Source organism: Tenrec ecaudatus, chromosome 4, assembly GCF_050624435.1.
Source record: "Tenrec ecaudatus isolate mTenEca1 chromosome 4, mTenEca1.hap1, whole genome shotgun sequence".
Lineage (NCBI taxonomy): Eukaryota > Metazoa > Chordata > Mammalia > Afrosoricida > Tenrecidae > Tenrec > Tenrec ecaudatus.
Window position 1 is genome coordinate 15,728,669 of NC_134533.1, and position 144,179 is coordinate 15,872,847.

The 144,179-nt window shown below is 42.6% G+C and overlaps 3 protein-coding genes across 7 annotated transcripts; 1 reads left to right on the forward strand and 2 right to left on the reverse strand.

The window, feature by feature from the left end:
- Nucleotides 1-25,570: 25,570 nt before the first annotated feature.
- On the reverse strand, nt 25,571-28,005 carry CNTF (ciliary neurotrophic factor). Its single transcript, XM_075548079.1, has 2 exons — nt 27,892-28,005; nt 25,571-26,674 (listed from the first exon to the last, which is right to left on the reverse strand). Exons 1-2 carry the CDS (start codon nt 28,003-28,005, stop codon nt 26,213-26,215), a joined length of 576 nt encoding a protein of 191 aa, XP_075404194.1. The 3' UTR covers nt 25,571-26,212.
- Nucleotides 28,006-29,681: 1,676 nt separating this feature from the next.
- Nucleotides 29,682-58,499, reverse strand: ZFP91 (ZFP91 zinc finger protein, atypical E3 ubiquitin ligase). 4 transcript variants are annotated; one of them, XM_075545668.1, is made up of 12 exons: nt 58,085-58,499; nt 53,448-53,476; nt 43,661-43,870; nt 43,361-43,397; nt 42,629-42,730; nt 42,042-42,176; nt 41,430-41,480; nt 40,780-40,858; nt 39,349-39,423; nt 37,791-37,905; nt 33,627-33,726; nt 29,682-33,287 (listed from the first exon to the last, which is right to left on the reverse strand). In XM_075545668.1, exons 1-12 carry the CDS (start codon nt 58,441-58,443, stop codon nt 32,777-32,779), a joined length of 1,803 nt encoding a protein of 600 aa, XP_075401783.1. In that variant the 5' UTR covers nt 58,444-58,499; the 3' UTR covers nt 29,682-32,776. The 4 variants fall into 4 exon arrangements, with proteins under 4 accessions (XP_075401783.1, XP_075401782.1, XP_075401785.1 ...); XM_075545667.1 differs by having other exon boundaries at nt 42,629-42,733; nt 58,085-58,494; XM_075545670.1 differs by lacking the exon at nt 39,349-39,423 and having other exon boundaries at nt 58,085-58,493.
- A 2,984-nt stretch (nt 58,500-61,483) lies between these two features.
- LPXN (leupaxin) lies at nt 61,484-116,016 on the forward strand. 2 transcript variants are annotated; one of them, XM_075545673.1, is made up of 9 exons: nt 61,484-62,694; nt 73,247-73,401; nt 82,547-82,593; nt 89,739-89,838; nt 96,388-96,555; nt 98,045-98,218; nt 98,539-98,620; nt 114,121-114,269; nt 114,582-116,016. In XM_075545673.1, the coding sequence occupies exons 1-9, from the start codon at nt 62,682-62,684 to the stop codon at nt 114,849-114,851; spliced, it is 1,158 nt and encodes a 385-aa protein (XP_075401788.1). In that variant the 5' UTR covers nt 61,484-62,681; the 3' UTR covers nt 114,852-116,016. The 2 variants fall into 2 exon arrangements, with proteins under 2 accessions (XP_075401788.1, XP_075401787.1); XM_075545672.1 differs by lacking the exon at nt 61,484-62,694 and adding an exon at nt 67,230-67,392.
- Nucleotides 116,017-144,179: the final 28,163 nt, after the last annotated feature.

The following is a 144,179-nucleotide window of genomic DNA, read 5'->3' on the forward strand; positions in this document are numbered from 1 at the left end:
TTGTCAAATTTGAATTTGCTATTGTCATCTTTGGATCACACAAGCTGTTGGGCTTCATCCGTGTGGACTTAGTTAGCTCTTTGTTTAGACGGCTGCTTGTTCAAATACAAGACCCCAGACACTATTCTGATGGATAGGCGGGAACCATCTGCTCTCTTCACCACTCTCTGCTGTAGCACCCTTATCTTCAGTGATCACTACAAGAGGGTGAGGATCAAGCAGGACCACGTTGTCAGAACTGACTGTTCTTGGGGTGGAGCTAGATTTTAGTGGGGCCCCAGAATCCATCTGCTTGTTCCTGGGACTTGTTTTTTTCTCATGAAGTGAAAAAACATACTTAATTCATTCATATTATCAACCTATCAACATTGCAATGAACATAACACAAGACTTCATGTTATAGCATTTTTTAAAGAATAAAAACACGGAATATGAAATTTGAGATAAAAATTTCTAAATTAAAAAATGTATTATATGAGGAAAAAAAAGCTCACTGCCAATGAATCAATTCTGACTCATTGTCCCTCTCAAAGATAGAGTAGAACTGCCCCTGTGGGTTTCAGAGACTGTAACTGTGTTTTGTTTTTGTTTTCCCTGGGATATGCAGGATTCTGGTTTACTTTGGTGGTCATATTATGGAAAATTCAAACGTCCATTAGACCAGCGACTCTCCCAGCAGCAACAAACCAACTATTAGACAAGAAAAGACAAACACACAAACAAAAATAGCAACCTAAAAGCAGGAAAACAAAAACCCATAGAAACAGAAAAGTAAACCCTTGTCAATCATTCCCCTTGGTTATAAGGTGATTGCACTTGTAACATCATCAATTTTTGCAATAATGCATCGCTCTGTACCCTGTAGGAATGCGGAGTCTATACTGCTACCATTCCACCGTGAGCCACAACCCAGGTGGTGTTGCTAATCACCTTTGAATTTCACGTTCAGTTAAGCTCATCTACCCAAGGCATAGATATTGCTGCCAGATGGAACCTTCCTGAATCAATTCTTCCAAGTTCAAATCCCTGCCCAGCAGATCAAAACCTGCCATGTCACTGTTCGGGAAGCATCAAGGTATTAAATATATGGTCCCTTTCCATTGGGGTGCCACCAACCCGGGGGTTCTCCCCAAGGTCCAATGACTGCCATTTTCACAGGTGTCGGCAGCCACTATCTGCTTCTCCTCCAGTCTCAATACCCCAGTCCTCATTCCTAGGGTTTAGACACCTTTGAGGCAGGGCTCCATTCATTGTGCCGGGCCTCTATGGTAAGTCCTTCTGGTGTAGCCCTTGGGTTATGCCATGATGCTGGCAAGGTCTGTGTCCAAGGTCATCATGATTTTTCATTCATGACATGTTTCACTGAGGGTTGGGTAGAAATATATTTGTAATATCTTGCTTGACACAATGTACGTATGTGTGGATTGTGATAAGGGTTGTATGAGCACACAATAAAATGATTTTTTTAAATCTACCCAGCAACATAAAATCTGTTCCATTGTCCCCATAGGATCCCGACAATCATTGTTTAGCATCTCTTCCGGATGTGCTGTTACTGCTCCCCAAATCACCCACCATGCTTATGGACAGATCCATCAGCGTCTCCTCCAAAATGTAGGTGCTCCTCCCCCCTGGCCCTGGTCTTAGCTTGACTTTCCAGCAAGCTTCCCCTTCCATTCCTGTAAGGGCCCCATTGATTTGTCCCAGCCCTATCTCAATGTTGGATTGCCTCAAGTGCACAGTCTTCTCCCATATTCCTTCTCTGGAAGGAGTGGGCCAGACAATGTAAGGTCTCCTCCTTCCAGATGGCTCTTGTGAGGTGGATAAGAGCAAGGTGATGTATAGGTCATGGCCAATTGGTAGCTTTCTCTCCATTTGTTCAGGAATTGGTCCCTAAGATTTGTTTCATTGGTGTTTCTCCTTATAAGAGGGGACTCATACAATACTTGCCTTTTGTGATTGACGTACTTCACGCAGCATCATGGTTTCCAGGTTCTTCCATGTCATGTGGTGTTTCATGCTTTCATCACTGTTTTTCAGGGATGCAGAGTATTCCGTGGTGTGTATGTACCATAGGTTCTTTGTCCATTTTTCCACCGTTGGGCATATGAGCTGCTCTCAGTATCTTGTATTGTGAACTCGTTTGCAACATCTCTTCCCTCTACCCACTAGATTCCAGTAGCTCCTCCCTTCCAGAATTGACAATGGGAAATATCTCCACACATTCCCAACTACCCACTGGAGGCAAAATAGCTCTTACTTGGGAACCACTGGTTTAGAGTTGTGGGTCTCAAGGTTGGGTGTGCAACAGAATCACTTGGCAAGCTTGGCACAACACGGACTATGGACCTCCGTTCAAAATCTGATTTGGTTACTGAGATAGTTTATTGTGCCAGCCTGGCCGATAAACACATGTGGGATTAATTGACGGGTGGAGAGATAAATGGCTCCATTAGCCTTGCCTTTCTTGTCTCCTGCTCTTTGATCATTGGACTAGTGTGTGGCTGCCTTGCTTGTTCTGTGCCTCAATTTGCAAGATACAGTACCTGTGAACTTTGTCGCTGCAATTTGAGGTCCTTTACTACTTGCCTCGCCAGAGAATTGGAATGTACATCTCTGGAGCTGGGGACTGACGGTTGGTGATTGGCTGACATTTGGTGACCTGCCTTGCTGTTTGCTGCCTGTGCTTGCATCGCCTAGCCCTCTCTACAAAGGACTACCTGGAGGCCCTGAGGTCATGAAGAACAGCCAGTATCTCACAACTGTCTCACGGGACTGAGTTGCACTGAGCCATTTGTACTGCTGTATGATTTTACTGTTCATTTCTTGTATTATATATCTATCTATATAATTTAGCAGTTCATTTCTTGTGTTATCTATCTTCATAAATATATATATATAATTAGCAGCAATCTGGTGTTATCTCTCTAGAGAACCTGTCTAACACAGCTATTATTAAGTTGGGCTCAAGAATTTATATTTTTAACAAGTTCCCACGTGGTCCTGATACTGCTAGTCCAGAAACAACCTTTGAGAACCACTGGGTAGAGAAATAATAGAGCATTTGTTATTCTCTAGGACTGTAGATAGAATCCATATTGATTTTACTTTTGTAATTATCAGGGAACCTTGGGCAGCACTATATTTTTATTTCTATTTCACAAAATTCCCGTGAAGTCTCTAGAACTTGTTATTTTGAGGGTGACAAAATATTTCATCAAACTAATATGTTATCATATGTTGGTGAACAGCAAGGGTTAGTTCCCTTCCTGTTTTTCCTCATCTTCATTTCTCTCCTACCTTCTTTATTTCCTTCCTTTTTTCTTCCTCCTTGCTCTTCTTTTTTCTCCTTTCATTTTTTTCTTCCTTTAATTCTTTTTATTAAACTAATTTTTTGGAGAAAACTTCCCAGGTGTAGAAAAGACAAGAGCGATGATATGTTGATTGAGATATCCATATTTGTGTCTCTTCATGATGGCAACACACACAAAAATATTCCTGTTACATTCTCCATAATTTTTATCATGTCAACAATAAATATTGATTATTTACTATGGGTCAGGTCCTACTCTATGTATCTGGGACATATCAATGAACAAAAGAAAGATCCTTTGTGGAGTTTACAAGCTATGGTTACCTATCAACACATTTTATTATAATCCAGTCACGTTTGTATGAGGAAACGCTGGGATGAGACCATGATTCCTGCAGAGGCGATCTGTCTTCACAAGTCCCAGCTGGCTCCATCTGAGAGGGGGTTTTGTGCTCTCTTCTCAGAGCACTCTCTGATAAGGAGGCAAGGAGCTGGGTCTCACTCTCTCCCAGTTTATCTTCCATGACAGAGCAGTCTTCCTGCTTGCTCTGAACCCTTGACAGGTTTCTCTGACTCCTGGATCATGCACAACTACTTCATTGTACATGAATAGTGTGCAGTTAGGCACGGGAAGTTGGTCACAGGATGGACACACGCCTCATTCCTCAATAAAATCTGCTTCCTGCTCCCAGCATCACTGCGCTACTGACACCTATACAAAGGCACATTTATTTCCTCCATTCCCCTTCCTCTTGCTTCCTAGCTATCCAGCATGACAGCCCTCCTGCCTGCCTTTATCCAGATAAGAGCAGAGCTGAGGTCCTCTTTGCTCTCTTATTCAGGATGCATTGAGGGGCCTGCCAAGAAGAGACTCACCATTTCACCCTTCTCTGTGGGACTTTTGAGAGAACCCTGTTCTTAATAAACCCTCTTCCATTCATCTCGTCCTGGTTACCATAGTCCTAAAAACCTGAAGACTTGCCACAGAGATGTGTGCTCCTTCATTCCACTCCAAAGAGCCTTATACTCTTTGCCTAACTCCACTTGGAACATCAAAATTCAGTTTCTTTGTGTGAGAGCAGCCTGAAATGGTTACTAGCCTGGTCCTAAGTTACAGTGTTCAGTTGATCATTCACAAGTTAGACCCAAAAGGATTGTACCAGATTAATATCAACCTTCCATACATAGTCAGGTGACCCATACATCATAAATGGTCAAGTCATTCCTTAAGAAATTCACATCTCTCATCAATAAAAGTCCAGATTGAATGCCTGGAAAAACCTCCCCATTAAGCAGTCCATCAGGTCAACACCCAGTTATCCCTTCCCCACTTCCCCATGAAACCCGCTGACTACAGAACACCACAGGTGATTTTAAATAGAAGAACAATTCACCTTCAGCTAGTGAGCATTGTACAATATATGCATTTGGAAAGTAGGCCAGAACTCTAATTGAAAAATTAACTTGAAGGCACAGTTCAGTTAAATGAGTAATGAAACAAAATCAAGAAAGCAGGAATTAGTAACCAGTTGAAAAGAGTTAAAGGAGAGCTCGTGGCATATTGGGTTATGCATTGGGCTGCTAACCAAAGGTCAACAGTTTAAAGCCACCAGCTGCTCCTTGGGAGAAAGATGAGGCTTTGTGCTCCCATAAAGATTTTCGATCTTGGAAACCCATGGGGGCAGTTTGACTCTGCCCTACAGGGTCAGTGTGAGTCTGAATCAGCAATGAGTGTTGAGCATCCTACTATCAACGTGTCATATCGTAGAAGCTTGTGTGTTATCAGGATGCTAGAAGTGATGCCACCAGTATTTCAAATGCCAGAAGAATGAAGAGCTTTCAGACTCAACTTCAGGAGATTCCAGACTCGGAAGGCAGACTTGGAATAAAGGCATGGAGATCTACATAAAACATGCTACAGCTTCTTCCTTCAGACATGTCATCAGAGGAGATCAGTGGCTAGAGGAAGACATCAGGGTTCATGAAATAGAAGACAATGTCCTAGTATAGTCCGTAAAACACATCTTTCTGGTATGGTCTGCGCTTTCAGCCCAAACCCATCATCAATGATAGCACGCATCCCATGTCCTCTTCTGAGTCCAGCTTGAATTTCTGCCAGCTCCCTGTCCATGAACTGCTAAAACCATCTTTGAATTCTCTTCAGCAGAAATGTATTGGATGTTAATGATACTGTTTGATCGTTTCCATATTCTGTTGGATCACCTGTGTTGGGCATGTGCACAGAGATCAACAGAGTCCTGTTGATCGGCCAGGTAGCTGTCTTCCAAATGTCTTAACAAAGACGTGGGAGTGTGTTGTGTCCCCTTGTTGAGACATCTCAATTTGGTACTCAGTCAGTTCCTGGAGTCCTGTGTTCCCCACATGCTCGAAGTGTAACTTGAACTTCTTCCTTCCAGACCGTGTGGCCTCTTAGAATGTTCGAAGGTCGATCAAGTCTTCGGGGCACAGTGAGTCCGGGTATTCCTTCCATCATTTTGGAAGCTTCCTCTGCTCTTCACGGTTCTGCCCATAGAAACCTTCAACATTATAACTCAAGCCTTCTATGATCGCTTCTGTTTTTGCAACTTGAAAAATGCCAATTGTCTTCTTCCCTATGGGTTTTCTAGCTGCAGGTCTTTGCACATTTCATTATAATGAAGGAGGGCTATTTAGGAAGAACTTCAGCCTTTAGTGTTGCCGAGAGAAGTCCCAGCCGGGCTGATGGGAGTCCAGAGCAGAGCTTGCCTGCAAGAGGCATCTGTTCGGGCAGAGATGGCTCCATTTTAACAGGACTTCCTTTACTAAGAACAGCATGGGAAAAGCGTGAACTGGGTCCGTCCCAAATACAGAACCTAGAAGCTGCCAGGTAGCTACGCTGCTCACATCAGGGTCTTCCTCCAGCAGTGAACACAACAATAACACTCTCCATGGTCTACCCTCGCCTATCAGTGCGAGTGTTATGGTAGGAACCACAGAAGAAAGGGCCTGGCGATCTTCTCTATCGAGAATGCAGCCGACAATTCTGTGAGGCAGTTCTATTCTGTGACACTTGGTGTCGCCGTGAGTTTGGAACAGATGTTACAGCAATGAACAGCAATGACAACAAAAAGGTTTGAACATGCGTATTGTTTTCTTCCTCTGATTCATTTCTCCTTCACTTTTAAATTCATTCCCAGACTTGCAAGTGTTGATCCAAAAGGGCCCTGTGAACATTGCTATGGTGCTTAGACACATGCCTTTCCCAGGGGCTTGACCGATGACTGAATGAAGAAATGTTATCCCTTTTCCTCCCCACTCATTGCCATTCATTCATTCCAAGTCTTGAGCAAAATGATGAAGAGGAAATATGCAAATGTCAGTGGCAGAGTCAGGAGGTTAAGGGATACAGACGTCCCCCCCACCCCCAACCCCACCACCTTACAAATGCATTAGCCATGGCATTCCAGGAGGCGTTCCAATCAAAGAAGAGAAGAAAGGAACTGTGTGTTACGTGAAAAAGGCTGTCCTCCAATCTCCCCTCACAACCTGCAAAGTGGGGTCCCTGCGCCACAGATCCCCGCCCCCCGCTCCCGCAGGCAGGAGCATCTCAGGCAAGGAACTCTTGTGCCTGCTCTGCCCTCTGCTGGACGGCGATGCAAACAGCTCGAGGAGCAAGCCCGCCGGGAGGAAGAAACTGAGCTCACATCGCTTGGGGGGCCTTTGGATGACCTCCACTCTTGACTTTTAAAACAGGCAGAAATAGACCTGATCATGGGTTAACAAGTTGCTTTTAAAAAGCAGGACCAAAAAAAACACACCCTTAAACAAGGCAAAAGTCAATCTTCTTATACATGTGTCTGGTGTTCTACCTCTACTTGCCCTTAAAGAATACCCCAGTCTCTGCTCTGCAGATTAATGTACAGCAGGCAGAGATTGCTATCCAGATGAAAAAGGAATCGACGTCCTCAATGATTTCACTCTGTTGGATCCACAATCAATGTTCCTGGAAGCAGAAACGACGACATCAAATGCATTTGGGTAAAGAGGCTGCAAAAATCCACTGTAAGTTTCGTTTTGCTTTTAAGAGCAAAAATGTCACTTCAACGGCTCTGGTGTCGTGTCTGACCCAAGCCGCGGTCCTGGCAGCTGCCTCGTGTGCCATCGGAAACTGAGCGGTGCAATGGGAAGACAGAGAGGAGGCCCCTGAAGCCTTGGCGCCGTGGTGTCGGTGGAGAACAGTGATGATAGTGTGGTGTAGACTGTCGGACCTGGTGCCACCAGAATGCCGCTATGAAGTGAGGGGGGGGGGGGGATTTGCCTTGCTTCATTCGGCGCGTCATTAGGAAAAACCATTTGCTCAAAAAGGAAAGCTTGTTTGGTAATAGAGGGGTCATCCCCATCCATAAGAGAAACCCCTCGGGCTATGGAGCAACACAACTAAATCAATGCCCTCTGATAGACTACAGACCCAGAAGGTGGGGCCAGACCAGGCAATGTTTCCTGCCTTCCCTCGTTCGGACGTAAGGTCACAGTGAGTTGAAGTCAACTTGACAGCAACCAACAACCTTAACTACCTGTAACCTGGGTACCATTAAAGATGCAAAGCTAGGATGTCCTCCCCTGATCTGACTGTGCCTCGGTAAGAAGCACATTCGGTCTCCTCGGAGAACTGGTTCATCACAAATTCTAAATGGAAGCTTGTTTGCCCTAAATCATTGGTCTCTTCCCGCCCCCGCCCCCCCCCACCACCACCCCGAAAGGCCCATTGGCCATTAAAGCCAATGGAATGCCGAACCTCTTCTTCAGAAAGAGGCTGGGGAAAGGTGGAAGGTGCCGTCCGGGAAACTGAACACCGCCCCAGAGAGGGAGGCGAATTTCTACTTCCAACGGTGAAATGAGGAGGCAGTTGAGTAGAAAGAACACTGGGAAAGGTTGATAAAAGGATAGCTGGGCGGCTTACTGCTGTCGAACAAAGCCCCTCACAAGGCCTTGGTTGCAGACAGCGTTCAGTGTTGTCTAACTCATCGTTTTGTGGTTTGGGCCCTGGGCATTTCTGCTTCCAGGCTGTTGGCCAGGAGCTATGTTGGGCTGCTCACTCACGGAACAGCGAGCTGAGTGACGGCGGTGGAACAGAAAGACACTCCGCACAATACATGAGCAAGCAGAATCAGCTTATCTGAAATAGCTCACGTGCTGGAGACTTTGGCATTTTATACCCTTGGTTACAATTTTCCAAGTCTCCCCTCTTTGGATATCAGATTGGGCTATCAGGTCACATTGAGTTTATATCGTGACTTTCTCCCTGCGTCAGAGACTGTACATCTTCACGGGATCAGAAAGCCTCGTCTTTCTTCCTCGGAGAAGCTGCTGGACTTGTACTGTCAACTTTGTGGGGAACAGCCCAACACCTAGCACACAGTACCACCAGGTGTCCGTGGGGACATTGCACAGAAGCTACAAAAACCACCCAGGCAAGACTGAAGGCAGGTATGAACTGTGAGGGAGGAGAGCAACTGGTCAATTCAGAGATGCTGGTCTGGGCCTGTTTGAGTCAGTCTTCTTGCCCCATCTTTGACGGTTCTTGGGGTTCTCAAAGCTAAGATGCAAAGAAGAGGTGTGTCCATTCTGTGTGGGTCCCCACGTTCAGATGTGGGAATGACTCCATGGGGAAATGTGTGTGCTAGGTTTGTGGAAGACCATGGTTTACAGGGTAGGCCCTCTGGAGGTATAATGCGGTGGGGGGGGGCTGTTGAGCTGCTAACCACAGGGTCAGCAATTGGAACACCCCCAGCTCCGCAGCTAACGAGATGAGGCTTTCTGCTCTCACCAAGATGTACAGCTTCAGAAACCCCTGGGGACAGTGCCACGCTGTCCTCAAAGTACCATGAGTAACCAGGTGTGTTAGTCTGGGTAGACAAGAGAAACGAATTCGCAGACACTTGTGTGTATATAGGAAAGAAGTTTATGATGATCCCTTCGGGACCAGTGGTGAGAGTGGCGATACCGGTAGGGTGGAGGGAAGGTAGTGTAGAAAGGGAGAATCGATTACAAGGATCTACATATAACCTCCTCCCTAGGGGACAGACAACAGAAAAGTGGTTGAAGGGTGATGTCAGTGTAAGATATGATAAAATAATAATAATTTATGAATTATCAAGGGTTCATGAGAAAGGGGAGAGTGGGGATGGAGGGGGGAAATGAGGAGCTGATACCAAGGACTCAAGTAGAAAGCAAATGTTTTCAGAATTATGAGGGCAACAAATGTACAAATGTGCTTGACACAACGGATGGATGGATGGATTGTGATAAGAGTTGTACAAGCCCTCCCCAAAAATGTTTTTTATTTAAAAAAAAAGAGGTTTATATGCAAGAGCAATTGAAGATTGAGAAAACATCCCATCCCAGTCCAGATCAAGTCCATAAGTCCAATATGAACCCATATGTCCAATAACAATCTATAAAGTCCTCTTCAGCCTCACACAATACATGCAATGATGCTGAATGCAGGAGGCTCGCAGGCCAGTGGGTTGGAAGTCTTGTGGATCCAGTGGCGTTGTTAGCTTCTCAGCTCTGGAGGTCTGGTTGTATCAGGGTAGGTCCACGTGTCTTGTCAGTAGAGTGCCTCTCAGGGAGTGAGTCTTGTCAGGAGAGACTCTCCAAGGGAGTGAGAAGGGAGAGAGAGTCTCTCCCACCTCCAAGGAGGAAATACAGGAGTTCCCAGAATTCTCAGGAGAAGGCCATGCCCACACAGAGGCTTCATTGGTTTTATCTTGATTGACAGGCTAGACTCCACCCCTTCACTCTTAAACCTCTCAAGTCCCAAATTGACACCAGATTATGCAATTACCACAAATTGGTAGTGGAATGTAACCTCCACTGTGTGTGACCTCAGGCTCCCTGCATCCCAGGAATCCTGGAGGTGGGGCAGAGGGAGTGGGTGGCAAGGGCCCAACTAAGCACCTTCCAGAAAGAAGCCAGCCCTGGTTGTGAGTGACCTCTGACCTGGTTGTGCTTCGGGGCTCAGTCTTTGTCCAGTTTGAGTGAGTCTTACACTTGAACACTGCAGCCGCAGCCTGGAGCAGGGCTCTGTGAGGAGTGGAAAAATGGTCTGATTTTGACTTTTTTTTTTCTTCATATAGATGTGCCTGGGCAGGCCACAGTAGCAGTTCTGGCTCAGTCCCGGGCCTGGAAAGGGTCCCAGGTCCACGCCCGCGACATGGCTTCTGCAAGAAGGTGTCTTTTGTCTTGGAAAACTCCTAGGAGAAACTGCCTGGGTGGAGACTTTGAAGAGGGGCTTGCTCAGGTGGAGGAGCAGTCTCTGCCTTGTTCCCAGGGATTCTTTCTGCTTCCCTAGTTCTCTGCTCAGACTCGGACCATCTGTCCCCCCACCACCACCCCTTCGCCCCACCGCCAGTCCCCCAGCCAGGGCTCTGTGCCTTGCTCCCCTGCTGGTTGGGATCGGGTGAGGGATCTAGGGACATTGGTTTCTAAGGCTACCATCAAGTGCTTGACATGTCGACCCTGGGTGTCCTCTGCTCGGCAGCAAAAGCAACCTGCAGGGCTCCCGGCCGGGACTGGGGCCGGGGCTGTCGTGAGAGGAGGCGCAGTGTCAAGTCACGCTGATCTCAGCAGACTGCCAATGGGAGCAGCGCAGTGGGGCCGTGGGCGCAAGCGCAGTGCAGATCCGCTCAGAGCTCAGCGACAGGCACAGCCTCAGCCAACAACCTGGAGTAGCCGACGGACACGGCCGGGTGCCTCCCAGCGTCCACTCGGTGTTGGTCCTGGAGACTGCCTTCCAGCCCCTCTTCCCAGAGCATCTGCTGGCCCTTTGTCAACCACCTGTGAAGCCCCTGGATGGAGGACGCTGAGCACACAGCGGAGAGGCTGTTGCTCAGGTATAGGTAGTCTTACGTGGAGACCAGGGCCACTTTGGTGCGGGAGGACCAGGTGAGGAGGGAGCTGGTGGGCAAGCAAACTGGAGGGAGGGACATCAAAGCCTTTGGGGGTCATGATCACCTGAGTCTACTTTCCAAGGACTGTGTGCACAGCAGGGCCACCTCATAGACATGCAGCCAGAGTGGCTGTCTTCAACCTGCCTTATCAGATGCAGACATGGCAGTAGGGCATGGGTGGTCATAGGTAGGTCAGGGCTACTCCTGGCTGAGCTGCTTGTGGCAGAGGCTCTGCCTAGGCTCCAGGTTGTCATATGCAGTGCATGGTGACCATGAGCCTGCACTGTCCACTAAGGCTTCTATATGGTCAGTGGTAGGGACATTCAGCCCCCAGACCAACGTGGATGCTGACTGATGGGACATAAGCCATGCCAGTTTCAGCTTCCCAGGTGGAGCAGTTACACAAGTTCGTGTCAACTTGATAAATAAGAATGAAGGGGTGGAGTCTAGCCTGTCCATCAGATCACAGCCTGGTTATCCCTCCTTGTGTGTGTGGCCTCCTCATGAGGATTTTGGAACGTCTTCTCTTCCTCCCTAGAGGTGGGGCATACTCACTCTCTGCTTCACATTCCTGTTGACAAGCCACAAGGAGCCATATTCATGGCAGACAGAGCCCTGGAGATGCTTCCCCCACCACTGGACCCACAGGATTTTCCACCCACCGGCCTGTGATCTTCCTGCATTCGGCATCACTGAATGTGCTGCGTGATCTAAAAAGGAATTCATAGGCTAATATGGGATGTATGGACTTGATCTGGACTGGGCTGGGATGTTTGTTGATGCATAATTTCTTGGTACAAAGTTCTCTCTTACCTATGTATGAGTGTCTCTGGATTTGTTGCCCTAGTCAACCTTGACCGGCACCCCAGGCTTCTTCTAGGACTGTGAAGCCATGTGGTGCCAGGATACCCAATGCCTCGACTGGACTCACTGTGCCCCAAGCACACTCATTGGCAGCAGCTCTTGCCAGAGGAGACGTGGGCTCTTCTTCCAGGGTTGTTGGCAGAAGCACCTCTTAATGCGCAACCTCGAGGCCTCTCCGCTGACCCCTCTGAGCATCCTCTTGAGCCTCTGTCTCCCTGAGAACCCAATCATGCTCACCAGAGCCCGGATCTGCCTTCCTACTTCTAAGCCCTGGCGTTGTTTGTTATTATTACCTGTGTGCCAGGAATTACAAGCTGGGCGACACCTGGCTCTTCCCCCTTGGAGTTTTCTTTATCCACCAGGACAAGGCCAACCGCTCCATGAAGAAGTGCCCAGCAGGCTCCAGCAAGCACCAGGCTTCTCTAGCGGTGGTTGTCTAGCCTTCTCTCTCCAGCTTCAGGCTGGGCCCTGTTTGACCAGCAGCAGGCTGCCATCTACTGCTCCCATCTCTCCCTCAGCCACCCTTGTTCATCTGCAGCAAGTCCCAAAGCTTCTCGACCCACGATGATGCCAGGGGTGAGTGCGACTGGATGAGATGGCCACTGTCTTAGTCTGGGTACTTTAGAGAAACAAATCCATGGAAACTCATGTATGACCGAGTTTTATATAAAGGTTAAGTACACATCAAGAAAACATCCCAAACCAGTGCCGCCCAAGCCCACAAATCCAACATTAACCCGTATGTCCGACACCAATCCACAAAGTCTTCCTCCATCTCACAAAACAGACACAATGATGCCGACTGCAGGAGGAAAGCTGAATCAGTGAGTGTGTAAGCATCTCAGTGCTGGCAGGGGTCTCCACACAGCTGCTCCAACACCCAGGGCTGCATCAAGGTAGGTCCATGTGGCTTCTCCTTGGGGATGTCTTGCAAGAGGTGAGCCTTGCCAGCTGAAGCAGGGAACTGGCTAAGGCAGCTACACCTGGGTCTGACCATCACAAAGCAAGAGACTTGAGAACTAGAAAGGTAAGGTTCACCAAGCCATTTATCTCTCTGCCCTTCAATTTCTCCCACGTGTTTATCAGCCAGTTTGGCACAATAAACTAACTTACTCAGCCACTAACAGTAAGTCCAAATCAATGACCCCTCCCTACTGGCCCAGCTCTTGAGCTACACTGACCCTGGACTCAACAGCAGGGTTACTGCTGGCCTCTGGGTGGGCACCATAGTGATGGTCACTCTCAGGGAAAACTATGGGAGGCTACAAGGGCACTTGATCGAAGGATCAGGAGGGAAACAAGGCCACTGAGATGATTGCAAGGCCTTCTGGGTTCCTCTGCTCTAGTCACCTGTCCTAGCAGTGCCTGGGGAAGAGGGGACCCCTTTCTGTGTCTACGTCCTGCTTGTGCCTGCCTGTTTGCTGAGACTCTGCCTGCAGGGGTGACCCCATGTGGGCTACCTGACCTTGAGGGCTGTAAGCACCCAACCATGCTCCCACCAACCTTGGATCCATGTGACCTTGCACCCACTGGTCTGTCATCTTCCTGCTTCCCAGTTTACCTTTCTGCATCACCAGCCCATGATTACATGATTGTGAAGAGTGGGTTTCTGGTAGAAGAGGGCCTCATGCACTTGAGTTGGACTGGACTGGGGTGCCTGTTGATAAGTAATTTCTTCTTGATATAGATCCATTGTCAATGGATTTGTATCTCTACACAGCCCAGCCTGACACATTGTATCTGGAAAGGTTCCTTTAATTTCTTTTTATATGCACAGAAAGGTACACAATATGCTATACTCTAAGACAATTGACGAACTGATATTAGGTACAAACCCATACCTAACTTATGTGAAGTCCCAATTAACAATAATTTAATGCAAATTTACATTAAAGACAGATTTAAGAATGTGTTCATAATGCAGGAACTGAATATAATTCAAGAACATCCCTTGTCCAGTCTCTGATGTGTCACTGTTGGCAGTGAAAATGCAGGGATGACCATGAGGACCACTCTGGTGGTGATGGAGAGGAACAGCAGGTCACTGGGTACCAAGAAAAAGGCAAAGATGTATAAGCAGGGCTCCCACATGAGTGGGGAAAATGCCCACAAGAGAGACATTACCCATTGTGATCAGGCGATAGAGCCTCACACAAAACACGACCATTGGCAAAGGAAGACAAGAGTAGAAGTCAACAAAGATAAGTACTCTTGCATGCTCAATCCTTTAATAATAGTAATAATAACAATAGACAACTGTGAGTAGACACATGGCAAGAAGCAGTGGAGAAATGATGGCAGCATTGTCAGCAAAGCCAGGAGAGGCAGAGGCAGTGGGCATCCTGGGCCCCTGAGCAAGAAAGCAGAGTCTTTGGGTGGGTGACTTGCTGGTGGCATGAGACACGTAGTAGGGCTCAGAAAGCTTTGAAATACTTGTCTTAAGCAGGCAAGGACCCCAGCTGAAGGACCAAGGGCTAGAGAGACATGCTTGCAGTCACAGCTAAGAAGTGGCTCTGTCCTGATAGAAGAACTACATCCTGAGTCTGCCTGAGTGTAATTGTAACCTGTCACTTCCCTGGAACCATGAACATTAGCTGTGAGTTCTGTGGGGTCACTGTAGCACCTTATGGAACCCAAAGATGGGAGAGTGAGAACTGAGAGGTCAGGTACTGCCTCTGCCACACCACTTTTACACAACTATTTATTGGTCTGTCCTCATCCAGAGCAAAGAGTGGGGAGAAAAACCAAAGACTCAAAAGAAACGATTAGTCCAAAGGACTAGTGGAGCACATATCAGCCTCTACTATGCTGACACCAGAAGAACTAGATGGTGCCCAGCTACAACTTTCAACCACTCTGATCAGGATCACCAAAGAAGGTCTTAGAGAATGAGGAGGGTGGGGGGGGAGACAGAACAAAATCCCAAATCATAAAAGAGACTTACTGGTCTGACAGAGATGGGGAGAAATCCTGAAAAGGGAACCCTTAGACACCCTTCCAGCCTAGAACTGACCTCAGCCCTGGAACTCAACCTTCTGACCTTGAAAGTGGACCCTCACACCAAGGAGGATTCCTCAGTACCATCAACCAGGCGAGACCCAAAGGGCAGTCGCTGTCTGAAAGCAAAGCTCAGAAAGCAGAGAAGGGTAGAAAAGAAAGGCGGAGGGCAAGGGGACACCCAGGGAGGAAGTAAGAAGAGTGATATTTCTTTGAGGGGACTGACACTGAAGTCATGAGATAAACTGTGAATAAAGTGGGGGACGGAAAGATGATTTGTTCCATCAACCTAAAATACAATACAAAGGAAACCAACGGCATACCTTAACTAATAAAAATGCTCAGCCTTAAATATTATGTTCTTGTAAGAATTGTCTCGATAGGATCGATCTGAGAACAGCAACTGGCAAGGTTCGATAAGAACCTTAGGAGGCAGTGAGTTTCTGTGACTGGGGAGGGATAGCTCAGAAAAGGAGGGCGAGGATGGCTGCAGGACTCAAAGGATGGCGTCAGTGTCACTGATGGCAACATGCACACGTGGTGGACGTGATGTCGGCTCTACTGTGCACATTCCCAATAATCACATCAAAGAGGAGCTACAAGAACATGATCAGGGAGACAACTTCTCATTGGGAGTGGGTGGAAAATCACCCGGGGCTTGGAGCAAGATTAGCTGTGGGGGAGGATAAGGATGGTTTCCAGAAAGAGACTGGGAACTTGATCTGCGACTGGGAGGGGGGAGCCAGAAGTCCTCCCCTCAACTGCTTTTACCAAGGGCGCTGATGTTCAACCAGTATAAAATAATGGCCCCTCTCCCACAGGCCTTGGGGGGCATACAAGCTGTTCTGCTGGCCTGTTGTGGTGATTCGGTGCTATGCAGTCAGCTGGAAGCCACAGCAACCCCACGCACAACCAAACAAAATACACGGGCCAGCCTCACAATGGGTCTGATGTTCAGGTCCACTGTGGCAGCCACTGTCTCAGTACACTTCATGGAGACTCCTCCTCTCTTCTATTGGCCTTTTCCCAGGCAGGACACCTTTTCCAGGGGTCTGTCCCTCCTCATAACAGGTGCAAGGTGGGCCAAAGGAAGTCTCACCATCCTCCATTCTAAGGGGCATGCTGGCTGTACTTCTTCCCAGGCTAATTTGCATGGCCAACATCATCATTCGAATGGGTGGGTTCTTCCTTATTCGCTGTCCAGCTTTCATGTGCATGTGAGGGGACTAACAAGACCATGGCTGGGGCCAGGTGCACCTGAGTCCTCAAAGTGGCATCTTCGTGCCTCAGCACTTTCCAGATGCCTCTGGCGTCAGATTTGCTGAATTCATTTGTCATCTCATTTCTAGGCTGACGCTTCCATGAGAGTTGATTAGGGATTGCAGGCAACAAAATCCTCGACTGCTTCATTCTCCTCTCTATCATGATGTCTTATTGGTCCAGTTGTGAGCGTTTTCATTTATATCAAGTTGTAATCCATAATGAAGGATTACATTCTTTAGGTAGAGCCCAGAAAAAAAGGAATCTTCTATCTTCATAAACAATTGTCTCTAAACCTCTTTGCTTTCTGTAAGTTTGTTTGTCTATTGAAGGTGGCTTCATCCGATCCCCATTTTCCTACATATAGTCCAGTCTCATAATTTGTTCAGCATACAGACTAAGTATTGAGGGGACCAGTCCTGCCGCGTGACGTCAAAGACAGAGTCGAACGACACCTGGCCCGGCTTCAGAGAAACTGGACTGTGGGAGTTGGCTGCCCAAACCCGCTCTTGATATGTATTTGGACTTGTTTGATTGGCCTTGCCATAATTATTTGGAGTGCTTTTGTGCAAGACTCTAAAAAAGTTTATCATCCAGTTTTTCCCTTTCCTTATCTTGGTTACTGCATAGGGGGCAGAATACGGCATCCCCCTCCAGAAAATAACCCAAAGAGAAATAGAGTTCTTGGCCCTGATTTACCTTATACAGGGACTTACAATGAAAATGGCATAAGAATAGCTAACAAAGAAGGTGTACAAGTTCCTTTTAGTAGTTTAAGTTTAATGGAACGGTTAGCAAGAAGAGGGCCTCCGTGATGTTTGAAGTCCACTGACGCAAAGCTACCTATTGTGAGGCAACTTGAAGTCCACTGAAGCAAAGCTACCTATTGTGAGGCAACTCCTACCTTGGTACAGAAAGACTTTTGGGAGTTTAATTTATGGGAACTTAGTGGAAAAGAAAGAACAAGAAATGAAAGCCTTAGAGGAACAGCCTAAGAAAGAACAGAAAGAACAGCCAAAGCCTGTCAAGTAATTTTTGATAATGAAATGTATTAATACTTTATTGATTTCGTAGTTAGAACAATGCGCCTTAGTTGGATGAAGTGTGCTCAGTTATTGTTAGAAGGCTTATGTCTATCACCCTTGTATGAGAAAGTTTTAGTTTCAAGATGTATTGATTTTTAACCAAGAATCATGATGTGATTGATGTAACTTGTTACAGTCTTGTGGCCTGAGAATTTCCTAATGTATGATCTCAGGCCATAAGCTTTAAGCCAAGAAAAAGAATATATAAGTTGAAGCTTTGCATGAATAAAATTGGAACAGTCACCGCAACCTTTGAGTTATGTGATTTCTGTCTCCCACGCGTCGAAGCCTTACCCACCTAGCGGGGGACCCAAACCCGCTGCGGCTGGACCGCGGCAAAGTATGGTGAAAGGTTACAACCTTGATACACACCCACCTGATTTTAAAAGATGCAGTATCTAAACTTTGAGATGGGATTTGCTACATTTTTACTTGCTTGGCTACATGTACTGTCTCTGCACATGTATTTTACCTATACTTGTAGCTTTAGAGGGGCCAAAGCTATGAAGACATCTCAGCCGTAACTAAACATCTTGAGAGAATGGGTCATTGGAGAGAAATTTAGGCCTGGGAATCTTTGTGTCTCAGAAGGCATAGCCAACCAGGGGGAAGAAGACTGTCTCACCTTTTTCCTGAGGCTCCTCTGGGCCAAATTCAACCTCTGATCTTTTGGTTAGCAGCCAAACGTGTTAAACATTTGTACCACCCAGGGATTCCGAACACATAGAAGGTGCGTTGAAAGTATGCTGAATGGCCTGGGGTCTTAAAGATTTGAAGATAAATAAGTAGCCATCTAGCTGAGAAGCAAAAAAGTCCACATGAAAGAAGCACACCAGCCAGTCTGATCGTGAGGTGTCGAGTGGATCAGGTAACAGGCATCAAGCACCCAGAACAAAATCTCACCCAATATGAATGGAGGAGGGGCAAGGCGTCTCAGAAGAGGTCTCCCGCTGCTTTTATTTCCATAGCGAAGTCTCCCTGTTTTGGCTTCTAGAAAGATGAAGTCCTCTCTGCTTTGATTTCTAGAAAGGTCTTCATTTTTTTGTTTCAACGACTATAAAGAGGTTGCCCTCTCTGACCTCTACAAAGATACTCCTGTTTTGACTTCGGTAAAGATTCAAATGAATTTTGGGCCCTTTGGCTGCAGTAGTGACCCTGAAGCATTTGTATTCCTAAACGCAGCCTGGGTTGCAATTTTCCCTTCTCAACCTTCCAAAGCATGGAATCTCACTATACTCACTTTTAAAGACCATTCTGGCTCTACTTCTTCCAAGATAGCTTTATGCCTTCTTCTGGAAGTCCATGGTATGTTCAATATTTACCAACGGCATCATTCAAAGGCATCTTTTCTTCTGCATCTTCCTCATTCACCATCCAGCTTTCACATGTAGATGGGGTGACTGGAAGTAAGGTGCACCTGAGTCCTCAAAGTGACAGTCTTGCTTTTCACCACTTTAAGGAGGCCCAATGCACATCGGCCCAACGCACTATCATTTTCTCTCTTAACTGCTGCTTCCACGAGCATTTGATTGTGGATCCAAGAAAGCTGAAATCTTGTGACAACTTCCGTCTTTTCTCCGTTTATCATGGGGCCACCTTCTGGTCCAGTTGTGAGAATTTGGGTTTCCTTTACATTGAGTTGTCCTCCACACTGAAAGCTGTGATCATGATCTTCATCAAAGCAAATACCTCAAGTCCTCTGTTTTTAAATAGATTTTAAGCAGCATGAAAGTGGAAAATCAGTAAATGCTATTGCTTGTAAGTTAGTCTGTCTCTAATTATGATTTTCACATAACGTTCAAATCACATAATGTCCTATTTTGCAGAATGTATCTGGGACATTGAGGCACACTTGTGTTAAAGGCTGGTTTGCTGCTCCCATAACAAAAACAATCTCAGAAAAAAAATGTTCATCTGAGGTAATGATAAAAGCAAACAAAATGACACTTTGTAACATAGCTAATGCCTGCATCCTTGGACCTGCCCCAAACCCCCCACCAAATCTCAAGTATCTTTATAGTATCCTTTTATTGCATCCATGCGACAGCTCTGGGCTTGATTCCTGACCAACACACTACAAATGCAGCCACCACATGCCCATCAGTGGTGGTCTGCACGCTGCTAGGATGCAAACAGGTTTTGGGGGTCCTTCCAGACTGGCAGATGCGGAAGAAAGGGCCTAGTGGTCTATTTCAGAAAATCAGCCAAAGAAAATGCTGCAGAGTCCAACAGTCTGATGCACTGATCCTGGGGAGGGGGCAGAGCCCGGGTGGGTTCCCTTCTGCATTGCATGGAGTGGCTGAGTCGGACAGCTAAGAGCAGCAGCCCCAGCGTGTAGACTAGCCCCACGTGTCCCAAGGTGTGTGCTCTCTCCATCCTACCAAGGAATAAGCACATGGCCTTCGATTCTCTACATGATCCCTATCACTCTCTAAAAGGGCATTCCTGGTTGTTGCCCATCTGCCCCCACTAGAATGCAAATTGCATAATGCAGACACCATCTTGTGTTGGCACCTGTATTCTGGTGCATGTAATAGTGGCTGGCCCATCGTAGTTTCTGAGTGGACTGTTGTTGGCGAATAAAAGTTATCTTACCATGAGCAGCCCAGCATCCTCGCTGCCTCCAGCTGCGTTCACATTCAAAACAGCATTCACAAAGATGCTTGAATTACTACTTTTCCACAAGGCAGGTTACATACTACCTGTGATATGCAAGACACTTTTCTCTCTTTTTTACTATAAGCAAAGAGGAGTGGGAGCATTTGATGAAGATCAAAGGCTACAGCCTTCATTTTGGGTTACATCTCAACATAAAGCAAAAATCCTCACAATTGGGCCAATAAACAACCACATGATAAATGGCGTCAGAGTGACATTGCCAGGGACTTCATTTTACTTGGATCCACAATCCATGCTCATGGAAGCATTAGTGATAGTATCAAAGGACATACATACTGCACTGGGAAAATCTGCCGCAAAGGACCCCTTGAAAGAACAAAGACCTAAGATTCACCCGATCCATGCCATGGCATTTTTGTTTCAGATGCTTGCAAAAGTTGGGCAGTGAATAAGGAAGACCATGGAAGAATTGAATTAGTTGTTCGAAAAAGTTTCTGCAAAGCATATTGACTCCATGGAGTGGTAGAACAAGTAAGATGTCTTGGAAGTACAGCGTCATGCTCTTTAGAAATGAGACTTGTCCTATGTACCATCTTGTCAGGAGGAACAAGTTCCTGGAGAAGGAACTCCATGCTGGGAAAAAGTGAGTCAGCGACAAAGAGGAAGATTCTCAGTGAGATGCATTGACACGGTGGCTACAATGGGTTCAAATCTAGCAGTTGTGAGACAGGACAGGGCAGTGTTTGGTTGTGTTCATAGGGTCCTCGAATCAGAACCAGATTGAAGGCACCTAACACAACACGTTCTTGATAATGAAAGATGGGGAGTTCTGGCACCGGTAAAGATGAGTCTGTAGGTTTGGTCTTAGAGACCTATAGACTACAGGGTCACTAATGTAGGAATCAAATTGATGGCAGTAATGGGGATACTGAGAGGTGCTGACTAGACTCATGCAAAGTTCCAATTCTTCCACTTTCTAGTGGGGGGATCAGGATGTACTGCTGAACCTCTCTGGCTTCCATGCTGATGTACTTAAGGGAATTTCTGTGATCAAGGAGGGCGTGGGTATAGGAGGGATAATTCTAAGGGCATGCTTCAACAAACCTTGGGGCGGTGCCTTGGTTTGCACCTTTCCTTACCTCTCTAGATCCTGCCAAGCTTCTCCACAACTTGTCTGGCTCTTGTCACTGTGAAAGTTGTCTTCTGAACTGCCTGGGCCTCAACCTTCCACAGCGATGCCTCCTGGAGTCTGTGTGCCCATTGTTATTTTTGAGATCCATACAGAACTCTTTTCAACCAGCATGGCTCAGCTGAATCCATGTTGAAACACTAAGATTGAACACACTTGGCGATATTTGTATGTCATATGCGTGCACTTTCAGATACTGTGACTGAACCACGTAAGCACCTGTGAAGACAGGCACCATCAGTTCCATTTCACAAATGATGGTGAAACTCCGAACAAGTTATCCCAAGGTTTGGGAACTTGCATTGGCTTTTTCACGGAGCAAGATCTGGCAGTCTGTAATGGCTTTTCCTAAGGAAAGTGGATTAGAGATGGAGAACAAATGTCAGGCTACGTTCAATTATCAAGCGTTTTCTGACAGCAGGGTATAATGGAATGCACTTTGGAGTCAGATTTAAAACTCCAGCCCTATGACCCCCCAAACCGAGGGAACTTGAGCAAGTCAGTGCTCATTCTCATTGCCCTCAGCTGTGGAGGAGAGGGCACCGTTGAATGACGTGGCACTGTACGAGAGTGCTGTCTCACATGGCAAAAGAGAAAATTAGCACTATGTCACTTGGAACGTGGGTGGAAATGAGCAACATCCCAGCAACTTCGCAAATTTCCTCTGTTGTGATTTTCCCTAACTTAACTTCTAGTTTGTGGGTGGTACGAGAGAAAGATGAGGCGTTCTACTTCCACAGACGTCTCACAAACCTCCAGGGGCCTTCCTACCCTGTCCCACAGGGTCCCATGAGTTGACATCGACTGGATGGCAGCGAGTCTGGGTTTTGGGTGGCACAATCGGTGAAGTGCTCCGCATATTAGCTCCAAAGTGGGCGGTGTGAAAACCACCCAGAGCGCCTCGGAAGCCGGGCTTGGTGGATCTGCTTCCAGGTCACACCCGTCGGTCAGAATCGTCTGGATGGTCACTGACCAGAATTCCTGCCTCCCAACTGATTAGAAGTGGCCTAATCCCGGTGTTTCTCTTTTGCAGGCTCGATGGTCAAGTGCTTGCAATCACGTCATGCGAAAGGAATCCTGGTTTCATTTGCAGGCTAGCAGACCCAGGGCAGCATAACCACGGGGGCAGAGCAGTAGCCTGGCAGTGGAGAGGAATCCACCTTTTCTGAGCTGACTTGGCCCTGGGAGCTTTGCCCAGTGGAGATTTACCCAGCACGCTTGACTGAGCCAGAGCCTGGTGGGGGAGGATTGAATTTCAAACAATGTTGACATCACTTGAAATACCCTTTGCTCTTCCCCAAATACAGAAATCAAAAGGAGTAACTCGTGCTTTTTGTCACCGGGTCGTCTTTGCACCTTTTATTTCCCGTGTGCCCAAAATAGATCTGAGTATGTTTGATGTTGTCACACGCACACAGACGTTCTTATCTCACACCCTATACACACTGCCAAGAGATCAAATTATTCTTTTCCACTCTTTTATCTACAAGTGGGGGCTTTGGAGCAGGGAAATGAAGCTGTTTACCGTTTCCATTTATTAGAGGGGTTCAGTGTGGAGTCTTGAAATGGAGGTGGTTAATCATTCTTTTAGAACACCCTGGCCCATTACATTAATGTCTTTTATTCTGTGTATCTCTAATCAAGAAGGCTCTGTGTGGCGCAAATGTGCAGCTCCTAGCTGAAGGTCACAGCCATGAAAACCCTACGGAGTAGTTCTACTCTTGGCACACGGGGTCGCGCGAGGTGGACTCAACTGAGGGGCAATGAACAGCAGCAACAAGACCTAAGATAAACCAAAAAGAACTACTATCCAAATTCTCACTCCCCGCTTTTCTTTTACCAATCCCTTCCTTCATAGGGCTCTCTGCTTCCTGCATCTTTATCTGCCCCCCTTAAGAGGGAGACTCATTCAACTCCCTCATGTGAGGTGAAGAAAGTCACTCTAAAGTACTGGGATATTTACTTATCCTCTCTTGGGTAGACCAGTGGTCACAACAATGAGTCAGCCCTTGGGTTTTATCCCACAGCAGCCTGAAATAGCAGCAATACCAGGGCTGTGACCACACTTTCCATTCTTATTAAAACTCTCGCTACCACCAACCTCGATGATCTTCAAGTGAATGTCAGGCCATGTTTGGCCTTTTGCAAGCTTTTCCCAAAATACCCCATGAAAGCCATTCAAGTAGAATTGATCAACATTTCTCAACGCCAACACTCTGATGGATTCTGAAAAACGAAATCTGAGCGAGGACTTTTCTGGGTTGTGGTGGGGTGGAGAACACCCTTTACAAAATGAGGACGAGGGTAGCAATTTAATTTGCATACCTTTAAAGAACTCTCGCTATATAGCCACATGTACCTGAAGGGGTTTCAAAATGTTCATGAAAAAAATGAAAAGACAATGGAATTTTTCCATAAATGTGTTGAAGCCCCGTCAACTTTAAGAACTAAGTCCTTTAGAGCCAAGTCGAGTCCTTAAAACAAATAGATGACTATGCCTGCAGTGTCTCCATCAGCCTACTATAAGACGCAGGGAGTACAATGCTTTGTCAGTCTGAAGACATTTCGGGTGTCTACCATGTCACAGCTATTACCGTCAGATCTCATACAGGCCTATGTCTCCACTTCTCCTTTACTTTTTTCCCCTATGGGGTTTCTACCCCAAGCTTCTTGAGAGGCCTACTTCAAGTTTCTTGAGGGAGAAACTGAGCTCTGGTTTGCAGCTTGCTGGGACGGCACTCAGGCGACACTTGATGTTTTAGTGATCTGAGACTCCCCCTTTTCTCTCCTGCTTCTCTTTCAAGGGTTAGTACCTGCTACCTTTTCTGGACCCTCTGCCACATCAAAGCTGCCTCACAAGACAACTCAGCCACCTTTCAGCCCGTCCTGAGATTTCGGAAACCTCCACGGAGATCTGCCCTGCCACATCTGCCGGTTATAAACACTTGCTCAGACATGGGAAACTTCTTTCAGTTAGCGAATTCATAATTGCCTATTTCTCAGTAAAGAATCTTAGTCAGTCTTCTCTATGAATCAACAGGGCCCAATATACCATTCAGGTAAATCTGAGATCACATTCATAAGAGACAGTGACCATCGAGAATGCTGCAAAACAGACACGTGTGAATGAAATGAGCCCTTATGGATTCAATGGGGGACCACATTACCTGTATCATCAGTTATGAACTAAAACTAAACTCCACGACTAGCAGGACCCACAACGTGTATCTCAACCTCACTCACTCTTCACTTTGAACGATCCCTGCCTTCACGCTTGATTTCCTTCTTGTACACTGTTAACCTCTGAGCCCCAGCTGGTCCTCAGTGATATCCTTCCTTTGAACTCAGTAACACCGAAAACCTGTGCCTTTCGATCCACTGCAGCACGACCTGCTTATTTTATATGCAGCCTTACTTCCACAGATCCTCACTTTCCTGGTATACCAGTGGCACAGTGCTTAGCTGGGAGTCCTTGCAGAAATATTGACTTGGTGCAGCTTGGGATGTGAATCCATGTTGAGAAAGGACTCAAGTCAACTTGGGGTGCAACCCTGGAATCCCCTCAATCACTTGTGGTCGTGGCTCACTGAAGCCAGTTGTGACTCTCAACAACTCAAAAGGAGTCTCGGATAATGAAAACCAGATTCCGACCCCCCGACTTGGGAATCACACTCCATGATAATGAATTGGCCAAGTGTAATAGTACACCCGTGGGAACTTTTAGATTCACAGCATGTCCTTGGTGCACAAGACTGTGTAAGGCATTCTGATTGACAGCCTTACAGGCCAGGCTCCCCTCTTCCCCCCTCCCTCCTGCCAGGCCCTGACCCTTTGTGGTACAACAGGGTGGCTTCACTGTACACTTTCAGAATCGCTGGCATTCCCAATGGGAAGAGTAGACCTTACCCTCTCCTCATGACTAAGCCCAGAGAATGTGCAGCAAAGGAGTTCTGAGACTTTTTAACCTGAGTAGTATTCCACCCACTGGACATGGATACCTGGGTCACAGGGCCTTCCTTTAATCACTGCATCACCCATTACAGTCAATGTGAGGTACGCTGAGAGAAGCTGTGCCCAGCCCAGGGCTCAAGAACATCAGTGGGCAAGACAGGTCTCTAGCTGCTCAAGGCCACAGGTGTGGTGGTGCCTGGCTGCTGTTTGCCAGGAGGGGCAGCCAGTTTTTTCAACAATAAAACCGTGTGACTGACCTGTTGACACAAGTAACTTGGATGATTTTTTCAGTGCTGGGGATGAGTTGCCCAGGTGTATCTTCCTATTCTCCATGGCAAAAAGGTACAGCCACATAGGCTCATGATCAGGCCCGAGTAGACAGAGGCTTCGGAATGACTAAGCTCTGGATTCAAACACAGGTGTGCCGTCTGCTGTGAGACCTTGACCAAGTGACAAATCTCAGAGGGCCTGTTTTTTCACCTGCCAAACATCTCAGTAGAGTTGTGAAAATTATACACACTATACGTAAAGCCCCTGGGGCACAGTGCCTGGATATATTAAGGCAGTCATGTTACTTATTATTTTTATTATCCAAGTTTTAATTGGCAAGAGAAGTCCAGGATTTTTCATTCATTGACTTAGTTTTCTCAGAAGAGTCATGTGGAACTAGAGTTAAAAAATATATTCCTTCTCTGAATAAGTATAGGCTACATGCTACCTAAAGTTAAGGGCACTGTGGTGAGAAGCAACCATTCCTGATGACTGTCCCTGGGCCAGCCAGCCACTCACTCACTCACTCACTCACTCACTCACTCACTCACTCAACTCGCTCACACAGCACCTCAGACTAAACCGATGCACTACTTGCTCATTATCTCCAGCCCCACCTGATGAAAATGTTCGTGGTTTTCGAAAAATTAAGAAGTTTGGAAAGAGCTTTGCATGCTCCATTAGGAAAGAAAGCAAGGAAGAGAGAGGCCTAACTGCTGCATTTTCCTGGTTGTCAGCTGCCGTGTGCTGGGACCCCCGTCTGCGGAGAAGCAATGACACGAAGGTCATGGATGGACCTCACTGTCCAGTGGGAAAGCTCCTGCAGCACCTTTAGGCCCCACAGCTTCTTCTCAAAGAGACCACCGTCTCCAGCAGCAGCAGGCCCCCTGGCAGCCTCGGCTGGGGGTATCCTGTGCTCCAGGAGCACCATCAGCTCCTCCAGCTGGTACGCAAAAGCAGCAACTTGGAGTAGAAGGGTATGGATGGCCTGATGGAAGTCACCTTCAGCTGGGGTAAAGTGGACCTGCTGGTCTTCTAAAAGCTTGGTCAACATGACATGGAAGGTTCGATAAGCCTGGAGGTTCTGTTGGAGCCGCTCTGCCTCGGTCAGCTCGCTCCACTCCTCAGTGCTTGCCTCTGGCACTCCATCCACAGAGTCCAGGTTGATGTTCTTGTTCAGGCCCTGATGATTGACCTGGCCAAGGACACAGGAAAGCATCATGCCTTCTGCAATCATCCCATTGCCCTGATTCAAAGCATTACCGCCCCCCCACCCCCCCACCCCCCGCCTCAAATCTCATTCACCTCTCTGCACATGGGACCAAGTTATCAAGACCTGTTCACTCAGGGTCCACGACGAGGCTAAGGAAAGCCTCCTGTTCTCTCAAAGTTTGCATACTGTTTTGGGTACATATGCATTTTTTTTTTTAGAGAATCTATAGCTCTCATGAGGCTCTAATGGTTAAGAACCACTTGTCTAGAAAAATTTTCCCTCCCTACTTCAAACTCTCTCCTAGAGACTCAAGTATTTCAATCATATTCAAGTATTTTAAACACACTTGGGGACACTACCACGCCTAGAAGCTCTAGTGTAGCTATTAAGGGGTTTTCCTAAAATCGCTCTCCTCACTGTCCAGTCTTCGGTGAGAACACCCTGCTAAGGAATGCAGTGTGAAATAGTTAAAAAAAAGTGGAACTTCACAACCTGTTTTGACCGAAATAAATCCGGCTGTCTGAAAGAGAACTCTCCAGAGGCTTCTCCGCTACAGCAAATCCCCAGTAGAGACTGACCGGAATGCCCCCATTAGAAAACCCACCTGGAATTGTATGGGTTACTCCTTCCGAACTTGTCACTTTGGTAAGATCTCGAGGAGGACCTTTAATTATATTGGCTTACGAGACCTTTCTATTTAAGTACAGGGACACCACTGATTAGAAAATTAAGATGGGAAAAGTAAATGGCTCATAATGCATGGAAGAAATTGGTTGGGTTTAGAAATTTCTCCCAACTTTATACTGTTGGCTCTGTCCAATCCCTTAAACCTTAATCAGCATTTCAAATACATTGTTTAAAAATTCAGCACAACGTAAAAAGCTCCAACCACAAAGGGCCCATGGGTATGCTACGCTGACAGAATTCAGAATGTTCAAGTAAGAACTCCCTAAAAGACAGAGCCACTCCTACCTAGAACGCGACCTTACTGAAGGAATGATGTTATCCCCACAGATCAGCCCTAGAGCAAGAAAAGGTGGTCACATGGGTTTCCTCAAGGGAAGGAGCCATGTCAAATAAAAGACCCCCACATCTACCTGACTGTATGACTAGGATTTTCACATTGGTAATGGTGCTGGAGGATGAAGACAAGGAGCGGCTTCCGAGGAGATAAAGTGAAGACAGACAAAGCAACTTACGTAAGATTCCATAAGAGTCGTCAGGTCTGAACGAATCTTCCTTGCTAGCCAGATAGAGCGGCTGCAGAGGTCCCGGCGGTGAGGGGTCAGTGATGAGTGCTCTGCGAAAGCCATCCCCTAACTCAACCGTCCCAGCAAACAAGTGAGCTGGGCTGGCTTCTGTCTACACTGGTCCAAATAAGAAATGTGACTCTCAGACTAAATCTACTGGGCATTCTCTACTAATGGGATTGTGCACCCCACCCCCACCCCCTGCCTGACTCAGAGGTGGCAGCAAATTCCTGGCTGTGGATTTCTGTGCCTGTGGAATCAAAGGCCCCTTTTTAATCAGCTCTTTTTTCCTACAGCGCCTGCCTCCATCTCGCTCCTCCACTCAGTGCTTGGCATACTTGTTTTTAAGTCATTGTTTTGCTTTTGCACTTAGCAACAAGGTCACTATCATACTAATCCTCAAGACACCCCAACCTAATGTAATCTATTTTATATACACAGTCTGTTTGTTTTATTATCACCCTCCCTTGTGCTCACCATGTCTCCCCCGCCCTCAGCCTAGTTAAGGGCTCAGCAATATAAAGCAATTATTGCTAATAGCTGCCATTTATTAAGTACCTACCATGGCCAGGCACTGTCTAAGGCTTTAAAAGAAAATCTCTTGAGCCTTAATTCTAAAAAGTAAATTATTTCCCCCAGTTTGCATGCAAAGAAACTAAGAAGAAATAAATGAGATTGTGTACAAATTCTAAGACTCAAGGTTACAGATGCTACAGTGGTTTCTCCCAGACTCTCCAATGTCATTCTTTTCTTACGCAGTTCAAGAAACACTTGGATAGAAGTTCCTTTAAACATACAGCACTTTTTCACTCCCATTGTGAGAAGTTATTTCTTAAAAGTTGGTTTAATAACACTTGATAAAGAACAACTAAGGAAGCATCTATAATCTCTATAGTGGTACCTTCCTACTGTTTAGGCCTGTTCTCCAAAGGGCAGGAAACTCCCAACCCTGACCTGGTAACATTTCGAAGGCACTCTCAATCAAGTGACAACCTGCTTTTAGCCTCCTTATCCCAGTCACACATTTCTTAACAAAATGACAGAGTGAGTAGGGCTTTGAAATGAGGACAAGAGTTAAAGGGTGCCTGGCCAATTGTCATTAGGTGGTATGTAACTCAGTGGTAAGAGCATGATGCTAATTAGCTAAGGGTTACAGGTTTCATCAACAAAGGAGGCAATTAATTAACTTTCACTACTGGATACCAAAGACACTGCCTGAGGTGAAACACGTATCTTCTCAGGAGCAATTTCCAGAGGTAAATAATAAATGCATGGGCAAGGTGTAAGAAGGATTCTAGTTATTTTTTTGAAGTTAGCACTTCATATACACATTGAATACTGTGTAGCCTTCATATAAACACTAACAAGGTTTTGTCTTCATCTCAGCCAAATTAACCTGGCAGCATCCTCTGTTCCCTCTACAAGGCTGCTGTAATTTCCAAGTCTGTTGTTGCACAAACACATAAATATTTTGCATTTTATTATTAGAAATCGAGAATTAGACAAGAGTCCAAGGCTAACTACATGGTTCTCCAAGACAGCAAACATGAGTACTCCTGTATGAGGGCACTTGGGTCTTCTCATGGGGTAGCTTCAAGTGTGTCACCTCTAAGTAAACTGTAACCCAGAACAACCAAGAGGTGCAAGGTGCTTCCGTGAAGGCTTTATTTTTCTTCTTTACATTACTTACTTTGGATATACCTTACCTAGATTAAAAAAAAAAATCAACAACAAGGAACTGAAAAGCAGAGTATCCCTTTATTATATATATATTTTTACATAACCTTTTCAACCTAGATTCAGGTAACCACCTGTCTCTCCCATCAAAGGAGAAGGGTCCTGCACATTACAACAGGCAAAAAAGGCTTTCAGGAAATAAAATATTTTAAACTGATCCATTACAACTTTTCAATTTTCTTGAGTACTATATTGGAAAGTGGGAAAAAGACAGGAGGAAAATATGGTACTTCAAACAACCATACTATAATAATCCTAGTTAGGTTGGTAGTACACTCTATGTTCCATGTGGATGCTTCCTCATACCTTAGTCATTTTCTTTACTCCAAGTATATATCCAGCCAGTGTTTGTTCGAACTCTCTGAAGCATCTTAAGAAGTATCAATAATGCAAAACAACCCCAGGCAATCACAAAGATGGGGGAAGCACACTGTAGCCCAACCATAATATCAGGGTTTAGAATCACAAATCCAAGCTAGGAAACATACAGTGGGATGATTTTTCTAAAAGGTAACAGAAAGTGTCCAGAGTAGGAAATGAAGACTTGAAAGATTAATCAGCAGGGGGAACAGAATGGAAAAGGTTAGAGGGAGTATTAGCAATATGATAGTTAACTTATACCAACCCTTTACTATGCTAGCTAGCATCCCTTTCCCCAAAGGGAAAACAAAGCCCACAAAATAAAATTTATTTTTAATTGACAGCAGAAACTGCTACAATAACTTATTGAAGCAAACTGCAGGCAAATGGAAGAGTATTTAAAAAAAAAAAAGGAGAAGAAAAAGAATAGGATGCTTCTAATTAGAAATACCTCGTTGCTTTCTGGAGGTTGGTTGGGGTGGTAAAGGGAACAAATTTCCCCCTGTCCGAAAAACAAGATTTTCTTAGGTAGTTTGCTTTTATGGAGGTGGCTACAATATCTGACAACTAACCACTGCAAAGGAAATTTAGGGAGACAAAAGATGAGTGTGGAGACAGATACTAAACAGAAATAGTGCAAAACGGACTCATGTACAACACAACTAGGCAATAGACTTGTTTTCAAATCTATTCAACAAACCAGCCTACCGTGGGCAGGAAAGCATATTCTAGATCCTTTCTATCTTTATTCCATATTCTACCCTCACAGTGGAAGGATAGCAAATCTGCAGCACTCTACAAAGAAACAATGGTGCATTTAAGCCCCATTTACTGTAGGTGTTTCTCTCCCCATTCCCTGGCATTCCAACCACTGACACCAGTGGGTGTAAAGTAAGCCTCTTTCAGAAATGACATTTGTTACCCTTCTTGAAGGGAAAAAGAAATCAAAGAAAAATGAATGAACTTTGTATTTTTAGTGTTTGTGAAAAATAAGCTGTTTCTTATTTTGTTCTCAGCAAAACTTCATCTTTTCCAATAGCCATCACACATTTCAGACAATGAACAAACAGGGCAAGTCTTCAAGCCCAGCTTCTAAGTGGACATGAATGCTAAGAATTGCCCTGCTGATTCTCTAGAAATGAGCCAAACTAACGTTTTAATCTTTGGGGGTGGGCGTTGGGTGATAATGTTGCTCACGTCTCTCCCATGGACAGTAATTCACTCCATGAAAAGCCCTATCCTGAGGAAGTGGCAATTCTCAGAATCTCAGGTGAAAATCAGAGCTATCTTAAATATTAACTTTTACCTATTGAACTAGCCTTTCCCCTTCTAAAGAAACAGACCAGAAAAATTCTTTGACCTTTAATTTCAGAATCTGTAGACTTGGTGGCAGAATCCCTTACTCACACCAAAGAGCTGGAATGACCAAATGGTATGCACCCCCAAAAAACCCAAAACACAGCATGGGACCAGAGATAGGCCAACTAGAAGGTTATGCATAAGAAAACAGTGTGAACAAAATGATTTTTTAAAAAAACAAGACGCTACCCCCCACCACCAAAAAGCCAGATTCACCAGAGAAATTCTCTTTTCTATAATCAAGACCTGAACAATCCTCCACATCCCCTCAAAACTCCTAGATCCCAATGCTCTAAGAATTTCAAAGAGCACTAATTACCAAGAGCCTAACATCTGTCCCTAAAAAGGCTTCCTTCCAAACAAGCAGTAGGCTACTGTAGTGACACTGTTAATTCTGAGGACCAGCTTTCTTTAAAGGCCACTGGTGAGCTATGCTTTTAGAGGCTGGCTGTGCTTCTTCAACCCTATGTCTTGACTTCAAAAGTACCTCTTATGGAAAGAACCCCATGTCACAATCATCTAATCTTTCCCAGCCCCACAAAACATAGCAAGAAAGATTTAAGAAGAAAAAAAAAGAAAATCAGATTTGCGTTAATAAATAAGGAATCTCAGTTCCACAACACAAAAACACACGTTCAAAGTGCAAATTTCTGCCATTAACCTGGGACTTTTCTCACTGCCTCATCTGACAGAGCTCTGTCTCTCAGGCAGCCTGTGTGGAGGGGAGCCCCTCCCTCTTGGGAGCCTGCTTTCAAGCAAGAGAGCACCACTGAGAGCCATATGGAGGTGTTGGGAAGGGATTGAGAAGTGCTGGGGTCAAAGCAGAGGGAGATGGTCCCCATGTGTCCTTCCTTTGCGAAACCCAGAGGGAAACAGACAAAAAGAGGGTAAGAGACGTGTGCTGTTTTAACAGCTCACCTTGCTAAGGGGCCCTAAAGTGCGAAGTTAAGCTGCCAGCCTCTGGAGGTTAGAACTGTAAGATACTTTGAGGATACATGTGCTGCATTGGGTAGAAGCCAGAACCTTAGGGCAGCAGTAAAAGAGAAGGGCTTTCAAGAACAGTAACATACTATAAGATTTAGAAGCTGATCCAAAGCGCATTAGTTATAGATTGGAAAGAAGATCTGTGGGAAATATGCCTGGCTGGAAGTGAGGATGAGGATAACCTGCCCTTAAAGAATCTCTTCTTTTTTTGTCCACCTAAATGCAGCATCAATTTTATAAAGAGGACAATAGAGGGATAACAGGAGGTGGGTGTGTTTATGTGCTGTGATCCACAATGGAACGAGTAGGCCCTTCAGTTATTTTACTAGATTTTAAATGCTTTAAATTTTTTTGTCCTTTTTTTAATCCTTTAAATACAAAGTATTCCCTCCCACTAAGGTCCAGTAGAGTCTGAATCTTCAATGAGAACCTCTGTGGTAGCACCGAGGATATCTGAGTTCATGACCAGCCCGTCAGCGCCCCCACTGCTGCCACTTCCCACAAAGATCTTCCCATCGGCCATGAGGCTCACCCGTTCTGTCCCACTGCAGTATGACTTTGACATCCCCTCAGCTTCTAGCAGTAGGCACTCTCCAGAGGTTGAGTTTCCCAAGGGCTCAGGAAGAAGAGGAAGACCCTGACCATCGGCCGATTGTGTGAGGGTCTCTGGGTTAGTGCCCAAGATATCTGTGCTGGTGATGAGGGCGCCTGCATTGGCAGCCAGGGCTTCTGCGATCAGCACCTCCGGGTGGCTTTTCGCTTTGTGTGCCACTACGCTGTCCTTCTTCTCAAATTTTTTGCCACAGATATTGCAAGAGAATTGGTAGTAGGAGTCTGCATCATGCTTCTTCATGTGCCAGTTAAGGGATGCCTTTTGCCGACAAGTAAATCCACAGATCTCACATCTAAGTATAGGGAAAGAAGAAATAGCTCATGAAATAGAGAAACCGCGTACATGGGGTGAGAATTTGGAGTTACATACTGATATGTAAGCAATTACTAGTAATATCTATGTCTTGGGAAGGAGTGAGCGAAGTTATCTGGAAGAAAAACTAAAAGGATTTCTCCTCCATCTAATTGCTTGATAACATAGAAAAGAGAATACCAAGTATCTCCCCAAATCAGTATCAAATTCTATTGAGGTAAAAAACAAAAGTGGTAGCCCCTGACATGTCTGTAAAGTGCTATACACCCACCCCCCCTTATGTGGAGCACAGGTTGATCACCAGTGAATAAACACTCACTGTAACGGCTTCTCGCCAGTGTGGATCATGCGGTGCACTGCCAGATTGTGTGAACTCTTGAAGGCCCGAGCACAATATTCACAGATATAATCCCTTTGATCTAAGAAGAGAGAAAAAAAAATGTTAGGAGTCCATTTAGAATGCCTTCAAGTTGTTTTCCAAGCTTGAAACCAATATATAAATGGCTAGGCAAATAAATTTAGAGGAAAAGTAATGTAGTTTTCAATTTTCTGAAATACCATGGACAAAGTTCATAACAGAACTTCACTGCTGCAAAAAAAAACTAGATAGACAGATGAGAGCTACAATCCCAATTTATATTTTACCACTAATTCAAATTTAGGGTAAATAGTTTAGGATGTAAACAACTATATTCCTCCCATACTCCCCGCAGTGAGAAAAGCATAAAGCTTACATAAAAGAATCTGCTGTTTCCTCTGGGAAAAAGAAAAGAATCCACATCTAAACGAGGAATCATACCTTCTGTTACAGGCTTAAAAAATGCTGCCTGATAGAGAATATACAACAATGACAAAACTTGGAAGTGAATCCAGAAATCACCCTTGAGCGTCTATAGTTAAGCAATTTTCAATAAGGTGCCAAGTCCCAGATACTAAAGCAAATATAGTTTGTTCAGTAAATGGCTCAGGGATAATAAAGTTGGGTCCTTATATCATCTACAAAGATTAACTCTAAAAAGAAAAGACCTATTAAATGTAAGAGCAAACATGAACAAGTCTTCATGGCCTTGGATGTGGCTCCTTAAATCAGAGCAACAAAAAGATGTGAGTCTTATCAAAAGTATAAACTTCAAGAAAAATGAAAAGACAGCAAAAATAAGACTATTCAAAAATAGCTTTTCTGAAAAGGGAATTATATTTAGAAAATAGAAGCCTTAAAATTCAATCAATCAATACAACAAAAAATGGACAAAGAACCCAAACAGAAATGGTGGAGAAATATACAAATGGTCGAGAGCAAGAAACGCTACGCAAGATCCGTCATCAGAGGAAAGGCACAGGGGCAGTTTCTGCCCTTCCCTACGACTCGCTGAGCCAGAATGGACACAAAGGCCATGAGAACTTGGTTTTGGTTAAGGATGCACATGCTACCTGATTGTGATTTTGATTTGCACATGTATATACATAGACATGCACAAAGAGACCAAATATCCATCAAAGGACACATGAATAAATAAAATGTAGATCGTGTAAACGCACAATGGAAAATAATTCAATCAAAAGAGAAACTTAAAAATACTCTTCAGTTAAAGTAGTCAGGCACAAAAGATCACACTATAATTCTAATTCATATGAAAGGTCGGAATAGGGAAATTTATAGACAGAAAGTAGATTGGTAGTTACTTAGGCTAACAGGGTTGTAACTTAAAACGTGGGATTTCTTGGCGCAATTAAAATTTTATAAAATGATCTGTGAATATAATAAAGCAATAAAATTGTATACTTTTACATGGATGAAATGTATGGTATGCAAATTCAGCTCAAGGTTAGTGAACTAATCAAGATTAGTTCTCACTGGTCTGCTCACCAGTACCCCACAGTCTAACAAACCCTTAGAAAGTAAGCAAAAGAATATTACTCATATATGTAAAAACTATTTGTGTTTCTAAATAGTATTTGCCTATGCCACAGATTCTCCATCATTGAACTACCTCCCTGTCATTTCACCAAACACAACTACTCACCCATACCATGTGTCATTGAGCTAAATCTAGCTGGAAACCACCCTATGGGGCAGAGTAGATCTAAAAGCCCCATAGTTTCCAAGGCTCTAAAACTTTATGAAAGCAGATTGCCCCATTTCTACAGTTATACCTCTGGTAGGTTTGAACTGTCAGCCTTTCAGTTAGCAACTGAAGGTTTAACCACTATGTGCTCAAGAGGCATCTTCTGTGGCTCACAACATCCCCCAAATTTTGAACCTGCAAGAGTGGCAAAGGAGCATGGCACTTATTTTTTTTTTTTGTAGTTCTTGGTTGAGAAGCCACTGATCAAAAGATTCTCAATATACAAGCCCCTCCCCACCATACACACAAAATGGATTATTTCTCCAAAGTTATTACTTAAATTTTTTACAAAACAATCTTATAACCTTCAAAATACTGTTCATTACACGTAATACACTTGTCAAATCTGAAATTCCATTCCTGGAAACATTTTCAAACTCATCTGTTTGGATGGCTGGCACCGCCCTCCCTTATTTTTTTCTTCACCTCGTGTATAGCGTGAAATCACTGTCCTTTCATGTCCCTTGGCATTCATAGAACCAAAAAGAAGTCACATGGAGCAAGGTCAAGTGAGTAAGGTGCGTGGAGCAAGAGGCACGCTATCTGCCAAATACTGGCGCACTGAGATGGCTGTGTTAGAGGTGCATTGCCATTGTGGTGGCAAATCCAGTCCCCTGTGACACAAATTGGGCCTTTTGTTGTTGTTGCAGTTACACAATTTTTTAAAAACCTCTAAATAGAAAGCTTGATTAACATAACAGTCTGAGTTGGTGGGATGAACTCCAAATGCACTATCCTCCTCACATCAAAAAAAAAATCAATGAGCATCATCTTGATCTTTGATTTCACTTGAGCTTTTTTGGGGGTGAAGTAACAATGGCATCTTGCACTGGTTTGAGTGATGTTTGCTTTCGAGGTTGTAAGAATAACACCATGTCTCATCCTCAGTAATGACTTGGGAAAAAGGTCTGGGTGGCTTCAGAGCTGTTCTTTCAAAGTGTGGCCCGTTTCCAGTCAGCACTCATTTTCCTGGTCAGTCAGAACCCAGGGCACTAATTTCGCAGTGACCCTTCTCATTCCCAAATCTTCTAAATTAAAATTCGCTGAACTGAGCTCCAAGACAGTCCAGATAACTTCCCCATCTCTTCAATGGTCTGTCGTTGATCTCTGAGCACAACTGCACAAATTTTTTTCGACATTTTCTTCTGTTCGGGAAGTTGACAGACATCCAGAACAAGGTTTGTCATCAATCGACATTTCACCTTTTTAGAAATGAGAAAACCACACGTACACTTGAGTTTTTTCCCACAGCACTGACCTTGTAAGCTGTGTTCAACATCACAGGCACTTTTCCAAAGTAGGAAAAGATTTGGCGGCCACACGCTGTTCTCTTAAATTGGTCATCACAAAAAACGAGGTTCAAGCAAAAAAATGCACTGTGACAAGTGAGGCCCTTCCCAAGGGACACCACTGGGCGCACTAGCTCAGAGGGGTTGCTCAATGCTAGCCCAGTGGGGAAAATGTGTACTACTGAAGTTTTGCCCAGCGGAACTTTTCTCCCCTTTTTGGGGGGGAGGGTCTGTGGGGGGCAGTGGGGGTGGAGTACCCCCCTTTCCCCTTCGTAATACAGTTCCCAAAGACAATGTTCTATACATCGTTAACTTTGATGGAGTAGACTTCATAAGTGGTCACCTAAGGTAAAACTATTGGTTTCTTCCTGTCTGGGGGAGAGAATAGTGATGAAAAGTGAAGGGCAGATGCAAACAATTAACCCAACGGACCACATCACTTTCAGTCACTACCACCTTGAACCCAAAAGAACTGGACGGTGCCAGGCTACTGCGACCAACTGCTCTGAACTAGAAGGTCCTAGAGACAGTGGGGGAATACGTGGAACAAAACTCAAAATCATGAAAAAGACCAGGCTTAAAAAAAAAGAAAGAAAAAGACCAGGCTTCTGGATAGGATAAAGATCGGGGAAACCCTCAAGACGACCCCTGTGGCTCAGTTTTCAGCGAAACCATACATGGGTCTATAATAATTGTGTGGTTGGTACATCAGCCATTTAATATAATAAGAACTGCATGTACCCAACAATAAAATTCAGAGTTAGAGAAGAGGAGCAGAGATGGAGACAGGAAACCAAGCGAAGAAGCATAGGTCGTGGTACATTGAGAAGACTCTAACAGAAGAGATGAAACTAATATGAACTGTTGAATATAAAAGTGATAATCTGCTATGTAAACCTTTAACCAAGTCACAATTTTTTTAAAAAGTTCTTAAAGTCATCAATGTAAAGGTTCAAAAGTCTGACTTTCTCTCATACTTAACTGTACTCTTTGAAGATAGAAATGTGCACACACACCTACTACATAGTGTATTCACCTATTGATAAATGTTATGTTTTAAAGCATCACCTGTATGATGTTTTGCATGTCTCAGAAGTTGTTTCTGGAGCCGGAAGAGTCGTCCACAGGAGGGATGGGGACATACGTACTTTTTCTTTAGCAAATGCTGATATTTAATGTGGTGCTAAAACAATACAAGTAAAAAGGGTGAAAAATAACTTGGTTTGTAGAAAACTCTTTTTAAATTTGCTACGTCAAAAGCACATAAGGAAAAGCAATTATTTTTTCTAAGTTTAGGAAGGCAGTACATTTTGACTGAGAACACAGGCTCTACTGAAATATATGCACCTAGGTTCCAATCTTTAAGTTGGAATTGACTTGATGGCACTGAAAGGTTCCAATCTGGTGTGCCATCCACCAGCAGTACAATTGTTGAGGTTATTACTACGAGGCGTGGAGCCATCCCACATCTCTCCGATGTACAACAAAGCAACACTGTCTGGCTTGGTACCATCCTCACAATAATTGAGTTCATTGTGGCAGCTACTGTGTCAATCCATCTCAGTGATTTTTTTTTCTTGCTGACCCTCCTCATACTTTATCATGTATGTATGATGTACTTTTCTAGTGACTGGTCTCTCCTAACATGTCCAAAATAACCCTCGCCATCCTCACTTCTAAGGAGCAATCTGGCTATACTTCTTCCAAGACAGATTTGTTTTTCTGGAAGTCTACTGTACTTTGAGGTTTTCAAATGCTTCCATTTTTTCCTCTAGTCCACCCGATCATCCAGCTTTCACAAGCACATGATGCCACTCAAAATGCCTTAGCTTTTGAGTGGCACACCACAGTCTTCAAAGTGACATCTTTGCTCCTAACACTTTAAAGAGGTCTTGTGATTTGTCCAATACAGTGAGTTATTTCATATGCCTGGCTGCTTTAATGAGTAGTGACTGTGGATCCTAGCAAAATGAAATCCTTGATAGCTTTTGATATTTTCTTCATTTATCGTGAAGTTGTCTATTGTTCAAGTTGAGGATTGTTTCCGTTATACTGAGTTGCAGAAAGGCTTTCAATTTCCATAAAGATTTAGCCTTACAAACCCACAGGGACCATGCTACCATGTCCTACCAGTGTTGCTATGAGTTGGAATCCACTCCATTGCAATGAGTTTGGTTTGGAGCTACAGAGTTGTAATTCATACTGAAGACCTGTCTTAGATCCACAGTAAGTGCTTTAAGCCCTCTGTGTTCAGCAAGCCAGGTTGTGTCATCTGCATATCATAGGATACTATAGAGCCTTCCTTCCTCAGCAGGAGCCCTGGTAGCATAGTGGATACACATTGGGCTGGGACCTGTAAGGTCAACAGATGCACAGGCTGCTCTGAGAAAGAAAGACCAGGCTTTCAATTCCCATGTCTCAGAAACTCACAGGGCAGTTCTACTCTGTACTACAGATTCGCTATGAATCTGCATCAACTTGAGGGCAGTGAGCTTCAGTTTGGTTTTGCTTTCGCTCCTTACTCCAATCACAAAGCCCTATTCTTCGTGTAGCTCAGCCTCTGTAATTCTTTGCACAGTATAAAGATTGAATAATTATGGTGAAAGCACATAACATGAACTCATACCTTTCCTGTTTTTAGACAATTCAGTATCTCTCCTTGTTCTGTTGAAGTGACTGCCTCTTGGTCTATGTACAGGTTCTGCATAAACATAACTTGGTGTTTTGGAATTCCAATTCTTTGCAATGTTATCTTAAAAGACATGTACTTAAATATTTGTAATGTCTAGCTCTAATTTGTAAAACAAGTATAAAAACTGTCTCATTATAGTAATAAAGAGACCATATGTTGTACATTTAGCTGACACCAAGAAAAAAGATAGATAGGACATTATCATCAAAGAATTACAATAGCTACCAAGATAGTAAATTATAAGATAATCAGAATTTAAAAGTAATACCTAGTCTGTCTCATATTGTTTTCGCAGCTAACCTAAACATAAAATAACTATTTCCTAAGCGTTGTTGTTGTTGTTAGGTGCCATGGCGTTGGGTCTGACTCACAGCAACCCGATGTACAACAGAAGGAAACACTGGCCAGTCTGGGGTCATCCCCCAATTGTTAAGTTGAGCCCATTTTTTGAAGCCACTATGTCAATCTATCATGTTGAAGGTCCTTCTTGTTTCGTTGCCCCTCTACTTTACCAAGCATAATATTCTTTTCCAGAAACGTGTCTCTCCTGACATGTCCACAGTATGGGACAAAGTCTTTCCATCCTTGCCCCAAGAGCTTTCTTCTGTCTGCTACTTTTCCCAAGATTTGTTTGGTGTTTTGGTAGCCCATGGTATTTTCTAGGCTTTAGTCGTTGCTGGTTCACTGTTTCTGTTGGGCCTAGATATAAACTACCTGTACTCACTTTTTCTTTAAAAGTCTACACAAGAAGAAAATAAGACAGTATTGTTTTGTCTGAATGGGAAGTTCTATTGTACACACACTGGTTCACTATGAGTCAGAACTGACTTGATGTCACCTAAAAACAATGAACAATATATTTAAAAAAATCATTGATTTGAGCTTATTTTTTCCCCATAGTGCATACTAACAAAATCTATCAGAGGCCTGGTGCTCTCCATTTGCAATGGTTTTCAACCTATGAGTCGCAACCTCTTTGGGGGAAATCAAACGACCCTTTCACCCAATTCCTAACAGTTGCAAAATTACATTTATGAAGTAGCAACTTAAATAATTTTATGGTTGGGGTCACCACATCTAGAATCACTGGTTTAGAGTAACCTATCACACTGAAAAGATATAAGTCTCACTGACTGATTCATTTCCAAGAAAAGTGATCTATGTGGGCCTCAATTTCTTAGTCACTTTTCTAATGTGGTTGAAAATAATTCTATCCTGAAATTTTCTTCACATTGTGATGTGTCTTTCAAATAGTTAAAATGGCAAGGTCTATGACAAGACTACAGTAAGTTTATAGTACAACGAAGGATGAAACTAGTAATGAAAGATGCCTGAAATGCTTCTTCACAAACAAATGCCACTCACCTGCAGATAGCGAGGGTGAGCAAGAACAGTTCCACAGCCTTCCATCTCACAACGGACATACTGGATTGGAGGCTTTTTTCTGTACCAAAATGCAAGAGAAAAGTTACCAATTAGAAGAGGTCACTAACCAAGAGTGGCCTAAATTCTAACTGAACCTAAGGGAATAGCTATTCACACTGAAAAAATTTAACTGCTAGGACATAGCCTACAGATTGTTGGAATTAACTGAAAATTACCAGGTGTATGAGGGAGTGGAAACTGAAAAGAACTAAAAACCAGACCCACTACTGTCAAATCAAGTCTGACTCACAGCAATCTAGGACAAACTAGAACCATTTCACGGGGTTTTCAAACCTATAAGCCGTTACAGAAGGAGTTACACCTTTCTCCCATGGGGGAGGTGGTGAGTTCAGACAACTGACCTATGGGTTAGTAGTGGAGTACTTAACCATTGTGCAACCAGGGCTACCACCTCAAAAATAGTAAAGAAGTACTAATATTTCTGGAAGCCTCAAGATCCTAAAATGGGTAAGAAACATAGCAACCTTTAAGCAGGACATTAATGAAGTTGTTTTTGTAAAAATTATAAATAGCCAACCCCTACAGAATCAGCACATAAATAAATCACAAAAAAGCATATGCTTATTCACCTCCGTTTGGGTAACCGGGGACTTTTGTCATCTTTTCGCCTTCTTCCTCTCCTACAATTAAAGAACAGATTAAGTGTCCACACATCTAGACTGAAGCTTATATAGTGAAGGATGGCTAAAGAGATATAGTCAATATCTAGGAATAAGTGGCATATACAAAAACCCAAAACACATAAAGCCCAAGAAATATTTGGCAAAACAAGCAAATATTTCAATCTAAAGCAGCTTCAATTCCAGATTACCCTGCATCATAAATGAACGAACACAATCTACGCAATACCACAGCAGATTTGGAGACGGTTCATTTGTCTGACCCTCTAAGAAAAAGGTGGCCGTCAGCTTGGCAATCTCCTGGGGCAGTTCTATGCTGTCTTACAGTTGCTATGAGTTGCTACCCACACTTAACAGCACACAAATATTGCTTAGAATTAGAATTATACTTCTCGTGCTGTTAAGTATTAGCTTCTTGAAGCCATGTATTTTTTAAGTACAAAAATCATTTAAAGTATGTTACATCATTCTACATTTTCAGTCTTTTCCCTGAAATGACTTCAAAATATGCTTGATTATCTTTAAAAATCAAAAACAAAAAACAGTTAACTGCCTACTTACTTCCTAGGAGGCTCCTCATCCTCTCTGACTTCATTCTCTTCCTCTTTCACCTCGACTTCTACTTCCACTTTAATTTCCTTCTTCTCTTTCTCTTCTTTCACCTTCCCCGATCTTCTCCGTGGCTTTGGGGTTTCCCTGAAAATACAAACACATTTCAACTTTGATATCACGCAAAAGTCTTCTCATGGAAAGCTATGGTAACAGGGCAAGGCGTAGGGATAGGATTATCTGTGACTCACTATAAATTATTCTCAGCACACAAAATGTTATCAGCTGCTAATTATTCCTTACATAATAATGTCTATGTGATAATCCTTAGGCTAAATATGCCTGAGAATTGAAGCAAAACAAAAACTATATATTCAAGCAATTAATGATATCTTATTAAAACAAGCAGACATAATGTTCTGTATGTGGAAGAGAGAACTGTTGAGTAGGTAATAACGAATCACATCAGTAAAACAAGTGCGTAAGTGCGTCATTTAAAATACATCTATATCCATCCGTGTCAAGATGAAACAAAGGCATGCAGCAAGTTTTCCAGCTTATCGTTCATGGATCTGAGACAGCACAAGTCTGAAACCTGCCTTTCTAAGTGGGGTTTGTAGGTCTCATCTCTGGGGTCATCTTTGAATGGTATCTCCTCTTCACTGATTAACATCTCCTCTTCTTCCTCCTCGTCCTCCTCACTACTAAAAGTGAAGAGATGAAGTTTTAGCCATGATGATCATATATGACAGGATTTCATTTGGTAATTACTTGTAGCGTGGTAGCCAAAGATCCATAATACCGAGGCATTTACAATTTCTCCCCCTCTGATCTAGATGGAATGCAATCTAGCTTTAGTCTAATTATTGGAACTAAAAACGTGGATTCTTTATATACTGTCACTTCATCAAAGGTAGGACAATGGTTACATAATGGCATTAGGAGTTTAAAAAGAATAGTACTATTATTCTGCTGTAACAAAGAAAAACTATCAGCAGATAAAAATTACATTATTTATAATGGAAGATACGGGTAACATTTCAAAAGCATTGGCCCAAAGTCTTCCCTTTCATACTAATGTCTGGCAAGGAAAAAGCCAGGACTTAAAAGGTACCTAAGACACGTTTCCGAACAAAGTACTTAAAGCTACAAGATGAAAGCTCTACTCAAGGACCCGGTTGAGACTTAACTGAATACTGTAACAAAATTACCCAAAATCGAGTCAATCTTTTACAGCTCAAGAAAATACATAGAAAATACATTTTTCAATCATTCAATGTACTGTATACTATGGTCTCAGGTTTAAGTATGAACTGTGAAAAGTTTCTTACCTAATGCCACCTGGAGAGTGAGTCTCTTCTGCAACATCTGTTACAAAATAAACCAAAAAAAATTTTTTTTGAGGTCCCTATTTATAGAAATAGGTTGTTTTGCAGCCAGAAGACTGAAAACAAATTACTACCCAGGGTAATTTATACAAATGAAATTATCTCAAACTGTCAAAGCAAATCAACCCCCACTCCCGAAACACCCCATACTTATACCACAACACCAGGTACCAGAAAGATGAAGTTGTTTTGACAAACATTCAAATTTATATTGAAAATCAATCAAGTCTATTGGTACTGTACCATAATCAAGGTGGTCTGTGTTTGGTTCGGACTTGCAGATGAGCTGCAATGAACCCGTCTTGGACCTGGAGCTTCGGGTATTCTCCGTGTCACGATGGCGAGAGACAGCCGTCCTGCTACTTCGCCAACCCCGGCCAGGCCGAGTTGCAGCAAGGGAGACTTCTTGAGGGAGGGCGGAACCGTCTTCTTCCTCCTTCTCTTCCTTGGGATCTAGATGAAAACATGCCACACTCGTGCTGGGTTTATAGTTAAGCAGTAACTCCTGTAAAGCTCGGGGGGAGCTATCGGGTAACCACTGGGCTACTAAGCACAAGGTTCAAATCCACTAGCGGTTCAGCCAGAGTTGAGACTAACTACTCCCGTAAAGATTTACAGCCCTGGAGGTCCTACGTAGGGTCATCATGAGTCAGAATCAACTTGATGGCAGGGCTATCTTTTTGTTTTTTAATATACCTAGGACTATCAACAGTCAGTAAGAAAATGATAACTGAAACGTGCTCCAACTTGTTTAGGACAAACAAAAACTGGTTTTCTCCCAAAAGTCAGATGAAAGAAAAATTGTATAAAATGTTCTCCTTAAAACTATCACTTAAAAAAATACTGCATGATATTTTTGGTTCAGTTAAATAAAAATGCATTCCTAAAAGAATGTGAAGTTTATCTTGCAACTCAATTCAGAAATTCTGGCATTTCCAATATTAAAAACAAGCAAAACCTTTACTAAGTATGCAAGGAAGTCCACCGAATCCAGACGCATCACAAAGTCCAAACTCTACTGCTGTTCTACTGCAGATGTCCCAGGAGACCACGTGCAGTGCCGCACATGAGGTTTCCGCTCCCAGGCAGCAATCACTAACCAATTTAACTTTCTATACTGGTTTGCTTAGCCCTATTCAAGTTGGAATTAGAAATAAGAACGTTTGAAAAAGATGGAGGGAATTCTATTCCCCTGAACAGTTAAGTTACAGTCTCAGAAACCCACAAGAGCAGTGCTAACCCACATAACTTTTAAAGTTTTGCTTCTATGAATCTATCCTATAAAACTACTTTCACACTTATAAGTGGGCTCCAAAAAGTTCATAGAATAACCCCATTATCTTAATTCCATTTTCCACAAAATTTTTCCACCAACCTACCCACCACCTTTTAAGTAGTTACTACTTTTTGAGTAGTAAAAGATTATAAACCAAAAGATCAAGGGGGGCTGGTTATGTGAACTACTATACACAAGATCCTTGATGACTAAACAATTTCTAGATTCACATCTGCTCATCTACCTTTAAGATCTTGAATGAGTCCTCTTCTTTGGCCTTCCTGTTATTTTAAGGGTGCAAATCATGGGGTGGTACTTAAGACTAGATGGTATGTAAAGTGTATGCGTGTGTGGTGTATAAAAGCTGAGCATTTACTAAGTATATGGTGCTGCTATGTACCATTAAGTATCTTCCAACTTGTGTTGGCCCTATGTCACTACAGTAGAAATGCCCCCACGTGATTTTCAGGGCTATAAAGCCTAATGGCATAGCAGATTTTCAGTTAGGCTGCTAACAAGGTCAGCCATTCAAAACCACTAGCCACTCTACGGGAGAAAAGATGAGACGTTTTCTATTCTGAAAAAGAGTTATATTCTCAGAAAACAAAGGGCAGAAGAGAAAATAGTCACAGCAGCATGGCTGAAGAAAGACACCAGGTAAGCCACTGCACGAGCAACACCTTGACAACACTATATAACTATTTTTCCCATTGATAATAACTAGTGAAGAATAGAAAATATTTCACCATCCATTTCTCTCTCAGCTGGTCTGAGAATTTCCTACTAAAATACAACTGAGCTCAAATTCCATTTCTTCTGTTAAGTGTCCATAATCTTTCAGGTTGAATTAGTAGCTATTTCTATGATCCCTTCCATCTACTTCTATTATATCACTTACTGTGTTGCACTGGAATTGTCTAGTGGCATGCTAGTCTCTTCAATTAAATTGGGAGACCCCTGAAACCAATAGTCATGGACTTGGTTATCCCTGACATACGAGGGTACTCCCCCTAACGGAAGTTTCCCCCCAAACTATACATTGAAAAAAAAGAGGAGCTGATGCCAGGGGCTTGAGTGGAGGGTATATGTTTTGAGAATGATGAAGGCACTGAATGTACAAATGTGCTTTACACAATTGATGTACATATGGATTGTGATAAGAGTTGTATGAGCCCCTAATAAAACGACATAAAAAATTCTTTACAAAACTTCATCACCTTCAAAGTACTTCCCATTACAATTAATACGTTTATCAAATCCAAACTTGTAATCTTTCATCAACTCATCTGTCTAGATGGCTGACTGCAGGTTTTTGCTTTACCTCTACTATGGCGTCAAATCACTGTCCTTTCACGTCTCTTCATTCACAGAAACAAAAATGTGAGTAAGGTGCGTGGGGGAAGAAAGGCATGCTGTTTTTTGCCAAACTGGTACAGAGATGGCTGCATGAGCAGGTGCAAAACCAGTCCTGTCTGCCACAAATCAGGCTTTTTTGTGGCACTGTTAAGCAATCTCTTCAGAACCTCTAAATAAAAACCTTGAGTAAGTCTGACCTGGTGGAATGAACTCCAAAATGCACAAAAGCCGACATTTTCATCCATTTAGGAAGTTGACCAACTGCAAGATCGAGGTTTGTCAATTGACATTTCATCTTTTTTGACTCATACACTTGAGTTTTCCCCATAGCGCTGCCCTTGTAAGCTGTGTTCAACATCGCAACAGTTTCTTAGGCATTTTTCCCAAACAGGAAACAAACTTTCACAGCTGCACTGTTCTCTTAAATGGGCATTCGCAAATAACGAGGTTCAAGCAAAACTTTTAAGAAAAAACTCAGTGACCAGAGAAAACTTTCCCAGGTGACACCACTGGGTACATTAACTCAGCGGAGACGGTCGATGCTTGTCTAGCAGGGAAGATGTGTACTACAAAAGCCTCGCCCAGAGATTTTTCTGCTTTGGTCGGGGCACCTCCTCATATAACACAACTTGTAATCAATATATTCTTGTTAAATAAATGTATGGATAAGAAGGTGCAATCATTTTTAAAAAATTAAATCAATCTTATATTGTAATCTTATTCATTTTAAAATCAACAAAATTGTTAGTACATGTGTGAATACTTAAATTTTCTTTTTTGCAGCCTTCTCCCTCAGTTTATTATCTGTGTTCTTATTTTCTTTCTTAACTATTTCAGAGACAGTATGAGTCACTGGAGTATTTGCAGAAAGGAAGGAAAGAAAAAAGGTGACTTTATCTTTGGACATAATTCAGAATCGACGTGATTAAAGTGAGTTTTGGGGGGTATTTGGACATATATTCAAGATGTCTTTGAGTCAAAAATCAATAGGACTGACATTAGAGTGAGGGGTTCTTGGCTTACATATATAAGGGGGCTTCAAAAATGTTGTGGCAAAATCTACTTTTTGCCACAATTCCATTTTCCTGCAAGCCTTTTTGAGATCCTTTGAATAAACTGATAATTATCACCATATAAATCGTGATTCGGGACTAGGTATACTTTGGTCCACAGAAAAATTATTTTCAGAATTTATGAAATGTTTTCTTCAGTTAGCCCCAGCATCTATTTCACTGATTTATCGAATACAGATGTACAGTGGCCCTTGCTGCAAGGGTGTGTGTCATCCCCTCCCCGCCCCGTTATAATCTTCAAAGCAGCACACATTCTGTGATGCCATGAGATGGCTTCAAACTGCCAACTGTTATGTTAGCTGTTGACTTCGGAGGGTTTCTGCCACTCAGGGATGAAATGCCTCTCTGAACTTCCATGGGCATCTTTACAGATGATTCCTGATGCCTCTAAGCCTAAAGTTGAAGCTCCACATTTCCTTCTTTGATCACTAACCCCCCTCCAAGTCAACAGCTAAAGACTGAACAAATTTTATATTATAGTGCTCAATTCAATAATCACGATTCCTGACAAGCAAGGAAATACGTTTAGCCAGGAGGATGTCAATACTAAACACGAGACCTTTACACTTGAGAAAAAAGCAGCTTTCTGCTTCTGTAAAGATTGCAGCTTTGGAATGTGCAGATGTGCTTTATACAATTGATGTATGTATATGTATGGATTGTGATAAGAGTTGTATGAGCCCCTAATAAATTGTTTAAAAAAAAAAAGATTACCGCTTTGGAACCCTACCAGGAAGTTCTACTCTATTCTACAAGGTCGCTATGTGTAGGAATTGACTAGATGGCAGTGGGTAAGACCTTTTACCCCTTATTGACATGTAACCAGAACAAGTTTGCACTTGGTTGTAAAAACGGGTAGTTTTGCTGGCTTGGAGTTGTATAGATTGGAAACAGGACTTCCGTAGCTTTATGTAGCTCCTCCCAGTAAGCGGCAGAATCTATGTCACTGACTCCTAAGCTTTAGGCTGCTACTGGCAAAGCAAGCAGTTCAAACCCACCAGAGGCTTTACAGAAAAAAAGATAAGGCTGTCAGCCACTATAGAGATTCAGTCTCAGAAACTCCAGACTTGATGGCAATGCTGTTTGTTTCTAACCCATAAATATTCACAGCATGATTTGAACAAATAGAAAGTTGCTAAACTGACACTGTCAATGGTCTGTTATGTGTTTCTGCCTTTTGTCTTTTGGAATGTTGCTCTGAGGCAAAACGTGAAGTGGCCTGGCTGAAAGACCAAAGGAGAATAAATTGGCAAACCAATAAAAATTTTTAAAATCCCTTAAGTTTTTGGATGGTTATAAAGCAACAAATAATACAAGAGTATAGGGAGGGTCCTTGGAAAGAAAGCAATAATTTGAAAAAAACCTGTCAGAGTGGCAAAATTACAGAAAAAAATCTGCAAATAAGCAGCTAGGATACAGCTAGTTGTTCAATTATATTGTTTAATTAGTATCAAAGCAGCAGCCAAAATTTAACGAGGCAAGTAGGCAGGCAGGCAGGCAGAAAGCAATACCATAGCCACCTCCTTAGCCAACAGATTGTACTGAATCTAACAGGGCCTTGCCTAGATGCAATCCGATCAATTTGACTAATTTTAATTCATAGGAGTTTGGTCATTCTTAGACCTACAGGCCAAGAAAATCATTAAATAAGGACCAATTCCACTTTTCAAAAGTTCTTTTTGACTCAAGATCACGCCAATGAAAATTTGAGTCTCACAGGAATTTCAGATACTTGGCTGAATACGGGTTTTCCACACTCAGGAACTTTGGCTTCCTCTACACTCTGCTTGTCTACTATGACAATACTCTGCGCAGTTAACTCTCAAGTGATTCTGACAAGGAAAGATGCCTCAACATAAAATAATTACTACACACAGTCCTGAGGTATGCACATCCAAACATGTACAACCCAGTAAAGCCGGTCATTTAAAAACTCAAGCCGCTTACAACAGTTCATCATAGCAGCCTGAACTATTTGTGACACACATCAAACACGTGACTATTATCACACTATCATATTAAATGTTCAAATATATCTGCGAGTGTTTTTGTAAGGTACATGATACACTAATATTACATTAATATTAGCTGAAAGCAATGCCTAATGATTCCAATTTAATACAAATTCGAAATTTAGAAAAATGGCATTTATTTGTAGTCTCGGGACTCCTTGTATGTGTGAGAATGAAATAGCTATGACAAATAACTTTTAGGCACACATTAACTAGTTACAGGCAAACCTATAAAGTTATTTAGCCTACAATCCAATTCATAGAGATCACATATGACTTATGCCTTCTTCCAGGAAACTGGAACAGAGAGGAAGAACTCCTAAAGGTATGAATATCTGAACAGAAATAGTTTCTAGGACCTGGGATATTCTCAACAAGAACGTAATGTCTAGTAGATCTTTCTTATTGTACTGCAGAAAATAATCTTTACGGTTTCTACTACCTTAAGATAAAGAACTTAGGAGGGAAAAAAAGGCCAGAAGAAATGCCTACAAAATAGACTGGCAGATCTTTAAGGCAATGGAAAACATTACTGTATAAGTCAGAAACTGCTGTTTCTGAATCTATGCAATCGTATTTCTATAATTAGTTTCACTTTGTTTTCTAAAATTAGTAAAGTTTCTTTAAAATATTAAGACAATCTCAGGAATGTTTAAAAAAAAGGCAAGTTAAGAGCTATTCATTTTTGGCCTTTTCAGCTGTGTTTAGGCCACCACTAGAAGAGTACCAATTAATTTGTGGAGAAGAGCATTGAAGCTAAAAAATGAGCACAAATCTGAGGGTTAAGATATGATGCATGTCTTTTTTATTTCCCCTCCAGAGCTCTTTCCAATTCAAAACATACAAGAATTTACTTTAACTATGGAAACCAGGTCATTAGCAAGGAGTCTCTCACACTGTTCTTTATACAGAATGATAATGGCTGTAACAGAGTTTCTGAGCAAAGGGAGGAGGTAGGATACTTGTTCTATAACAAGCATAAAAACATTTTCAACAATACAGGCTGTGAGACACATCTATAAAAGAAACAGCAAACAGTCGACGTCAACCAGACAGATATGAATAGGATACAACAGTCTGACTTAAAAGGATAATAATCAAAAGTATTCCAACAGAGGAAAAAGTAATAGCTTCGATGAAATGAAGACTATAAAAATATTTTAAAACGAAAGTTTTAAGACGTAATAAATTAGGCTAAATTAATTTTAAAAAATCAAGGCTGTGATGCGCAGTGGTTATAAGTTACAAACTTATAAGTTACAAACTTATAACTTACAAGTTACAAACTTATAAGTTACAAACTAATAACCAAAGCAAACTTATAATTTTAGATTTGATGATTATAACCGAGGTAAGACAAAGAGACTTAAGGGAAGGACCCCTGGGGGTGCAGAGTTTAAGTGTTGGGCTGTCAGCAGTTCAAAAACCCCAGCAGCTCCCCAGGAGAAAGACAGGGCAAGACTGGAGTTTCTATTGTCATAAGCAGCCCGAGAAATCCACAGAGGTTGCTGAGTCAGGATTAACTCAAGGGTAATGAGTTGAGTTGAAAAGAGAAAGAGTCAAAGCTCTAAATAGTTTAAGTAAAATCCCAGAAATATTGTGAACTTATTTTATTATGATCGAAATCATCTTTTCCAAATATCACTACTCCACACTGAGAATTAATGAACATAATCAAATGATCTTGAATAAAAGGTGAGAATACAATAAAAATCTCAGGCACACAGATTATCAGTGTTTCCCATAACTAATTTATTGAAATAGTCTAAATGAAAAAAGGGAAGGTAATTAAAAAGGTAGGTATCTGCTGACTATTTTGGCATTTATATTGCACAGTACTCAAAATCAGTTTCTGAGAAGCTGAAAATAATATAGCTTTGATGACTCAGGTATAGCCCATATTTATCTCTTTAAGTTTCCTTTAGTGTGTTTTTAATCATGACAGGCAAGTTTAATTATTTATGGCAAAGGTACAACAGATAGAGAAAATAATCTAGTTGCATTCATGTTAATGTCTAGTTGGAGATTTAAAAGTGAAGAAATGAATATTAAAGGATTGTTAATGAATTTAGGTAAACTATCCTGTTACTTCATTACCATGAATCTAATTTGCCTAAAACGGAAAGACCAGAACGAAAACCTAAAGCCAAATCAAAAAGGATAAACTAATCTCCAATCCTCCAGATTTCTTGGATATTCCACAATCATAAAAACCAAACAAAACATTCCTTTGGCAACAGTAGTCCAAGTTTTAAATTTTTCCTTTCTTTTTTTCCTGTGTGGAGTTATCGTCATCCAGATATCTATTAGCATAGCTGTTTCATTATCATTATTCAGGTTTCAGCTCGTATGTCACCTTCTCCAGGAGGCCAGCCTTCCCTTGCCATCTTATCTAAACTTAAGTCCCTCCTCACCTCCGTGATGAAACATCATCATTTCAACCCGTTTTAATATCTTCATTACACTATTTGGTTACCAGTATAATCCAGCACTTAGAACAGTACTGGGCACATAGTGGACACTCAATGATTAATTGCTGTTAATGAATAAAATGAATAAACACAAGTTTAGTTAGCTGAGCAGCTGTGCCTGCTTTGTATACACTGTTATCAGTTAAGTCTAACAGAACAGGGGCCAACTTCAATATCTTTCCCACTATTTCAGTTTGAAAAATGAGCACCACACTTTGCAATTTAATAATTTAGTAGTCGTGGAAAGTTGCTTTGTGTACAACATTTTTTATTTAAACATGTCGAAGCTGAATCTCCAACCCATCCAACCCCCAAGCCTGCTGTCCTCAAGTGAATTCTGATTCCATCTTATTGCGACCCAAGGTATTACAAGTAGATCTGTGTCATCTTCACAAACTCACAGCTACCCCACAGGGCAGACAGACCTGCCCCTAGGGATTTCCACGATGCTAACTCAGAAACAACTAACGGTAGTAAGTTTAGTTTCTTGTTTTAATCTTCACAGAAACAGATTACTGTTGGGGTGGTTTCGAACCACTGTTCTTTAGGCTAGTGGTCGTGTGCAAGCTTTCTGCACCACACAAGAATCTTTATCTTAAACTCAGGAAGACTTAAGCTTTTACTGATAATCTCAAATTATCAATTAAACAGTTAATTGTACGTCTTTGGTTTATAAAAAGCCTCAAACATTTGAAATGAGGATGACTTAATTCAGCAGACTAAACCTTGATATATTATTCTATATTAATGAAATAATTGTGTGCAAGAAATTAAATATAAAAGAATCTTGGGAAATTTCAGAAATTAAACTGCACAGGAAAAGGTGACCACTAGATAGCCTTTTTTGTGTGTTTTAAACAGTTTTATTTGGCACATCCTGATGCATCATAAAACTCAGATGTTTAAACAGTGAAGTGTTGTACAATCGTCACGGTCATTTGTATAAATGTGTATTAGATCAGTTCTCGTGTGCCTATATACTATTCACAACTCTCCAATGATTACTAATTACGCCTAATAAACGGCTTGATTTGATAAGCTAATAAAACAATTTGGTAAGAGTTTGAAAATACTTGTTTCTTTAAAATGTTACAAGCATAATGTTAAGAGCCACTGAGTTGGTTCCAACCCTATCCTTACAAATTGCTCCTAGGCTTGAGCCTATGTTTGCACCCACTGCATCAACTCATTTCAATGAGAGTTTAATACAAGCATAAAAGTTCCCTTTTAGTGAGTGCTTTCTAGATTTTATGTATTCAGTTACTTGTAATAAAAGACAGAAGTTGAATTCAAACCCTGAACTCTAAAACTCCATATTCAGATCACTTACCTGTTGGTTTAAAGTGGGATTTTGAGGATTAATTACCTAGAATGCATTGCTAATTTCATCAGCAATGTATAGCTTTTGGTTTACATGAATATCATTTAACTTGTCAGTACAACCATTAGACGTCACGATATTCTGCAAGTTCTCTCAAGGCAACCTAACCTAATTTCTCTCTATGTCCTCTACACACGTGACATAATTCGAGCTCTGCTGAAGATACATTGGAGTTTGGTATGTGTTTACATTAGAGCTGCTCTAGAACTTGCCTCTGCATTTTCCCATCTTAAAATCTCCACACATGCACGTCCAAAGTGATCCCTGAATAAGAAACATTCTTAGCTGTCAGATCCTATTTTCCAAGTAACCATCCAAATCCGTCACCTAAATAACTTCTGCCTATAATTCAGTATTTTGCTGAATAAAAGTCGCTACTAAATGTGAACTAAACTGAATTTACCAAGCTGACACTTTTGCGACTTTCCATCAAATTATAAGCAGAGTTGACTAAGTCTTACCTTTATCAGTTGTGACTTTTTCTATGCATCTGAAAGAAATGAGAAATGAATATTCAATGAGAAACTGTGCACATTTTCTTACAATGTGGCGATTTTATCTCTTTCTGGCTATAATGCACTCTCTAAAATGGGGAAAGCATCTATAACATTAGCATCCAACAGAACTTCTAAGTTGGTGGGAACATTCTATCTGTGTACTTCTCCATGCAGCAGCCACACATGAAATAGCTGGTGTCATTGAAGGACTGAATTTATTATTCTGATAAACATCAAAGGACACGAATACAAAGAAAATACTGTTAATTTTATTAAGCATAACATAAAAGGATACGTAAGACAATACCCAGAGATTTACACAAATTTACTAAATAGGAGTGAATCCCATGCTTGGGATTTGCTCTAACTTCTGCCCCAAACAGAAGAGGTGAAGCAAGCATGACAAACTCTTGATACTGCTGAACCCAGGGGATAAGACCCTAAGGTTTCAACATCTTGCTTTCTTACTATTGCGTATTTAACAATTTGCAGTTGACTTATTGAACCTAAAAAATAAATTAAACCCAAGCTTAAGATCTATTTCTAAAACAACAGTTGAATCTCAAAAATAAATATAACTTGTACTTCCCAAATAAAAAGGGCTTCCCTATGTGCATCCATTTCAACAACCAGCGTCTTGTATTTTATCATAAACCTGCTACTGCCTGGTCAGCACAAAGTTGTATGTGGGGGGAGGAAGGGCAGCAGGGGAAGTAAACCTACAAAACCAAGGATTGTTTTATAAGAATTCCCAGATAAATACAATCCACAGCACAAATAAAATTCTGTTCTATTTAAGAATAGGTATTTTTTGGTTGTTGTTTTTATTAAAGCTTGATATTATAATTTATTTGAAATCATATCACTGATCTTCATTTAAAATTGAGATAAGTGTAACTCTAACTAAAAACTACAAAAATAACTAAAAATTTGAAACACTGTCAACCTCTTGGATGGGTTTAGTTTTTTTATCTTATTAATAATTCTACAAGAAAAACTAAGTTTTGTATCTTCCACAACTGAAGACTTCCTGAAAGAGGCATGTAATTTTTTCAATTCAGATTATAGCCTCTTTATCATCATTCATGCCCTCATTATTTACTTAAAAATGGAAATAGCAAGAAAAATATCATCCAAAAGCTTTTCATTTTACGCTTTTATTAGAAAATAGAAACCCCCACCGTACCCCCACAAAAAAAAAAAAGACTTCCATGCATCAGAAAAGAGCGATACTGCTGTTTTCTTATTCTGTAACTCTCATCTAAATCTAGCATACTTCTAATATGCTCAGTATGAGCTAAATGATTACTCAACAGCTAAATTAGAAGTTTTCACAGTATTTATTAAGGTTTTACATACTGAGAACACAAGGTAAACAAAGAACTTACTATTTTACAAAGTATAATGAAGGTTTTTTTTTTTAAAACAAATCCTTTTATTGGGGGCTCTAACAGCTCTTGTAACAAGTTTTGCAATTTAACCTAGACCTTAAGTTTGACATTTCTGCTGAAAGCATGTTTTATTTTATGAATGAGAAAGAGAAAAAATGTCTGAAAACTACTGTATCAATGATTAGCATGTGTTTCTTGTGAGACAGTTCTTTCAAAATTTAAACAAATTTAATACCAGCCATTGGAAGATGGGAATCTCAACTCAATTTTATTGGCTTAACAATTATCAATGTAATTCTTAAATCATACTTAGTACATAACAATTCTTCCATTTTTGTTTAGGCAAGATCACCAGGTCGAAGCCAACAGTCACTGCTCCTATGGACAAAAAGGAAGCTCTCCCCTCTTCTACCCACAGGGCAGTTCTAAACTACCAGCTCACCATGAGTTGGAATCAACTTACCAAGTTCACTGAAAACAAATGCTTCATTTCATTCATAAATCTTTATTCTTTTGAAATGTTATGAACATTACAAATGAAGAAGTTAAATACACTTGAGAAACTTCATAAAAACTGTGACCTAATTAGCATCCAATTTATACTGAAGCCCATTGAACAAGTTCATAAAATATCATAGATAGAAGGAGATTTTAAAAGCATAAGGGTCTTGCCTAAGGTCCCTTGGAATGTGTCCTAGGTAAAAAGCTGAGACTGGAAATGTGGGTTCATTGGCCAAAGCCCATGGCTTTTTTCACTACAGTATTTTGTTATCTAACAGCAAGAGGTTTTAAGCAGCCCCAATTTCTATAATTAGTCATCTTTCATGCTATTTACAAATGCCAGAGGATGCCTAGCATCTTGTAAGGGGCAAAGTTAGGGATATGGAAAACAAACCTGAATGAAACAAGGTGTTTGGAAAACAGAGATGAAGCCAGGCTAGAGGACACTTGAAATACAGTAAATGATAATCAAAACTTTTTAGAATGTCTTAATGAATTACAGGATTAAACTGAGTAGGAGAAATCAGTGTTAACGTATGTTTTAGCAAAATGGAAATTTGTAAAGCATGTACACATGTTTGACTTCACTAATTAATGCCCCCTACCCTCACACTATTAAGATCCTAAGGGACTAGGAGCCATGCCTACTAACCCCGAGCATAGTCCTGGACCAGACTGGGTCCAGGCTGGCTCAGTCCAGATGATTTGGGCTGAACTGCTTCAGGACTTCTGAGTGATTTTCCAGGCCACATAATAAAATGAAAAAAATCTTAACAGAAACATGATAATGAAAATTCATTTTAACAATCTGAAATTCATAAATAAGAAATAAGTCTGTGGCTGACGGAATACTTAATGCTGTTAAATTTTTAGATATTGATGAGAGGGGCACTAAGAATTATGATGATCCATTCCTCTCTATAAGGAATAGTATGGAGAAAAAACTGAAGTCAAGCCAGACTTCATGATCCTTTTGAAAAGTTCAACTTAACTTTCATTATTTTGGAAGTGCAAAGGCTGATTAGTATTTTTTCTGAAGTTAAGAGGAAAAAGCATGGTAACTACAATTATCTTTGATTATTGCTTTAATACTTTTAAGTAAAACAAGTGAAAACTGAGGGAGAATTCGAATAGCAGATGTGCTGGTAAAGGAGCTTTTAGAATATTTAAAATATTGACTTCACTGTGTGTACCAATAGTGCCAGGGTGGTGCAACTAGTTAAGGTGCTCAACCATAGCCAAAGGGCTGGTGGCAGAGGGCCACACAACATCTGGTAAAAAAGGCCTGGCAGCAGACTTCTGAAAACCAACCAGTGCAAACCCTGAGGAGCTCAGTTCTATTTTGACACACCTTGCAGTCACCTTGAGTTGGAGTTGGCTCAAGGGCAACAACTAGTGGTACAAAGTATGGTGATGCAAAAAATGAAAAATCCAATTTGTATTAATTCACAAAATTCACACAAAACGCACTCCTGTGCACTGCTCAGCATTATACTACCACCAATCAGGACATCCGTTCTTTACTCCTGTACTGCATCCAGTCACATGTAATTGCAAATAACACCTACTGATTGTCAAGGATTCTAATTGAAGCAGAATTAAAGGACAGCTTTTTGTTGCCCACAGAAGTGTAGTTTGCAATTTTCCAAATTACGTAAACTCAAATGACTTTTCAAAGTCCAAAGCACATCTAGCTCCACACTATACTCTCTCTCATTCCTCTTTCTGAGAGGCTCTTCAAGCAGGCTTGCCAGAGTCTGATTTAATTCTTAATTTTGGAACAGGTCAAATCTTGCCACTCTCCTTGGGAGAGTGGTGTCGGGCACCTAAAACAGGGATCTTCTCCCCCTCAATTCTCAATGCTTTTCCTAAGTTGTATTTCCTCACACATGATGGTGCCTCCTGGAATGAAGTAAAAGCGAATGTGATTAATTGCTAAAACTTACAAACCTGTGTTCTTTCCATTGAAATAAATCTTAAGCCAGTTTAAACCTTTCCTGGCTCTCTGTTCATGATTCCTCTGGTGTGTCTGTATCAGTAATTCCCTTCAGATTAGTTTAATTGTAAGGGCGAAGATCCTATACTAAAACACCAAATTCTATCTGGTTTTAAAAAGAAAGGAACAAACAAAAACACGAAACAAGATACTAAAGCCTATTTGGAGGGGGGGAGCTACATTTAAAGCCGGCAGTCACGTATTCACCACCATCAATACATGGTCGGTTTCTAAATAGGGGGAGAGTGGAGCGGGAACTGCTAAGCGTGAAATAGCTGCTTTAAGGTGACTCGCCGGTGGGGGGACGGGGACGCAGTTCGGCGAGTTGGGACTGCGCTGCGGCTTTCCTGGGGAGGACGTGATGCAATGCCGGCGAGCGGCGGCCAAGGCGAAGGGGACAGGCTGACAAAGAGGGTGCCGCTGCCAGGGTGCGCGGTGAGCCTGCGGCGAAGCGGGCCACTGGGGATCGGAGGGTGTCGCCGACCCGGGAGGGTTTCCGAAAGGGTTTCGGGGAGCAGGCTCGGGACCAGGGGGTGCGTAGGGCGGGAAGCAGGAGGGAAAGGGGGGGGGGGCATGGGTGACACCAAGCGTGCGGAGCCGGCAGGGGGCAGCGCAAGCAGCATGTCACGTGGAGTGGGCGCTACGGGAGCCGAGAGGGTGGCGTGCGGGCAGAGGGGGGTCTTTCCCACCGCCTGAAAGACTGCGTTACTCACAGGAGTCGCGGACTCTTCTTGCCCTGAGCTGGAGACGGGGGCTTCGCGGCCTGGGATGGCTGCCCTGGGGCGTCGGGAGGCCTGGCGCTGGGGCTGCTCCTCCGCCGGCGCGGATATTCGGCCTTCCTCCGACGGGACACAGCAGCAGCGGCAGCAGCGGCGGCGGCGGCCGCAGCGGCCCGGCCCCGGTCGCGGCCTCCCCTCAGCACGCGACTGCTAGTGGTTCCCGCAGCCGCCGCCGCCGCCTCCTCAGGGGGCCGCTGCTGGGGCTCCTCGGGAGCCGCCTGAGCCACCGCCTCCTCTCCCCCTTGCTGGTCCTGCTGCTCCGGGGGTCTCGGCTCTTCCGTCTCCCCCGGCATCGGGCTCGTCCGTCCCCACCCCCTCGTCCCAGGCGGCGGAGGCGGAGGCGGCCGCGGCGCTGCTCCCCCCGCCCCCCTCGCCTCCCGGAGCGACCGGCTCACTCTCACCCAGCGCTCCTCTCCCCCCCCCCCCTCGCTCCGAGGGCACCCCCCCTCCCCCTGCCACTCAAGGCCTGCAGCCGCTGGTGCTGCGCGCGCGCGCGCCGGACACGTTCACTCCGCGGACCAATCAGAGAGGAGGAACGGCCTTATGGCCCCGCCCCCAGTCCTTTCACGTAGCGGCGTAGCGGGTTCCTTCCCCCACCCTTTCCTTCGACCAATCAGGAAATGGCTCCAAGGGAGCGCGCGAGGTTTCCTTCCCCGCGCACCCGCTCTCACCGTTAAACGGCTGCGTCTGGCGATAATCCGAAAGTGACCTTTTTTCCCCCTCTCAGCTCGCGCTAGGGGCAGTGGGAGGGACAGGTCTCGCGAGGGAGGTTGGTAGGAAGAAACCGCACCTCTTTCCCCGCCTCGCGCGCACCCTGGAGTGGCTGCGCGCGCACCTGCCTCCCTAAGGAGCCGCTAAGGGCTCTTTCTAGCGTTCCTCAGTCCGCGGAAGCAGATTGGCCGTTCTTCTGCCTCCTCCCTGAGTCCCACTTTCCTGCCTTTGGCTTTTTTCTCGTCAGCGTTGCCAGTTCCTTCAAGGAGACGGGGGGTAATTTTTTAAGCTGTCGCTTCTCCTTTAAGAAAAAAAGCAGCGTCGACTGCCGGATGAGTCTGTAACAAAATGGCGGCGGAAGAACGGAGACGGGGTCGTGGGGGCAGGAGAACCCGCCCTCTGGCGCACGCGCAAATGAAGTGCCCAGAGGCATCTTGGGATGTGAAGTTCTAGTTATGGAAGGCTGTAGTGGTTTAAAAAAAAAAAAAACCTCGGACGGAGAGGATGCTGGGAGGTCTTGACAGATGTTGGATGGGGAAAGTAGTTTATATTCTTTCCGCCTTCAGAGTTTACTCTTCTAGGGAGTGAAGTGTTTCCGCGCTGGGCGGTAACACTTGTATAGTGCTGCCCTAAATGGGCACTAGTTGGTCTGTGTGGCGTCGCGAGTTTATTGTATTGTTTGTTTTACTTAGCTTTGCCATAGCATATCTACAGTGGATACATATGATTCCTTACCTTGGTTTAGTAAGGTGGCAGAGTCCATGGGACCAGCTAATGTACCCAGCTACATTATTCGGGATAAGCTGTTTCTGACCTACAACTTGTGGATGCCTGAAAGACATGAACTGTATCTGGTTCAGGCCTTGCATAATGCAAGGCACTCGGCTGACTTTTAGTAAAAGTTTGTGGACCAGTTGTAGAGATCCCAACCGTTGTGAGCGCATATAGAACCTGGTGTCTGGTGCTTAATTTTGGGGTTGTGGTTCCTGACCTGGTGGGACCTACCCAGAGAAGCTGAAGGTCTCCCTTCTGCTCCCTGCCCCAAAGCCACCTGCAGTTTATAATGTCTCTGCTGCACACCGAACTCAGAAAAAATAGAAGCTTTGTCAGACTTTTCGTGGCTGCCCAATAGTGTGTCCAGCCGAATGAGCTTCATGCTTCACAGAGAGTTTCCATTTACTCCCAAGTTGGATCTGTCATGCAGTTGGCCTCTTGTATATCTCTGGTCCATTTACTCAAGGAAGAACTTGAGAACAGCCCTTTTAATGCTGGAAAATAAAGCGTCTGGATAAAAGCTCAAGAAGAAGAATGAGGATGGAAACAAGATACTGGGATCCAATTCAGGATTTCACATCAATCATTCAGTTAAACTATAGATGCAGTCCAATTGTCGTAAGCCAAGTGCCGAAGCACGGGGTTTTCCTTCTAGTATGTTGGCCCAGTTTACCACTGCAGATCATTGTCCAGGCACTTCCAATGCTATGGAACCCAGGTACAACAGAAGGAAAGTGTCCACCATTGTTAAGTTGAGCCCATTGGTGCCACCATGGGGTGAGTTACACTGACCCTTTACCAAGCCTGATGTCCTTCTTCAGAGATTGGTGCCTCAAGATAACATGTCCAAAGATAAAAGTTTTGCCAGCCTCACTTCCAAAGAGCATTCAGACTGTATTTCTAAGACGATTTGACTTGTAAGACAACACAGAAATACCCTTTCAGCCTCATGAACTCACTACGCATGTGAACCTTGCTACTTGGTCTGTGCACAGGAATCAAATTGAGTACATCAGTGGGAAGAGATGAGTGAGAAACAATATTGTCAGAACAAGGCCAGGGGCTGACTGTAGAGCAGACTATCAGTTACTCATACAAGTTCAAACTAAAGCCGGAGAAAATTAAAACGGGGCCTAGCACAATGGCAAGCAGTCTGTTGACTTTTGGTATAAGTTTTGCTCAATTGTCGAGATAATGGAACATTGTTAGGGCATAAAGAAGTTGGTGTCTGGTGGCAAAGTAGCCCTTCAGTATATCCCATCTGAGTGTAGACGCCATCTCAAGAATACATTTGATGAACAGAACAATGACCAAAGATCAAACAAGTTGTGGGAGGACATCAAACACCTTGTACATGAAGACAACAAAAGGACGTTAGGAAAGAAAAAACAGTGGATGTCAGAAGAGACTCTGAAACTTGCTCTAGAACTCAAAGTAACTAGAACAAATGGAAGAAATGATGAAATAAGAGCTGAATAGACTATTTCAAAAGCTGCTTTGGTGAAATCAAAGTATTATAGAGAAGTGTGCAAGAAACGAGTTAGGCAGCCAAAAGATATGTGCATCTTCAGTTTCTCAAGCTGAAAGAACTGGGGAAAATATTCAAGCCTTGATTTCATTATTGAAATTTATCATTGGGCAAAATATTAAATGTTGCAGGAGGAGGCATCAAAAGAAAATGGAAGCAATACCCTGAGTCACTGTACCACTTCAGATTAGGCAAGCATTTTATATTCCTTGTGGATTCTTTTGCACTTTCACAAAGCTAATGTCATTTTTACTTGTAAAAAATGTTTGGTACAGTGTGGGTAGGAAATTTTTCAAACCTCAAGCTTGTAGTAAACAGTCTCTCAGAACAGCACTGATATCCAACAGCTAGTCCAAGTAATGCAGAGTGGGAATCCGCTTTCAATTTAACAGACAGTGATATGGAAAATGAACACTCCCTTTAGAGTAACCTCAAAAGAGTCCACTGTGTTTTAGAGAAAAGACCACAGGCTCTCAAGTCAAAGTGAATCACACTGGGTAACTAACAAAGCTACCTATGAATTCTGGCAGATAATATTTGTTTCTAATATTACAGTTCTTCACACACTGCCTTCCCTAACTCATTTGGTAAACATTTAAATTTATTCAAGAGAAATAAAATTCCAGTGGTAAAAGATGTGAACAGTTAGCTCCAGTATCTCTTTCCAGAGAAACTGGTACAAGCCAGTGTAATTAGGCAAGACTTCTGCTTAACTGAGGGGTCAACAACTTAGCACCCATTTTCTTAAACCTTCCAGTTTCTTTCATGGCCTTTCTGTTGTTGCAGGTTCTGTGACCATGTGTATAACAACAAGTCATTGTCCGGGCCTGCATCATCATCATGGTATTTTGCCTGTTTGTGGGCATGGCTGCCACAATGTCAATCCACCTCCGGGAGGTTTTCCCTCTTTCCCAGTGGAGTCGCTTGACTCAGAGTCCACTCCACAGCAACCAACACAGAACAACCAATTTACTCCACACGATGTCCTTTCCTAGTGACTGATTTCCCTCCCTCTCTAGATATTAGACTTTTAGACCCCTGAGATAAGTCAGGCCCTGGCAATCCAAATGTGAATACGTATCAGCTCTGCCTTTTAAGGATGTAGAGTCCACGCAGTAAAGTGGGTAAGCATGACTTCTGAAAAAGTTTAAACACAGCCAAATGATTGGGCACTTCTTAACCCCAATGGAAATTATACTCGAATGTCACTAAATGAATTTTAAAGCTTTATCTTTCTTGTTAATCCACCACCAGAATCAAAATCCTACAATCTGCCTGCCTATGTCAATCCTGTTTCACTTTTTAAAACTGTGACCTCAAAAAAGAAAAAAAAAAAAAAGAAGATAGAAATTCACCAAATCAAAAGAGAGGAAGTGCTGAGCAAATACAGGAACCAAAAAGGGTTATAGAGGCTGCTTCACTCTGTCTCATTCAGTTCCTTTGCGGTCCTCCCTCTGCAGCACATGCCAAAGCAGTTCCTCACAACCTGTGGGACCAGAGCATCTTGGTTGTGTGACCATGGAAGACTTGGGTGAGTGGAGCTTCTCTGAGGAGAAAGGCTAAGGCTATCACCTCTTGGCGGCTCTCTCTGTACTGGGGGGTGGGGGCCTGCTAGACAGATTGAAGGCAGTACAGGGAAGATTGGTGTTTTCACTTCTCGGCTGCCTTCAGCCAACCAAGAGTGAAGCATGAGGAAGTGTGATTGTTCTGGGGAACCCCTGGCTCATGGTTTGCACTGATATCTGAGGCAGAGAGTGTAGTGCTCACTACACAATAATCTTTCCCCAAGTACTTCTGGACTGAATTATGATTCCGTTTGGCTTTCTAATGGCATGTGGCCCATGGGGAGCTACAAGAGGTCATAGGGTGGTCACACAGCTACAAGGACGTGATTTGAAGGAAAGAAACGGGATAGGCGCAAGGGTGCTGTGAGGGAGAGATGGCATTGACATTCAGCAGTGAGAGAGCAGCAGAGGCTGGAGCAAAGCCACGGTGGTTTCCTTTGTTTCATGGTTTCGTGTTAAATCAGTCATTTTGTTGCTAAACCTTTTATTGAGAGGAATTCTGAAGGAACGGATTCCTCTGGCCTACAAATATGATACCCCTACCCCCCCTACAAGGCAATTAAACCCAGCAGTGCCACTCTGGACCACATTACTCAGATCCGGATTGCAGATCTTTGGAGTAAAGGCTTGTCATGCTTGGGACTCTTTCCACACTTTTTGCCAACTGTTGCTGCTGGCATCCTTACCAATACTGAGTCACTCACTAACCTTTACCCAGCATCCAAGCTGTAGTAATTCCACTGTGTCTTAGGTTTTAGTGTGTTGAAACTGCATGCAACCCAAAGAACCAACCACACCTCGTACGTGTTCTTTTTTAATTGGGGTGGTGCCTTGAAGGAAACAGCGATTGAAAGAAAGGTAATGGGCAGAAAGATGTGGTGGATGAGAAATCGATTTGGACACTTCCATTTTGGATCAATCTATTTTGAACTTGGTGCTGCATTCACGTTCTTAGCCTGTCCGTGGTGGTTCGGGGTTGTAGAGTTGGTTACCATTCCTAGTGGCCGAGACACAACAGAATGAAGGACTGCCGGGGCCTGGACTATCCTCTCAATTGTTATGTGTTAGCCCATTATTGCAGCTATTGTGTCAATCCAACTCCTTCTGAGTTTTCCTTCATTTTGTTTTGTTGTTTTTCTGTGGGGTGGGGAGGCTAATCTTCTACTTTATCAAAGGAGTCTTGGTTGTGACATAATGGTTATGTACTGGGCTGTTATCCACAAGAGCTACGAGTCAAAACCACCAGCCACTCTGATGGAGAAAGACAAGGCTTGTGATGAGTAACAGTGTTGGAAATGCACAGGGGCAGTTCTGCCCTGACTTTATAAGGTCACTGAGTCAGAATTGACTTCATGGCACTAAGTTTGGTTTAGTTCTCTACCAAGCATGATAACTTTTCTCTCTTTTTTACAGATTTTTTTTTATTATTTTAAATACTTTATATATAATTTAATTCCAAAACCAAGTGTGATTATATCTTTACATATATACAATATACATGTATGAGTTTACAAAATTTAATAACTCACTTCATCTCAGAGACCGAAACGTCATCAGAAAAGGAAACTGTGAGGAACAAGATATAACACAGAGTTCACCACAACAGTTAGGAATATTACAGTTAAAATAGCTACATTCTTCTCTGATTTCTTTTGGTTGAAATCATCTTATAAATTGACAATGCTGTTTTTTGTTTCTAAGACAGATATAAATTTTTCTTTCTTTTTAAAGTCTGTTTCAGTTTTACTTTTCTTCCTTTGATAGCCACTCAGACTACGGTACAGATCTGAGGGGGAAGGACTCTGGAGGATTTTTAAGGCTGTGACTCTTCTCTTACTCTCTCTTTTTTATTATTCAGTACTTTCACTGGGGGCTCATACATCTCTTATCACAATCCATACATTCATCCATTGTATCAAGCACATTTGTACATATGCTGCCACCATCATTTTCAAAGCATTTTCGTTTTACTTGAGCCCCTGATATTGGCTCTTCATTATTTCCCCTTTCCTCCCCTGCCCTCCCTCCATCCTTCATGAACCTTTGATAAGTTATAGATTATTATTTTCATATCTTACATCGTCCTCTGTTGCCCTTCACCTACTTTTCTGTTGTTCATCCCCCTGAGAGGGGTTATATATTGATCCTTGTGATCGATTCCACCTTTCTCCTTCCACCATCCCCTGTCCTCCTGGTATCGCTACTCTCATTGTTGGCCCTGAGGGGTTTCTCTGTCCTGGATTCCCTGGATTGCAGTGTGCATGCTCTGGTCTAATCCAATTTGTAAGGTAGAATTGGGATCATGATAGTGGGGGGGAGGAAATTTGTGTGTGTGTGTATGGGTTTTTTGTGTAAATACATATACATATAATTTTTTTCTCCTTTTGTTTGTGGAATACTTAGAAAAAACCATTCTGTGTAGTTTTACAGCCCATGGTATCAAATCAGAAACAGTTTTTCATTTATCACTCCTCCTTCCTCCCCCACCATAGATGTGATTTTTTTCTTCTTCTGTATGACCCTGGCATCATTGTACTCTTTAAAGTCTAATCCTTTGGTGTGAAAACTATTTTTTTATTTTCCTTTATAATAATGGTGTCATAAAATATTTACCGGTATAAGACTGACTAACTTTACTAAGCCTAATGTTTTTAAATTTAGTCCATGTCTCAAGATGCTTGGCAGATTCATCATTGACTTTAAAGAATGCATAATAGTCCAGAGTTTTGTTTCGCCATTCTTCTTTAGGCAGAGGGTTGTGTTTCTAACTTTTTGCTATTATGGAAATTGTGGCACTAAACATAGGCGTGCATAGGTCTGTTCCTGTTTTGTTCTTTATTTCTTCAGGGTACATCCCAAGTAGGGAGGTTGCAGGGTCATAAAGTGTTTGTATTTGCAGTTGTTTAAGAAACACTACGCTGTTTTCCACAGTGGTTGTAGAATTCTGCAATCTCACCAGCAATGTATGAGTGTTCCAATCTCCATGTCTTCTCCAGCATTTTTTGTTTCATTATTTTTTTATTTTGCTGAGAGTTTCGGGGTGAGATGGTATCTCCTTGTTGTTTTAATTGGTAGTCACCATATGGCTAATGAACGCAATCACATCTTCATATGCTTGTTGGCTGCCTGGATGTCATCTTTAGTAAATTATCTTTATGTACTGTGTCCATTTTAAAACTTGCGTTATTTGTATTTTTCTCATTAAGGTACAGTAGTTTTCTATAGATTTTTGAAATTAGCCCTGTATTTAATATGTCATTGCTAATTTTTTACCCAAACTGTGGATTCTTTGATGATGTATTTTAATGTTCATAAATATCATATTTTAGGAGCCCCTGGCCCTCTGTTTGCTCTTATATTGTGTATTTTTTCATTAAATTTGATAGTGTACTTATGTATTGTATCAGGGCCATTAAGTTTGTCCCTAAATTTTCATTAATAGTCTTTATGGTTCTAGGGTTTATATTTAGGTTTTTGATCCATCTTGACTTTTTGCACATGGTGTGAGATATAGGTCTTGCTTTATTCTTTTGCAGGTGGAGATCTGATTTTTCCAGCACCATTTATTGAAAAGGCTATCTCTTCCCCACTTAATGTGTTTTAGTACTTTATCAAATGTCAGGTATCGGTAGATGCTTAGTTATATTTCTGGGTTCTCACTTTTAATTCATTGGTCTTCATGTCTGTCACCGTACCACATGATGTTTCTTTCCACCTGGTATCTCCTGACAATGTGTCCAGCGTAGATGAGACTAAGTCTTGTCATCTGCCCTTCTAAGGAACATTCTGCCTGGACTGTTTTCGGGAGAGATTTGTTTTTTCTTCTGGCAGTCCCTGGTACTTGCAGTATTCTTCGCCAACACCATAATTCAAATGCATCCATTCTTCCTTATTGATAGTCCAACCTTCTTATGAGCTTATCAGAAATATCATGTCTTAAATCAGTGGCACCTTCCCACGTGACTTCCTTGCTCCCTCTTCCACACTTTAAAAAGGTCTTGTGTAGCAGATTGGCCCAATTCAATAAGTTGTTTGACTTCCCACATGTCGCTTTCATGAGCATTGACAGAGATCAGCCTTAGGGAAATCCAGACTTTTGCCCAGTTTCCAAGAGAGTCTTCATTTTTGTTTTGTTGTTTTTGTTTTTTTAAGGCATACCTAGTAATTTTTATCCTTGCCATTCAAAAGGGAACTAGTATATACTCAGCTACTCAGGCAACAATCAGGTACTTTCATATATGTTAACAACTTCAATTCCTGCAGCAACCCTCTGAAACAGGTAGTATCTACTTTTTTTCTCCAGATGGAAAACTAAGAAAAATGAAACAGCTTCTTTCAGGTCACGTCCAAGCATACGGGATACCAGAGCAATTAAGTTACCAGGTGTTTTTTTGGAGAAAAACGTTGGCTGCAGTGTAAAATGAAATAACAGATCATCCAGAGCTAGTAGGTTCACACAGTTGTGCCTCTCCCAAGCAGGACGGATGGTAGAGAAAGCTGTCTAGAAGGAATTAAGCAGGCTGGGAGCCAGCGTGTGCGGAGATGGTTGATGTCTACGTCCCTGAACACTGTCTTCCTACTGCCATCAGCCCAGAGGTCTCTGCACGACCTGGATGGAACCTTCTTTTCTGTGGAGAAGTCACATCGAGGGCAGTTTAGCACAAGTGAGCAGACATTCCCCGCGTAGAGCTTCTTAAGAAGCTAGTAGTTTGTAATCCCCAAAGGTTTTACTTAAACCCTCTTTACAGGGAAAAACTGGATAAAGGGGAAGAGCCAATAGCAGACTGGGACTCTGAATGAAGTTACAACCTGTGGGGACCCCAGAGAGACCCTGCTTTCCTCCTTTCTGTTAATGCTGATATGACTTCATAACTGGAGGGAGGTTTGAGCTGTAGGTGAAATGAGGGACTACAGAGTTTTCAGTCTCGTTCTCGCTCACTCGCTTCCTGTATCCCTCCACAACCACTGCCAGTCAGCCTGTATTTGTCATACTGAAACTAGTCATCTTCAAATTACGAAATCGGACAACGTAACCTCAGGGTGTTAGTGGTAGGTGCACTCATGGGGTGCCATAATCGAAAGGCCTGCTAACTGCCAAAGAGTAGTGTTTTGTAACTCTACTTACCTTGTTTTTAGGAGGGTGACCAAGCCTACTCTTGTTGTTACTCGGTACCAACTCATGGTGACCCTATGTACCACAGACATGACTTACTTCTCTTATCGAGAAAGAATCCCCCCTTCCTCCAAGCCGTTATGGCAAATAGCTTTTTATTTTGAATCTGAAATGATCTTTGAATTCTAGTTGGAGCTAAGAAAAACCTTAGACAAAGAAAAGAGATAAAAGGTCCTTCTTAAAGGAGACTCAATAAAAATCGGAAGTTTCTAAATGTTCTCAACATGCCTACCAATGTCCTGAGACTAATAGTAAGTGTAACTTTCTCTACTTTAGTTTTCCTCTCTTTCCTGTTCTCTTAACTTCTTTTTAAAAATCTTTTACTGTAGACCTGGGGCTCTGATTTTCAAGGTCAGCAGTCTCAAACCACCAGTTGTTCCCCAGGAGAAACCTGGGCCTTTCTGCTTCTGTTAACAGTTACAGTCTCAGACATCCACAGGGGTCAGTTCTGTCCTGTCCTAGACGGTGCTGTGCGTCAACCACAATGAGAGTGCAGAGTTTTTGAGTATGAGTTAGAGAAATACTTTAAAGGTGCCTGATGTACCTGTAAACGAGTCTAATCATCAACTCTTGACCAATCTTACCTTTTTATAAACCCACCCATTCCTCCCATCCCTGGAGTGTTTTAAAGTAGTTCCAGTTATTATTTCTTATATACATATTTCAGCACTACTCTACTATATGTACATATATATATATACACACACACATATATGATCGTTCAATTAGCACACATAGAAAATCCTTACAGCTAACTAACAGTACTTAATCTTAGGAGCCATGGTGGCAAAGTGGGTTACATGGTGGGCGGCTAACTCAAAGGTCAGCAGTCGTGCCACTGGAGAAAGTTGAGGCTCTCTCCTCTCCTAAAGGGTGATAATCTGGGAAATCCACAGGGGGAGTTCTGCCTTGTAGCATCACTCTAAGTTAGCATCAACTTGATGGCAATGAGTTTGATTTTTTTGAGACTTAATCTTATAAGTGATCCAGGCAATGTTCAGCATTTCCCGATGGCTCCTCCTTACCACCCCCAGCCTGTGTAAGGCTCTAAATAATGTCTCTACATTTCAATTCGTTGGAAGTCTATTGAATCTTTTAACTCTATAAGCTCCCCCGCTCCCCTACATCTCATTTTTCCCATTCCACAGTGAAACCTGTGAGAGCCAGAACCATGAAGTCAACCGTGTATTTTTGGTGTCTCATAAGTTTGCTGCCTCTGACAGGGTGCAGCTTACTGGGCTTTTTTATCACTCAATTCCGTGGAAAATACTTCTCCTTTTCTGACAGATTTCTTCTTTACGTAGGTTCCAGCTTTCATAGATTTCACTCTCCTGTATTTTTGGAAGGATCATTTCACTTTTTTCCCCCCCTCACCTACAAATGCCTAAAACTCATGACTGAGAAGGAGCAATAGAAGATCCCGTTTCTAAGAAATGGTTGTTGTTGGGTGTCCTGGGTGCCAACTCATAGTGGCCCTATATACACCAGAACCAAACACAGTGCAGTCTGTAGCCACACCCAAACTGGTATTTTTGTTTGAGCCCATGTTTGCAGCAACTGTGTCCATCCATCTCATCCAGGGCCTGCCTGCCTTCTTTTTCGCTGCCCCTCCATTTTACCAAGCATTATGGCCTTCTCGGGTACTGGTCAGTCCTGATAACATGTCCAAAGTACAGGAGACCAAGTCTTGCCATCTTTGCATCTAAGGAGCATTCTCGAACATTTCTCTTTTTCCAAGAGAGATTTGTTTGTACATTTGGCAGGCCATGGTACCTTTAATATTCTTTGCCAATACCATGGTTCAAACACATTGCTTTTTATATCTTCAGTCTTCTTTATTCAATGTCCAAATTTCACATGCATCTGAGGAGATTGAAAATATGGCTTGGGTCAGGGGTACTTTAGTCCACAAAGTAACCTCCTTGCTGCTCAACATTTTAAAGAGATCTTGTACAACAGATTTATCTAATGCAATACACCGTTTGATCTCTTGACTGCTGTCTCCATGAGTATTGGTTGTGAATTAAAGCAAGATGAATCCTTGGCAAATCCAATCTTTGCTCCATTTATCAGTTCTGAAGATTTTGGTTTTCTGTAATTTGAGCTGTCCATACTGAAGACTGTAATCTTTGATCTTTATCAGCACATGCTTCAAGTCCTACTCACTTTCAGCAAGTAGGGTCATGTCATGTTCATAGCTCAGGTTGTTAATAAGCCCTCCGTCAATCCTGATGCCACGTTCCTCTTCATGTAGTCCAGCTTCTCTGATGATTTTCTCAGCAGACATCATTTTTATGCCTTTACAAATTCTCAACACTCTTCCCTACACACCTCCCACCAAATGTGAAATAAATGAAAATCTGGATTTTTAAACTGCTCATATGACTTATTTCCCTCATCTTTAACCTTCAGAGCTAGGCAAATTCTTGGAACCAACTTAATAGCATGTGTTGATAATTTTAAAACCACAACCTGTAGTAAGAAAGCAACTTAAAAAAAGAAAAAAAAGAACATGAACACCATTGCCATTGTGTTGGTTTCAACTCATGGTGACGCCATACATTACAGAGCTGAACTGCCCCATAAAGTTTCCTTGACCATAATCTCTATGTAAACAGCCAGGCCTTTCTCCCACAAGAAGCGTACTTGAGATCCATTCAAAACTCACAACCTACAATTTTCAAATACCCTTCTATCCAGTTCCCTATGCATTATGCAGTTCATTATTAGAGGAGGATATACTGGGTTAGTCTAGGTTGACTAAAGAAACAAATACATCGACATATGTGTAAGTAAGAACTTTATATAAAAGAACAATTGTATATTGAGAAAACATCCCAGCCCAGTCCAGATCAAGTCCGTAAGCCCGGTATTAGCCCATATGTCTGATCCTAGTCCATAAATTCCTCTTATACAGCACATGAGATGTTTCCAATTGCAGGAAGATCACAGGCCAGTGGGTAGAACGTCTTATGGATTCAGTGTCAGTGGAAGCATCTCAATGCTGGCGCAGGTCTCCACATGTCTCTTCCAGTTCTCTGAGTGTCTCAACAGCAAGAAAAGGAAGGCAGAGAGAGTGGGTCTGACCTCCTGTGAGCTATTTATCTCCTCCAAATGAGGTCATCAAGCTGAGACTGATTAACAGGCTAGACTCCACCCCTTCACTCAAGTTGATGAGATTACGTAACTGCCACACATACCATGCCCAGGATGACCCAGGCAACCATGTAAGAAACTAAGAAAAATTCACTATCCTAGAGCAAGTTCCTACTCACAGCAACTCTAAAGGACAGGGTGGAACTGCCCATTTGAATTTGAGGCTGTACATCTTTTTGTTGTTGTTAGGTACTGTCAAGTTGGTCCAACTCATAGCCGCCCTATGTACAACAGTGAAACACTATCCAGTCTTGTGCTCTCTCACACTTGTCCTTATGTTTGAACTCATTGATGCACCCATGGTATCAATCCATCTGTTGAAGTCTTTTTTGCCTCCCTGCTACTTTACCAAACATGATGTCCTCCTCCGAGGACTGATCTCTCCTGGTAACGTGTCCAAAGTACATGAGACGGCGTCTCACCATCCTTGCCTCTAAGGAGCAGTCTCACTGTACTTCTTCCAAGACAGATCTGTTTGTTATCTTGGCAGTCCATGGCATCTTCAAAATTCTTCATCAGCACCATGGTTCACATGCATCGATTTTTCTTCTGTCTTTACATCTGTGCATCTTTACAGATGCAGAAAGCCTCATCTTTCTCTTGTGCAGGGTTTGAAATGTTGACCTTGTGTTTAGCAACCCAAATATAACTCACTACACTGCCAGGGATCTGTCTATGTGAGAAAGGGGACATGACAAGGATTCAAAGTTAGGATATAGAATAGGGGGTCAGAAAGCCCAAGTTTCCATCCTTGTTCTGTGCTTTTTGGCAGCATGACCTTAGACAAGTTACTTATGTCTCCTGTTTGTTTTTTTTTCAATAAGACAAATGAAATAAGTAATATGATATCACTTGTCTCCAATTGGTGACCATGACCATGAGTCCTTCTGACTTATAGCAGCCCTATAGGATAGAAGAGAGCTGCCCTATAGGGTTTCCAAGGGTCTATTGTATTTTTTTGTTTTACCCCCAAAATTATTAGAAAAATGAATTATAGCCATCTGGATTGGAACACCTGGATTTTGAAGTATTATTTCCCCCTGAAACGCCTCTATACACCCTAAAAGAGAATTCTTACACTTTGTTGTCAGAAGTTTGTTGTACTGCTTTGGATCACTCTTAAGATTTAAGGGTTAAATCCTAAGACAAATCAGGGTGAAGAGTAAAAGTTGCTGTTTAGTCTTTGGGGCCAGCTTTTATTTTGATTTTGCTATATTTTGAAAAGCTGGTATGTAATTGCTTATAGTGTGCTGACAGAAATTTTTCCTCCCATTTTTCAGTTGAATATCTTAGTGGGTGATAATCTCTAAATGAATGGTAAAAATTAATGCCCTGCCATATCAGAGGCTGGATTAGAGATGATAAAAATAAATATATCAGTAGGAAATTAGAAGCAGGCCTCAGTAGGCAGAAGCATTCCACATCTCCTAGTACAATGCACCATATTCTTGAAGTGAAATGAGGGAAGGTATTTGATAATAACGATAACCCAAGAGAAGGAGGGGATGGAGGGGCACAATGAGGATGTTCCAGGGCAAAGTATGCCTGAGAATTAGAGATTCCATTTATGATTGAAATAACAGTTTCCTTTATGAAAATCAGCACAAGATTGGCCCCGAGAAAATGGAGGCTGAACTTTGCCCAAATGCCCCACCTTTCCAAACTGCTGTACCCTTCCCTCACTTCTGACATCAACTATCACCATCTCCCCTCAGTATACTCTCCCCCTTCCCCGGGTTCTGCAACTCACACAATGGCCACCGTGAATTCACAGTGTAAAGAATATCAGTGATGGCTCATGTCTTGTCTTGTAGGGGCTAAGTCCTAAGTCAAAAGTTACACATCCATCTGGAGGCTCCTTATCCCCAAGCTTGTGGAAGCTGGTGAAATCAGGTCCAAGAACCCAATTCAGGAGCAGAAGGAGTGGAGCCACTCCATCTCTAGCTGGTAGAGATCCTCTCCTGCTTCTCAGAGGGTCCATTACATACACAGCAGGAGGGCAATCCCAACTTACCCTGCTAGCAGTTGCTCACAGGTGAATCCTACCAGTGTCTTCCTCCCACCATCTCACCCAGACAGGTGCAGGAAAAAAGTGAGTTGATGGGAGTTTCTAGCCAAAGACTGACTAGAAGAACCACATTGAACAATTCCTTGCCCCTACAATGAGTCACTCATTCCTTATGTTACAGATGCCTTATTAGAAGAACTGGAAAACTCCACTCTCCAGGACAGTGATGACTACTACAACCCAGCCTCTCCTGTGGACCAACATCGCAGAAAGGAGACTAACCTTGCAGAGACGTCGAAGGCTCTTTCTGCCCAGGAGGACACAGCTCCCTTTCAGGTAACTTCTCAGTTACTGGATTACCTTCAACATAGTTGCTGGAAGGCACGTTTGAAAACTAACTGTATCCCACACACAATGAGGTAAAGGGAGGAGGAGAAGACAAGCATTGATTCTCAGTGGTGACGATGGTTATTTTCAGAAGAAGGGGAAGTGCGAAAATTCTTACAGAAGAATAAGCCTTTGAGAGTTGCACATTTCTAGTGAGGGATGGTGAGAGGTAGAAGACGCCCCTCCTTCTCTTGGGACATTCTTATATCACTGCTTAGGTACTGTCTATCAGAGATGCTGTTGCAGCTTGACTGGATGGCGTGAGTTTGGTTTGGTTTGGTTTCGATAAATCTACATGTGCCCACATTATAATTAAACTATTGCTTGATGAGAATTGTAGTATAAATTCACTGCCATCGAGTCGATGCCATTGAGAGCCTAGCTACCCTCTAGGACAAAGTCGAACTGACACTGAATTTCCGAGACTGTAACTGCTTATGGGAATAGAGAGCCCTGTCTTTTTCCTGAGGGTCAGCTGGTGGTTTCGAACAGCTGATCATTCAGATCACAGCCACGAGAGCTCCCCTTGAAGTAGTATAAAAGGATTAAATAGCCGCCTCTGCATCTGGTGTTAAGCTCTGATACGCTCATGTATCCATGTACACTATGTGGCGTAACCAGCAACACAGGCCTGGAAGTTGAGCTCTGGGTAGGCTACCACTCTAGTTACTCTTTCCTCCAGCCAAATGCACACAATTATAAGGACACACATTTCTCTCTCTGCTAAGGAGCTACTGTCCTTGTTCTTGCTGCTGGATTATAGCAATAGGCTCCCAACTATCTCCCCGCCTTTCCCCTTCCCAGCCTCTTCTCACCTGAGCAGCCAGAATGATCCTTTAAAGCTCAAGTCAGATGAAGTCTTTCAGCAACTCAAAGCCCTACAGTGACTTCCCACCACAGTAAAAGCCTTAGTTCTTGGGCAAAGAGAGACAATGGACAGTGTAAGATATGAAATAATAATAACAATATATAATTGATCAAGGACTCACAAGGGTGGGAGGATGGGGGATGGAGGGGAAAAAGGAGCTTATACCAAGGGCTCAAGTAGACAATGTTTTGGAAATGATGATGGCAACATATGTACAACATGATACAATTGATGTATGGAATGTTACAAGAACTGTAAGAGCTTCCAATAAAATGATTTTTTTTAAAAGCCACAGTGCTGACACTGACATCCTGGGCTGACAATTTTTTCTAGTTCAGCCAGGGATCATGCCTATTTTCCAAACATCCTATTAAATTAACTTTTGCCTCAGATTTTAATTGTTTCATAAACTTTTATTGCTTCCGTTTGTACTAAAACAAGCTACCATGGGTTCACTGGCCCCCATCACCTGGTTCTTTTGGCTTCTTCTGTGGTGTTAGTCCGGGTTGACTAGAGAAACCAATCCAGTGACACTCATACATGTACAGGAGAACTTTGTATTGACAACTAATTATATATCAAGAAAGCATCCCAGCCCAGTCCAACTCAAGTCCATAAGCCCAATAATAGTCCTTAAGGCCCTCTTCAGACTCCTGCAGCCACATGCAATGATGCAAAATGCAGGAAGATCACAAGCTGGTGGGAACAAAGTCCTGAGGATCCAATGGCAATGGCTGCATCACAGAGCTCATGGCACCGAGAGAGGGAGAGGGAGAGGGGAGTGGAGGAGTGAGGGAGAGGGCGGGAAAGGAGGTGGGGAGAAGAGGAGAGGAGAGGAGATCCCCAGGGCTCCCCTTACAAGGCCATGCTCACAAGGAGATACTATCAGACTATGACCTGATTGACAAGCTGGACTCCACCCCTACACTTTTATAAACCTTCAATTGACATGAATGTATGTAATTACCACAGATGGTCTCACATAGTAGTATAAAAGATATGCACAGAGAATATTCTCACTTTATAACTACATCCAAAGGATGACTAATGGTAACTTGTCTCTTTTTCCACGCCTTGCTTAGACAACACCTAACTAGCAGTATCTGTACAAAGCTAATCATCAAGGTGCTGCTACCTGTTAAGGAAGGAACCCTGGTGATATAATGGTTAAGTGCTTACCTACTAACCGGAAAGCCAGTACAAACCTATCAGCTTTTGCACAGGAGAAAAGACCTGGCGATCTTCTTTGGTAAAGATTACAACTTTGGACACCCTATGGGGTAGCTCTGCTCTGTCCTGTAAGGGTCGCTGTGAGTTGCAGTCAAATTGAAGGCAACGGGTCATTTGCTAAAGCTAAGTGAGTCACAGCAGCTAGAAATCACTAACTACTGTTGTGAGGCTGTTTCAGAAAAACGGTGCTGCTCTTTCCCCTGATGGATAATTGGTATAATGCCACTTTTGCCGTGGCCCAAGTGGTGGCCTGTGAGACTCACTGAATCTCCTCCGGGTCAGAGGACTGATCATACTAATTATGTTTAGGAATGAGACTGAGCATTTTTCCATACAAAGCATAGCATAGTTTACATTTTCTTGTTATGGTATTTTCCTCATTAATTGTAATTATGAGACTATGTGTTTAAATTTTTTCATTTATTTATAGATTTTCTGAGTTCAAAGTGTCTAGATGGTAGTGGATAATGAATAAAGCAATTCCAACTATAGCTATTATTATTTGCTAACAAACATTTTTGCCATTAAGTCCTTTGTTGTTTTTGAGCAGCAGTTGGCTCAAAAACAAAACCAAAAGTACATGTTCAATTTTCTCAAGGAAGTTGATGATGACTTGAATCCAGGTTTAATTCAGATTTCATTTGATTCCTGGAATTGGCACAAAACATTTCTTAGCATTTACCATTCCCCCTGAAAGTAGTTTCACTGTCCCTTTGAAAGCCAGAAGACACAGATATGATGAAAAAGTATCAGCATCTACTTCAAAAGTTAATACCGAATCTAAGACAAATGTGCCGGGAGATGGCGATTTAGCGTGTGCAGCTGAGAGGTGTGTTTACATGTTACGGTGGAACACGCATTTCATTTGGATGAAACAACTCAATGAATCTGGCTCATTTCCAATTCGACATTTTCTTGGGCTTGGTAAGTAAAGGAAACAGGTGATGATTAACGAGTTCATTCCCTTTGGAAATGGTTAAACGCTGTCCATTTGATCTCAGTGCTGCCCTGGTTGTATAATGGTTAAATGTTGCACTGCTAATGAAAAGTCAACGGTTTGTAATCACCAGCAGAAGCAATAGAGATTTCCTACTTCCATGAAGAGTTAGTCTCAGAAACCCACAGGGCCAGTTCTACCCTGTCCTATACCGTCTCGCTATATGGGTCAGAATCAACTCAATGGCAGTAAGATCCAGAGGCATCAATGAGGATATCTATTAATTCCAAAGTGGTTCTCTTTTTTTCCCCCATCCAGTCCACAGGATACAAATAAGGCATTTAGAAGAGTGTTGGTCAAAAAAACAAAACATCTGGCACGACTAATATAAATTAAATGCAAAGTTCAACACTGATCATTTTTTGTGGAGTACTAATATGAATACAAATGGGGGGGGGGGCAATACAACATTGTGTGAAAAACAAAGTTCTTATTGACTTATGAAAATAGGGTGGCCACTGTGGAAAACTGCCCTGATGATACCCCAAAGGTTTTCTCAAAAAAAGTGGAACACGGAACTAGTAAAGCCCAGTAATCCCAATCCCACCCAGAAGAAGTGAAAGCAGGAACACAAGCAGACATTTGCAAAACAGCATACAGTGTATCCGTTTTTACACTAGCTGAAAGGTGGAAATGTGCAAAATGTCCATCAGCAGATGAATGAAATCTGATACGTACAAGAGACTACTTCCCGGGGCCATTTAGTCAATTCCAACTCACAGCAGATCTGCAGAACAGTGGGTTTTCTATGGCTGTAACCCCCCCCCCCACCCCTCAAAATGGTTGCAATCTTTATGGAAGCAGACGACCACATCTTTCTCCCACAGAGTGGTTAGGGGCTTCAAACTGCTGACCTTTTAGTTAGCGGTCAAACGTTTAAATGTTGTTCACCAAGGCACTCACCTAGAAAGAGAAATGAAGGCCTGACACTTGACCCAATGTGAATGAATCTTGAAAACATCATACTAAATCAATCGATCCCCAACAGAATACTGTATGATTTCGCCCATATGAAAGAATTTTATGTATGGAAAACAAAGATTCGTAGGACCGTATATACCCGTGTGTAAGCCGAGTTTTTCAGCACAAAAAATGTGCAGTTTTTCAGCACAAAAAATGTGCTGAAAAACTGGGGTTTGGTTTATACAGGGGTCAGTGGCATGAATGGATGTCATCTGGCCAAGCCCAACTAACAATAGGAGGAAATCTCATGAAGTTTGACATAGCAACGCGCGTTCGAGATGCATGGGAAGACATTCCAGAAGACATGGTGGGACGTGCCTTCCAGAAATGTCGTACTAGTAATGCTTTGGATGGCAGTGAAGACTGCTTTGTATGAAAATGACAGCAGTGATGGAGATGACGGCAATCTCAGTGAGGACAGCGTCTATGGTGACCTCACACCAGCTGAAGCTCTGCATTGGGATACGGATGATGATGAGGAATCCAGTTTGGAAGGATTTTAACTCTTTACATTTTAGCTTGGTTGTTGATTGAGCTCAGGGAATAATACTATTAAGGTATCATTGTTGATACCTTATTGTTTTTGTTGACCCTATTTTCCACTTACTGTGCTGGTTTACTAATGTTAAATGACTTCTTGTCCTTTTATTTATGTTTTTAATTTAAAATAAATATTTAAATACATTACCCCACTGATGTCTCAGTTTTTAGTAATTTTATTTCGATTTGTTTTGATTATTGAAACTCACCAATAGCTTCTGCATTTTCCACCCTAGGCTTATACTCGAGTCCATCAGTTTTCCTGGTTTCCTAGGTAATAATTAGGTACCTCGGCTTATACTCGGGTCGGCTTATATTCGAGTGTATATGGTAGTTACCTGGAGTGGGGAAGAGGAGGAGGAAAGGGGGATGATATGTCTGGGGCATTACATGTAGGTTAAAGGTGGTTGAAGAGGGCAGAGAAAATGAGGACTGGGCACAGAATTTGAAGAGTACCGTCAAGGTCACTAAATTGAACATGTGGGAATTGAGACAACTTCATTTTGTTATGCATGTTTCACCACCATTCAAAATAACACAGCAGACCTAGGCCGTTGACATGTTGTAGCACACACAAAACTCCTGGTTCTACCCAGATAAGCTTCTATGTTCTTATCAAAACTGGAGCCTTAATCTTCAAACTTTACAGACGTTTTATATACATGCAGAGTGGGTGACTTACCTAAAACATTTTTAGGGTAACTGGTGTTGAATAACGATGTCAGCACGTACAAAGGTAGGTAGAAAGGCATTGCTGCTGAAGTTCCAGCTCCCCGAAGCGCAGTTTATTCCAAACCAAATGTGCTGAAAGGTGTCTCTGCAGCCAGTGGACAGCTGCAGTCACGTTCTTGCAGTGGGCAGCATGTCTTTGTTTTACAAGGAGAACAGTGACTGTTGAAGGAACATGCTGGGCCAGTTAAATTCAAGGCTGAAAGGTCAGCTGAGAATGTTATAGCAACCGTGGTTTGGAGCGTCCAAATAGGTAATCTTGATTTGGGGGGGAAGCACTGGGGACAATCACAGGGGCTTCTTATGAAAAGGTTTAAAGAAATGTGGAAGTTGATATGACAACAAAATCATAATTTATGAAGTATCAAGTGTTCATGAGCGAGGGGGGAGTGGAGAGGGAAGGGGGAAAATGAGGAGCTGATGCCAGGAGCTTAGGTGGAGAGCAAATGTTTTGAGAATGATGAGGGCAATGAATGTATAAAGTGCTTTATACAATTGATGTATGTATGGATTGTGATAAGAGTTGTATGAGCCCCTAATAAAGTGATTTAAAAAAAAAGAAGAGAGAAGCAAAAAAAAAAAAAAAAGAAAATTGGAAGCTGCATTGTTGGAACACAGACCAGGCTAAGTTGCCTCAAGGATTCCCGCCCCCTCCCCAAAGCACCCCCCCCCCCCGCCCCTCACTATGCAACGCTCATTCTTCAATGTTTTCTTAGAAAGTAGCATGTCCCAGATTGTGTTGGGACTCCTGCCCCCACTCACCCTCCAGCCCTGATCGTGCTCCATCAGACTTTTTGTTCCCTCAGCCCCAACAATATTTTTAAAAGGAACCCAATCAGAGCCCCTGGAGAAAAACACAACTACCCTTTTGATCTGGTGTCGATTTTAGAAACGATAGTACTGCCTCTGAAAGCATAAAGAGCTAAGTGGAGGATAAATCAAGAAGTCACCGGGCCTCACATTTTAATTATTTGTATTTTATAAAGGTTTCTTTGATGTAGAAGCAACCCTTTTTGACTTACTCTGGTATTTCTTTGTTCTGCCTGTCAGCAATCAGGTTTTAGAAATGCCTGAACTTTTGATCTATCTCTTTGTAAATCTATGCAAATGCAGGTTGCATTATGTTCAAAATCAGCTGGAAATCATTCATCAAATTATACAAATGAAAGAACATGAAAGTTCACCTTTAAGCAGATTACAAGTATGTAAAACAAAGCTTGCAAAATGCAAGAAGCTTCCCCCTCCAAGAAAAAAAAAATTCAGGGAGGAACTGAATAAATGAGCAGATTCCGAGATCCAGAATGGTTGGGAAGTTGTGTCTTGGAAAAACTTGACTTTGATTCAGCTCCTGGTTTTTATTAGATAACTTTATAGTTTCTGCCAGAATGGAACGAGACTGCAAAGGCCTCTGAGTTTTGCACCACCTGCGTTTCATGAACCACGACAAAGAGTCACAGCTAGAGGCAGTGTCGGACTTCTTCTCTTGTAAAATTACTTATTGAAGAAAAGGTGCTCTGAATGGAGGCAGGAAGACAGCACCTGTGAAAATGTTGGGGCTAAAATACATACACGTTTTGAAATAAAACACAGAGTAAATATTCTTGAGCAAAATTTGCTCTGATCTTTTATCAGCAGGTAGAGCCGGGAACGTTTCCTCAATTAAAAAATTACAGTCTGCACATATCAACAATTTCAAATGCATTAACCACAAAGTGTGATTTGAAGATTGAAGTTTTGTTAAAAACTTGAAAACAAGATTACATTGGAAAAAGAAAAAAAAATCACTTTTTAGAAAAATTTCCCCAACACATTGTTTTTGACAGTAATGACTCGGTTACCAATGAAGGCATCCAGATCCAGCTCAAAAGTTTTTGCTTATGCTGTTTTGTGCCGGCCTACTAACTGCAAGGGCAGCAGTTCGAAACCACCAGCCACTCTGAGTCCTTGGGAGAAAGATGAGGCTTTCTACTCCGGTAAAGCGTTCCAGTCTCAGAAACCCACAGGGACAGTCCTACCCTGTCCTATAGGGTCTCCATGACTCAGAATCAGCTCAATGGCAGTGAGACCTGCGGCGATTTATAAATGTGCGGGCACTCCTGATAAAAGCTTTTTAAAAATCTTGCTTTAATGTTCATCGTTTTATTCATTTAGAACTTCTATAAAAAGTCGTATCTTCAGAACAATTAAGAAAATTATTTTTTAGGTCTGCCAATAGGACAACACCACATCTCTGGTCCATAAACCAGGTAAACAGACGCCAACCTGTTGCCATGGAGTTGATTCCAACTCGTGGTGACTTTATGCGACACAGGTGAACCGTCCCAGAGCTTTTCCTCGGCCGTCATCTGTGGGAAAGCACATCTCCAGGCCTCTGTTCCACAGCACCTCTGGGTGGTTCAAATGACCACCTTTTAGGTTAGCCATGGACAGCAGACAGCTTTCACTTTCCTTGGTCAATGAATGCATACAAGGGAGGGCGGTGGCCTTCAAAAGTATGTGAGAAAAAAAAATTCTCACTACCTTTTCTTTTCTTCCCCTCCCCCCCACTATCTTTTCATCCCATTTTCCATGAATTGTTTAAAGCCATCTCATACTTCAAAAATGTGTTATTGTCATTGAGTCGATTGTGCCTCCTGGTATGCACGGTCAAATGGCTCCCTAGGGTTTTAAACTCTGCCTTTTCAGAAGTAGAGTGTCTGACCTGACTTCTGAAGGAGCTCTGGGTGGATCAGAAGCACCAATCTCCTGGTTAGGGATCCAGTGTGTAACCATTTGTGCTACCTGAGAACTCTTTCCAAAACTTATATCTTTTTATTAAATGTTAAAAAAATGTACAAATTTGAAAAAAAATTTCCTAAAAAAATTTAAATAAAATTAAAAAATATTTTTAAAAATAGTTTTTAAAAAAACCTATCATTTTTAGCACCACTTTTTGACCTCAAAAAGTGTCCTGGGTTGGGAACAAATTATAAGGTCACCCTGTCTATATGATCTGGCTAGTTGGCTGCTCTGTACCCTGTGAACCTCTACTGGTTCACCCATCTCTGGCCTCCTCTCTGCCCTGCAGCCACTCCAGGCTGCTCTCCCTTCTGGATCCAATCACCTCCAGATGTTGCCTGCTTTCCCCACCTCCCAGAAGTCCCTGCTCCAGGCTCACGTTCTTACTGAGGACTTCCCTGGTCAACATGCTAATATTTGCTGGGTTTTCCCCTTTTCCTATCTCCCACCCTCTGCTTAATTTTTCAACAGCTTACTCTCTGGCTGTCATTTCCAGAATATAAACATCAGTATAAACATGTTTTGCTTCTCTGGGTTTTTTTTCCCCGTTTTGTCTTGTTTTTTGCTGCATTCCCAGACCTGTCTCGAGACAGACATTCACTCATGATTTGTTCCAACAAGTGAATAAATGAATTGCTGCCCCACCACTGATCACCACACAAGGTTGACTGTGGTAGTCTACATTGACTCATCACATCGTCTTAGCCTAGGTACCACTCTGTCTAGCTAAAGGGACTTTGCTCTCACCATTTTGTTTGATGGTTTCCATCTGAGGCTGGTCTCTTCTGGTGCTTTTAGGACTTGGGAGGTGGGCACATTGTTTGTTCACTTGTCCACTACTGTACTCTGTTTAGAACTTGACCCATTCATCAAGATGACTGATATCCTTCTGCCTTCTGAAAGGAGATCTCAAGGAGACCACCAGCTCTAGATAAGCCCCAACCTTCTTGTAACATTCATTCTTTGTTCTTCCCTGTCATTTGTCTTAGGTGCAGCTGGTGTATACGACCAATATCCAGGAGCCCAATGTGTACAGGTACTGAACATTTTTTTTCATTAAATCCTTTTCAGAATGAAATGATTAGATACTTGTTATTAATCCACGTTTGGGCTCTAATTTGCTGTGCTATTGTTTATCATTAGAACCCCATCACTCTCCTCCTCTTTCGAAGCATAGTTCTTTGGGTTGCCCTGGAACTCTGCCCTGCTACCTAGGCAGCTTCTCAACGTGCCTGGCTTCTGACAGGTTGTTAAGGCTGCTGGGTCCTGCTATTTCCTTCACCATCTGGAGAAGTGTAAACAGTCCCAGAATCACCAAAGGTGGCTTTGGCGGTGCTGTGGCCGAGGCCAGGCCCCGTTCCCCAAAAGTGAAAGCGCACCTGAAGAAACTTCAGATTCCAACACTGTCCGCAGGGCTCAGATTAAACTGTGGCCGTGGCTCGCCGTGGCAGAATCCTCTTCTGTATTTGTTCAAACTTTTTTATATTGGGTCAAGTGATTTCCTATTCATAAAGTTGCGTATTGAAACAGATTCACTTATTTGATCATTCATACTGGCCCAAGAGGAGTCAATTGTCTTTAAAAAAGGGGGGGAAATCAGCTTTCAAGATCAGCCTGCAGTTTTTAAAATCAGGAAGTCCACTGTGACACAAAAGGTTTAAACTTTAGATAACAAAGACTGAAGCTTTGTAAAGCTTATCATCTAACCCAGTTGATTTCAAGTCATAATGAGCCCATGAAGCTGTCCAAGTAGAACTGCCCCATAGAGTTCCCAAGGCTGTAAATCTTTACATCTGCCACATCTTTCTCCCAAGGAGCTGCTGGCTGGAGGGTTTGAACTACCCACCTTGGCATTAGCTGTCTAAGTTTACCCAACAGCACCACGAGTGTAACAGGACCCTTATTTGGTTTCCAAATGGAAGCCAGGAGCACACATGCACAATGTGAAAGTACGTAAAAGGGGAGGACTCGTGTTATCAAGGAGTCTGTTAAAATCTCTCCAATGAGGCCACTTTGTACTCTGGTGGGAGTGAGGCCATATTCCTAAATTGTTTACTCCTGCTCCTTTTAGTTCCAGAAGCTACGGAGTGGGTGCCCCTCTATTTTCCCAATCTCCCTGACCCCTCCATGGTATCCTGGACATCATGTGTGATTAAAGTGGAGGGGTGACCAAAAAGAGCAAGGCCTTCCACGAGATGGAGTGACACAGTGACCGCATCGATGGGCTGAGGCTTAGGAACACTTGTGAGGATGACGTGTTTCCTTCTGTTGTGCCTAGAGTGGTTATGGGTCAGACACCCTTGATGGCATCTAGCAGCAGCAGCAGCAGCAACAACCCTGGCCCTGAAAACAACAACAAATGTAAAACAGCAGAGGAGGCTAACACACAAAAAAACTGAAACTCCAAACTCACTGCCATCGAGTCAATGCTGACTCATAAAGACCCCTGTGTTCGGAGACGGTAACTGTTTATGAGAGTAGAAAAGCCCGGGAACTCTTGGTTTCCAACTGCTTACCAAAGCCCCACTCGTAACCACCGTAACACCAGGGCTCCGCACATAGGTACACGGTATATTTTATTTCTTAAAAACTAGTGAACTAAATTCATAGGGTTTTTGTTTTTTTACAATATAGGGACTAAGAAAACAAATGAATGTGTGAAAATAAAATCTGTAAACCCATCCACCCGTCATGTTCCTGTGTATCAGCCAATGCCACTGGATTACTGCTGATAATCTTGTCCTCCCTCTCCCCCTGAAGTAGGGGTCTTTGGCTATTTTCTACTAGATCCAGTCTCCCATCTTCTCTGGCTCTGCTCTGTATTGTAGGAGAGCTGTCACATGGATGATGGGTCTTCTAGAGACTAGAAGATAAGAGGGGATTCTAGGGTAGTTCTCCCCATTCATTCTTGCCTTCCAGCAGTGTTTCTGGTAATTGCTCTATCTTCTTTCTACCTTCAACCCCAGCAAGACAGTCCTAAAAACAAAACACAAAGCAAAACCCCACTCCCTTAGAGCTGATTCCAATCGGTAGACCCTGGGGAGCAGCATAGCACTTCCACATAGGGTTCCCACGGCTGTAATCTTTACCCTACAGAAGCAGATTGCCACATCTTTCTCTCAGACAGGAGCTGGTGTGTTAGATATAACCACCGATCTGTTGATTAGCAGCTGATCTGTAACTACCAAACCACCAGGGTTCCCTCCTGAGACCATTGGCTCTAGTATTTCTCTTTTCTTTGTCCTTTGACCTAAGAGGAGTAATGACTTCCTGCTGTAACTGCCTTTGGGTTGTCTCCTTGTCTTTTGCTTCATAGCAGTCTCTCTGGAGTTACGTTTCTGGATTAAATGATCTACATTTACTCACATCATTTATGTTTTCCTGGTTGAACCTCCACTGATAGAGGTTCCATTACGACTGTGTAGGCCTATGTGGGAAAGAGATAGGAAATCCAGGTGGCCTAGTAAATATGTAATAAAACCCAAACCAAACCATCGAGTTGATTCTGACTCACCTTATAGCTTGATTCTGGCCTTATAGGACAGAGTAGAATGTTTTCAGGTCTATAATCTTTATGGAAGCAGACTGCCACATATTTCTCCCTTGGAATGGCTGGTTGGTTCGAATCACTGACCTCTTGATTAAAACTCCTTTTTCTTTAACACTGAGTCACCAGGAACCTTGGAACCCTCTGAGAGGGACTAAATTGGTCACTTGCATGGACATTTTTGTTCCCAGGTTAAAAATAAATAAATCTTGGCTCTGACAGATGTCATTTGGCACTTAGAAGATGCCTTTTACTTTATCTGTTGTTCCCCTGATTCTTTCCTGGTGGTTAACTACTCAAAGATATGTATGTCAGCAGTAGGACATGTGGCCAAAGGACCAAACCAAACCAAACAAAAAACCACTGTCCTCAATTTGATCCCAATTTATAGCAACCTTATGTAGGGTTTTGGAGACTGCAAATCTTTACAGAAGCAGCCAGCCTTTCTTCCACCTTCAGAGCTGCTGGTGGGTTTAGAACTGCTCATCTTGAGGTTAGCAGCCCAGTGCCTGACCCATAGCACTACCACAAAGACACCCCCCCACCCCCCCAAGCCTCTTCTTAAGAGAGGACCATAACCATTTCCCTTCTACTTTTTTTCTGGTTGGTAGATAAATGCAAATTCAGTGGTAACTCTGTTTTTATTTTGAACATGTTGGCTGCAAAATTTAGACTACTCGGTCATATTTATGCTTTGTATATAGACGTGTGTATGTATGTGTGTGTGAGGCAAAATGCGATTGATAGACCTTTTGGAGATTAGCAATGGTAGACTTTCCTCCTTAGAAATGTGCTTCATGTTTGACTACTAAGTAGGAGGCTTTCTGTAAATTTCTTGTGCTGCTCTTCTTGCTTCCTAGATCTTTGATCTTGCATTTACAACGCTCTACTTTTTTGCCTTTAGGTTCTAATACTTGTTGTAATGGTTACACAGACCTCACAGACTATGTTCATGACAAAGGGGCCTATTAAGGAAGTTAACAAATGAGAAATTCACAGGATACAGTTGTTTATCAGAATAAGTTACAAAGTTCTTTCAGGGCTGTTAATATATTCCCCAAAGGTATGCCACTCCATTGTAAGCTTCAACTGGAAGGCATTCATCTCGAGCTCCATGGGTTGGCAAATCCACTTTACGAAGTGCCCAGGGGCACCCCACTCCAGTGAACCCCAATCAAAAGGCACTCAGTTCCACTTCTGTGGGTCAGCAAGCCCATATTCCCTGTGTGAGTCCCTGAGGCATCCCACGCCACAAACCAGCCTGGCGCCCCAAATCACTTGGCTTTGCTTACTGATATACTCGAGTGTAAGCCCACCGAGGATCAGCCGAGGCACCTAATTTTGCCATAAAAAAATGTACTGAAAAACTCGGCGTATACACGAGTATATACAATAACTCCATGAGCTCTGGGATGTCCACTACTCTGTTTCCTGCTCTGGCTCCTGGTTCTGCTACTGCTCTTCTGCCATCACAGCTGTCTTCTGGATCCAGGAAGTTCACTGCACAGTATCTTGTTTTTGTGCTTATTACTATCTCTGCATGTCTATCTAGATAAGAGAGGTGGGAAAACTATCCAGAGGAGAAAACAATGGAACTCAATGATTCCGGGGTTGGGGTGGGAGTAGAGAACGACACAGGAGAGGGGATGGCTAGGAAAGGAAGTGGGTGTTAAAAAACCCAGGGACAAGGGAACAAGGGACAAGGGACAAGGGAACAACAAGGGATCGAAAATCAATGAGGAGGAGGGTGTAGGATGCTTCGTAGAGCTTGATCAAAGGCAATGTATCCAAGAGGAATTACTGAAACCTAATGAAGGCTGAACATGATAGTGGGACAAGAGGAGAGTAAAAGGAAATAGAGGAAAGAACTAGGAGGCAAAGGACATTTATAGAGGTATAAACACAGACATGTACATATGTAAATATATTTATATATAAGAATAGGAAAATAAATCTATGTACATATACTTATACATTAAGTATTAAGGTAGCAGATTGACATTGGGCCTCTATTCAAGTACTCCCTCAATGCAAGAACACTTTGTTCTAATAACCTGGCATTTTGTGATGCTCACATTCCCGACATGATTGCTGAAGACAAAATGGGTACATAAGCAAATGTGGTGAAGAAAGCGGATGGTGCCCAGCTGTCAAAAGATTTAGCATCTGAGGTCTTAGAGAATTGATGACAAACAAGCAGCCATCTAGCTGAGAAGCAACAAAGTCCACATGGAAAAAGCATACCAGCTTGTGTGATCATGAGGTGTCAATGGGATCAGGTATCAGGCATCAAAGACCCAGAACAAAAAAAATCATATCGATGTGAAAGAGGGGGAGTGTGAAGTGGAGACCCAAAGCTCATCTGTAGACAATTGAACATCCCCTTCCAGAAGGGTCACAAGGAAATGACGAGCCAGCCAGGGTGCAGTATAGCACTGATGAAACATACAACTTTCCTCTAACTCTTTCATGCTTCCCCCACCTCAACTATCCTGACCCCAATTCTACCTTACAAATCCGGCTTGACCAGAGCATGTACACAGGTAGAGATAAAAGCAGGAAACACAGGGAATCCAGGACAGATAAACCACTCAGGACCAATAAGGGGAGTAGTGATACCAGGAGGGGAAGGGAAAGGTGGTGGGGAAGAGGGGGAAATCAATCACAATGTTCTACATGTAACCCCCTCCCAGGGCAGATGGCAAGTGGGTGAAGGGAGACATCGGTCGGTATAAAACATGAAAAAAAATATTTTTTCAAGTGATCATGAGGGAGGGAGGGAGGGAGGGAGGGAGGGAGGGAGGGAGGGAGGGAGGGAGAAGGAAAATTGAGGAGCTGATACCAAGGGCTCAAGTAAAAAGTAAATGTTTTGAGAATGATGATGGCAACAAATGTACTAATGTGCTCGCTACAGTCGATGTATGGATTGTGATAAGAGCCTCCAATAAAATGATTTTTAAAAAGCTGCCCATTCTTTGTTTTGTTTCATTAATTTCTTCTTGTATTTTTTATGTTCAATTAGGTTTGTTTTATTTTTAGCTTGTATGGATGCTTGATTTGTGTGGGGCCTTTTATTGTGCAGTAATTGCACTTACGACTATTTGAATAGTTTTCTCTCAATGACATTTACCTTCAACTCTGAGGGGTGTGTCTGTTCTTGGTGCTGTTTCTAAATGGTCTGAGAATTCAGTTTAATTTATTTTCCCACCCCCAGGAATTATTCAGGAGTGCTTTGTCTTTCTTCAGTGCCTAGATGTTCCTGAACACTTTTACTTGCTGCTAGCTAAGCATATGACCCATATAATCTACTTCTTAGAATGTATGAAGGTTTATTTTATGTCTGCAGACATTTCAAATCTTTCTAGAGAGTGTATAGGTTTTTCTTTTTTTTTTTTAATGAAAAGATCCTTTTATTGGGGGCTCTTACAGATCTTGTAACAATCCATACATCGATTGTAGCAAGCACATTTGTACATATGTTGCCATCATTATTTTCTTTCTTTCTTTCTCTACTTATTTATTTATTACATCATTATTTTCTAGACAGTTTCTTTCTACTTGAACCCTTGGTATCAGCTCCTCCTTTTCCCTGCCCCCCCCCCCAATCCCTACCCACCCAGTGTATAGGTTTTGTTAAATATAACTCTTATTTTGTGTGTTTGGACTCAAAGTTTTGTCAATAATGAATCCACAATTATATGGTTATAAAATCAACATCATGTGTATTGTCTAGGTCATCTATATTAGGAATCTATGAAACTTTTTGCAAAGGTCTAGAAAATGTCTTTTAGGCTTTGAGAGCCAGTGGGTCTCTGTTGCAACTACTCACCTATCCAGAAAGCCTTGTAGATAACATGGGAAATGACTGGGCAGGTAGGGTTTGGCCCTGGGTTCTCTGGTTGATGATACCTAATCTGTCTTCTAATCATTTGCCTTTCATCTGATGGTAACTGACAGAAGTCATTATCCTTTACAATAATAATAAATAAATAATGTTAGGATAAGGAAAATACAAGGCCAAAGTTCTATTCGCAGGGCTCTTGGCATCTAATTGTTGCATATATATATATGTCGATGTGAATGAGGGGGAGTGTGAAGTGGAGAAGAAAAACGTGAAGAGAAAAAAGACTACCGGTTACATGGTCATCTCTTTTCTTTATGCACATGAGAACAGTATCATTTATTTTTTTTCATTTTTTTACATGACAAAAGAGAGAAATGGAGAAAAAAAGGCAAAGAACTTGTTTAGATTTTCAGTTTAATACTCATACTTAAAATACCTTCTGTCTCTGCTTATTGACTTTGTATCTAAGGTGAAGGGTGGTAAAAGCCTTTTGGGGGGCTATTTTATATGTGATTAGACATTTGAATTTTTTTGTTTTATATATATGTGTGTATATATGTATTTTTCAGTCATTTTATTGGGGCTCATACAACTCTCATCACAATTCATACATACATCAGTTGTGTAAAGCACATTTGTTCATTCGTTACCCTCATCATTCGCAAAATATTTGCTCTCCACGTAAGCCCCTGGCATCAGCTCCTCATTTTCCCCCCTTCCTCCACATTCTCCCCTCCCTAGGCATTTGAATTTTGATGTGCTAGTAAGGTTCTCTTGCTTTCTCCTATAGTGAGTTCAAAGAGAAGAATAAATCACCACCACTTCCCAAAACCTCAGCAGCTGCTCAGCTGGATGAACTCATGGCCCACCTGTGTGAGATGCAGGCCCAGGTGAGTACAGCTCCTATGATAAAGCCTCCAGGGCTCAGCGAAACATTAGTTTGTCTTCACAGAGCTCTGCTCTGCAATGCCCCTTTAGGAACTTCTATGTTGAAATTCGTTTTCCCAGACTAAATGCAAGAGCTCAACTTCTGCGGTGTGTTATCTAGGCATGAAAGGTGATATGATATTGGCCTTGACCTCCAGATGTTTGGGGTTGGCTTGGTCAAATGAAGTGTATAAATGGTTAAGACATGTGGAGTAAATACTAGGGATATAGAGAGGCCATGGAAGTTTTATCAGGGAGGTGCGATGGTCCTTTAGGATGGACTCTAAAGGATGGGTTTGGCTGTATAAAGATGGGAAAGGGTGGGGAAGATGGCAGTGGGATACTCTGGGTGAGTCCTGAGGTCATAGCCAACATAAAATAGGTGAAATGTGAAAGGGCTGTTAACACAAGCTGCTTAAGTGGACTAGAGGAGACCAGGGGTCAATCTGGGACAGAGCAGAGCAGGGGGAGATCAAAGTGTGGCTCTGAAAAGAAGAGAAGTCCCAAGTCCTATACTGTGATAACACCCACTTCCTTGACTAAGCATGAAGGGTAAGCTCAGATAGCTTGGCAGGGGCTGTAGATCAGATAAGCAGGCTTAAAAGCTTATTAAGGGAAATATGGCCTAGAATTCTTAAACTACAAGAGTTCTAAGTCTGATTGGAAGATTACACCCCCCCCCCCCGCCCACACACACACACGAAATGACTGTGGTGTACTACCAAGGCATTGTATGTCTTTGGACTCCCTGTGCCTAGCACATAGCCTAGAATATAATACCACATCTCTATTAAAGGGGCAAATGAATCAACACCACAAACAAGGTTTCACTAATAACTGATGTTCTTTGATGGACTGATGTCTACAAGCTAGGTGCTTTGGCTCATTATACTGTATACCTGAAAATAATATGGCCAGAAAAACCCCACTTAGGCATTTAATTATATTTTCTAATTGATTTGGCATATGTCATGATTTACTAAAATTTTTAATTAAGTCTGGGTTTTTAAAAAATCATTTTATTGGGGGCTTGTACAGTGCTTATCACAATCTATCCATCCATCCATTGTGTCGAACACATTTGTATTTGTTGCCATCATCATTCTCAAAACATTTGCTTTCTGCTTGAGCCCTTAAGTCTGTTTTTTAAGTAGGCATGCATTGACATTGGTCAGGAATCAAAAGTTCCAAAAAATGTGTTGTGGGTTGTTGAATTTGTTCTGATTCATAGTGACCCAACAGAACTGAGTAGCACTTCACAATAGGGCTCCACCGACTATTATCATTGCAGTTGAAAAATCAGGAAAAGTGTGCATCCGCATTGTATCCTTTCATCTTACTCAGTGTGTGCGCTGAGCAAATTAGTTGAAACGCTCAATTATATGAAGAAGAACACAATATCAGGATCAGAAGAAGGCTTATTAACAACGTGTGATATGCAGATGACACCATCTTCCTTGCTGAAAGTCAAGAGGATTGAAGCACTAGCTGACATAAAAATCAAAGACCAAAGCATTCAGTATGGATTGCAACTCAATGTAAAGAAAACCCCAAATCTACAACCGGAGAAAAGAATGAAGTTGTTAAAGATTTCTTCCTGCTTGTATCCACGATAAGTGCTCACGGAAGCAGCTAAATTATAATTCAATAAATTCAACTTAAAACATTTTTTAAAAATTCAAGGATATTATGTTGGGGATAACTGCTGCACAAGAGTTCTGTAAGGTGGAGAAGAGCAATTGTTTCACCTTGAGGACTAAGGGACACCTAACCTACCCTCGGTATTTTCAATTGCCTCACAGGCATGTAAAAGTTGGATACTGAACAAGGAAGACCAAAGAATAATTGATGCATTTGAATTGTGCTGACAAGGATTTGTGAAAGTACCATGGATTTCCAGAAGTGTAAACAAATCTGTTTGGAAGAAGTACAGCCAGAGTGCCCCTTAAAACCGAGGATGGCAAGACTTTGTCTCATGTACTTTGAACATATTATCAAGAGACCAGTCCCTGAAAAAGGACATCATACCAACAGAAAAGTGGGTGAAGGGACACGTTGGACAGTGTAAAATATGACAAAATAACGATAATTTATAAATTATCAAGGGTTCATGAGGGAAGGGGGAGTGGGGAGGGAGGGGAAAATGAGGAGCTGATACTAAGAACTCAAGCAGAAAGAAAATGGTTTGAGAATGATGATGGCAACAAATGTATAAATGTGCTTGACACAATGAATGGATGTATGGATTGTGATAAGAGTTGTACGAGCCCCCAATAAAATGATTTTTTTAAAAAGGACATCATACTTGGTAAAGCAGAGGTTCCGTGAAACACAGGAAAACCCTTCAATGAGATGGATTGGCACAGTGGCTGCAACAGTGGGTTCAAACATAAAAATTTTGAAGAGGGCGGGCATTGTTTCATTCTGTTCTCTGTAGGGTTACTGAGTCAGAACTGACTTCATGCCACCTAACATGGGTACAGAGTGCCAAAATTTAGCTCCCCTCAGAGCCTTTGAGTAGGTTTGAACCACCAACTTTGTGGTTAACAGCCAAGTACTTAGATATTATACTACTTTGGTTTCTTGTTGGATTATACATGGAACTAAATATACATACAGATATCAATATATATGTAGATATTTTCTTTTAAAAATCATTTTATTGGGAGCTCGTACAACTCTCATCACAATCCATCCATCCATCCATTGTGTCAGCACTTTTGTACATTTGTATATCCCTCACCATTCTCAAAACATTTGCTTTCTACTTGAGTCCTTGGCATCAGCTGCTCATTCTTCCCCTCCCTTCCTGCTCCTCCCTCCTTCCATGAAACCTTGATAATCTATAAATCATTATTATTTTTTCATATCTTACATTGTCAGATGTCTCCCTTCACCCACTTCCCCACTGTCTGTCCCCCAGGGAGGAGATTATAAGTAGATCCTTATATCTGTTCCCTCTTTCTCCTTCACCTTCCCTCTATCGCTACTCTCACCACTGGTTCCGAGGGGTTCATCTGTCCTGGATTCCCAGTGTTTCCAGTTCCTATCTGTGCTAATGTACATCCTCTGGTCCAGCCGGATTTGTGAGGTAGAATTGGGATCATGAGTGGGGGTGGGGAGGGGGGAAGCATTCAAGAACTAGAGGAAAATTGTATGTTGTTTTTTTTAAACTTTTTATTAGGGACTCATACAACTCTTATCACAATCCATAGATATCCATACATCAGTTGTATAAAGCACATCTGTACATTCTTTGCCCTAATCGTTTTCAAAGCATTTGCTCTCCACTTAAGCCTTTTGCATCGTCCTCTTTTTTCCCCTCCCTCCCCGCTCCCCTCTCCCTCATGAGCCCTTGATAATTTATAAATTATTACTTTGTCATATCTTGCCCTATCCGGCGTCTCCTTTCACCCCCTTTTCTGTTGTCCATCCCCCAGGGAGGAGTTCACATCTAGATCCTTGTAATTGGTTCCCCATTTCCAACCCACTCACGCTTTACCCTCCCAGTATCGCCCCTCATACCCCTGGTCCTGAAGGTATCATCCACCCTGGATTCCCTGTGCCTCCAGCTCCTATCTGCACCAGTGCACAACCTCTGCTCTATCCAGACTTGCAAGGTAGAATTCGGATCATGGTAGTGGTGGGGGGGTGGGGGCAGGAAGCATTTAGGTACTGGAGGAAAGCTGTATTCTTCATCGGTGCTACATCGCACCCTGACTGACTCATCTCCTCCTCTAGACCCCTCTGTGAGGGGCTCTCCAGTGGCCGACAGATGGGCTTTGGGTCTCCACTCTACACTTCCCCCTTTATTCACTTTCGTAAGATTTTTTTTTTTTTGATGATGATGCCTTATACCCGATCATCCCTTTGACACCTCGTGGTCACACAGGCTGGCGTGCTTCTTCCATGTGGGCTTTGTTGCTTCTGAGCTAGATGGACGCTTGTTTACCTTCACCCTTTAAGACCCCAGACACTATCTCTTTTGTTAGGCAGGCACCATCAGCTTTCTTCGCCACATTTGCTTATGCACCCATTTGTCCTCAGCGATTGTATCATGGGGGGAAATTGTATGTTTCATCATTGCTACATTGCATCCTGACTGGCTCATCTCCTCCCTGTGAGCCTTCTGCAAGGGGATGTCCAATTGTCCACAGATGGGCCCTCGGTCCCCACTCTGCATTCCCCCTCATTCACAATGCTATGATTTTGCGGGGCGTCTTTGATGCCTGCTGCCTAATCTCTTCAACGCCTCGTGATCACACAGGCTGGTGTGCTTCTTTCATGTGGACTTTGTTGTTTCTCAGTTAGATGGCCGCTTTTTTCAGTTAGATGCCACTTCTGTAGATATTTTCATAGCTGTATCTCTATAGTAAATATACTATGGCTGTAGTTACTGGTATATTCTTGTGTTTTTAATATAGCTTATTTCTCATACTTGATATTGGGCATCTCATCAGATCTTTCAGACATTAGCCATTTGGGCATTAACCTCTGAAATGCTAACTAGCATTATATAAGAGAAGCAACAAAAAAAAATCTTCCAGAAGATGAAAATTTCCAGAGGGCAAATGAGCATTTGGGATCAATGAGATAACAGTGAGGTTGTTCCAGGCAGTAAAATGAGGATAAGGAGAGCCTGAAGGCAGACAGCATCAGAGCACATTCAGGAGCTTGTAGGGAGGCTGGCTGCACCTCAGGAACTGATAATGTCTTTTACTGAGTAATGGAGCCCTTATGGGAGAGTGGTGACATGTTGAACTACTAAGCACAAGGTCAGTGGTATGAAACCAGTTAGCCACAAGGCAGAAAGACAAGCTTTCTACTCCTGTAAAAAGTTAGTCTCAGAAACTCATAGAGGCAGTTCTCCCCTGCCCAGTAGGGTCGCTATGAGTCAGATAGCAGTGAGTTTTATGTTTTGTTTTTAACTGAGTAATAAAATACTGGAAAGGCAAAATGAGGATAGTGAATAACTACCTGTCTAAAGAGGACACGTTGGAAGGTCTTTAGTAGAAGCAGTAACCTAGTTGTTGTGGAGAGAACCAGAATCAGGACTTGAGGTAATAAAGGATAAAGCAGGCATCTTTGTGTTTTTTGCAACTTTTCCTTTGGATGGTTTATAGTAAATGTTTTGGACTTGGGCTTACATAAATCCAATCTATCAGCAAGTTTCTCCCCGCCTTCTTCCTTAACACTGGCCCAAGCTGTCATTTTTGGTCTACACTATCATCAGACTCCTTCCTGGAATCCCTGCTTTTGGTCTTGCTTGCGTGCACTCAGTTCTCCCTCAGCTACCACAAGGATCGTAGGAATCGTATTCATTGACTTTGCTGCTTGAAATGGTCCAGTGGCTCCCATTACACTTGGGAGAGAGCCGACGCCTTTACCATAAGGCCAACGTGAACTGTGCTTTTCTCTTGTCTGTCCATCATGTCCCGCCATGCGCAGTCTCGCTCCCTCAGCGCTCACCCTCTCTGTCCCGTGTGCCAAGCTCTTTCTTTCTTTCCTCGAGTCCCTCCCTCCCTCAGGAATATTTTCCCTACACATAACGGTCAGTATTTCTGGGACCCCAAATGTTTGTATCACTCAAACATCCTCTGCTCAAATGTCACCTTTGAGAAACCTTTTATCAAGCCCATTGAAGTCAATACTTCCTCACCATCCCCTGCCCGCTCAGTGATTTCCATATCTCTATAGAACTTAGAATTTATCCTGACCTCAGGCCATCTATTTATTTGTTTACTTATTTATGATCTGTCCCTCCATAGAATGCAAATACCAAGCGAGCAGAATTCCACTCTTTCTAGTACATTGCTTTATAGCAAGAGCTCATAGCAAACTACTGATAAGAGTGTCCGTAGTCAATATCCATCTTAGAAGAAAGACAGCCAGAATGACACCTGGAGAGATTTCAGTTTGCTTACTTTGTACATGTCATTGGGGAAGATGAATGCTTTGAAAAAGACATCATGTCAGCAGAAACAAGGGAACCCTCAGTGAGATAGATTGGCCTGAGAGCCAAAACAACTCAATTCAAACACACCATGGGTCATGCAGATGACACCAGACCAGACAATGTTATAGCTAAGGTGGCTATAAACCAACAGCTGACTGGTTTGGGTGACCCCCAACAGCAACAACGCAAGTTGAATAATAATAAATATGGCTGAATGAATGAATGCACAGCTCAATGTGATTAGTTGCTGATTATAAGAGCCTGAAAGGATATCGTCTTCATGTACTCAGTTTTCTACAATCAGAAAAAATTTGCCAAATAAATTACACTCACCTCAAAAAAAATTTTGCACATGGAGGAAGACCGATTTTTATGTAACCTGAAAGGGAGCTGAAAACACTTTTGTTTGTATTAAAATGTTGGATTGTTTCACATGCCTTGGAGGAGGTAGAGAGAGGCACGGTGGTGAATCAGTGGAGGTGAGCCTGTGAGTCATGCCCGTGAGGGTACAGGTACAGGGGGCTGATCCTCTTCGTGGTTCTTTTCTCGATGTCAGGTGGAGGTGAAAGGAGATGTGGGCCAGAAACACCAACTGGACAAGCCAGATCACAAGGCCTCCCTGGACTCCATGCTGGGGAATTTGGAGCAGGACTTACAGGACCTTGGGATCGCCACAGTGCCCAAGGGCCATTGTGCTTCCTGCCAGAAACCGATTGTGAGCAAGGTGAGTCTGGCCAAGATGGTTTGACAGCTATCTGTGTCTGTGTGGTTGTCTGTTCCTGTCCTACCGAGATGGCGCTTCTCCTCCTCATCAAAGACATCTCACAGTTGCTGCTTGTCATCGAGTTTGTTTCAGTTCACGGTGACCCTGCGTATGCAGTCCATCCCGGTGTGCTGTCTGGGCAGGGTTGGCCTACTCCACAGACTTTCCGCGGCTGTAATTTTAATGGAAACAGATCGCCACTTTAGAAGCAGATGATCATGGGTTTTACTGACAGTGCCCTAGGCGTCCTCCTTCATTGGTCAAGTCAGCAGTCTATGATTGCTCCCCTTGCAAAGATAAGAAAAGGGACTTGCCTGAGGGGCAGAGATAAGATTTGAACCCAGGGGACTTGATAACTCCAGACTTTGAGCTCTTAAAACATTTTTCTGTTGAGAGCAACTCTCTGGTTGTTCTTTGTCCCCAAATAGTCCCTGTACAAACTGATGGATGACAATTTTAAGGTGAACTCAGTTGCAAAGTGTACCTGAACACTTTTGTTCTGTATCACCTATCCTCCAAACCTTCCTTGATAAAGGGCTGTGTTAGTCTGGGTACTTTAGGGAAACAAATCCATAGAAGCTCGTATATAAGAGAGAGTTTTATATAAAGGCTAAGTAAACATCAAGTAAACATCTCAGCCCAATGCTGCCCAAGCCCACAAGTCCAACATTAACCCATATGTCCGACACCAATCCACAAAGTCCTCTTCCATCTCACAAAACACACTATGACGCCAACTGTAGGAGGAAAGCCGAGTCAGTGAATGTGTAAGCATCTCAGCGCTGGCAGGGGTCTCCACACAACTGCTCCAGCACCCAGGGCTATATCGGAATAGGTTCATGCGGCTTCACCTTGGGAATGTCTTGCAAGAAGTGAACCCTGCCAGCTGAAGCAGGGAACTGGCTAAGGCAGCTGCACCCTGGTCCTACCATCAGAAAGCAAGAGACCCGAGAACTAGAAAGCCGAGGTTCATCGAGCCATTTATCTCTCTGCCCTTCAGTTAACCCCACATGTGTTTATCGGCCAGGTTGGCACAATAAACTATCTCAAGGGCCTTGAGTCTTAGCACTGTCTTGAGATGAAATGTTGGGACCAGCAAATGAAAATTGTCATTTGGCCTTCTTCTCTTTCAGGGGTTCCTTGAAGGCCAGAGCAGTAGTTGTCACTTTGTCTATCACCACCATGTGCTATATTGGAGAGATATGGGTGACAAACATTCATAGGCTTTCTGTCAGCGTGATTGGTTAAGAGGGTAGGCCCCTCGGCCATCCACAGAGCATGGATGGCTCACTGTCTTAAGTGGAATCCAGGTGTGGGCCCCAGTGTTGTGTGGTTTTAAGATGTGTCATTTTCCTGGAACACTGTGTGAATTGTGCCCTCTGGAGTTGTGCAATCTGAAGGTCCTAAAGCACCGACCGGGCTCCCATGCCTGGCTCTCTTTCATCTCCAGGTGATCCACGCTCTCGGGCAAGCGTGGCATCCGGAGCACTTCATCTGCACTCACTGCAAAACGGAGATCGGCACCAACCCCTTCTTTGAGCGGAATGGCTTGGCTTACTGCCCCCAGGACTACCACCAGCTCTTCTCTCCACGCTGTGCCTACTGCGCTGCTCCCATCCTGGACGTGAGTCAAGCCCTCGCCCCAGCCTGCTTTCATGGCGCTGCAAATGACCCTGCTGGCAGTCGACACGGCAAAACTTCTTAAACGGTGGGGTCCCCTAACTGAATGCCGGCGTCACAAAGACATGGCAACAGTCAAAGGTTTCTGAACATGCAAAGACCAAAAATTCATTCCAAATCCAACGCCTAATGAATCCGATGTGTTGCTGGCAGCACTTGCCCCAATTGCGGCATAGCTGGGCCAACAGGGTTACCCGAGGAAAAAGTTGTCAAAGCCCCGCTAGCCCTGCACATTTTCCTGTTTCCCCTGTTCTCCTTTCCCAGAAAGTGCTGACGGCAATGGACCAGACCTGGCACCCCGAGCATTTCTTCTGCTCTCACTGTGGAGAGGTGTTTGGCGAGGAAGGTACGGCCCACATGCTGCATCCCGAAGCTCAGGGGTGATTTAGAAGACAGATGGAGCCTGTCCTTGTCACCCACTGGCTGCCTCATCTGCTTGGTGGTGGTCCTGGTTCCTGCATTACCCTCCAAGTGCCCACTTAAGTTCTAGCTGCTTTCTCTTCCCACCTTCCCCCAACACTTTCAAGTTGTGTTTACACTGAATTTTTAAATAAGAGAAACACAGTATTCACATATTATTCAAGGTTAATAAGGAAAAAGCGTATTCCCTGCTTTTCTTTTCCCATTCCTAAATCCAGAAGCCCTGGTGACGCTGTTGTGTTATGTTGGGTTGCTAATTGCAAGGTTGGCAGTTCAAACCTACCAGCCTCACCACAGGAGAAAGTCGAGGCTACCTGCTTTTGTCAAGATTTACAGGCTCAGAAACCATAGAAACGGTTACTAAGAGAAAGAATCCACTCAGTGGGTTTGGTTTCTTGTTTTACGCCTACATCTCGTTTTCCTCTCCAAATCCCTTTAGCTATTTTTTTTCTGTTACTTTTGTTGTTTACTTGTGTTTAAAGTAAGATCATTGTACACTGGTTTTCTACTAGAGAAGAGGAGGTTTGGAAAATATTATTACTGCCCCTCTCGCTCCCAGTGCGTTCCACTCCACTCAATATGCAACCATGCCAGAAGTTCAGGAGAGAGGTGTTCCGTGTGCTTGTGTTGTTGGCAGTCATATACGTATTGTTCGCATTGAGCCATGCAGCAAACTGTCATTACCATGGAGCATAGCATTGGGATCAGACTGCCTAGTTTATATCTGGGTGGTGACATTTATTAACTGGATGGTGTTCAAGTTGTTAACCTCACTGTGCCTCGACTTCCTCATCAGTAAGAACCATTAGGGGTCACAATGCACGTTTGAAGAGACATACCTGTGTGGTGTTAGAACAGTGCCTGGTCCACAGTGTTATGACCCTGATTGGAGAGTCATTCTGACTCTCGGTGATTCATGTGTTCAGGAGTAGACGGCTCCGTACTCAGCAAACAAAGAAAAAAAACCAAACTCACTGCCATTGAGTCAAATTCAACTCGCAGTGACATTATAGGACAAAGTAGAGCTGCCCCCGTGGGTTTCCAAGACTGTAAATCTGTATCAGAGTAGAAAGCCTCACCATTCTCCCTCAGGGTAGCTGGTCATTTGGACCTGCTGACCTTGCGGTGGGCAGACCAACTCATAACCCACTAAGCCAGCAGGGCTCCTGAGAACTTCTCCATAAGGTTGTCTTTTTGTTTTCATCGTATTTTGCTGCTTTAACTGTAATCTTTGCAGCGTTAGATTGCCAGCCTTACTTCCACTGTGCTGCTGGGTGGATTCAAATCGCCAACCTTTAGGTTGGTAGTCAGTGCAAACTATCTGTTCTGCCGAAAACCTTATGTGAATGATCACCTCATAGCAGTGTTGTATTAGTATTAAACCTTATACTAGTACTGCCACTGTGGTCATTTCATATGAAACTTTTCCCCTCTGCAGTTAATATTTGGGTCCCTTCTCATTAACTTCCATTTTCATTCTACTTCTCACTAATTTATTTGGCAAGGTTGTAAAAATTCCTCTCGAAATGACCAAGCATATCTGCTAAAATATCAGTTCTGCCCCCTCCCCTTCTTTCCTCCAATCATCTTTCCAAGACACATCTCGTTCCCACATTCACCAGGTCTGGGTCATCAGTGCGAGTGTTCCTTTCGCCCCTCTCTTATTTGGATTCCATGTCTTTTAAAATATAGGTTATATTTTACATTTATTACTTATAACTTCTAGTCACTTCCTGAGAAAAAATGAACAGGAGGTAATTTTTTGAGACCATGATCATCTAAAAATGTATTTTATCTTATTTTCATCCTTGATTTAAGTTGCCTGGACTTAGCATTCAAGATAGAAGCAATTTTTCTTCATAAACCTAAAGACACTGATTCTGATTTCTGTAGTTGAGAAGTTTGGTTTTATTCTTATTCCTGGTTCTTTCTACACGATCTGATTTTGTCTCTTTGTAAGTATGAGAGAACTTCAATAAGTTCGTGGAAAAGTGGCCCCACATGTTTTTTCTCCTGTTTGTCGCATTGCCTCCCTCCATCCCGCTCCTTCCTTTTATGTTTGTTTAAGTAAATGTGACTCATGCCTAGGTCCCCAAAGCATTTTTATTCTTTTCCTGTCTTTTCAAAATGAACTCAGTGGGAGAGTTTCTCTCTGAAATCATAACTAGAGTAGTCCCATGCCTTTTCTGATTGATCTGCATAACAAAAGTTTTCAATAGAAAATCAATTTAAGGAAACACAAGAAGTCAGTTCGCAAGCAATTTAATTCAGGTCATAGCAAAAGTTGCCCATTTATATGAAGTGACAGCCACTCCTTGTCAGCGTTGGGGCCTTCTGGCTGTAGGAGGTTAGGAAGGGAGTGTGGCCCTTCCTGTGTCCTCGTGGCCTCTGGCATCCCTGGCTCTCACACCTGCTCCTGACCTTGACTCCTACCCCCACTGCTCCTCCAGACTGAAGGCATGCGGAGGAAGGAGAGCAGAATGGAGGGCAGTAAAGTCCTGGCTTGTCCAGCACTCTCCTCAGCTGGCTCTGTGCTCTCAGTCAGGCCCTGGTAGATGTTTAACTTTATTGTTTCTTGGTTGCTTTTGTGGATTCAGGACAGGCTCCACCACGAGCCGTCAGGTGGCCTTTCCATGTCGCGGCTGGTTGACACCCATTTTTGACAATCTACTCAGCACAGATAATTCTTGAGGTCTTCTCATTTCCCCCTCCGGCGGATGGCTTCAAGATTATTAAGATACTTCTGTGCCATTTCCTTTTCTCTCATTTATGGGCCATGGAAAATTTAAACCTTTCTCTCTTGGGCCATGGAATTACAGTCAACTCTCATCTGCATTTCTCTCTTCTGCTGCCAAAAGTCATTGTACTCAGATTGTCAACTGTACCCTTTTCTTTTTTTTTTTAATTAAAAAATTTTTTTCTGTACCCTTTTCTAAGGGCTAAGTCAGAGAGTGTCAAGTATTCCACCAGAGGGGGACACCTATTGTGGAGGTCCAGCCTCCACAGCTGAATGGGCCCAAGGGATGGGTGTGCAGTCGAAGGGTACATGAAAGGAACATCAGACAGGACATGCAAGGGCTCACCTATTCCCGGGAGACTGGAACCAAAGAGTGAAAGCACATGTGTTCTCTCACAGGCTTATATAATCTCGGGCATGCAAGCCACAGCATACACATAGGGTAACACTGTTAGACTCTCAACCTTTCTAAGGCCAAAACCCTGTAATACACTTCCTCATGTGGTGGTGACCTCCAACCATAAAATTATTTTCGTTGTTACTTCATAACTGTAATTTTACTACTGTTTTGAATCAGGCAACCCCTGTGAAAGGGCTGTTCAACTCCCAAGGGGGTCGCAACCCACAGGTTGAGAACCATTATGTTAGAGGCATGCATATAACAGGAAGGGGAGGTGCTAGGGGTATACATGTAACAGGAAGGCACATACATAAGCTGGGCGGGGTCTAGAGTTAAGATGGTGGCTTAACCTTAGTCATTTCTGAGCTGGCTTAACCTAAAGTGTCCCTGAGCTCTTATGCAGGCAAGTGAGGAGTGGGGAGGTGTGATCACTCTTGTTGGCAGACAATCTTCTAGCAGACACCCTTCACGCAGTTACAATTCAAGGGTAGAATAACAAGCATGTGCTTGCAAACAGCACCTTAAAATTGGCATTATTATGGGGGGGGGGTCTTATGGGGAATAACTTATTTAGGAGAAAATGAGTGGGATTCATCTCCAACCCACAAACATGAAGGCCTCCCTCAATGGGAGTCTTGGCCTTCCAGATTCCTTAAAATATGAGCGTAGAGAATTTGTTCACATTCACTCTTCCTGGTTTTCAGTTTCCCACAACCTATCAATCTCTCTGATTCTCTGATTAGTCCCATGAAAGCCCATCTCTTGACGTGGTGAAACAGAAAGCATGGCTGAATGCTTCTGGTAGTAGTTGTGATGGGGTACTGATGACACGGTTTTCTTCAAAGCAATCCCTCTCAGATATCCTTTTATTTTTTTACCTGTTTCATCTCCTCAGTGTGGGTGAGGCGTTCGAGACTTGTACAAACAGCCCCTAGCAATCCAATACTGAGTACATCTTGAAGCTCAATTTGGCATTTTACTTCCTTTACATCGAAACCTTATAGCTTGTTACACCAATCTTCGTCAAACGCTGCCAAAGAGGGCGTCATGCTCTGGAGTTGTGTTTTTCGAGCAGAAAATCCAAGTTGGGATTGAAGCTCAGCCTCATTTCTCAAAGTGCTACACTCTTTCTACACCAACTGCCCCTTGACCGAGACTCGTTCTCCTATCGCTGTGGGGTCTCTACTCTCTCGGTACCAACATGAAATGCTTTAGTTGGCACTCAACCTGGAGGCAGCAGCACCGAGTCATCCATTCGAAAAGAGCTCCGTAGTACCTTGAGTGTTCACTGAAGCTTGCCCGATGCTCTTCACAATTGTTTGCTTGCGGTTCTAGAGTGCACTCTAGTTCGGCAGCAGTTTTCATTGAGATTTCATCTCAATCTTATTAAAATGTGTCATGGTAAATTTATATCCTATGGATAGATATCTGAGTAGCTGAGTAGAAGAGTCAGCAAGAGAATATGGCCCCTGGATGGGTAAGTGATACTTGTCCGAGAATAGAACACAATAAAGGCCTATTTCATGTCAGAATAGGAAGGCTCTATCTATAGGAGGACCTGGAAGAACTATACAGGGGACTAGTTCTCATTGTTCTTGCCTTGGGCTCCTGAAACAGCAAGGCTACTTGGATACATACTATTTGGGTTCATCGATGACTTTATATCTGTATGAAGTCACGCGTAGGCCTCATACTTCAAGTTGTACTACCTGCATTCAAAAAGTAAGGCCATTTAGTCACCAGCCGTTCCTTGTGAATTGTATTTCTGTTTTTTATTGTTGACTCTGGAAGTGGATTTCCTGTTATCTGGTCAATCCATTCATTAGATGGTACCCTGCCTTACCCCAAGTCACATAGTCACACACAGAATTCCTATAATGACAGCTTAACCACCAAACCTCCTGGGAAATTAAATTCATCTGCATTTTTGTTGCAGTTCAGAGAATTCCTCTTTAAGGTTCAGGTTTCTGAGCAAGCCTTAGCATCCTCCCACAGGGAGCATGTCCACAGGGCCTACCTGCCTTTCTTTTTAATTGTTCATTATTCAGGCCAGGCAGGTGCTCCTTAATTTCCCCTGTGGCCAAGCATCTCAGCAGAGCACAAACACCCTCTCTGTCTCCGTGGCACCTCCAATCGTCACTGTTTCTCATCCGTCCTCCAGAGGTAATTGGCCCCAGAGAGAGCCTCCAGGAAAGTAAATCCTGAAACTTTCTCCATTTGCCAGTTACTGTGGGCAGGGCTAACACAGCACTTTGGCTGGTTGCCTTTGGTCCTCACCCGGCTTAAAGTGGAGGCTGTTGTTTCCCAGCCGCTCCCCTCCTGAGACCAGCCACCCTGCAGAGGCCTATGGGAGGGCACGCCTGATCACTTTCTCAAGTTCCACCTGATGCAGGAAAGCTCCCCTTCATGGAGCACCAGCTGCACCCAAGGAGGACTTGTTCAAAATTGTGCTAGTCTGGGTGCCTTAGGGAAACAAATCCACAGAAACTAATGTATAAGAGAGATTTTTTATATAAATGGTAAGTTCACATCAAGGAAACATCCCAACCCAGTGCTGCCCAAGCCCACAAGTCCAACATTAACCCATATGTCCAACACCAATCCACAAAGTCCTCCTCCATCTCACAAAACAGACGCAATGACACCGACTGCAGGAGGAAAGCCAAGTCAGTGAATGTGTAAGCGTCTCAGCACTGGCAGGGGTCTCCACACCAGTGCTCCAGAACCCAGGGCTGCATCAGGGTAGGTTCATGTGGCTTCTCCTCAGGGATGTCTTGCAGGAAGTGAGTCTTGCCAGCTAAAGCAGTGAACTGGCTAAGGCAGCTGCACCCTAGTTTGAGCATCAGAAAGCAAGAGACCTGAGAACAAGAAGGGTGAGGCTCATTGAGCCATTTATCCCTCCACCCTTCAATTAACCCCCGTGTGTTTATCGGCTAGGATGGCACTGTAAGCGAACTATATCAAAATGCAAGTTCTTGCGTCCCCTCCAAGACTTGAAGAATTAGAAACTGGAAAGGGGCCTAACACTCTTGGTTTGAACAAGCTCTCCAGGTTCAGGCTGCAGTTTGAGAATGGCCGTGACACTTTAAAGCCAGAAAGACAGTTGTGGGTGGATGTTTATCTATTTTAAAATAGTAGGTAGGCCTTCTGACATTTTAAACCTGCTTGTCCAGTGGATTCAAACTCATTGTGACCTCCTAGGACAGAAGAGAATTGTCCCCTGTGGTTTACTTCCTTACAGAGGTAGACAATCACATTTTTCTCTCAAAGCAGCTAGTGGATTCAAACCACGGACCTTTCAGTTAGCAGCCAAGTACTTAACCACTATGCCAACCTCTTCATCAGACTCTAGAAATTCTTTGCTAACATTAAGGGAAAAGAGTCTTCCATTCCTCAAAGATTTAGAGACAGAGCCCAGGACAGCTCAAAAAAATTACTAGTTGAATTTTGAAAAAATTGCTAGGATTCTTTGAGCCCTAAGTCTAAGAAGTCTGCTAGATTGTTGGCTTTTCAAAGAATGCATAGTTGAACAAGGCAAGGTCGTAAAGTGACCAGAGATCAATGAAAACGGCAGCTCCGTAATTTGGATCTCAACCCCTCGATGTTCCTGCTAACTTTTACGATCTGATGACAACAGTCAAGGTGGCTTTTCTTGGGCGGGCTTCTTTCTAGCACATGCATCTCATGGTTCCGTGCTACTTGGATTTTAGTGGGCATGGTTAATGGTGTCATATTTATGAAGTTGGAGGGCTATGATATTTAAGTTCCGCTGATAGTAGTATTTTCCATACAAGGATCGATCAAGCTCAGGGCTAATTTAAATTAGTGGAGTGGTACTTAAAGTAGGGTTTGAAGTTAGTTCTAGATTTGAATTTCAGCACCTTCCCTGATTAAGTCGGAATGGTTTCTTTTCCAAGCTTCCTTTCACTTATATGTAAATAGAAGCTAACAGCTACTTCAAAGTGTCACTGCCAAGAACCGAGATTCAATTCAGACCGGGAGGCAAAGCCCTCAATTGTACGAAGCAGGCGTTCCATAAGTAGAATTGCTGCTGGTAACATCTATGTCAGTGTTTCCCAAAGTGGAGGAACTTACACATTATCCTGGATTATGGGCTAGAAGACAAAAGCTTTTAATTGCCAGGGGAGTCGTTTTTTTGTTGTTGTTTTCCGGAAAAAGCAGTGGTAGGTCAGCTAAGTTTGGGAACTTATGATCTACATCTTAGGCAGCCTCTCCAAGAAAATGCTAAGGGCAGTCCCTTACAGAGAAGTGCACCTTTTAGTCAACTCTGGTGTGATATGCGTTTGGAGATAATGCTCTCAAATTTGCTATGGTAATATTGTCCATGTTTTCACTCATTCATTTCTTTACCAGATTAAAATACTGTGCATATGTCAGATTCCGTTCAAGGCACTAGAGTTGCGGGGACAAAAAAAACCCAAATGTTCTGCCTTCATGATGCTTATTTTCTTGTGGGAGAGAGACAAGTATTAAATTAGCCAACTCCCTCCCTCCCTCCCTCATTCCTTCTATATGTTAGGCAGAGAAAGTGATAGGGCTTTTTGAGATGGGGTATTCATAGCAGTTGTTCTCTAAAGCTGACACCTGAGTTAAAGCAAAGGACCAACCCATCTGGCTATTTTGGAAGAGGGAATTTCAAAGCAGAGGGAACATATCACTTGACTAGGATCAAGAGAGAGTTGTGTGAACATAAAAAGGAAATACTACCTGGTTTAAAGTAAGGAGAGGTGTGAATCAGGGTTGTGTCCTCGCTACATACTTATTCAATCTGTATGCTAAAAAATAAGCAGAAAAGCAGCATTATATAAAGAAGAATGCTACATCAGGATTGGAGGAAGGCTTATTAATAACCTGCGATGTGCAGATGGCACAACTTTGCTTGCTGAAAGTGAGGAAGACTTGAAGCACTTGCTGATGAAGATCAAGGATTGCAGCCTTCAGTATGGATGACAACTCAATGTAAAGCCAACCAAAATTCTCACAACTGGACCAAAGGTAACGTGATAAATGGATTTCACCTTGCTAGGATCCACAATCAATGCTCATGGAAGCAGCAGTCAAGAGATCAAATGATGTATTGCAATGGGTCAATCTGCTGCACCAGACCTCTTTACAGTGTTGAATAGCAAGGGTGTTACTTAGATGATGAATATGCATCTGACCCAAGCCATGGTATTTTCCATTGCCACATATGCATGTGAGAGTTGGGCATCGAATAAGAAAGATGGAAGAAAAATTGATGAAGTTGAATATGGTGTTGGCAAAGAATATTGAAAGTACCCTGAACTGCCAAAAGAACAAACATCTTTCTTGGAAGAAATATAGCCTGCATGCTCTTTAGATGCAAGGATAGAGTGAGATTGTCTCACATCCTTTGGACGTGTTGTCAGGAGAGACCAGTCCCTGGAGAAGGACATCTCGCTTTGGAAAGTGAAAGGGCAGCGAAAAAAGGGAAGGCCCTCGATAAGGTGGATGGACACAGTGGCTGCAACAGTGGGTTCAAATATAAGAACAATTGTGAGGAGGGTGTAGGACTGGTTGTGTATCGTTCCATTGTACAGAAGGTCACTATGAGTTGGACTTGACACAGGCACCTAACAACAACCGCAACACGCCTTGCAGAAGAATTTGTTCAGTAGATTTTTCATTTTTAGTGTTGTTGTAATGATGGTGGTGGTTAAATGGCATGGATCAGTTCGAATTCAGAGCAACCAAGCGTACAACAGCATGAAACACTGCCAAGCCCTGAAACAACCTCTCCATTGTTCTTATGTTTGAGTCAGTCCACCTGCTGAAAGGCCTTTCTTGTTTATGCTGACCTTACCAAGCATGATGCCCTTTTCCAGGTACTAACTGATCTCTCCTGATAGGTCCTGAGTGCATGCAACAGAGGCACCATTCTTGCTTTTAAGGATAATTCTGGTTGTACTTCCTCCAAGACAGATTTGTTTATTCTGGAAGTCCATGGTACTTTCAGTTTTCCCCACCAACACCATAATTCTAAGGCCGTTCTTCTTCCGTGTTCTTTTGTATTCATTGGCCAGCTTCCATATGCGCATGAAAGGATTGAAAATATCATGGCTTGGGTCAGGCACATCTTAGTCCTCAAAGTAACAGTCTTGCTCTTTGGAGCTTATTTGCCTGATGTAATATACAATTTAATTTCTTTTTTCCCCTCATACACATGAACCAGAGAAATGGTAAAACTTTTCATAATTCTCCAAACCTAATCCAAACTCTATTCCCAAATTGAACCCTAAGCCAAATCATATACCTAACCATAACCCTAATACTATTTCAAAATATAATTGTAAGCCTACTGATGACACTAACCCTAACCCTAACTCTAACACTATCCTTACCCAACCCCATCCCTTACCTATTTCTAAACTTAACCTGAAGGTAATACTCTCTAAATCTACTAGCAGCCGTAGTCCTATCTGTTAACTCTAACCCTAGCCCTATTCTATCCCTAACCCTAATACTGAACATTAATTACCTCAACCGTAGCCATAAACCTAGTCCTAGTTTTCATGTCGGGCTAAAACCTAAACCCACACTTAGTCCTGCCCCTACAAGATCATTTGATTTTTTTAACTGGTGCTTCCATGAATTTTGATTGTGGATTCAAGTAACAATAAGTCCTTGGCACCTTCAATTTTTTCTCTGTTGTCTGTTAATCCAGTTTTGAGGATTTGGGTGTTCTTTCCCTCCAGTTGCAATCCATCACTGAAGGCTGAAGTCTTTGATCTTGACCAGCAGTACTTCAAGTTTCTTTTGCTTTCAGCCAAGTTAGCTGCATATTGCTGGTTGTTAATGGGTCTTTCTCTGTTCCTGAGACCACATTCTACTTCTTATAGCCTAGCTTCTTGCTCATAATACAGATTGAATAAGTATAATGAGAGGATACAACCCCAATGCTTCTCTGATTTGAAGTCATGCAGTATCTCTTGGTTCTGTTTGAACAACTGCCTCATCATTCATGTACAGGTTCCACATGCGCACAGTTAAGTGCTCCAGAAGTCTCATTCTTCTCACTGTTATCCATAGTTTGCATGGGCCGCACACTCTTGTCAAAGTCAATAAAATACAAACATTCTTCTGGTTGAGGGAATGGCATGGAGGCCATATCTGACTACCCCCGCTTCAGTAGGGAGGAGAATCTAACTTCATAGCAACCAGCACTTATTGCCACAGGCAGAGATCAGACGTACTTCCATCCTCCTTTACCTTTTCTGATACGAACCGTTCTTTTCCGGGCACTCTCCTTCTCTGCTGGTATCTGTAGCTCATTGTCAGAGCCACACGGAACTCAAAGACAATACTCACAATTATGGGGAAGGAAGTCAACAGGTTATCACAAGCCAGGATCATAAAACTTTAAGGATACAGTCTGGTTCTCAGCAGCATCTTCTCTTAGTCAGCAGCCACGTGTCTGTCAGTTCTTCAGCCTTGGTGTCTGCCTTGTTCTATGGGCTGGGAAGCCTGTTGGTCTGCCTCATACGCCCAGTCGTTGGTCTCAGTGCTTTAGCTTCTGGTACCTCCGCCACTTCAGACAGGATCTTGTACAAGCTGCACTAGTGGCTGTTCTTTCTTGATGGTCCTGGGATTCACCCCTCCCTCTTCCTCCTCTCTCCCCTCCTCCCTTCCCCCACTCCTCCTGCTCTCTCTGATTCTGTGCTGGCAGCTCCCTTACAGCCAGGGGAAGGGCAGAAGTGACTAATCCTTGCGTTAGAGTCCTCTACATCTTATTTACATGGGCCCCACCCAATCAGTTGGTGGGAGCTAATAGAGAAGTGAAAGGAAGAACTGTGAGTGATTGGTTTTTTCCCCAAGCTGTTATTCCCTGCTTTCAGCCAAGGTATATCTGATGTTGGTAATGACATCCCCATTCCATGTCCTCTTCTGAGTCCAGTTTGAATTTCGGCAGTTTCCTGTTGATGTACTCCTCCAACTGTTTTTTACTTATTGTCAGCCAGATTGTACTTGCATGTGATCTGAATGATATTCTATAATTTGCACATTTTGAGTCACGTTTCTTTGGGATGGGTACAAACATGGGTCTCCTCCAGATGGCTGGCCAGGAAGCCGTCTTCCAAATTTCTTGGCATCGTGAACGCTTCCAGTGCAGCATGAGTCTGTTGAACGGTTTCCACGGGTGTTCGCCAATCCCCGAGCTTTGATTCTGCACTGCCTTCAGCACACCTTGGGCTCCTTCCTTCAATGTTACTGCTTTCTAATCATCCGCTACCTCATGAAATAGCTGAAACTTGACCAATTCTTTTTGGTAGAATGACTGTGTATTCATTCCTTCCTTCTTATTCTGACACTTGCTGCACCAGCCAGTCTTTTGCCTCTAGAATCCTTCACTAATGCATGCCAAGCTGTGACTGATTTCTTCAGTTCTTTCAGCTTGAGGAACGCTAGGCATGTTCTTTCATTTTGCCTTTCTTCTTCCAGGTCTTTGCACAGTTCATTAAGATACTGTGCTCTCTCAAGCCTCTCTGTGGAATTCTTCCATTACTTCAGCTATTCTATGTTTAAGCACAGATTTTATTTACTTATTTAAATAATCTTATTGGAGGCTCTTTCAACTCTTACAACACTCCATGCATCAATTGTATCAAGCGTATTTGTACATATGTTGTCATCATCATTTTCTAAACATTTACTTTCTATTTGAACCCACAGTAGCAGCTCTTTTTTCCCCTCCTACTCCCCTTTCCACCCTTGTAACCCCTTGATAAATTGTAAATTTTTATTGTTTCATATCTTACACCAACCACTGTCTTCCTTCGCCCACATTTCTGTGGTTCATCCCCCTGGACAGGGGATGTGCGTGGGGGGGAATATGCATAGATCATTGCGATCAGTTCCCTCTTCCACCCCTCCTCCCCACCCAATATATGATTATTTTTTAGTCATTTTATTGGGGGCTCATACAATTCTTATCACAATCCATCCATCCATCCATTGTGTCAAGCACATTTGTACATTTGCTGCCATCATCATTCTCAAAATATTTGCTTTCTACTTGAGCCCTTGGTATCAGCTCCTCATTTTTTTTTGCTCCCTCCCTGCTCCTGCCTCCCTTATGAACCCTTGATAATTTATAAATCATTATTATTTTGTCATATCTTACACTGCCCAACATCTCCCTTCACCCACTTTTCTGTTGTCCGCCCCCAGGGAGGAGGTTATATGTAGATCCTTGTAATTTTTACCCCACCTTCCCTCCACCCTCCTGATATCGCCACTCAGCTTTCTTCATCACATTTGCTTATGCACCCATTTGTCTTCAGCGATTGTATCAGGAAGGTGAGCACACAATGATATGATTTTTTGTTCTTTGATGCCTGATACCTCATCCCTTCTATACCTCGTGATCACACTGGCTGGTGTGCTTCTCCTATGTGGGCTTTGTTGCTCCAATATATTATTAAGATAGGTTTTTAGGAGTTGGGTTTGTGGATTAAAAGGTAAATATTTATGTGTAATTTTGTGGAGTATCACAAAATTACTCCTCCAGATGGGTTGTCCTATTTTATATTTCCACTAGCAATGTGTGTATACAAGAAAAATCAAAACTCATTGACAGTGCATCCGTTTTAACTCACAGCAACTCTATAAGACAGAGTGGAACTTCCCATTAAGGTTTCCCAGGCTGTACATTTTCATGGTAACAGACTGCCAAATCTTTCTCCCTTGGAGTGACTGGTGAGTTCAAATTGCCAACCTTTTGCTTAGCAGCCACGAGCTTAGCACTGCACCACCAGAGATGCACTGGCAATGAACAATGGGCGACTTTACCATGGAATCACTAGTAGAATACATTATCTTTAGATTTTTGCCAATTTGAGAGGCAAAATATATAAGAAATATATAATATATAAGAAAATAAATATTTACATTAGTTTTTTAAATTCCTCCTTTTGTAAGAAAGGTTGTGTATTTTTGCATATATTAATGAGTCATTTTTCCCTTTAAAAAATCTATTCACTATCTCTTCATATTTTTGTCTATTCTAGTTTTGGATTTCTTTTTGTCCTTTCACAGTTTTTAAGAGTTCTTTTATTTTAGGAATATTAGAAATTTATTCCTTTAGATATAATTAGCAATATTTTTCTCAGTCCTCAGTTTTGACTTTGCTCATAATGTTTTTTGTCATGCATACCTTTCCCCTCCATGCTGTTTTGTAGACTAGAGAAATAATGCCGTCAAAGGAGACCAATAACATCTAGTCTTTCTCAGAGCTAATGCTCCAGTGAGGGAAGATGGAGCATCAACAAGATGATTTTAGATAATACTAAGTTCCAGGAAGATTAAACAGACAAACAAACAAACAAAATGATGAAATGATACAGGAGGGAAGCCTCTCTGAGAAGATTTTTAAAAATCATTTTATTGGGGGCTCATACAGCTCTTATCGCAATACATACATGGGTCGGTCCATTGTGTCAAGCACATTTGTACGTTTGTTGCCATCATCATTCTCAAAACATTTTCTTTCTACTTGAGCCCTTGGTATCAGCTCCTCATTTTTTTTTCAGTCCTGAGGGGTTTATCTGTCCTGGATTCCCTGTGTTTCCAGCTCTTATCTGTACCTGTGCACATGCTCTGGCCTAGCCAGATTTGTAAAATAAAATTGGGATCATGATAGTGGCGTGGTGTTGTGGGGAAGCATTAAAGAACTAGAGGACCAGGGACTTAAGTGGAGAGTAAATGTTTTGAGCATGATGATGGCAACAAATGTACAAATGTGCTTGACATGATGTATGTATGTATATGTGGATTGTGATAAAAGTTGCACGAGCCCCCAATAAAATTATTTTTTTTAAAGAACTAGAGGAAAGTTGTATGTTTCATTGTTGCTATATTGCACCCTGACTGGCTTGACTCTTCCTTGTGAGCCTTCTGTGAGGTGATGTCCAGTTGTCTAGAGATGGGCTTTCAGTCTCCACTGTGCACCCCCCCCCCCGCACATTCATAGATATGATTTTTGTTCTTGGTTTTTGATGCCTAAGACCTGATCCCATTGGCACTTCATGATCACACAGACTGGTGTGCTTCTTCCATGTGGACTGTGTTGCTCCTCAGCCAAATGGCCACTTGTTTGTCTTTAAGGCTTTAAGATCCCAGACACTATATCTTTCGATAGCCGGGCACCATCAACTATCTTAACCACATTTGCTAATGCACCCATTTTGTCTTCAGAGATCATGTCAGGAAGATGAGCATCACAGAATGCCAGGTTAGAAGACAAAGTGTTCTTGTGTGAGGGAGTACTTGACTAGAGGCCCAATGTCTGTCTGCTATCTTGACACTTAACATATCATTATCTATAAATATTTATACATGTACATGCCTGTGTTTATACCTCTATAAATATCCTTTGCCTCCTAGTTCTCTCCTCTTATTTCCTTTTGCTTTCCTCTGGTCCCACTATCATGTTTGACCTTCATTTGGACTTCAGTAATTCTGCTTGGTTACATTGCCCTTGATCAAGCCCTACCTGGCATCCTATGCCCTTCTCACTGTTGATTTTAGATTACTTGTTGTTCCATTGTCCCTGGGTTTGTTAACACCCACTTCCTTTCCCCAGCCTCCCATTCCTGTGTCTCCCACCCCACCCCTTCAGAATCATCAGTCCCCGTTGTGTTCTCCCCTGGATTTTTTATTCTGCCTATCTTATCTAGATATACAGAGACAATAATAAACACAAAAACAAGACAGAACAATACAAAACAACAAAATAAAACAACCAAAAAAATGACAAAAGCAACAACAACAAAAAAAGAAAAGAAAGAAAGAAAAACCTATAAATAGTTCCAGGTTTGTTTGTCAGCTTGTGGAGCCAAGCCCTGGCCCCAAAGTCTATTTTTGGTATTCCTAGGGCACTTCATTGTTTTGCTCGCCTTGCTGCTCGGTTGCACACTCTTAGCATTTTGCCCCAGTTGATAAGTATATCTTTGAGCTGATTCCTGAATTGCAAAATGAGGCAGCCAGATTAAAGTCTAGGGCAGAACTATTTGGACTGAGGCAATACTTAATGACAGGGCATTGAAAAAGGAATGTCCGCCGATGCTTTTATTAACATGATCATAATGAATCAGACACAAGACTAAAATGTCCCACCAGCATTTTGCTGGTCTCTCTTACTGAAGTAGGCTTCTGACAATGAGGTTGATCAGTTGGCTCCCTCCCAGGCTCCAACTTGGCTTTAAAAGCTCCAATACGAGTAGTGAATCCTTGATTTTTCTTTTTCTAGGTTTTCATGAGAAGGACAAGAAGCCATATTGCCGGAAGGATTTCTTAGCCATGTTCTCACCCAAGTGTGGTGGCTGCAATCGCCCTGTGATGGAAAACTACCTATCAGCCATGAACACTGTCTGGCACCCAGAATGCTTTGTGTGTGGGGTCTGTATGCTCTCGTATCTTTTGGACATAAGGGAAGGAAGCCAAAGGTTTTCCTCACTGTCCTTTCTAAAGATTGATGTGTGTTTCCTAAGGAGAAACAAAATAGGACATCTGTTCAGCAGGGAGGCATTAGTTTGTATGTTTTATAGCTGGACACTACTATAATGCCCATTTGCCCGAGTGAAATTACTCCCTGTGTCTGGCAAGTCCTGGTGGCCTGGTGGGAATTTCAGGACTCCGAGTTTGACCTGGCCAGAGGATTTTCCTTCCTGACACCTCTGTTCCCTCTCCCCATCTTCTTCTCGCCCCTAGGACTGCTTTAGCAGTTTTTCTACCGGGTCCTTCTTTGAACTGGATGGACGGCCATTCTGCGAGCTTCATTACCATCACCGCCGGGGGACCCTCTGCCACGGATGTGGGCAGCCCATCACTGGCCGCTGCATCAGCGCCATGGGGCACAAGTTCCACCCAGAGCACTTTGTGTGTGCTTTCTGCCTGACACAGCTGTCCAAGGGCATCTTCAAGGAGCAGAATGACAAGACTTACTGCCAGCCTTGCTTCAACAAGCTCTTCCCACTGTAAACTTCCCCGAGCACACAGCTTCTTCACATCCCCTTGAAAACTTAATCCCAAAGCTAAGAGTACCTTTTAATTTGTTTAGGGTGAAAATGTTAAGCAAAAGGCACCTTCCAGACTTTACGTGACTAAGTTAGAAAGTTGCAGCATTACCAACTCCATGCTAACAATTCCTGCCAATAGTCCGTAAGGTGGGGTGCCAATTACGTGTTCTCTTAGAATCCCAACAGTGCTGGTCAATCCCAATCCCCCTCTGCCTCTTCTAATCAGGTTCTGAGCCGAAATCTGAATCTTGCCATCTAGTCCCTCCGTAGAGGTATTGGCCATGTGCCCATAAGCCATTTGCCACTGATTTTCTCAGCTCTCTCTATTTTCATCCCTACTTATATACCCTCCCTTTGGGCTCTCCCTTTAGACTTCTCCATTTTTCTGTGATCCACTTTCCCATAGTCACTGCTGTGGACTTTGCTCACCTTGTCACCCTTCAGTTCTTTTTATCTCACCGCCATATATTTTCTTTCTCAAAGGGAAGTGGATATTAACTGGGCAGCGTTGCGTACTGACATCAGTGATAAATAAAATGGCTTGCAATCTGCATGACTCAGTGTTCTATTGCTTGAGGTCACCTTTCTGCTTCCCATTTGTACATTGCACTACATGACATCGAATTTGTGTAAAAACCCCTTCTTCCTTCCACACACCAGACACTTTTTTTTAATTAAAAAAATTAAAAGGGGAATTCCTATTTACTAAACTTTTTTCTCTCATTTGCATCTATTCTTATAGCATTCATTTTATTTTTTTGGACTTACATGATTGAGGCTTCTAAAAATGGCAAAGCTTCTTAATATTGAATTGTTTTTATCTCACTGTTTAAATAAGGCAATAAAGTGTCTCTCTCGTAGGCGTCTTAAAAATCCAGTCTAAAGTAAGAATATTAAATGTGCATCTTCCCCCACCTCATAATTGTCTCAGGAAAATAAACAAGATGCCTATTCTTTAGAGTATCTCTGAAGAAAAGATGTGTAAAATGTCATTTGATCATTTTCTAGTCTGTATTAGGAATTCCAAACACCAGTGGAAATCCAAGAAAAATCTCCTTTTAATGATGTGTTTCCTTTCAAAGTAGTAGAAGTGAATTGACAGTAAAGTTTGTCAGATTATTAAATCATCTGATCTTCTGTCCTGTGTTTAATTTAAGTAAACATCACAAGGGTTCAAGCTTCCTCCAAAGATGGGTTGATAACATCTCTTTCTTATCACAACCTTCAAAATATCATCTGATTATTTGCTTTACAAAATCAATTTTAGGATCTGTGGTTCTAAATGATGTGACTGAAGAAAACATCTTCACTGGAAGTGTTTTGTTGAAAAAAAAAAAAAAAACAGGATGCGGCATCATTAGGTGGCCCTGGCAATAACCCTTAGAGATGTGGAATGGATCAAATGATTCTCCCCAAACTTCATTATGTATAATGTCTTTTTTGGAGGGCTTGGCTGGAAGAGAATTTCCAAAGTTGAAAGTAAGTGGTAATAGTTAATTCTGTAAAATGGAAACTCTCCGTGCAGCCAAGCCACGTGTCCAAGACGTGTGGGAGGCCACACAGTTAGGAAATCATCTGGACTTTGGTCCCTTTCGGTTGGCAGGGGATGCCAGACTAAGCAAAATGCTTGTTCAGCTTCTAAACTCTTTTTTACACTGGCCTCTACAATGTCGTGTGCAGGTGTTGAAAGGACTGTGTTCACTTGACAAAGTGATTTTGACCTTTACGAAAAAGGTCATCCAGAAAACAGCAGGGGACCCTTTAGTTCAGGACTCACTGACTCACTGCCCATAAAGTCCATTCTGACTCACGGCTGCTCTACGGGACAAAGCGGAACTGCTCCGGCGGGTGTCCAAGACTAAATCTTTACAGAGTACAAAGTCACATCTTTCTCCCAAAGAGCAGCTGGGATCCTGCAGTTGGGATTTTCTTTCTCTTTCCTTAAGGATTAGCTTTAGCCCTATCTTGACATTTCAGCAGAATAAGGATGTAAATATGTCAGAGACAAGTAATTGAGATACTTTAGTTTGCTAGACCTCTCCCATACTGGGAGCCTGTGGAAATGGGTGGAGCTGGCCGGACCAGAACGTCTACCCTCTGACTTGACAGCAGTTCACCTGGGCACCGATCCAATTATTCATGGAGATGTGTTGAAGCCAATAAAGGCTCTGGGCACAGAAGCGTCCAGGGCTTCCTGGTTGGTGAAAGGTATCTCTGCGTGGGTACGTGCAGGGAGGAAGTGGCATGACCTTTGGGAAATGGAAGCTTCATGCTGGGAACCTTCTCTTCATTTGTATCATTTTCTCTACACTAAAATGGTAATCATCAGCATCATATTCTTTCATGAGTTCTGTGAGTCATTCCAGGAAATTATCAAACCCAAAGGGAACCAGGCTGTCAGGAGTGAGGGAATCTCATAGGGACTCCTGAGCTTGTAGCCGGAATGGATGACAGGACACCAACCCCAGGTCTGTGGCCTGCAGCTCACGAGTGCAAGCGTCTTGCAGGCTCCCAAACTGGCTGCTATCTGCTTATTTGCAAGTCTGAAGAAAGGTTGCCCTGTTTACCTGTGTGACCAGACCTAGCTCTGGGTGGCTAGATTCAGAGAAATGCTTCAGAAATAGTTGAGCTTCCCCTAAATGTAAACCCTCCTGGCTCCCCTCCCCCCAAAATGCACAAAAACCTTACCCGCCCCCATCCATAAAACATCAGGGAGCTTTAAGTTCAGGACTCAGTCACTCACTGTCTATAAAGTCCATTCTGAATCACGGCTGCTTTACGGGACACAGTGGAACTGCCCCGGTGAGTTTCCAAGACTAAATCTTTGCCAGACTAGAAAGTCTCATCTTTCTCCCAAAGAGCAGCTGGGAGTTTCAAACTGCTAATCTTGCAGTTGGCAGCCCCACGCGTAACCCACTGTGCCACCAGGACCCCTTTGCTCAGGGCAGTCCAATGATTTCCCTTCTGCACGGATTCATCTTGCTCAATGTCATTCGATGGTGTGTGTGGTGCGGGTGGAGAGGGGGGCGAGGGAGTTGAACCATTGGTGAGCTGATGCCCATTTTTACTACTTGCTCACACTATCACAATCGAATGTTCATTTCACATTGGCGTGTCCTGATTGATTACCTCACTTCCTGGAATGGCCACTTCCCAGGCATCACCCATAAGCAGACATTGTTCTTTGCATTAAGAAGAATTGGATGAGAGAAGTGGCTCCAGAAAAGTCAATGAGGTCACTCCCTAGGACTTTTGCAAGGTTTATTAGGAGAGTCATTCTTATTTAGGAAGTTTCCAGATATGTGGAGAGTGCTGTTTTTAGTTGCTGTTGGACAATTTTGACGCATAGCCCTCTCACTCTGCCTTGTAGTGGATTAGAACTGCTCCCTAAGATTGTCTTGGCTGTAATCGCGAAGTTGTTGTAATGTGCGGTCGCTGGGTGGGTTTGAACCACTAACCTTTCAGTTAGCAGCCAAGTGTTTAACCATTACACCAGCAGAGCTTCTTGCTAGGAGGATGGGGGTGAGGAGGGAGGAGGAGCTAGTGCTGCTGCGTGGTGTCATTTAGAAGAAGCCTCCCTTCAAAGCCAACACAAAAGTAGAGCTGAGTAATGGAAAGGCCATGACTTGCTTCTTTTTTTTTTTTTTTTGAGCCCCTCAACCTGACTGTATCACACATTCATCCCAGGCTTCCCAGTTATGGGGACAAATAAGTCTCTTTGCTTGCTTGAACTGATTTGAGTTGGGATTCCATCACTGACAAACTGCGTGAACAATTCCTCTTTTCATAAACAAAGTCCAGCGGAAGACTGGATCAATGAACAAACTCAATGGCGGCACAGAATGGACCCTGGATGTCATGGCAACAATCTAATCAATCAAAAGAATATCTACTCACTTCTCAATGCTTCAGACACTGGAGCACAGCGGGACACTTTGTGTTTTTAGATGGAGGCATGCTATGGACAACTCATCTATTTAGAGCTCAAACGTCTTATTCCTGCCCAACATGTTAGTGAAGCTGCATATTGTGGGTCACTGCCACCAAGGGAGGGAAAGGAAGTGCTGTCAGGCTGTGAGATCTTTGAGATCATGTTATCAGTGTTGGTTGTTTTTAGTAGTGGCGGAAGTAGTGGCTCACTCCACTCCATTTGGTATCTGATGTGCCTCCTGTGTAGCCACCCCCCAACCCCCCACCCCGGCCTTTCAGTGGAGGACTGGGCATTGCTAGGGAGTTGATCAGGGTTCAGTGGGGCTTCTAGACTAAGATGGGAGTAAGAAGAAAGATTGGTGATCTACTTGCAAAATCAACCAATGAAAACCCCACAGATCCCACTGGCCCCTTTGTTCTATTATGCATAGAAAGTAGGTAACCACAGTTAACAAGGAACTCCTCAGCTGTCAGTGCAGTGTTGGGTAATTGTAGTGAAAGTTAAAGAAATTTTTCTTTCGATATTGTACTTGTAAACAAAAATATAGTAAATTATAAGAAAAATGATTTTCAAATGGGGAGCCGATATCAGGGGCTCAAGTGGTTGGGAAATATTTTAGAAATATTTGGAAAGTTTGGAAAAGAATTTAAAGACATTTGAGAGGGAATGTGGGATGGGAAAATTATATAGGGTATGTGTTATAGATTGAATTATACCCCACCCCGAAATATATGTTGAAAACCCTAACCTGTACTTCTTCAGCTGCCCTCTATGCCTGAAACTATCTGTTCCCACAAAAATTTACTGCTTCAACTCTATATAAGGCCTCTATGAGATGGAGTTGACTCGATGGCAGTGGGTTATAAATGCCTGTACTTAGAATCTCACTTGGAAAGGAATTTTCTTTGTTGTGCTAATAAGACAAAATTAGTGTATGGTGTATTTCTAGTTCAGTTTTTTAAAAAGAGTCTTTTTAAAAAAACATTTTATTAGGGGCTCACACAACTCTTATCACAATCCATACATATACATACATCAATTGCATAAAGCACATCTGTACATTCTTTGCCCTAATCATTTTCTCTCTTTTTTTTACATTTTATTAGGGACTCATACAACTCTTATCACAATCCATACCTATACTTACATCAATTGTATAAAGCGCATCCATACATTCTTTGCCCTAATCATTTTCAAAGCATTTGCTCTCCACTTAAGCCCTTTGCATCAGGTCCTCTTTTTTTTCCCCTCCCTCCCCGCTCCCCCCTCCCTCATGAGCCCTTGATAATTTATAGATTGTTATTTTGTCATATCTTGCCCTATCCGGAGTCTCCCTTCCCCCCCTTCTCTGCCGTCCATCTCCCAGGGAGGAGGTCACATGTGGATCCTTGTAATCAGTTCCCCCTTTCCAACCCACTCACCCTCCACTCTCCCAGCATCGCCCCTCACACCCCTGGTCCTGAAGGTATCGTCCACCCTGGATTCCCTGTGCCTCCAGCTCCCATATGCACCAGTGTACAACCTCTGCCCTATCCCATCCTGCAAGGTAGAATTCGGATCATGGTAGTTGGGGGGAGGAAGCATCCAGGATCTGGGGGAAAGCTGTGTTCTTCATCGGTACTACATCGCACCCTGACTGGCCCATCTCCTCTCCTAAACCCCTCTATGAGGGGACCTCCAGTGGCCGACAAATGAGCCTTGGGTCTCCACTCTGCACTTCCCCCTTCATTCACTATGGTATATATTGCATGATGCCTTATACCTGTTCCCTTTGGCACCTCGTTATCGCACAAAACAGGCTGGTGTGCTTCTTCCATGTGGACTTTATTGCTTCTGAGCTAGAAGGCCGCTTGTTCACCTTCAAGCCTAAAAAAAGTCTTTTTATTGTGATTTACTGAGCAAAATGTGGTTTTTACATTCAACAATTTGCACATAGTTTATTAAATCTTATTCGTTTCAATCCCATCAGTGTGCCAGGCCTCATCCTACTTCTTCCTAATGTTTCCTGTTTTCATTTCTTCTTCCTCCTAACCCTCTGCCTTTGGGTAAATGCTGACTTTTTGATACAATTTGTTAACCATTTTATTGACAGATAATTCACATGTTATACAAATAAATGGTTCAAATACATAAAAAATAATTGTGCCATCATTTCCACAATCAAATTTGGAACATTTTCTTCATTCTTGTATCTATTGCTATTAGCATCTCCTGTCCCTCCAACCTTCCCTGTCATAACGCCAAGAACTATTGATCTAGTGCTGGCTCTGTAGGCTTATATATCCTGGATTTCATATAAATACAAGCATATAAAAAAGAAGAAGCAACAAAATAAACTAAAACACAGAAAATCTGCATTCCAAAATAAATCAGAATAACAAATTAATAATGGGTCAAAGGGGACAACAAATGGTAAATTGTTCAATTTAAACCTACCTGGATCTGCATTAGTCCACTTTCCAATTCACCCTGTCTGTGGACAAGACTGTTCACATCCAAGTTCAAAGGTCTGAGGGAATCCCGTGGAGGCTTAATCCATGTGAGGACTCTGCAAGGAGATTTTGGCCTTTCACCGTCAATCTTTAGCAAATGGATGTTCAGAATTTAAACACTAATACAATTCCCGCTTCTGATCTTGGATTTTAACATGTGAAATCCTTGGATTACACAGGCTGGTGTGCTTCTTGTGTGTGGATTTGTCTGGCACTTCACTTAGATGGGTGCTTGTTGAAGACACCTTTAAGACCCCAGACAGTATTCTTTCTTTCTTTTTTTTTTGGACAGTATTCTTTCTGATAGCCTGGTACAATCTGATTTCTTCACCACACTTTGCTATAGCACTCATATCTTAAGTGACCACTTTCTGAGGGCAACTATGGAGCAGAGCCACATCATAAAAAAATGAGTTGTTTTTAGATTAGGGTTTGGATTAAGTGCGAGCTCACAATCCATTCATATACATAATGTAAATCTCTGTCATCTGCGTTTAGATAGAGATATATAGATATGTCTGCATATCACATTAGATGCAGCAATATGATTCATGATTAATTGATGCATTCATTATTATTCATTATTAAATAATAACAAGAGGCATTTAGCAATTCTATTACTAGCATCCTTCATATAGCTAATGGTATAGAAATTAAAATACCAAAGAGAAAAGAAATATGTACTCGTATTGGAAAGTTTATTACACTTAAATACATGAAACATACACTTATACAAGTTAAAAACCTAAGCCACTGAGCCCTGCTTAGGAAAACAACAGGGATTAGACAAAGCAGAAATTTCCATAGTGTTCATTCACTGACACAAAATTGTGCCTACAGAACTAATACATGTCACAAAGAGTAAAGAAGCTATGAAAATGGAAATTGTATGTTGGTCTTAGGTTGCCAATTCTTGGGCAACCTCAGAGTTAATGTTATTCACCCAGAATCCAATAACCTCAGAGTCCACCATGCTGGGATAGCAGTCACTTACTTCCTCCAACTGCATGATGTTTCAGCCGTAAGTCTAATGAGGCATGTCGGTCCCTTAAAAACATCATTGTTGGAGAGGCTATTAAATTGAGTACCCATGGACAATGCTGTTTGGCAGGAATTATTTTGCCTTTCCCATTTCCTGTTAAATGAAAAGTAATCCCATCTAAAGTGGGGTCTCCTTTGAAGAAGAGTTTAATAAGAGAGTGATAAATAGTACACAACCATTCGATAATCATACTTGGACTATCACATTGCTTGGGAAGCCATATTAAAAGATTACATGATCCGAGCACCAATGGCAGGCTCTGTCTATAGAGTCGTGGTTTTATATACTATTTATCCTTTTGTGATTGACTAGCTTTATACAGCAGAATGTTCATCAGCTCCAACCATGCATGAGATTCTTTGTAGTTTCTTCAGTGTTTTTTTAGTGACATTCAGTTTTCTGTTATGTGTATGTACCAAGGTTTAGTTATCTTTAGTTATAGGCTTGGGATTGTTTTAAATTTCTGTGTGTTGTGAACAGTGCTTCAATGAACATAGGAATGCATGTCTGTTCATGTATGACTCTGACTTCTTTCAGGTATATGCCGCAGAAGTAGTGCTGGATCATATGGAATTTCTGTTCCCATTTATTTGGGGTATTGCCACTGTAGTTCCCACAGTGATTGTACACCTTTTGATCCTAAGTGATTGATTTTTCTAACACAGGGGTGAGTTCAGTTTCAGACCAGACTAGCGACGTAGAGTCGTAGTCTTGGCGCCTGAACCACTCTCTAGCAAACCAATAAGCCTGGCCTGTTTTATGATTTTTTAGTTCTCTTCCACATTTTTTTCACAATGGTTTAAAAAAGAACAAAAGCTACCTTTTTTTCCCACAGTGGTAGTGGGGTACCATCTGGTTTTTTTGACCTCACGGTTGTGAGGACTGATGTTTTTGTGGTTCGTTATTCCACTGGATTAATTGTTTACCATGAAAACAGATTCAGCTATAGCTGAAGGCGTCGCTGAAAACCTTCTGCACAGCACTGAAACAATGTCAGACACGGAAGGCCCAATGAATGGAAGCAAAACATGGTCAGAGATAGTGCCTTACGATGGCCCCTTGGGTTAGAAGGCACTCAACATATGATTGAGGAGGTTCTGCCTTCTCATTGTAGTGGACCATGGTGACGAGAATGGAGTGAAGCTTTCAGAGTCTTCACTGGCTGATGGGGCACAACTCATAGGGAGAAGAAACAGCTGCAGACATCAATTAACAGTCAGAACTTCGAATGTACAATGTATGTATATAGAAAAATTGGAAGCCATCAAAAATTAAATGGAATACACAGAGACTGATTTCCTATACATTAGTGAGCTGAAATAAACTGGGATTAGCTATTTTGAATCAGAAAACCATGGTTCATTATGCCACGAATGACACGACTGAGAGGAATCGGTTGCATTCATCCTCAAAAAGAAAATTCAAGGAAATCCAATCAATACAACTACTATTCAGATTTGTGCAACAACCATAAAAGCAAGTAATCAAGAAATTGATGAGTTCTCCAAACATCTTCAGTCTCAATTAAGCATAAAGTCAAGATACATGGATAATTATTGGCAAGTAGAGTGTAACTTGGAAGCAATGGTTGGAAAATATCTTGATGATAGAAATAAAACTGGAGATCACATAGTACAATTTTGGAAGATCAATGACTTGTTCATAGCAAATATCTTTTTTCAACAATACAAAAGGTCCTCTTTAGATTGAATACACAGAAATCAAATTCACTAAAGCAGCACCTAACACCAGACCAGAGACTAGACCATTAATTAATTGCTCATATGTAAGTTCAGGTTGAAGTTCAATCAAATTAAAACAAGTCCATTAGAACCAAAATACTGCCTTGAGACTATCTTGCCTAAATTCCAAGAACCTCTCAAAAACAGATTTGACACATTGAACTCTTGTGTTATGCCGGGTTCACTAAAGAAACAATTCCAGAGACACTCAATTTGCGTAAGAAAGAGCTTTATATCAAGAAGTAATTGTATATCAGGAAAACATCCTATCCCAGACCATCTCAAGTCCTTAAGTCTGACACTAGTCCATAAGTTCCTCTTCAGATTCACATAGTCACAAACAATGATGCAGAATGCAGAAATCTCACATGTTGTTGTGTGCAGAGTTATGTGGATCCATTGGTGGTGGCAAGGAGCAATCAGTGTCAGCCATCAGGAAGGTGAAAGTAGAGAGAGAGGGGAGGTTCCCAGGACCCTCCTTGTGAGAAGGCCACACCCACAGAGAGCACCATCAGTCTGTGACCTGATTGATAGGTTGAATACCACCCCTACACGTTTACACATCTTCAAGATGACATGAAATTATGTAACTACCCGACGACAGTGTAAGATATGACAGAATAATAATTTATAAATTATCAAGGGTTCATGAGGGAGAGGGTAGTGGGGAGGGAGGGGGAAAATAAGTAGCTGATGCTAAGGGCTTAAGAGGAGAGCAAATATTTTGAGAATGATGAGGGCAATGAATGTACAAATGTGCTTTATACAATTGATATATGTATGGATTGTGTTAAGAGTTGTATGAGTCTTCAATAAAATTTTTTTAAAAAAGAAATTATGTAACTACCACAACACTAATGACAGAGGCATATTGAGCTGTGGGAGGACATCAAGAATATAATTCATGAAGAAAAGCAAAATATTAAAAATGAGAAAGGGAAAAGATCAACATAGAGGTCAGAAAAAGACTCTGACACTTACTTTTAATCAGAGTAGCTGAGGCAAATGGGAGAAACAATGAAGTCAAAGAGCTGAATAGAAAATGTCAAAGGGCAGCTCGAGAAGACAAAGTAAAATATTATAATGATAGGTGCAAAAATCTAGAGTTAGAAAACAAAAGAGGAAGAAAACACTCAGCATATCTTAACTGGAAAGAACTAAAGAAAAGAAAAACTGTTATTAGCAGCATTAGATAATAAGACAATATATAAAATAACATAGTTTGGCCAAAGTGAAATGTCCAAAGCTCCTAGCCAAGGAAAAGTGACATATAACAAACAAGAAGAGTGACATATAACAAAGGACCCTGGGTAGCTCAGTGTTTAAGCACTCGGCTGCTAACCAAGAGATCAGTGGTTCAAACTTAGCAGCTGATCCACAGAAGAAATATGTCAGTCTGCTTTCATAAATCATTGATAATTATACTACTCTGAATGTGAATACATTAATTTGTAAAGCTTTAAAATATTCCCAGCTCTAAGAAGCTTACTACATTCTTCTAGTGGGAGTAACAGGGAGCTCTGGTGGGTGATTTGGACTGCTAACTGTGAGGTGAGGAGTTCGAAACCCCTAGCTGTTCCAAAGGAGAAAGATGAGGTGTTCTACTCCTGTAAAGACTTCATTTCAGAATCCTACAGGGGCAGTTCTACTTTGTCCTATAGGGCTGCTGTGAATTGGAGTTGAGTTGATGGCAGTGAGTTGAGTGGTAGTGACAGTCAAAAGGTTGAAAGAAGGGAGGGACAGGGTAGTGATTCCTATGGGCATTTTACCTATGGAAAAAGTGATTGATTCCATGAATCAGCTGGGGTGCTTAGTCCTTGTCTGAGACTTTTTCTCTTAGACTATGAATCAAAATGGCACATCTAGGAAACATAACCCATGAGTTGAATTTTCAAACGTGGTTACCGCATGAAAATAATCTGCTATGGTAGGCTCAGCGGTCTTTAGTGTAGTAGAACAGACACATCAAAGTTCAACTGTGGACTCCACTATTTACACACTGTAAACCTTGGTTGACTCATTTATCTTCTTCAAGCTTCCATGACATAATCTTCTAAATGTGGGTAATAATATCTCCTACATGAATTTGCTATTGGGATTAACAAGAAGTGAGGGAGAGCCTTATAAGCTACTCAGTGTCATACATAAAAAGTATTAACAAAATGATCCAAGAGATACTTGGAAGGAAGTCAACATAGCATCCATAACCACAGCATTTCCATGGACACTGTGAAACGGAAGCAAGCTTTTGTTTTTATGCGATTTTAGAATAATAATTTAAAAAAACCCAACCTTAAAAAAAAAAACCCAACCTTAGGATAAAACTGCATGGAATTGAACATGTTGGGAGATTAGGAGAAGAGTTTAAACTTGAGCCGATAATCTCCCCTTTCAGCAACATATCAACAAAGTAATATTCAAGAGTTAAGGATTTCTGTGGCAAAGCTAATCCTTTCATTTCACTGCTTCCCACAGATAGAAAGCAGTTAATCCAGGTCAAAGAAGCAGCAACATGAACAAGAGTTCCGGAAGTTGCCAACATCAAAATCTGGAGCACCTGTGAAGAATTTAAATATTGTTGTTAGATGCCATCGAGTTGGCTCTGACTCAAAGTGGCTCTATGTACAACAGAAAATATATATAATGCGCAGCAGTCTTTCACCGTGCTCCCCATTGCTGTTAGGCTTGAGCCCCTGGTTGCGGTCACTGTGTCCATCCATTTTGTTGAGGATTTTCCCGATTTTTTAAAAAAACATTTTATTAGGGGTTCATACAACTCTTATCACAATCCATACATATACATACATCAATTGTATAAAGCACATCTGCACATTCCCTGCCCCAATCATTCTCAAAGCATTTGCTCTCCACTTAAGCCCTTTGCATCAGGTCCTGTGCCCCCCGCCCCCTGATTTTCCTGATTTTTTAATGATCTTCTGCTTTCCCAAGCATGATGTTCTTTTCTAGGAATGAGTTCTTTCTGACAACAGAGCCAAAGTATGAGGATGAAGTGTCTCTATCCTCACTTCTTTTTTTCTGGAAAGATTTTATGAGTACTGTGGGGAAGGCACAGTGCCACAAAGTGGGGGCATGCTCAGCCCTTCTTGACAGCCACCTCCCCCATGGTGACCAGCACACTGCTCAGCTGCTCTCATTTCCTCATGGCTCAGATGTGTGTTCCCACTGGTTTCTCGATGAACTCAAGTGGACCCTTGTCCTGGGAGGCCTTGAGCAGCCCCACGGTGTTACACGCTAGGGTTCAAAGCTGCACGCTGTCTGGATCATGTTGGGCATGAAATTGGTGTGCTTGGTGAGGCACCTGTGGCGGCAGGGATGTTGCAGCTTGCTCGCATTATGTCACCTGTGGCCCTCGGTGAGGCCCTCGGGCCTCAGGTAGCGCCCAGCCATGTCTGCTGCTCTTCAATGGCTGCTGCAACCGATGCTAGCCTCCCTTCTAAGGAACACATTGGTTCTATTTCTTCCAAGACAGACTTAGCCCTTTTTCTGGAAGTCCATGGTATGGTCAGTTTTCTTTGCCAACAGCAGCATTCAAAGACATCAACCCTTCCTTATTCACTTTCATACACAGACGAGGTGATTGGAAAAAACACAGCTCCAGTTAGGCACACCTTCCTTGTGGGGGGAGGTCAGATGTTTACAGACATCCTCCCTGAAGACAGTCAGTCACCAGGGAGTAGGCCGCGCGCTCCCTGCTATTAGGGACAAGGGACAGGCCTGCAGGCATTGATTTGGTTTCTGTAGGTGGAGTTCACACCCTACTGATAGTGGTTCCTATGGAGATCCAGAGAACAGGTCAAAGTTAAGCTGCCATCCTAAACCTAGGATCCGCCCATCTTGTCACATGTATACCCCCAATCTCTCCTCTTCCTATTGCGTGTATGTCCCTAGACCACCCCTTCTCATTGCTTTATAACCTATCCTGCAACCCCTTCCTGTGACATATGTCTTCACCTGTAATTAGTGGTCCTGCACATCTCCAAAGGTATATAGGCCTGGGTTAGCAATAGAGAGTGCACGCTCTCTGGGCTTCCCCCTTGACCTCTCCTTGACTCCCTCTCCTCCCCTGTTTCCCTTTCCCCTTGTCCTCCTTCCCTTCCCCCTCCACGTGGACCACCAAGTGGGGCTGAGGTGAGCATTGTTACCATGAAATATGTCTCACTCCATTATTTGACTCTCTCTTATCTCTCATGCTCTCGAGGACTTTAATATAATATACATATATCTCAAACATACAATTGTGCTTACTGAACCCATGATTAGTGGTGGGAGGCTGGCACTCCCGACTCATACCACAAATGGTACCCAATGTGGGGTATAGACCTGGCAGGAGGCTTGGGAGCCAGGCAGTAGGCTAGAGGACCCGGCAGTAGGTTGGAGGATCCTGCTTATTGATAACCACATGTTATAGCTACTTCGGGGGTGTGATTGCAGGTAACCACATGTCACAGGAAGGGGCAGTACCATCGGCATACACATCACAGTATGGGGATGAGCCAGGGGTGTACACATGATAGGAAGGGGAGGAGCTAGAGGTATACATGTGACAAGAAGGGTGGACCCCAGATTCTTGATGGCAGCCTAACCTCGGCCACCCTTGGGTGAGTTTGACCTCTCTGGGGTCTACTACAAGGAAACAGACAACTACTATCCTTATCAGAAGGGAGTGGGCCCTATTTGTTGTGAGATAAACAGTGGTGTCTGCTTGGTCTAGATGACTGATAAGGCTTAGGGAGAATAACACTGACCTACATCTGATGACCTCCAAATGTATAGTCCTTCGCAAGCAGCTAAGTTTGGCATATATTTGGGGGAGACAACTTGGGAGAAATCCTTCTGTTTCCCACGCTTCATCCTCAAAGTAATCTTGCTTTCAACACTTTGAAGAGATCCTGTACAGAAGATTTACCAATGCAATACATCATTTAATTTCTTGACTGCCGCTTCTGTGGACATTGATTGTGGATCCAAGAAAGATGAAATTCTTGACAACTTGAATCTTTTCTCTATGAATCATGATGTTGCCTATTGGTCCAATTGTGAGGATTTTGGTTTTCTTTATGTTGAGTTGTAATTCATATTGAAAGGCATTCAATAAAGTGTGATATCCTAGCAAAAACAGGCGAGCACTCACCAATATGAATCAGAAAATCATGTGTGCAACAATGCAAGAATAAAACACTCAAGATAAATTGTATCACATTCATTATTAAAATAATGTTTTAAGAACAGTCTTGGAGTATGCCATAAATGATAGGACAATATACATGCACCTATAAGAATGGCACAGAACTCAGAGTGTTTCTGTGCACACAGGGTTTCTATGGACTGATAATAAATTAGAGGCACCTCACAACAACACAAGGAACATCTTTTAAGGCAACTACTATTTTTACGCACCAACCATCAATGTCATATATGTAGAAATTAAAGATTTTTACCAACTTCTGCAGTCTGAAATTAATCAAACATGTAATGCAGATACATTGGTAATTGCTGATGATTAGAATGTGAGCCCTGTAAACAAAGAAGGATCGGTTGCTGGAAAAAAGTGGCCATGATGTTATAAATAATGACAGAGATTTCATGTTAGATATTTTTAAGATGAATTATTTAATCATTGAAAATACCATTATTCATCAATATGAATGAGGGGGAGTGCAGAGTGGACACCCAAAGCCCATTAATAGACAATTGAACATCTCTTTAGAGAAGGGTCACAAGGAAGAGACAAGCCAGACAGGGTGTACTATAGCACCGAGGAAACATACAACTTTCCTCTAGTTCTTTAATGTTCACCCCACCCCCACCCACCACGACTATCATAACCATAATTCTACCTTACAAATCTGGCTAGATCAGAGCATGTTCACCAGTACAGATAAGAATTGGAAACACAGGGAATCCAGGACAGAAATCCTCAGGACCAATAATGAGAGTAGCGATACCAGGAGGGGAAGGGAAAGGTGGGGGAGAAAGGGGGAACTAATCACAAGGGTCTACATATAACCCCTTCCCAGGGGGATGGACAGCAGAAAAGTGGGTGAAGGGAGGCATCGGTTAGTGTAAGACATGAAAAAATAATAAGAATTTATAAATTATCAAGGGTTCATGAGGGAGGGAGGGAAAAATAAGGAGCCAATACCAAGGGCTCAATTAGAAAGAAAATGTTTTGAAAATGATGATGGCAACAAGTTTACAAATGTGCTTGACACAATGAATGTATGCATGGATTGTAATAAGGGCTGTACAAGTCACCAATAAAATGATTTTTTCAAAAACAAAATAACATTATTGAACAACATGAACTGTGACCAGTGACTATACACAAAGACCTTGCTGAATGGAATTCAATAGAATCAAATCAACCACATCGGTGGAATGAGGTTATTACTAGTCAGAATAAGGCCAGGGCTGACTGTGAAACAACCAGTTGTTCATATCCAAGTTTAAACTGAAGCTGAAGAAAATAAAGCAAGCCCACGAGGGCCAAAATATGACTTTGAATATATACCACTTGCATTTAGAGACCATCTCAGTAATACCCCACAGATTTGATACATTGAATGCTAATGACAAAAGACCAGAAGAAGGGGGGATGGCATCACGGATGGATCAGACATAAAGAAACAAAGTGGCCATTTAGAAAGACAGGCAATAAGAAAAGACTAAAATAGATACCAGAAAAGATTGGGAAATTTGCTCTTGAATGTAGAGAAGGTAATTTGAATAAGGAAATGATGGAGTAAAATAATTAAAGAGAACATTTTTAAAGGGCACTTTGAGATGACGAAGTAAAATATAATGAATTGAACAAAGACCTGGGGAAAACATTCAACACATGAAAGAACTGAGGAGAAAATGAAGACTTTGAGCGTAACATTGCAGGGGCCTGTGGAAAATATTGCACGATTCAGGAACCATCAAAAGAAGATGGAAGGAATACACAGAGAATTAGTTGATATTTCATCCTTTCAAGGGATACTATGTGATTAAGAACGGATGGTACTGAAGGAAGACATCCAAATTAAACGGAAGGCAATGGTGGAAACCATGTCTTCAGGGGTCGATGGAGCACCCATTGAAATGTTCCAACAGTCAGATGCAGCTCCGGATGTGATCGCTGATCTATGCCCCCAAATTCAGAAGACAGCTGACTGGCCTACTGACTAGAAGACATCCTTCTTTGTTCCTATTCCAAGAAAAATGATGCAACAAAATGGGGAGACTGTTGAACAATATCATTAATACTACATACAGGTAAAATGATGCTGACGATAATTTTTAAAATGGTTGTAGCACTTCATTAACAGGGCGCTGGGTTATGGAACAAGGAATATCATAATTGTCAGATGGGCATTAACTGAAAGCAGAGTACCAGAACGATGTTTACTTGTATTTTGTCAATTATGCGAAGTATTTGACTGTAGGGAATATAACAATTATAGGTAACATTGCAAAAATGGGAATTCACAATCCTGTACATAGATCAAGAAGCACTCCTTCAAACAGCAGGGAATACTGTGTGGTTTAAAATCAGAAAGGTACACTTTAGGGTTATGTTCTTTCACCATGCTTATTTAATATTTATGCTGAGAAAAATCATTGAGAAGATGGTTTATATTAAGCAACGCCAGGAATGGGGGAAGACGCACTTAAAACCTGCAATATGCAAAAGGCACAACCTTGCTTCTGAACGTGAAGAGAACTTGAAACAGTGATCGATAAAGTTTGACAACTAAAGCCTTCAGTCTGGATTACACCTTAAAGAAAACAAAACTCCTCACAACTGGACCAAGAGGCAACATCATGAAAAATGGAGAACACAGTGGCGTTAGCAAATCTTTCACTGTACTTGGATCCATAATCAATGCCCATGGAAGGATCAATCATGAAATCAAATGATGTATTGAATTGGGCAGCTCATCTGTAAAAGATCTCAATAACATGCTAAAAACGAAAGCTGGCATCTTGAAGAGTAAGGTACACCCTTTCCTCGTTGTGGTATTTTTGATCACCTTTGTGCATGAACAACAAATAAGGAAGACCCAAGAAGAACTCATACATTTGAATTATGGTGCTGGAGAAGGATATTGCATATCCCATATCCGGTCAGAAGAAGTACTGTCCCAGAAGAAGTACACCTCATGGCAAGACTGAGCCTTTTGGACTTTGGAGATGTTATAAGGAAGGTCTAGTTCCTTGAGAAAGACCTCATGGTGATGCTCAGCAAAAGAGGAAGCTTGTCGATGAACTGGATTGACAGTGGCTCCCAGAATGGTCTCAACTATAGTAACGATTGTGAGGACCGTGAAAGAATGGACAGTGTTTCCTTATCTCAGGGTCGCTATAAATTGGAATGGATTTGACAGTGCCTAATAACAACACTTGATTAAACGGAGTTTTTAAGGAGACCTATGGCGACCTTGGTTAGACTATTATCCTTAGGAACAGGGATGGCCCATTTTCTAGATGTAGGAAAGCATTTTATTTATTTTGTTGTTGAGCAATATGTTGGTAGTTGCTCTGGAGTCGATTCCAACTCATAGAGACTGCGCACTACTGAATGAAACACTGCGCAGTCGAGCGCCATCCTCACCGCCGTTCCGTTGTTTGAGCCCGCTGCTGCGGCCAGTGAGTCAGTCCATCCCATCTAGGGCCTTCCTCTTTTTCCAGCTGTTGTAGTGGTTATGCACTGGACTGCAACTGGACTCGCCAATGGTCGGCAGTTCAAAACCACTAGCAGCTCTGTGGGTAATAAAGACTGGGCTTTCTACTCCTGTAAACAATTACAGTCTTAGAAGTCCACAGGGAGTCATTCTGAGTCGGCAGTGACTTGATGGCAGTGGGTTTGGTTAGCTACTTTACCAAGCAGGATGTCCTTCTCCGGGGACTCGTTTCTCTTGATAACATGACCAAAGTACACGAGACAAAGTCTCGCCATCTTGCCTCTAAGAACATTGTTCTCCCAAAACAGATTTGTTCGTTCGTTTGGCAGTTCATGGTACTGTCATATTCTTTGCCAGCACCATAATCCTTGTCTTCAATTCTTCAGTCTTTCTTATTCAATGTCCAACCTTCACATGCATATGAAGAAGCGACAGAAAATACCATAGATCTGGTTGGGCTCACCTTACTCCTCCAAGTTTAACATCCTTGCTCTCCAACACTCTAAAAAGGTCTTGTGCAGCAGCTTTACCCAGTGCAATGCGTCCTTTGATCTCTTTAGACTGCTTAAGTTTGGCACCTTCCCTCACAGCCCCGCCCCCAGGCCCGCTGGAGCGGCCACGCTCACAGGACAGGGACGGGGGCGCCTGATGGCCCATTTTCTATGTGTTTTATGCATGCAACTGGGCTGAGACAGAGTTGAAAGATTCTAGTTCCATTTCCAAAACCAAAAGCTAAGCCAGTTGCCATCAAGTTGATTCTGACTCATGATTATCCCACGAGTGTCAGGCTCGAACGGTGCCCCATCAAGTTTTCAATGGCTGATGTTTCTGAAGTAGTTTGCCAAGCCTTTCCTCCAACGGGTCTCTAGGTTGGCTTCAACGTCCAACTTTTTGGATACCAGTTGAATGCATGGATTCCTTACTTTGACCAGTCAAGAGGAAGATGTATTTAAAGGCACACCTTTAAATAGTTTCTTCTTTTTTAACTAGCACATAAGCCCTCAGGGTCTACCAACCTACAAATAGAATACGTTTCCTTTTTTGTTCCTGATGAGAAGCACAGAAAGCTACTTTAAACTACCATGTCTGGAAATCGGAATATTAGTTTGGTGAATTAAGCACAAATAATGTCCCCTTCCTTAAGTCAGCTCCTCAGCAGACATCTCCGTGCCTAGTACAAGGTACTGGATGTAGAATAAGAAGGGATTTGCATAGCTCTATAGACCCATACTCTTTACAGGCAATGTTCTAGGTTCAACGAGAAAGTCAAAGATGAATAAAACATTGTCTTTTCCCTGAAGAAGCTTACCATCAAGGGAGAGTCACACATTCATTTTTTAACATTTTATTTTTATACAACTTGTATATCATATAATTCAATGCTTTTATCATATTAAAAAGAGCTGTACAATCATCACCACAGTCAGTTTTGGCATTGACATCTCAAGACCTGAGAAGCTTCTTGTGTCTGGGTAGATTAGAGAAACAAATCTATGGACACACATATGTGTATCAGAAAGAGATTTATTTACAAGAGCAATTGAACATGGAGAAACATTCAAGTTCAGTCCAGATCAAGTCTGTAAGACCGATATTAGCATATGTCAGATCCCAATATATAAAGTCCTCTTCAGACTCACAAAACACATGTAATGACACCAAATGTAGAGGATCACAGGCCAGTGGGTATAAAGGCTTTGAATCCAGTGTTATTGGAAACATCTCAGCACTGGCAGGGGTCTCTCTGCATCAGGGTGAGTCCATGTGTCTTGTCAGCTGCTCTGTCTCCTAGGGTGTGAGCAGAAAATCTTTCCCACCTCCAAGAAGGAAATCCCAGATTTCCCAGAATTCTTAGGAGAAGGCCATGCCCACACAGAAGCCTCACTGGCTATGATCCGACTGACAGACTCCACCCCTTCACTCATAATTGTCTCAAATTGACAATTATATAACAACCTTGGCAGCAGAAGTCTGGGTAGGGAAAGACATGGGAAGTAGCGGTGGAAGGCTGAATTATTAGGTTCTTGGAAAATAAAAACCAACAAAAGGGGACAATTCTAAGTAAAGCAAGGAAATTTGGGCAAGTTTTACAAGAAGAATAATGCACGTGTTTTTGATAACCTCAGAGAAAAACTTCATATGAGAGATGGCTTTAATGTTAACCTATAACTAAAAGACATGAAACTAGGTCAGTCCGCAGGAAAAACATAAAGTAAGACAAAGCGGAAACTCTGCAAAGTGTGGTAGATTATCAAAGACCTGCTACATGCAGAAGGTGTCCTGCTAATGTAGCAGAGTACCCATTGAACTGCTAACCACAAGGTCAATGCTTTCAAACTGACAGCTGCTTCTTGGGAGAATGATGAGACTGACTATTTCTATGAAGATCTCAAGTCTTGGAAGCCCACAGGGGGCAGTTCTACCCTTTCTGTGAGTTGGAATTGTTTTGGTTTGGGCAATGGGCTGTGTCCCAGACACTAGAATAAGTACTTGCGGTTATGTATATGTGGAAGGTAGGTTATTTTGTAGTCAAAAAGTAAAATGAAACGGGAAAAGTTGCTTAGGATTAGGAAGGCAGAGGGCAAAATAGATTCAGAGAAGTTGAGAGGAGAGAAATGAAGATTTAACATTTGATGGTGCCAACCTTCACCAAGGAGCTGACGATATCCTCCTCAGTGAGGGCAGCCGCCTGCAGGATGAGTGAGGCTCAGGAGTCAAGAGAGGTTCAGAAAATCTTTGAGAAATGAATGGATAGAACTCACTTATCAGGAGTCTGGAAGACATGACTTTCAATTCTGCCACTAATCAGCTCTAGGGCTTTAGGTCAATCACATCGCCTCTGTGGGTCTCAGTGGAGTCCTTGATGAAATTAAACCTTGCCAAGAATCATTGGGAGGCATGGTGGTTGAATTTCTGGCAGGTCTGTCTCAGGGTCGTGCTGCAGCCAATTTTTCAAATAATTTTCAGCAAAACTTTACTTGCACATGATTTTTAGGATATTATTTGATAGTTTCTGCATTCTCTTGGAAACAGTCACACATACGTTCTCTCTTCTAGTCAGTTGGCCAGCTCTTCCCAGATAAAAATATTACAACATTGGAAACTCTATGAGGCAATTCTACTTTGCCCAGTAGAACAGCTCTGAGTCTGGATAGACTGGATTCTTTGTACTTTACATCTATTAACTTCATTTTTCATACAACCCCATAATGAGAGAGAGAGAGAGAGAGAGAGAGAGAGAGAGAGAGAGAGAGAGAGAGAGAGAGAGAGAGAGAGAGAGAGAGAGATCTGAATGTAGAGGTTCCACCGCAGTCTTGTGTGTTGTTGAAAAAAAACCCAAACACCTATGAGCCATGCATGTCCTAGATGAGTATATGAGAGAGTTGGGATTTGAACTCATACTTGGCTCAAGGGATTGAAATCTTCACCTTTACTTCTGGGGTGTGGTGTTTGGGAATGTGAAGGCCTTGATCTTAAAAGATACTAAATTCCTATAAATCTACTGGTAATTTCTTAATTCTTCTTGTATATCGTGAGCACTTTCCCCCTGTGCATTTCCTAGCCAGTGGTACAGGTAGAAAACTAGTCTTTATGTTTCTCAGCTAGAGCCAATGGAATTTGCTTTTCAGCCTCTTTCTGGATTGGCTCATCCCATGCTAGGCTCAAAATGTCCTCTAGATGGCAGCATTAAATCAAAGATGGATGGACAACTAGTCTGGGCCTTGAAAAAGTGCAGGAGTCAAAAGTGGTCCCTTTCTCAGCCTTCAGTTTTCTAAAGCCTCTGGGTGTTAGCGTGGTAGTTAAGCACTTGCCTGCTAACCAAATGGTCAGTGGTTCATCTCAGCAGGAGGCTTCTGTAAAGATTTACCATCTTGGAGAACGTTTGGGGAAGTTCTTTCTTTCTGTCTTACAGGATCACCATGAGTCTGGATAGACTGGACAGAAATGGATTTGGTTTTGGTGATGAGAAGAAGGAACCTTTTCAAGATGTTGAAAGTATTCCTGTTCTTCCCACATTGATTCCCAATAAGGACTGGAGCAGAGATTTTGGGTTAGAGAGAGACTTGGTTTGACTCTTGCCACACACAGATGATGTGGTCATAGTTAGATTATCAATTTTTTTTCCATACTGAAAGTTTTTTTCTTTAAATAGATTAATTTCAGAAAAATTTTACAATAAAGAAAAATTATTCACATAGTATAAACCCACTGATGTACAGTTGGCCAGGCAGCTGTCTTTCATATTCCTTGTCATAGACTATTGAATGCTTCCAATACTTCATTAGTTTGTTGAAACATTTTAATTGGTATTCCTCTATTAACTGGAGGCTTGATTTTTGCTAATGCCTCCAGACCAGCTTAGACTTCTTTCAATAACATTGGTTCCTGATCATATGCTACCTATCGAAATGGTTTAACATTAACGTAAACAAAATTTTTTTGGTAGAGATTCTGTGCATTCCTTCCAGCTTGGGATGCATCCTGCATTGCTCAATACTTTGCCCGTAGAATCCCTCACTATTAGAACTCAAGACTTGAATTTACTTCTTCAGTTCTTGCAGCTTGAGAACTGTTGAGTGTGTTCTTATATTTTGAGTTTCTAACTCCAGAACATTGCATATTTCACTATAATACTTTATTTTCTCAGTCTGCCCTTTGAAATGTTCTATTTTGCTCTTTTACTTCACCATCCAAATATTGATACATTATTAACTTAAGGCCACACTTTATTCACATTTCCTTAGTTCTTACCTAATATGCTATATCCGCTCTAGGATTCCACCTAGAATACCACCTCACATTGTTACCATGTCTCCTGAATGCTTGCTTCTTGGCTGTGGCCGTTTCTCAGACTTTCCTTGTATTTGAAGAGTATGGTGAGGAATTTTAAAAAATATCCTTCAATTAGGATTAGTCTAATAGATTTCTCATGATTAAAATGGATTTGTATGTTTTGAGTTTGGACAAGTTCACTCTTAACACATCTAATTAAAGATACACGTGGTCAGCATGGCATTCTGCCACTGATGGTCACTGTTTGTCAGGATGAGGCAATGTTTGTCAGGATTTTCCATGCATCCTTCCTTAATATACGTATTCTTTGGAAGTATGCATATGAAGGCACATATGTATCATGTAGCACACAATGCAGCATGTAGTGCACATATGTAGTACAAATGTTAGCATGCAGTGCATACATGTAGCACATGTATAACACACGTGCTGTGTAGTTAATACAAATAGTACAAATGTGTAGCATGGAGCATACTTATACCATGCATGTAGTGTGTAGTGCATATATATAGTACACATATGTAGTATGTGTAACACACTTAAAGAATGAGGAGTATGTTCTACTTTCTTGAAGGAATAATTAGCTTATGCTTACTTAATTGAGCTTTTGATATGAATTTAAATATATCCATATTCTTTTTTTCCTGATCCTCTATAAGCACCCCTGTTAATTGTCACTACATGAGTCTTTCCACTTACAGCTAGCCAAATTCACTTTACAAGAAAAAAACCTATACATATATTTAAAAACAATTTTATAGGCACATAATACACATATCATACAAGTGTAATCAAATCTGGACAAATTGTAAATTCATTACTTCAATCAATATTAGAGCATTTTTTTCTTTCTTGTATTCACTGATTTTAGCTCTCCATTTCCCTTCAACATTCCTTGTCATACTCACAAGAAACATCAATCCAGTTACTGCCTCTATAGATTTATCTATCCTGGATATCATGTACAGGAAAACATATCAAACAAAAAAACCTAACAACAACACTAAAACAGAGAAAATCCCGAAGCAAGAGAAAACAGAAAATATTAAAAACTAGAACGAGTTTTGAATGCATCAAAAGGGAGGTCAAATGTCTGATCAGAGCACACGGGAGCAGATGAAGGGGGAGGAGGAGAGAGTGGAACACAGCCTGGCCCACCGGGACGTGAGGATGATGTTCCTGAGTAGAGCAGCCAGTCCACAGAGAGAACAACATGGCTGGCCCCACTATGAGACATGATGCCCCTCAGTGACTAAGGGTGATACAGGGGACAGCACCGGAGACACAGTGTGGGAATTGCACCTGACCTGATCCCACCACACCGAAGCAAAGCACTGGGGGAGTGTAGCGGAACAGCAAGGCAAGGGGGTGGCAAGGTCCCCAGGGAATGTGGACTTTGGGGCCAGGGCGTGGTGCCCCACCAGATTGGACTGGAAAACACTCCTAAGGGCCAACAAATGATCCTTGAACTAACTACAAGCTTTTCTTTCATGAAGTGTTTTGTTTTGTTCTTTGTCAGTGGTTTGTTTTTTGTTGTTTTGTTGTCTGGTTGTATACTGTTGCTTTGTTTTCCTTTGTCTTGTTTTCGTCCATGTTAGTGTCTCCACAGGTCTGGCTGAATAGGACAGGCTGGATGAATTATCTGTAGGAAAAACAATGGGACCGACAGTTCCGGGGGGACTTGGGGTGGGGGTAGGTAGGGGGGTAAGGAAGTGGTGTTAACAAACACAGGGACAAGGGAACAACATGGGACCCAAAATGGTAGTGAGGGGGGAGTGGCAGGCCTGGTGGGGAATGATCAAGGGTAACGTTGGGTAGAAAAGAGGTATAGTTGTAGCCCAGGTGGGGATAGAGCATGGTAGTAGGGCAGGAGGAAAGTCAAGGGAGATGGAGGAAAGAGCTAGGAGTCAAGGGGCATTTATGGCAATCTAGACAAAGACATGTACATGCAAATATATATATGAGGATGGGGAAATAGGTCTATGTGTCTATATTTATAGGTTTAGTATTAATATGGCGGAAGGACCTTGGGCCTCTATTCAAGCACTCCCTCAATGCATGAATACTTTCTTTTATTAAATTTGCACTCTATGATGCTCACCCTCCCGACACAACTGCTCAAGCCAAAGCAGGTGAATAAATAAATGTGTTGAAGAAAGCTGATGGTGCCCGGCTATAGAAAGAGATAGTGTCTGGGGTCTTAAAGGCTTGAAGATAAACAAGCGGCCATCTAGCTCAGAAGCAACAAAGCCCACATGGAAGAACACACCTGCCTGTGTGATCGCGTGGTCCTGAAGGGATTAGTTATCAGGCATCAAAGAACAAAATATCATATCATTGGCTGCACACCTCCATGATACGATGGGCGAAGACGACCGGGTGCATAAGCAAAATGTGGCGAAGAAAGCTGATGGTGCCCGGTTATCGAAAGAGATAGTGTCTGGGGTCTTAAAGGTTTGAAGGTGAACAAGCGGCCATGTAGCTCAGAAGCAATAAAGCCCACATGGAAGAAGCACACCAACCTGTGTGATCATGAGGTGCCAAAGGGAACAGGTAAAAATATACCATAGTGAATGAAGGGGGAAGTGCAGAGTGGAGAACCAAGGTCCATTTGTCGGCCACTGGAGATCCCCTCATAGAGGGGTTTAGGAGAGGAGATGGGTCAGTCAGGGTGCGATGTAGTACCGATGAAGAACACAGCTTTCCCCCAGATCCTCGATACTTCCTTCCCCCAACTACCATGATCCAAATTCTACCTTGCAGGACGGGATAGGGCAGAGGTTGTACACTGGTGCATATGGGAGCTGGAGGCACAGGGAATCCAGGGTGGACGATACCTTCAGGACCAGGGGTGTGAGGGGCGATGCTGGGAGAGTGGAGGGTGAGTGGGTTGGAAAGGGGGAACTGATTACAAGGATCCACATGTGACCTCCTCCCTGGGAGATGGACGGCAGAGAAGGCTGGGGAAGGGAGACTCCGGATAGGGCAAGATATGGCAAAATAACAATCTATAAATTATCAAGGGCTCATGAGGGAGGGGGGAGCGGGGAGGGAGGGGGAAAAAAGAGGACCTGATGCAAAGGGCTTAAGTGGAGAGCAAATGCTTTGAAAATGATTAGGGCAAAGAATGTACAGATGTGCTTTATACAATTGATGTATGTATATGTATGGATTGTGATAAGAGTTGTATGAGCACCTAATAAAATGTTTTTTTTAAAAAGGAGGTCAGATTAGGTGTAAAACTTTACTCTTCAGTAATTCCCTTTCCAAAGCTATGTATGACAGCAGGTTATTCACATCCCCAGCTGTGCTCAGGGATATTCCCCATAGGTTTCATCCACATGTGTTTTCCCTTCACTGATTTTTTAATTCACAAACTTTTAAATGGATCAAGGGGAGATCAAATAATAAGAAATGACATTATATTGTAACTAGATCTGCTACAATCAACTTCGCAATGCTCTCTGTCTGCCAAAAAAGCTATTCACCTCCTTCAAGTATCATCAGAGGGAATTAATTCATCTGAGGCTTAGTTTGTGTGTGGACCCTGTGAATGGATTTTGGTCTTCTACTGTTGTCCATAGCATTCTGCAAGCCATGTGTGGTAGTTACATAATATGTTGTCAATTTGAGACTAACGAGTGAAGGGGTGCAGTTTGGTCTGTCAATCAGGTGACAGCTTGATGACCTCCTTTGGAAGTGCTAAAGAATAAATAGCTCATTGTAGGCGGGACACATGTTCAGTCTCTGTGAGACATTCTTGTTGAGAAGCCACATGGAGACAGACTGATGGCAGCCAAAGCATCAGAGCTGGAGAAGCCACATGGAGACCCCTGCCAGTGCTGAGATGCTTACAACACACTGGATCCACAAGACTTCCCACCCACTGGCCTTGTGATCTTCCTGCATTCAGCATCATTGCATGTGTTTTGTGAGTCTGAAGAGGACTTTATAGATTGGGATTGGACCTATGAGCTAATATTGGACTTATGGACTTGATCTGGACTGGACTGGGATATTTTTTTCAATATTCAATTGCTCTTTCTTATACATATATGAGTGTCTATGAATTTGTTTCTCTAGTCTACCCAGACTGACATGTAGGTATTCACAGTTTAAGCGCTGATAGTATTCTCTCCTTCATATTTGATTTTATTATGTATATACTTTGAATCATAGAGGCTAAAGCTCATATATATTATTTTTAATCATTTTATTGGGGGCTCATACAAGTCTTATCACAATCCATGCATACATCCATTGTGTCCAGCACATTTGTACAGTTGTTGCCATCATCATTTTCAATTTTTTTTTCTAATTGATCTCTTGGTATCAGCTCCTCACTTTCCCCTCCCCCTTTCCCTCATGAACCCTCGATAACTTATAAAGTATCATTATTTTTTCATTCCTTACACTGCCCTAAGTCTTCCTTCACCCACTATTCTGTGGTGCTTCCCCCTGAGAGGGGGTTAGTTAGATGTCAATCATTGTGATAGGCTCTCCTTTTCTCCCCACACCTTCCCCTTCCCCTCTTGTATCACTACTCTCAATATTGGTCCGAAGGAGTTTATCTGTCCTGGATTCCCTGTGTTTCCAGCTCTTGTCTGTGCTCAAGTTCAGCCAGTTTTGTAAGGTAGAATTGGGGTCATGATAGTGGGAAGGAAAGAAGCATTAAAGAATTAGAGGAAAGTTATTTGTTTCAATGGTGCTATACTGCACCCTGACTCGTCTCTTTCTTTCTTGTGACCCTTTGGTAAGGGGAAGTCCAGTTTTCTACAGATGGGCTTTGGGTCTCTACTCAACACTCCTCATTCACAGTGAAATTATTTTTTGTTCTGGGTCTTTGATGTCTGACAACTAATCCCATCAACACCTCATGATCATACAGGCTGGTGTGCTTCCTCCATGTGGACTTTGTTGCTTCTTACCTAGATGGCCGCTTGTTTACCTTCAAGCCTTTAAGACCCCATATGGTATATCTTTTGATAGCCGGGTACCATCAGCTTTCTTCACCACATTTGCTTATGCACCCATTTTGTCTTCAGCAATCGTACCAGGGAAGGTGAGCATCATGGAATGACAGGTTACTAGAACCAAGTGTTCTTGCATTGAGGGAATACTTGAGAAGAGGCCCAATGTCCATCTGCTACCTTAATACCAAACTTATAAATATGTGTACATAGATCTATTTATTTTTATATATAAATATATTTACAAATGTACATGTCTGCATTTAGACCTCTTTAAATACCCTTTGTCTCCTCATTCTTTCCTCTATTTCCTATTATTTCCTCTCGTCCCACTATTATGTTTGGCCTTCATTCGGGTTTCAGTAATTACTCTTGGTTACATTGCCCTTGATCAAGCCCTACAAGGCATCCTACACCCTCTTTGGCATCAATTTTAGATCCCTTGTTGTTCCCTTGACCCTGGGTTTAACACCCACTTTCTTCCCCTCACCTCCCCATCTCCAGTGTCTCGGCGCAGCCATTATTCCCATTGTTTTCTCCTCCAGATTGTTTATCCTGCCTATCTTATCTAGATAGACATGCAAAGACAACAATAACCACAAAACAAGACAGAGCAAAGCAAAGCAACAAAAGAAAAACAAAACAAAAATTAAAAATTGACACACACAAAAAGAAAAGCCTATAAATAGTTCAAAGTCTGTTTGTTGACCTTTAGGAATATTTTCTACTCCAGTCTGATGGGGTGCCATGCCCTGGCCCCACAGTCTATTTTTAGTATTCCCCTGGGACTTCCTTGCTCTGCTCCCCTTGCTGTTCCGCTGTATGCCCTTAGTGTTTCACCTTGGTGTGGTGAGATCAGATTGGGAATAATTCCCACACTGTATCTTCCGTGTTATCCCCTGTAGCACTGTGGGTCAGTGAGAGACATCATGTCTCATGACGGGGCTGGCCCTTTCTGTGCATTGGCTGCTCTGAGTGGGGAATATTGTCCTCAGGGCTTGGTGGGCCAGGCTGTGTTCCACTTTCTCCTCATCCCCCTTCATCTGCTCCTGTGTGCTCTGATCCGACATGTCCCTCTCCCTGAGCTGTAGCTTCAGTGCTGTGTGCTGTCCTCTGAAGTGAATTCTTTTGGGCAAAGGGAGCTTGTCCATGTAGTTGCAATTGGGGTTGGCCCCTCAGACCTCTCTATTGGTTGCCTGCTTCATGTCAGTATGTTGCATTCATATGTTGGCGCACTGGGTTGAAGTCTGGCCCCTCTCTCCTGTCAAGATATAAACAACACCCTCCCCTTAGTTGGGTTAGTGCTCTGTTCCCCCACTACCCATGTCTTTTTATTTCTTTCCCCCTCCTTCTTAGTTGACTATAATATGTATCCCTGGATTTGGTCTGGCCCCTGCCTTACTACCTGGACCTCACTCCAGGAATATATATATATATAGATAGATAGATAGATAGATAGATAGATAGAGAGAGTATTTTTTTTTTATCATGCCCCTTTTGCATTTTTAAAGCTTACCTTAGCAGACTCATGTTGTTCTTGTCCTTTTGTGCTTGGCTTACTTCGCTTAGCATGATTTCCTCCAGTGCTTCAGGCATTCATCACGGCTTTTTAGCGATGTGTAGTACTCGATT

What these genes read in the sequence shown, in the direction of transcription:
- ZFP91 (XM_075545667.1), bottom strand. Translation starts at nt 58,443, where the DNA reads ATGCCGGGGGAGACGGAAGAGCCGAGACCCCCGGAGCAGCAGGACCAG. An exon ending in GATGAGGAGCCTCCTAGGAA is followed by an intron (nt 41,481 to 42,041) that starts GTAAGTAGGCAG and finishes CTTTAATTGTAG; the next exon opens with GAGAGGAAGAAGGCGAAAAG. An exon ending in ATTGTCTAAAAACAGGAAAG is followed by an intron (nt 37,906 to 39,348) that starts GTATGAGTTCAT and finishes GTATTGTTTTAG; the next exon opens with CACCACATTAAATATCAGCA.
- CNTF (XM_075548079.1), bottom strand. Translation starts at nt 28,005, where the DNA reads ATGGCTTTCGCAGAGCACTCATCACTGACCCCTCACCGCCGGGACCTC. An exon ending in CGACTCTTATGGAATCTTAC is followed by an intron (nt 26,675 to 27,891) that starts GTAAGTTGCTTT and finishes GTCCTTGGCCAG; the next exon opens with GTCAATCATCAGGGCCTGAA.
- LPXN (XM_075545672.1), top strand. Translation starts at nt 67,278, where the DNA reads ATGTCTACGTCCCTGAACACTGTCTTCCTACTGCCATCAGCCCAGAGG. An exon ending in TCGAGGGCAGTTTAGCACAA is followed by an intron (nt 67,393 to 73,246) that starts GTGAGCAGACAT and finishes CTTATGTTACAG; the next exon opens with ATGCCTTATTAGAAGAACTG. An exon ending in AGAAACCGATTGTGAGCAAG is followed by an intron (nt 96,556 to 98,044) that starts GTGAGTCTGGCC and finishes TTTCATCTCCAG; the next exon opens with GTGATCCACGCTCTCGGGCA.